Genomic DNA, 139,268 nt, shown 5'->3' with positions numbered 1-139,268 from the left:
GACGTAATTGCCTATAAAACATATAAACATGAGAAAAGTTGTGTAACATTTAAATGGCATGTGCATGTGGACTTCACTAAATTTGTGAAATGAAAATTGCCTTAAATACCTAGAGACTATTTAAGAACAAGTGGAAATATTGAGTAAAGCTCCTACAGATTTCAGGATGTTCAGCTATTAGTAGTTTCCTAAATGTTAAAGATCATGCTCTGATCGATGTCAACAAAATGTAGAAAAACACAATTTCTGAATATATATTATTGTATATATTCTTCATTATTTGATTACAATTAAGTCAAATGAATAGCTAGCTACTGAATAGTACAAAGTTATATGTGTATTTGTTTTCTAATAAAAACATTACATTAACACTTAACATAACATATTCATTTTAATCAAAGATACTACTGTAGAGAAGTACTATGTAAGAAGGTAAATAGGAGTTCACAGCATTTACTGTAACAAACAAAAAAATTGCTGACTCTAAGGTTTCTCCTGCACTTATGTAGTATCTATGGAACTTTTATAATAATTACTGATAAATTGCTGATCACCCCGACATTATTTCCCAATACCAAAGCCTCACTTTCTTCCTCGAGATCTTCTACCTTAAAATATCTCAAACTATTCTGATATTAAAATGTAAATGATTCAGTAAGCTCAATTACAACTCTCCTGTGCCAGAGCACATGGTCAAGTGTGTTGTTTTTATTTAGCCAGTCTTCTGAGAGAAATCAAAAGTAAAAAGCTGTAATGTAGCCATGTGTAATATTTATTCTCTATTAACCCACTGTCACAATTTTTGTAAATAGATGTACTATTTAATATAAGAATCATTGGTAATGAATTATCATGTGTAATATCATGCCACATCTTTATTAACTACTGAAGATCAACACCACGCTTCATTAATTACTGTTCTTCATTTTACAGTACTATGCGGTATCATTAACTTGAAGAAATACACAGTAACATTTCAGTCAAAGTTAATGGTGACATGGAACAGAAATACAGAAATCAAGTAAAGAGCCAAGAAGTTTTTTATTGTCGTATAGCCAATGCAGTCCATAGTGAAAACAAACAATATTCCTGCAGGATCCTGGTGTTACATAATACAACACAGAACTAAAATCTGCTGATTAATCTATTCACATACATTGCATGTGCGTAACCTTGTGCAAACAGCGCAAGACAAGAGATCAGACAATACAACACACTAAAAGACAGATATATAAAATTGCACTGACCAGTAATCAGTCTGTGTGGTTCTGGGTACAAATAATGATGCTTGGTTATCTATTGTAGTTTTGTTTTGTTGTCAGTTTGTCTCTTTAGACCTGCCTGGTTCAATAAAACAAAACGCACTGACCATGTACTCCTCTGAGCAGCTCAACCAGTAGCTCAACTGGTTGAGGCTCTGGGTCGATGATCAGAAGGTCAGGGTTCAAGCCCCTGTACTGCACAATTGCCTCTGTTGGGCCTTTGAGCAAGGTCCCCAATCCTCTCTGCTCCAGAGGCACTGTATAATGGCTGACCCTGTGCTCTGAGCTGGGATATGTGAAGAAAGGCATTCTCTGTGCTGTAATGTATATGTGACAAAAATACAGTGGAACCTGTGGAAATTTGCACTGGTATACGCACCGAATGCTGGCTAAGTTGCATGTACATCCAGGAGCCATTCAGTACTTGTTTGCACCAGTGGAAAGTCATACGAAGCCAACTGAAGCAAGTTTATCAAATGTTTTTATTTTTTTTTCAGTCAGAGAAAGCTGTTTTGAACAAGTCAACCCACAGTACCAACGTTGCCTTCGGCATGCGTTCAAAAGTTAGGTGATTTTTCTGGTGTTTTTTTGTTTACAGATTGATGGCATGGGTGGTCTGTTCTATTTTTAACCCAAGCTTGGTGGCACGACTTCCTCTGAGGAGCCTTGGCATGAAAAGCTTGGCTTGGGTCAATTCTTTGTAAGCAGCCATACAGTTTCCGTATGCTTCATATTGGTCATATTGGTAATATTTTTTGATGGCTGGAACGGATTATCTTCATTTACATTATTTCTTATGGGAAAATTTGTTACGCAATGCAAATTTTCACCTTAAGAACTCGCCTCCAGAACCAATTAAATTTGTATGCCGAGGTTCCACTGTAAAGGCTTCTTCTTCTATAATGATTCATATAAACATTTATATTTTAGACACTAAAATGTTGGAATAAATAAAGTGCCAAAGTTAACTTGTACAGTAGTTCTGCAAGCAGTAAGTCAGCTTGTTAGCGTGTTACTCATACTTACTGAGTAATTAACTAGAAGATCTTAGGAATCGTTCTTAATGAAGATCTACTCATTCCTACTTAGTTCCCTCTGAATTGTTGAGCAGTATTATTATCAAAAACACTAGAATGGGGACACATCCCTAAGATCAAGTTCATAAGGACTTGTACTCTGTTAATGCTTCTGCTTTAATGGATAATTTTAGCACGAAACTGCAGTGGATTTATTGGCTCTAGAAAATCTGGGCTATGAAAAGCTTCCAAAACAAAGAATTTCACATCACTAAGGATTACTAACCCACCACTACTCTGTCCTGTATGCAAAATCTTATATGCCTAACATGATAGATATCTTGATTCCACTGTCAAGTCATGCGAATTGATGTCTTACAGGTGAACTTTTAGTGTTTACCTTTGAGACATATGCAAAAAATAAAAAAAAAATAAAAATGAAAAGAGCAGAGGGTGTTATACTGCATTTTCCCTCTCCTGGAAATACAATGGCTGCCAGAATAAACGGCGCCAGACATTAACCATGTCACTGGAGCCAGTTATTTTCCTTCTTTTCCCCTCCAGGTGGAATTCATTTTAGGCATGCATTTTTACCCTGTCATGCTTTGAAAATAAAAATGTTTGCTCTCCTGTTTTCAGGTGCATCCACCAGACTGGCCACAGAAAGAAGGATTTTACTGAAATGATGGTTTAATATGGTGTGAAAAGGCAATCCCATTGGTGGTAATTCAGTACTATCAAAAGGGCTTGTGGTCTCTTTAGACTGGAAACAGGAGACAGGTGTGGTTACAGGAAATTAGGAGGGATACTTGATCTGAGGATTGATCTCCAGCTTTGCAGTATTTTTATCTTACCCAAGTAGCTGACTATTATCACTGAAGCTTGCATGCTAACTTAAAATGAACAAGTCTAGCTTTTTAGGTCGCATAAATGCCCTATTTATGTGGTGTTAGCAATACTATATAGTAATCTACATCAAGGCCAAGGCTAGATATCTAGATCATGTTCTTATTGAGGTGCTGCCTATACTGTAACAGATACGTTTATCTAGCTTTGTTCAACTTTGTACTAATTAGTTTATGGCACTTGACTGGAAAGCACTTTGACTTTCAAGGCTACGGGGCATACATCCTGTATGTTGTGCTTGTAAAATCTTGAATGTGTCCAAGAACAACAAAGTTGTAAGCATTTATAGACCTGTATGCCTTTCATTTCTCTCTAGTTCTACTGCTCAGACCTTCTAGGAGATATGCGTATATGCTTGTCATTGCAGGCTAGACTACCACTTAGCATCATTTAACCACTCACAGGATCACAAATGTACACTGTTTGGAAGTGTTAGTTTAAATGAATAGCACTCCTTTTTGTGTTTTAGTGTGAACAATGGCTGGATAATATTTTAGCTAATATCAATCCAATTTGTAAATAAAATTGATTGTAGCATCAAGTTATGGCTACTGAGATCTTTTCGCAACTAGGATCTCTCTCTCTCTCTCTCTCTCTCTCTCTCTCTTCCAAACACCAGAAAGGTTCCATACCCTTGTATCCTGTAAGCAAGGACTTTAAGCAATCACTTTAATGCTGGAAATCATCAGTAATTAAAGTTGAAGAGGTTAGGTATTGGAGCAAGAAAGATTTAAAAACCCTGAATGATTGATGATTATAAATATCCAGGACAAGACCTTGCTGCTGGTTGTTTCTGCCAAAAAAAAAAAGAAAATTCCATCTAATCGATTAGCATTTGGTGATGTAACATTTAAGAGCAAATCGCAAGCAGAGCCTGAAAAGGTGCTAAATGAAAACACAAGAGCAGACACAAGTGGTTGCACCACACTGATTTGTGGGTCACCTATTTTGTGCAAATATTTATGGCATGTGTAAGTGTGTGTGTATGTGTGTGTGTGTGCATCTGTCTGAAGGCTGTGAGTTTAAATGGCACAAAGCTTTGCATTTGCATACTGATAATATGCAGGGTTTTGAGTGTGAATACAATGTAACATTGTGTTTTGTCCTCAGAGAAGCCCCAGATTCTTTTTGGAATGCTGTTCTATGTGTTTTGGATGGTTTCTAGTGGGAAACTGGGCTACGCTGTAAGAGCAAAGCCAATACCATGTTAACCTGACATTGCGCTTTGACGTCTTCCGAGAAAACCAAGTCCAGATGGAGAGAAAAAAAAAGAGGTAACATTCGCTTATCACTGTGTTCTGCATTTTTTAACCATTTTTAACGTGTACACTCAATGGATAGTAGCTTGATAGATAAATGGGTTCAGTTTCTGGTTTAGAGTTTTTGCATAGACCCTTCAAAGGTTGCCCAAGATGCACAGTGTAGAATATGGAAGCTCACTTCACTTAAAAAAAAAAAAAAAAAAAAGCGGTTCTTTCATTTGTTCTTTGGATACTTAATGGTTGTTAGCTTCCCAAAGAGTTTATATTTTTCAGCAATATTGAATAGTAGAAGCCTTTCTGTTGTAGGGCTCTTCACGAAACCTTCAAGATTTCGCCTGAAGGTCAAATGAAGAATTTTATTTATAATCTTTGAGGGGAAACTTTGTAGGTTCTTTGCATAGTTAGAGATTGTTAGCATCTTTAAGGTGTCTGTTGTATGGTTCTACACTGTATGCATCCCCCTATATACCGTCATTCCAATCGAAGCCACACCTGAGTCTATTCAAAGCCAAGATCAGCTGACTAAACAGGTGGAATCAGGTGTGGCTCCTACTTGATTGTGATGAAAACCCACACCCAAATCAGCCATTTGCGGGTAAGATTGGACACCCCTGCCTAGAGGTACATACTAAGGAATCTTTTACTACAATATTAAAAAAATGTTCCCAATTGGTTCTTTGTATAATTAACTTTTTTTTTTTTTTTGGGAAAAGGACAATTTCTGTTCTCTAGGATTCATACATTACATCCCCTGATGGAAAAATGAAGAACCTTTCTTCCTCGATCATAGAAAAAAGATTTCTTCCTTGCACTTTTTTAACAGTGCTCCTAAGTGACAAATGAAAACATTTCTACAATCTTAGAAAAAAAAATGTTCCTCATGGATCCTGAACTATAATTGATCGGATTATTAATGGTTCTTACTTGGTTTATTTTCATATTACTTGGTTACTTAAAAGTAAAGTGGAAAAAATTAACCCTGTTGTAGGACTCCTCAAAAAAATTAAAATAGTTAAACAAATGTTCTTAGCTTTCTAAAGATGTTTCACCTTTAGAAATCTTTTCTGTAAAGTTCTACATAGAACTGTTAAGGGTTCCCCAAATAACAAACAGAGAATTTTTTGGATAGTTAATGGTTCTTAGCTTCCTAAAGAGTTTTCCGGACAGTTTTTAGGACTTTTAAAGGCCCCCAAATGCATAAAGCAAAGAAACATATTCATTGATATCATTAGCTTTTATGTTTTTGTTTTTGTTCTTTTTTTTCCATGTAAATTTCCCTTTGGGATGAATAAAGTATCCATCTATCTATCTTTCTTTAAACTATGGCCCCATATTTTACACTGTGTGTCTGGCAGATATTTCACAGTTCATGTCCTACCTTGAGTTCATGAAGAGTTTAAGAGTTCTAAAATCTCATTCTCATAAACACACACAAAACAAACCACAGAACACTTTTGTTAATCACAACCAGAGGAAAGCTCTGGCTGTACAGCAGCATGAATCTGAGGACGTTTTAGCTGGTCTTATCTTCACAATACTGACACTTTGCCAGTGTTTTCATTTGAAATTTCCACTGTGAAAATGGATCGTGTATTTCTCCCTGTGGATCAGTTTCCCTCTACTATAAGCAGAACGATGGTCCACTAAATACAGTATTAAGTCTTTAATGTGCAGTTTGTATTTGTGTGAAACAATTTTGTGTCAATATCGTTCTCTCTTAGTTGTCAGAAGGACTTGTTTGGGACCTGAGCCAAAGCTATTAGGCTTCATGAGAAACAATTCTCCAACAAGCTGTTTTTGGTCTTTCTGCCATACTGTTCAAATGGTTTTGCAGTGCCTAATGTCACAGCACAGCTGTTTAAATATGCAACTCGGCAAAGAGGCTTCAGGTGCTGGTGTGATCGCTCTCGCACTTTCTGCTGTGTAAACAGTTTCTCTCCACCTTCAGCCTTCATGAGTCAGTGCCACCACACCTTTGGCACCCTACATTTTACTCGTCACCTATGTTCAACACGTCTAGAAGTTATAAACAGATGGCGGCTGTGAGATTAAACAAGTGCAGTGGTTAATGTGTAATAATGTGCACAAGACTGGACTCCTTAGAATTAAAACGACAAGCTAATGGTGCCAAAACACTGCTGAATGTAATGTTTGTGTATGCTTGTCAATCATTATGTCCTTGACAGGTAAGATTTGGTTAGCTGAGCCGTGTACCAGCTATATGTCTATATGCAATATCCAGGAATTTTTTATTTCTAACTCTGTATCTAACTCCTCTCTAACATGATGAAAGTTTGAGACTATTTTTTGACCCTGACCTACTTGTGCCAGCTTGAGGATATGTATTTATTAAATAGAGACTACAATGCAACAATGCAATTCAGTAAGATGCTCTGGATAAAAGCGTATACCAAATGCTGTAAATGTAAACATTGTGTTCTGTGAATTATCTAAATAAGTTCTTCTGAAGCCTTTGCATAAGGGTTCTGCACAGAACCTTTGAGGTTTTCGTCAGAGATAAACTAAAGAACACTTTTTTTTTGTGCTGAAGCTTTTCTCTCAGCATTGTTGGCTTCCACACTACAGAGTAAGAGGATCTGTTTAGCACCAAAAACTAAAACTCTTTTAGAAAGCTGGAACAATTGACAATTTAACTAACCCCTTTTTGAAGAGTATACTGTACTAAAATCATATAAATGAGCCTTTTTGTTAGAGTATGTATGTTTCCATCTCTGTGTTTTGAGAAGATTAAATTGAATTTCAAAACCACTGGGTATTTTGAACATTTTTGAAGTAATTCAGTAAGATAGTGTGATTAGAACCATGCCAGCCAAACAAATGCAGAATATAAGACACACACAACGAACATATAAGATGTAGAATTTCATCAAGGGTTTGCTATTGTGTGCCTACACATTCTTCTGTTATAAAATGTAAAGAACAGCATATTGTGGTTTTCCATGTTGTGGCAAAAACTGAAGAAAATAATACCCTCGAAATGCCAGTATGAGATGTGTTTTATTAAAGCCACATGGACATGAAAATGCCTTCCAAACATGATTAACTGATAGCTTGTGGCAAAGGGATGTGTGACCTCAGAGCGAATTTAATCAGTGTGCGGTTGATTACTGAGGAAATGCGATTTCTGGATCTGATTTTACATAACTACATAGCTGAAGATGTAACGAGTAATGTAAAGTATAACGTTGACAGAATGAAACCCTTCAGTATTCAGGAAACACAAGGTCATGCTGTTCATTCAGGCTACTAGAAAAGGAAAGAAATTGCATATTACTTTTCAGAGAATTGTTGACACAAACCATGTGAAATGGTTCTAAATTGTTATTGGTCAGCGATTGGCAGTTATGCTAGTTTTACATGAATGTTTAGCTAACAGTCCTATCACCATCTGCACTGAACTGCAAAATATCTCCCAGTCATGGTGTTATGCAGTTTATGGCCACATTCAGTTCCAAATTAACAGTCTGTTAGTCTTATCATTGATAAGAAATGAACTGTAGTCTGACAAAAATGATTTAGTGTGTATTTTACTTTGACTGCAAGTACTTGATTTTTGTAGCCAGATTACTGTTACTCGTCACTGGAATTATTGAGCTGTTAGATTCAGATTATATCCTAGTGTTGTTTTGAGGCAGGATGTTTAACAGCCAGTTGAACTGCTACAATTTCCCCCTTTTGATGGAGATACCCTGGGAATCTCTGCTGCAAGAAATGGTGTCAGTTCCAAAGCTATCCTATTTGGATTTTTTTTTTGTTACCATATTATCCTGTTTTTAACTTCTGTATTAATCAAATTATGAAACTGAAAGTCAATCCAATTCTACAAACTTCATTTTTCCACGTTTAGAATAACTGAATAGTTTTTTGGCTTCAGTCAGATGTAGAGTTTAGGACATGCATGTTTTCAAGGTCTGGGCCAAGAGCCATTATGATATGGTCTCAAGTGCACAGCTGGTCTGAAAGAAGCCTATAATTTTCAACTCCAGCTTTTATGTATAATGACCTCAAGTCTCTCTGTAATCTGTGTAAAGTGCCTGCAGTGTGAAGAGGTCATGGCCACACACACTGAGACCTTTCCTTTGGAACCAGGTTAATATTTGCTAATATATTTTTCCTATTTGTTCATCCATTGAATATTGAGCACAGTATAATGTCTTAGACTCTATCACTACATAAACTGTTGAAAGACAAATTGTTGTTTGTCAATAAATTCATGTCTAACTTTAATGGCCAAAAAGGTTTTTCATATGGGTAAAACATACCAACAATTCACATGAGCACATTGGCAAATTTCTTGAAATTCAATAACCTTGAGAAGATGACCAGTGGAAAGTTTCTCAGTATTGTTTCAACCACAAAAATCAACAGCACAAACCGCTTACTCCCTTTATACCTTTTTGTAGAATGAAAACAGCCTCACCCATGTTCCTCAGTTTTTCAGTTTGTCTCTCTGGGGAAATCATTAAAATAGTCATTTTATATGTGTAATGTTATCCATTAACTAAAGTCTTGACCATGATTTGACAATTTTGCTTGAATTACCTTCTTCCTCCAAACCTGTAACTAGCTGTTGGTAGTCCTTGCTAGTTTTCCACTTATATCTTTATGAATAAATCACTTGTATTCAGTAACATTATGCATTGGAATATGTCAGTCCACTTATGGAAGAAAAAGCACACAACCCTTGCTGTTTATTTCACTCTTGGGGACATACGTCTACACAATCGTTCAGAAATCGACCACATGAAAACAGTGCTGCTATGTATGGAGAAATGATTGAAACACTTTGGTCAGTATTTGGTCTTGGCTCTATTAGTGAACGACTTTAAGGATCTTAAGGAAAATGTCTCTGCCTGATGGACGAGTCTGCAAAAGCGCTTTATGTGTCACTGCAAGTTCAAATACTATAAGGGGCTTTGTCAAATCTTTCAGCTTGGGCACTAATTTCTGTAGATTTTGTGAAATGAATCCAGCAACACTGCAGGCGGCATCCCATTCAAGAGAGCAGTTGAGTTTTACAAGCAGCAAAATCAAAACTTACACAAGTCTTACTTGTATTAAGATTAATTCATTTTGACTTCATTTTGGTTACATTTGATTCATCAGATATCTGAGACCTTCACATGTCCTTCAAATACAACTAAGTAAACTCTTAAAATAAACATTTTTGTGATTTTTTATTGATTACCTTTAATTCTACTGTTTTTAATTTTTCCCCCCATTGTCCTCCCAGTTTTGTAATCCTACGAATCCCACACTCTTGCCAGCTTTTCCCTATCAGCTTGGGGAAAAACTGGGAAGAGTTAAGATGAATATGTGCTTCCTTTATTACTTGTGAAGTTAGCCTCTACTGCTAATGTTGTGTCACCGGGCAGTGTAACATACTTAAAGGAAAGTGCTATCTGGTGCCAGATTGGCTAGTGTCAGGCATAGATGCAAGAGTAAAGGCATCTCTGCTACCCAGTTTTTGTTCCTTTGGCTCCTGGCCATGGATGGCTGTGGCATCACTGGTATTCTTCATGAAATTATAACCATTTTGTATGGTACTGTTGTTTTATTTGCAGTAAAACTTTTGTAGATTTACAGTTTTATCCATGTAGCTGTGCTCTTAGTACCTTTCTGGATTTTTGTTTTTTTAAATATAGTAATTTACTGCCTTGAAAATATATAGCAATAGACTTCTGTAGATTTATAGAAGTGCACTGGCAGCTGTGCAGCGAGTAATTTACTATGAAATCTAACTGGATTTTTCTCACGGGGTTGGCTTCCTGACATAGGCTTCATTTGCAGTCATAGTTAGATACAGAAATATTTAAGACCTGGCACTTGTCTCAAAATATGCCTGCAATTTCAAATATTCCAATCATAAACCCAGTAACAGTCAAGTTTGTTGTTTAATTGTTGTCTTTTGATCTACATATCTTTGGTGGTTTGTAGTTATTGTCCTATTTGTGGTCTTGGTAGTTTTTGTAAAGCATATTACTGAAAACTGGCTTTGCTGTTATATTTTAAAACATATTACAATCCTGGACTTGTCCGAATGCTGTGTATATTGTATATATAAACACCCTAATAGTTACATAACACAGTTTTAACAATGGTAAGCTGTAAGAGGAATAGAAGGCCCAGTGTCACTGGGTAGACCAGCATGTCCTGTAAACTGTGAGACACTCACCCAGCAGAAAAGAATGCTGTCATTGAGCTCAGTTCCCATAAACCAACTCTGCAGCACAACAGACTGAGGGGAGACAGCAGAGGCGTTTTAATAGAAGGAGCCCCTTGGCACAGTTCTTTCAGTGCAATTAGAGAAGAATGGAAGTGTGGGTCCAAACTGAGGGGCCTGGCTCACTCTGCTTTTCTGCTGAGTTCATCATCTGCGGTTGCCTGTGAGGAACTGGAGGGGAGAGCAGGACACGACTGGCAACCCAAACTAAAAGAGTCCATATGGTGCTGCAGAAATGGGGAAGGTCAAGATCTGTTACTACAGCTGCATGTGGCGGAAACTTAATATTATTTCTTTTTTTCCTGTTACAGCCTTAATGAAAGCCTGTATGGCAGAGAAATTCCCATGTGAAATGTAGAAAAAGGATAAACACATGCAAGATGGATCATCTTTGTGTCACAAAGCCTAAAATGCTGGACTAAGTGGGTGTAAGTGTCTAGAGATCAGATTGGGGAGGATAGGAGTGACATTGTTTTCTCTTTGCACCACACCTTGGTTATTTTGGCGTACACACCACCAAAGACAGCGGGATTTTGAAGATACCAGATGAAAAATTATACCGCATAGTGCAATGTCCAGTTTTAATATACAACAGAAACGTATCACAAAAGAACCTCTGGAGATTTGGATTCACTTCTTAAAATGTTGTTTCAAATGACCTAATACTGAAAGAACTCAATCTGTTCAGCATTAAACACATGCAGCAAAGACACATGAAGGTGCTGATGGATACAAGGTACCATTTGTAAAGAGAATGCAGTTCAGGCCTTTCGCCGGTAATTTCAAGTTAAATTTATACAAGTTAAGTGAACAGGAATGTGTAGGAAAACAGGATACCTTCTGGGCTGCGCTTAAATTCACATTTGTTTCGACGAGCACTCCATGGTTATCACGCCAGCCTCAAAACATGTAAACCATCCGGTGCCAGATGGAAGAATTGTCCACCCTGATCCCAACTGATTAAGAAGAACATGTATCAGATTTATTTATTAATTGTTTACATGAGCATTTCCTATAAATAAATAAATAAAATATTTTTTATATATTACTAATGCCCCTGAATTTGTGTACATTTTATGCATATGTAGACTAACCATGATCATATAATTTATAATGGGGTACTGTACTGTAATATATGGATCAATCTGTCACATTTAAGTCATTTCTGCATTTCAGTTACATGCACAAATTTTATTAACCTCAATAATTCAATTCCAAATTCCAGTGTATAAAAACACAACAGGCTGCATTTGCTCAAATGTTGTGTAAGTCAGATTTGCTTGCCATCTTCTTTTAATGCTGTGCAACTCTTTGTTAGAGCCAAGCACTTAGTGACTGATCTGGTATGTGTCAAGTTGCCTCAATGTGCCATACATGCCCTAGTGCGCTCTGTGTACTCTATTCACACGTGGGGTGTGTGAGAAATTCCTGTCTGAGACACTAATTCACTTTGCTTTGGAAAAAAAAATCTTAGGGTCTGTAATTGTGCAAGCAAGTGCAAGCTTTTTCTCTATTTACTCCTCATTTTAATGCTGTGAGCTTTGCCTTTTATGGTGTATTGTGGATATAAACAGGAAATTTTCTGTACTATACATGTTTCCGTTCAGGAAAGCTAGTTGAAAAAAAGGGTTTTCTAAAGCTGCCACACAAATAGCAAATGCCATACATATAAAAAAATAATCACTGGTTATAATTATTGTACAATGGATGTTTAACAAACATTCCTATATGTGGATGCCTTGTTTGTGCCAGTAATTGTTAGAAATGTTCCGTCCCACCTACATGCATAAACAAAAAACCTACCCAGATAGCGACTGAGTGATTGCCCAATGCTGGCGTGCATCTCCCACTGTCATCTGGCTCACACACCACCATGGAGGAACAGTGATTAACTCATCTGTGTCTGACTGCCAGAAAACAGCAACAAATCAGGCCTGGTAAGACCATATTTCAGACCCGAAATGAAGCAGAACTTACATCTGGGGCACCTTTAAGCTACAACTGAAATGCTGCACAAACATTAGATACGGTTAGTTACACTCAGATCAATTCTGACCACACTCCTAATACCAGTAAACTTACTGCTTGCATTTAGCAAATGATGCATTTGACATTGCCATTGCTGCCCGTTATTTGTCTAAACTCAGGAATATTACACTGTTTTGAGCAATATATTCTATCCTGCAGCAGATTGAGCATGAAGAGGTTTTAAGCAGAGGTGTTGCAACATAAATGGAAAAGTGTGATGTAATTGTTTTTATAACGTGAGCAAATTTCTATTGCTTTTGTATGTGTGTGTAACCATCTATATAATTCCACATCAAGTTCATAGCTTTTTACTGAAAAGGTCTCAGTTCAATGCAGTGTAGCCAAGTGAAACACTCTGTGACTAGATTTTAATGATGTAGATCTTTTGTGTATTTTAATGTTAATGACATAGACCTCTTCAGTGGGCTATGTTTCAACACATTTGTTGTTTCCATCCTTTGTCCTCTACAACCTTAGTATGCATGCTATAAATGTATTATTTTCTAAATATTGCTTTAAAAACCTGGTACAATTTTCGCTTGATTTTTTTTGCCATTCTGCTTACCAAAGGTGTGGGCATCATTGTTGCTATGAGCACCTTGAATAAACACTGTGTTTCTTTAATTTTTGAAAAATATAAATATTTGATTCAACTCTATACCAAGATTTCAGATCACTTTTACATGTTGTTTTCATCTAATTTATTTTATTTTTGCCACTAGGTCTCCTCATATCTCAAATGTACAGTCACACTGTTTTTGGTTTTTTTTTTTTTGTGGCCCAAATGCACCCAACAATAGCTAATGCATGTGCAACCTTTCAGTTTTGGCCCAATGGTGGCACATCTGGAAGTTTACATCAAGCTTGAGATGTGGTCTCAATAATGCTGAATTGTGGCTCAATTCTGGCAGCCAAATTTGGATGAGTTTATCATGGAATTTATGTAGGCCAGATGAAAGTGCTCCAGCACTGTGTTCCAACACTGGGACATCACTCATTTACTATCTGCTTTGTTTTGAACAGCCCTTTCACCAGTGAATAAAGCATCTTCTAAAACATTTATGGGTGTTTTGTGTCCTAATCCAGATACATTTGTCTAGACCTAAAGAGTTAAATGAGCTCTACACAAAGCCACAGTATGGCTGCTTTATTTCAAAATGGATAGCAATAAAATAGCTTGTTTAGCCAACAGGGAATGACTTCCATGCTACAGAAGCTACACAAATGCTTCTTTTTAAAAATCCCCAAAACCGCAATAAGTTCTAAGTTCTAATGCCACTCTCATACCTCAAGCTTCTCGCTTGACTACTTTCACTGTGATTTACATCAATGGAAGATAGGGAGGCCACACTTCAAACTTTGGCTTGCATGTGGCATAATAAAACCTGACTATTGAGGCTTGGTATGAACCATGTGGGACCCAAATGCTGGAGTTCATTCTGAAAATACCACCAGCTGAGAAACATGTGAGGAATCATGTTTATCAGAGTCGCAAAAATGTTTTTTTTTTTTTTTTAACAATGAAATATTTCTTGTTTATGTAAAACAAGATCCAAAGTCAAATCCAGAAGCAATCTTGCCAAGCAAATGTCGAGCAATGTAGACTTAGCCAAGTGCTTCTGGACAGCAGGAAGCTATCACATGGCTGAAATTGTGTTTCCAGATTTCAACCCACAGCTGACCTGCTTCCTGCATGCCACACGCTCAGCAGGAAAAGATGTTTCATGTTATGAGCTGTGAAGTGTGAGGTGATCTAGTTCAATCACAGTTCATTTGATATGGTTGGCATACTTTGTCTTGGGAACGATACTGTATCCTGAACTTTCCGATGGCATTACATAAGCATCGTTAGAGGAAGACAACTGAGCACAAATTAGAGGGAGGGAGGAAACAGAATGATAAATAATCCTCCACTGAACATCACATGCTTCTGGAGGAAAGCTGCTGGTCTGTGCCAGAAGGAATTTGTGCTGTCAACCGGAGAAGGCTACTAAGTCTCTGCTGTCTCAGAGGCCTCTTGTGTGAATCAGCAGGAGGAAATATGCTAAATAAAGTGTGAAATGCTATGAAATGCACTTGGGAATAGTGGAATTCACTACAAAATGGATCTTCATGCCACCATATTCAACCCAATCAGTTGTCACGGGGTAGATGCAATAATCTAAAGTATCTGAAGAGCTTTACTCAGCTCTCATTAAGCTTCAGGTCTTCATATGCTCATTAAAAGTTTTGAATTCCATTTGGAGAATTGTTACAATTGGCAAAACATCAAGATAACACCACAGGTCCAGTCCACCACCTTAATTTGATATCATTAAATGTTTTTCAAGCCATAACTAACTAAATAGCTTCATAGACATAATGTATTTATGTAAGTATTCACCCCTTTGGACCCACCTACATGTTATGGTGTTAAGGCTTGGAACAAAAATGGATTTTATAGGGAGTACATGTAATGAATCTACTTAAAATAGCTCCAAAGCTGGAGGATATTGGATCCAAATGAGAGTTTAATAAACACACAAAGAAGCAAACAAATACAAAACGATAATCCAGAGAACAAAACAGGCAAAAGGTCAAAACTGCAGTGGCAAAAATAACAGGCAAACAAATTTGAAAAACACATAGCAAAATCAAAGTCAAGCGTGAATACAAACAAAGGTCATACACTAGGCAATCTATGAACAAAGAAATGGCTTGGTATGAGCACAAAGGAACAATACTTCACACCTCCAGGTGTTCTTCGGCAAGGTCGGCTGTAGGTTCTGGGCACAGGTCTTTCTGGGTGTGAGCTATGAAACTAATTGCTTAATGTGGCATCCAGAATATCGGCTGCATTGACCCAGTACCGTTCTTCAGGGCCATACCTCTCCCAGTCCACCAGGTATTGAAGTATACCTCTCTGGTGTCTGGAGTCAAGGAAGGAGTGCACTAAGTAAGCTGGGGCACCTTCAATGTCTAGTGTGGGGTGTGCTTTTTTGATTGGGTGGGACGTGCTCAGGTTTGACGAGGGAGACATGAAATGTTGGGGAGATGTGGTGGGAGAGTGAGAGCCAGTAAGTGACAGGGTTTATTTGCCTAGTAATCAGAAAAGGGCTGATGTAGCAGGGACTTAGCTTGCGGCAGGGGAGCTTCAGTTTGACATTGTGTGTGGAGAGCTAGACTCATTGACCAACATGATACTGAGGGTGTGGCTGTCTTCTCCGATCTGCATGGAGGCATTGTCTTTGAATAGCTCTCTGAAGATGCACATGGGCGATTTCCCAGATGGTCTGGCTACAGTGAATCCAGTCATCCACAGCCGTTGGAGCTAGGGAGCTCTGGGATGAAGTCGACAGGAACCAGGAGTGGTTCCTGTAGCCCCGCTGGGAGTTGGTGACTGGATTTGGATTGGGCACATGCCTGACAAGCTTTAACATAAGTGTCCATTTCCCGGGTTAAGAAGGGCCACCAGAAGCCATTCTGGAGAAGGGTGTCAGCTTTGCTGTTCTTTGTCCCTGGGTGGTATGTCACAGTAAATTGGAAGTGTGTGAAGAACAGAGCCCATCGGGCCTGGTGGGGGTTGAGTCGCTTGGCATTTTTAACGTATTCAAGATTTTTGTGGTCGGTGATCACCTGGAACGGGTGTTTTGCTCCTTCGAGCCAGTGTTGCCATTCCTCTAAGGCCTCCTTAATGGACAATGTCGATGTCACAATTAACTTCAGCAGGTGTTAATTTGCTTGAGTAGAAGGCGTCTACTTCCACTACAAATGGTATGCTTGGATCTGGGTCTTTCTGGATAGGAGGTGTTGTAAAGCATGTTTTTAGTTTTTCAAAAGCAGCTTTGGAATTGGGGGACCACTGAACAAGTTCTTTGTTCTTGTGTAACTGGAGCCATGGGAACCCCAAGATGATTAGGCAGGGGAGGAAATAACATACAGAGGATGCTGTTCTGTGTTAAAATGGCAGACATGGATGGGTTTGTTGACTACAGCTGTGATTCAAAGTTGGGTGATGCAGGGCAGTCTAGGTAGCCACAGTTCCTTGACGAGTTGAGGGTTGATGAGGTAAACTGTGGCTGGGCGCAATTGGAACGACTATAAGAGGATGTAGTAGATTGGGATATTACAGATAGCCATGACTATGCCATCTTTTCATAATGCATTTAATAGTGCGCCACAGCATTGGAATATTTTAGTAAAAGAACTCTGTTGACACTCATCCAGAACTTTGACCCAGACTTGTTTTGATAGCTCATTGGTCTTCATCATGCTGTTAGTTTAAACATGCACTGTAACAAAGGGGCATTGAAGGAACAGGTGTATTTATATTGAAATCACATGACACTTTGATTGCACACAGGTGAACTCTATTCAATTAAATTATGTGATCTATGATGGAGACACTTGCACCAGAACTAGCACCAGTTTCACAACAGCACGGTTAAACACACCCAGTACACAATCACAATTTTTTTTTCATTTTTTTACTTTTTAGTTTATTTGTAAACTATACTGATTCAGTTTATAACAGATTCAGTATTCAGTTCCAGGTTGTAACACTACAAAACATTTAGTTTAAGCGAAGTGAATATTTACACATAGACCCTTAACTCTTTTTACATATTCCTTTAGGAAACTCTTGAAGGTTCTGTATCAATCACCTACAACTTTTTTTAGGGAGGCTCCAAGTAGAACTCTGTCAGGAAGTTACAAACATTTAACTGTCACTTTAATGGTATTTTGTATAGTGTTTATTTTGTATCTTATTTGTGTTCAACTAACTGTATGTTTGTGCATCAGTGTGATTGCTATCTAGGCTGTGTTATTTCAGGTTTCTAACCCTTTAACTGTTGTTGTTTTCAATGACACTATCCATGCAGTTCCATGCTGTCTCTCTGACCCTCCACCCCCTGATGTGTGAACTGTTCAATAAGCCCCATGTGTGCACCATATTTCCTTGCATCACAGCAGCTCATCTCCAAAGTCGTTCTCCTCCGCTTGCATTTTATGGCCTTATTTGCTTTTGTTGGAGGCCATGCCAGCAAGATGGAACATGGTTGAAGGGCACATCCATTTTTATTTGTGTGGCAGTCTACAGTCCACACCACCCACCAGCTATAGTCTTCCTACTCATTTTTTAGTTCTAGTTGTGTGTGTGTGTGTGTGTGTGTGTGGTCCTTACAAATTGTTTTGGCTTAAGCATAGTGAATTCTGAGGTATAGCCATAGTTGACCAGGGTTGATGTGTCCAGCCACAACTATGGAGATCTTGCTTGTCTATTTTTATACAAAAAAAGTAATGAATCATTATGATGTAGTCAGGTCATAGAGAACCTTGACCTCTGCATGAAGCTCAGATCCATGACAGCACATGACAGAGCATGTGGGAAGATCTGGGCACATTTTATCTTCTCAATGTATTCGTTTACCATAAAACTATACACTTAAAAGAAAATTTTATCTAAAGTCAGATTGCTTTTAATAATTTTGAGCTCTTCATTGAGCTGACCTGTTCAAGATACAAACACCTAGTTAGTTCTAAGCAATAGCTGGGCCATGTAAAGTGCTTTGCAACGACTAAATCTTTCCTGTAAACACAAAGTGAAGCAATCCACCCAGCTAAGTCTATTTGACACAGCTCTGCCAATGTAAAAACACCTCCTCCTCAAAATGACTCCTTTCTTTTGTAACTGCTAAACAAATGACCTTAGTTGCTTGGTGGAAATTTCTTAACAGTAGTGACCTCAGGGAGATTATAGTTTAGATGTGCTTTTCTAAAATAAATAAACTCCAACACTGAGTATGTAGCATCTTTGAATAAGGAAATAAAATGAATCAAATGAATCAAATACCTCCAGCGTCCCCAGTTCAATCATGGGTTTTCCCTCAGCCTCTCAAGAGCATGCAGGTAAGTAAAGTGACTAGGATAAATTAGTACAAATGATTGTATGCTTGAATCATCTGTTACCTGTATCATATCTAAGACTGATGTCTCATCCAGAGTGAATGGTTCTTGGATAGGATCCAGATACACTTTGAAAATGGTTACTGAAGATGAATGACTATATTTTGTGATGTTTGTTTATTTATTCATTAATCTTCAGTAACCGTTTTATTCTGATCACGCTCATGGGGAATCTAGAGAATATGTTGGGAAAACTGGCCATTAGTTAAGAATGCACCTTGGATTGGATGCATGAATTAACAGTCTATGTACATGAATTTCTTTTACCAATGGTGTTATGTGAAATAACAAATAATACTTGTTTGGTTTTATTATTTTTTTTTAACTTTCTTTTTATCTTTTCTATTCTTTGATGCAATATTATGTGTTAAACAATGCTAGTGCTGCATTTCTGTCAGAAATAAACAAATCAATACATAATAGATCACTGACCCATAATTCTTGTATCTGTTCATTATACTTAAAGCAATAGATTGGTCCAACTCTGCCAGTGTCTAGTCCCAAGCCCAGGATGTGAAAGGAGGAGGGTTGCATGATGGGATAGCAACCCGCTGTTTAAAATACTCTTGCTGCAGAAAGGTCAACTACATCTTGGGTATGTTCAGAATATGCACAATGCCCACATAAATGATTTACCTGATATAGCTTATTTCTACAGTAGAACATCACCATGCAGTTTGATGTACAAACTATGTGTGTTCCCCTGAGATCAAAACTTAAGGAAGCAAACTTCAAACCCACAAAACATGTCTTGACATTTAAAGTATTGCTTTATATTCCCTCGGAAAAAGCATCTGGCTGCTTTGTATTTTCCTCATGAATATATAAACAGTTTCAGAGAACAAAAAGAGAATTTTGTCTGAGGAAATTGCAGTACACTAATTACATGATTGTTCTCTACTGCAGCTATGAGAGACAGTTAGGGCTATAAGAAACCCTGTCACTAAGCCCTCTGTATTTTACAGTTTCAGTTTCAAGAGGTAATTAAAATAACTACTGATAATCATAATAAATTGAATAATATGCTTTATAAGTTATACATTTGTGTAACAAAAAATATTATTCATCTACTTTCCCTTTACATAATATATTTATCTCTTTTTAATTTATTTAATTTAGTCAGTAAGGTCTTCTATAACAGGACTTTGGGTAGGTCTAGTTTGTAAAACAAAATGCTGACACCTAGTGGCTTGGACAGAAGTCACGTTTTCTTCACTATTTTTTACTAAGTGAAAATCCACACACTCATGCTTTAACAATTTATTAATATTCACTCAGCAAGGCAGTAATACAGGACACAGATTACAGAGTTCCAGAGTACAGAAGAATACAAGAATACACTTGTATTTATATATATATATATATATATATATACACTATATTGAAAAAGTATTCGCTCACCTGCCTTGACTCGCATATGAACTTAAGTGACATCCCATTCCTAATCCATAGGGTTCAATATGACGTCGGTCCACCCTTTGCAGCTATAACAGCTTCAACTCTTCTGGGAAGGCTGTCCACAAGGTTTAGGCGTGTGTTCTCCTGGCAACCGCCAAACCCAGACTCGTCCATCAGATTGCCAGATGGAGAAGCGTGATTCGTCACTCCAGAGAACGTGTCTCCACTGCTCTAGAGTCCAGTGGCTGCGTGCTTTACACCACTGCATCCGACACTTTGCATTGCACTTGGTGATGTATGGCTTGGATGCAGCTGCTCGGCCATGGAAACCCATTCCATGAAGCTCTCTGCGCACTGTTCTTGAGCTAATCTGAAGGCCACATGAAGTTTGGAGGTCTGTAGCGATTGACTCTGCAGAAAGTTGGCGACCTCTTCGCACTATGCGCCTCAGCATCCGCTGACCCCGCTCCGTCAGTTTACGTGGCCTACCACTTCGTGGCTGAGTTGCTGTCGTTCCCAAACACTTCCACGTTCTTATAATACAGCTGACAGTTGACTGTGGAATATTTAGGAGCGAGGAAATTTCACGACTGGATTTGTTGCACAGGTGGCATCCTATCACAGTTCCACGCTGGAATTCACTGAGCTCCTGAGAGCGACCCATTCTTTCACAAATGTTTGTAAAAACAGTCTGCATGCCTAGGTGCTTGATTTTATACACCTGTGGCCATGGAAGTGATTGGAACATATATATATATATATATATATTGAGTTAACTAAACCTAAAACTATATTGAGTTAACTAAACTAAAGTGTCTCATTTAGACAATTTTATATTTCATTGATTAATTGGTAAATTTTATAACTAGTGATTGACTGCTAAAGTTATTACATTTTAAGTTATTTAAATCAGGGGCAATTTCTCTTAACCATTCTGTCTACTGGCCTGTTTTTGCATGGGTGGAGGAAACCAGGAATCCCATTATTGTTAAGCATTATTGTGGTAGGATCAATCTTCATGCACTATAAAGCAACTAAACTCCCTCTGCATTTATCCTTCTTGATCTTGTATCTAAACTATTCCATCAACACTGTAAACACAAACACCAAGCACAAATACAGAAAAAAAAATTTTGTTCATTTTTATGGATATATTACAGCATATTGTTCACACTTGGCAAATTCAGACTTGGAATAAGCTATTGTTTTGAGAAACAAAATGTGTTATTAATTATAAATTACACTGAAACAAATACACTGTAGTACATGCTAATCCATGTTCCAAATCTCTATATGAACTTCACTCTTGGGCCTGAACCAATCTTTGAGACAGTTAAAAAACCGCCGTGTCAAGTATCTGAACAAGAGTATGAGCCCTACTTTGTGGGAAACCAATATTCCAACTGCACACAAAATGACACGCGTTGTATTTACCTGCAACAGATAAGCCATTAATTAGTACAATATCCATTCATAAATATTTTATTTCAGATTTCTCAAAACAATGATTTCTCAGAAGGTTTCATTATTATTGTTATTACTTTATTATTATTACTTTATTTTTACTTTGTTATTTAACAAAGAAAAACATATTTGTTCTTATAGTGAGTTTTCATGTCAGCAGAAGTGCAGTATATTTTACATTTTGGGAAGGAAAACCTAATCGAATAATGTTCTTTTCATTTTTCTTCCATGATAGAAGCTACATAATAACTGTTTATATCTGATAACACAGTGAACTTACTATGTAATAACAGGAACTAACCAACATGGATGTTTCACAATATTATGATAATAAATGAACTATAAATGAATTAAAAATCTGATGTGTATTTAAAATTTAAAAATTAATATTTTTACAATGATTACAACACTTACAGCATTGAAAAATGCTCTTAGTGGAAAACGACACATAATAACAGTGATAGTACACTAAAAATGAAACCTTCTCTACTATTGGTACTCACTTCATACTGAAGTTTGGCATAGTGCTTCAGGTAAGTACTTGCTTTGCTGAGTGCTGCATCATTCTTTGAACAGTTCAGCAGTCCCAAATCCTCATGGAACAAGATGTCCACCATTATCAAATTCTTCTTTTCATACCTGCTGCTACGTGGTGCACTGTAGTCGGTGGTGAAGGTGTGGTGAAGTACAAACACGATGGTGGGCTTATCATCTAGAAATTCAAATAAATAAAGAAGTATAAGTGATAACATATAGCATTTTAGCAAATCGCTTTTGCCCACTCGATTTTGCCCAAGTCTTTCAAAAGTTTTAGCACTTAAAGCACATGGCTCATAATGATTAATGATTGATGAATGAAAGATTAATGAATCTCTGCATGTTACAGTGTAGCTGTGTATAAAAGTCAGCTTTTGTTCACTTGGTCACGGATGTAATGAAAGTTAAAGTATTAAAACACACACAATTTGCTTTATTATGATTAATGAAACAGTTTAAAGCCTACAGACTGTGCTTACAGATCCATACAGGAGCAACTTGCTATGTGCTTCCAGTGTTTATTTATTTATTTTTTAATTATTTATTTGTCATTTTTGTTTTTCAAATTACAGCATAATTTTTATTTACCCAGGCTTACTTCTTTTGTTGCTATGTCATGTGGCCATGTGTTTTCTCCCAGCAACTGCAGAGAGGGCGGAGCGAAGGGCCATTAAGGGAAAGTCTATAAAACAACTGACACGGGCCCAATCCGAATAATTTATTTATTTATGCTGCATATTTTTCCAGTTAACTGTCCGTGTAGGAAATCAGTAATTGCACCTTTAAAAATAAAATTTTATTTAATTTTAGGATTGAAATCAGACGATACACTGATATCAGGCATAACATTATGACCGCCTGCCTAATGTTGTGTCAGTCCCCCTTTTGCTCCCAAAACAGCCCTGATTCATTGAGGCATGGACTCCACTAGATCCCTGAAGGTGTGCTGTGGTATCTGGCACCAAGATGTTAACAGCAGATCCTTTAAGTCCTGTAAGTTGCAAAATGGGGCCTCCATGGATCTGACTTGTTTGTCCAGCACATCCCACAGATGCTCGATTGGATTGAGTCAACACCTCAAACTCATTGTTGTGCTCATCAAACGATTCCTGAACCATTTTTGCTTTGTCGCACGATGCATTATCCTGCTAAAAGAGGGCACAGCCATCAGGGAATACAGTTTCCATGAAAAGGTGAACATGGTCTGCAACAATGCTTAGGTTGGTGGTACGTGTCAAAAGTAACATCCACATGGATTGCAGGACCCAAGGTTTCCCAACAGAACATTGCCCAAAGCATGACACTGCCTCTGCCGGCTTGCCTTCTTCCTACAGTGCATCCTGGTGTCATGTGTTCCCCAGGTAAGCGACACACACGCACCTGGCCATGCACGTGATGTTAAAGAAAACGTGATTCATCAGACCAGGCCACCTTCTTCCATTGCTCCGTGGTCCAGTTCCAGTGCTCACGTACCCATTGTTGGTACTTTCAATGGTGTACAGGGGTCACTGCATTTTTAAAAAACTACGTTTTTTTTATTTATTTATTTTTAAGAAAGCTCTGTAGTTCCCTAGCTGCGTTAGGGTGTGGTGAATAGAGGCAGAAAGAGGCCATTTTGACCCTGAGTGTGTGTGCAGTTTTGACTCACCTCGGAGGTGAGAGAGAGTCGCTTCAATGTCGGTTCCTGCGCGAGACACGATCGGACAGAAGACCACCTTGGCATCGCTGTCCTCCTCCTTACTCTGACTGATAATGTTCACGATTTTAGACAGACGTCCAGTGATTTCACCGCGAACGTCCTTGATCTTAGAACATTCTTCATGATCTTCACTTCCAAAATAAACACTGACCGTTAATTTTTTCTTGTAAAAAAAATCTACAACACGCAGTTGAAAAACAATCGCCATTGTAGCGGGGAATAAAGTTACTCTATTAAACACGTAAACGAGGACAGCCACTATTATTACAGCCACTACAACCGATCTTCACATTCACTTTTCATTCCTTTTAACCTGGAGCTGAAAGTGAAAGTGAAATCTGATATCGTGGAAAATACTCCTTTCTGATTGGCTGGCTGAAGTGAACTTTTGTACCTACACTATATATATATATATATTTATATAGCTCTGGAAAAAAAAAATAAGAGACCACTGCCCAATCTCCAGGTTTGAACCCTATTGAAAACCTCTGGAATGTCATCAAGAGGAAGTGGAAAAAGAGTGCAAAAAGAGTGGTACAAAGTTATCCAACAGCAATGTGAGAAACTGGTGGAGATCATGGAGCCAAAACGCATGCAAGTCGGGGGTATTCCACCAAATACTGATTTCTTAATCCAAAGCATTAACACAATTTGTTTAGTGCATTTTGCTTTATTTGAGTTATTAAAGCTCTGAAAATACTGGATGATCTTGGGTTATTTTGATGTGTTGTCATTTCCTTTAAATATACATTCGAAATAACAATAGTTATATTTGGAATTTAGGAGAAATATTGTCAGCAGTTCACAAAAAATGAAACAAAACTGTTCATCTTACCAATACATGACTCTCTCTCTCTCTCTCTCTCTCTCTCTCTCTCTCTATATATATATATATGTGTGTGTGTGTGTGTGTGTGTGTGTGTGTGTGTGTGTGTACCTTCCCGGGTAAAGGTAGACTTTAAAGGACAAAAATATTCCCCTGAAGTTGTCTGAGAACACAAATTCCTTGTACAATGGCGTATTACTTTCTAATTTGGATTCTAAATCCAGCCAAAAATCCAACCACCGTGTTCCTGTGACTGTAAGTGGATCTATAAACATGTACATGTTACTGGTGTGATAGATATACAGTATTATTAACAAAGGGCTATGGAACAACTGGTTGTTACAAACAAAACTGCAGGTACATGATCTCTGGCAACAGATTTTTTTCAAAAGCAGACAGACTTTGATGTCTCTGGTGTCTTTTCACTCATGTGGATGTGGTAGCTTAGTGGTTAAGGCGTTGAACTACTGAGCAGAAAATTGTGAGTTTGAAATCCCAAGTCCACCAAGCTGTTAACTGCAAATTGCTCGGTTGTATAAATGGGATTAAATGTGAGGGTGTCTGCCAAATACCAGAAATGTAAAAATCATTAAGTGCAGTAGCTATGAAACAAATTAGCCTCTGTTAGCTTCACAGACAACCTTCATACAACTGTGAAATAATTGAATTTGGATGTAAAATAGAATCTTTTACATACCCCGATCAGGCATACCATTATGATCACCTGCCGTTTTGGTCCCTCTTTTGCTGCCAAAACAGCCCTGACCCGTCATGCACTGTGTATTCTGACACTTTTTTATCAGAACCAGCATTAACTTCTTTAGCAATTTGAGCAACAGTAGCTTGTCTGTTGGATTGGACCACACGGGCCAGTCTTTGCTCCCCACATGCATCAATTAGCCTTGGCCGCCCATGACCCTGTCGCCGTTTCACCGCCGTTCCTGCCTTGGTAAATACTGACCACTGCACACCAGGAACACCCCGCAAGAGCTGCAGTTTTGGAGATGCTCTGATCCAGTCATCTAGCCATCACAATTTGGCCCTTGTTATTCACTTCACCTGTCAGTGCTCATAATGTTATGGCTGATCAGTGTATGTTGTTGTTCTTTTGGCTACTCCCTATTTGGGGTCGCCACATTTGGGATCATTTGGTCCGCATGTTTCGATTTGGCACAGGTTTTTTTTAACACCTGATGCCCTTCCTGACACAACCCTCCCATTTAACCTGAGCTTGGGACCGGCACTGAGAGTTAACTCTTCAGTAGCTGGGTTAGCGCCCTGCCTGGGAATCAAACCCGGGCTGCTGAACCACCAGGAGGCATTATGGCTGATCGGTGTATAATCCTTCTAATCAAGCATGAACAAGAAAAGGTATGATGTTCAAGATTTATTGCAATCAAAAAAACAAACAGGAAATGATTCAGGGCTGGAATATTTATACATCACAGTCAGTGGGCTTCAATTAGCATCTGGCACTGATCACGCCTCAAGAAAAGTATTGAGTCAAAATTTAAAGCACATAAAACTATACAATCCATGGCAGACCAACATCCAAGCCCTGATATAGAAAAATCTGAAAAGAACTTTACCATGGCTGCAGGATCGGTTAAGGTATAATAAAACCATGCAATTCCATCCCTTTAAAGCACAAAATGAAAATGACAATTTGCACTGTAGAAAAATCAACAAAGATACTCAGAAAAAAATAAGTTCCTTGATTCATGAACAGCCCTGCAACACCAGATGTCGCTTTTTCTTGTTCAGTGTTTTTAAGAAGCCGTTGGTAAATTTGCTCCAAGATGATCCGGGCGAAATGTTTTATTGGCACAGGTAGTGTTTAAGATGCACAGCAAGCAAGTTCCACCATTACGGTGCACCCTGTGGCATTCCTCTGAGCATGCGCATGATTTAAGATGTCAGGTCTGCTTTGCAAATGTTTTTTTTTTTTTCCAGTTACATAAAATCATCAGAATCATTACCATCCTGTAAAAAAAAGCAGAGAGTAAAAGGTTAGATATTAAATATAAAGTTTGGGTATTATGTACACCGGTTTAACTCACACCACACTGTCAGGAGTCTTAAAATGATAATTAATAAAACTATGTAGGACCTGCATTCAATAGGCTACTAACAAATGATAGACAACTCCGAAAATATTGGAACAGCAAGGGCACTGCTTTTGTTGTTGCTATATGGTGAAGATATTAAGGTTTAAGTTGAATATGAGACGATAGATCAGAATTTTATTTCTTGATATTTACATCTAGATGTGTTAAGCTTGGCACGTGGCTTCAATTAATGTCAAAAACAAAAGTCTTGCCCCAATACTTTTGAACAGGGCTGCATATATACAAAAAAAAAGTGATTTAAAAGCCATATGCTTTTGTATGGGGTGAAATCAACAAATCCTACTAGTGATAATTCTTATATATGGATCAGAGAAGTTATATATATGGATCTAGTTAAATGTCTAGAAAAGGTATTTAAATGACAGATTTATAACAGAGGTGGTAGTTTAGTGTTGGACTACTGATTCAAAGGTTGCGAGTTTGAATCCCAGGTCCACTAAGCTGCCACTGCTGGACCCCTGAGCAAGACCCTTAACCCTCAGTTGCTCAGTTGTATAAATGAGATTAAATTTAAGTCGCTCTGGATAAGGGTGTCTGCCAAATAGCAGAAATGTAAACGTGGAAATATATTTAATGACTTACTTAAAAGTTTATTATACCTTAATTATGTTGACCAGCACAGTGACTTGTATAGTGAAAGTTTCACATAAATACATTTTTTTAATAAGTGTGTAACTGTGACATTTTGGATGCAGTCTGCACTGTGATCATCGATTATTTTGTGGCTTAATCCTTACTTAGAGTAATTTTAGATATTTATCAATTTTAGATATGTATTAATATTAATGGATCAGGATGACAAAGATTAGCAAAAAAAAAAAAAACAGGAGCTAAAAATGAAGGATCTACCTCGTTTGTGGTCATGTTTTCACTCCTCATAAGTGATGAATAATTCCTGTAAAAGAAAAATCAAATTAGGCTGTACACTTAATTATACCTCATTCAAATTTAACTACACCTCATTAAAACTCTAAATAGATTCTAAATCCTCTGACTTATATTAACATTTAGATTCAGTATATACTGACTGCTTGAACAGTCTGACCCTGAAATAAGCGAGTCCTCACGATACCTCAACTCCTCCTGCTCTTTTTTCCTCTTCGTTTCTTCTTTTTCCTTTCTCTTCATCTCTTGTATCTGTGCTTTTTTCTCATTCCGGTCCTCTCTGTCTCGGGACTCTTTCTCTGCTGCGAGATCGGGGTACTTCTCCTCCTTCGTCTTCTCCAACCGATTGATGATTTCGTTTATTTTCTTTTCTACCGCCACAGTTCTCACCTGTTAATGATACGAGGTTCAACATAAATAATTTCCTGTACATAAGAGGAAGTCACACTGTGTCCTAAACTTTAGAAGAGAGACCTTACTGAAGAACTGGATATGGACTGAGGCAGATACTTACAGAAAGATTGTACTTCTATTTGTTTTCTCTAATAACTACAGAATTTCAGAGTGACATGCCCTGATCTATTAGGTTCCTTTGAGGTAAATGATCGCTTTTCCATCATGTTCTACATACCTCTTTCTGGCGATGAAAGCCGATCTGACCCACGTCCATGTCTCCAGTTTTCTTCAGGTTGCCCCATGGTGTGTAAACCACGTTGATGTTGTTCATTTTGCAGCCTGTCAGAGACAAGACAACAGGAAAATCTGATCTAGTGACAAAAATATTGTGAATTTAAATACCAGGAATATCACAAAGGCACTGTTGGGCCCTTGAGCAAAACTCTTATAATGCTCACCTTATATATTTCTCACTTACATATAACATAATAATAAAAAAAAAAAAAACCTTCAAGCTGGACACAAAAGAATTTATTCATAATTCATAAACCATTCTAAAGGAAGTGTGGTATTAATGACAATCCAGTTACTTTAGAAATTTATGTTTAAATCCTACAAGAGTTCTTAATAGTGGATCAATACAGTGGATGAGAAATCCAAAAACACAAGGACAATTTAGACAAACTGGAAAAGGTAGGTATAGTTTGCGAATGGAATTCTTACTGCTGATTGGACGAGACAACTGTCACTAAAGATATAGAGGAAGTCCAGTAGTAGAAGGTTTATTCGCGTGTATATGAACACTGCACTGCTCTTATGACTCTCCTTACATCCAATCTGGAATACTTTGGTCAAAACATGCCTGCATTCTTTAGGCGTGTTTTAAGACATTGCAAACTAATCTTTATGCCATGATGAACGTCCTTCCTCAAAGTAGTGCTGAATGAATTCCATTTTCTTATGAATATAAAAATATATGTTTGTTATTTTAAAAAAAGTTTAAAGTTGCACTATCAAAAAAAAATTAAAACATCTGAAGATAATAATGCAATGATAGTATTTGAACCAATCCATAAGAGTGGAATGGCATAATGTGATTTTTATGCAATTTAACACTTTTCTACTACTTTTCTAGACATAAACATAACTCGGTGTTTATTCTGTTAAATAAACATTATAATAAAATTTACCTTGAATGCTGTTGTTCTTTACGAGTTGTGCACAGTCGATCAGGACTTCTTTGGGTATGTCATCTATCGTTTTGCCCTTTCGTGCAAACAAGAACAAAAAAAAAAACTTACTATACTCCTACTATAAGAACAAGATGTATAGAGTTTCATGTATAGCTAAATAAATAAAAACTTTACCTTGGGCAATCTCAGGTATACGTGTGCAGAGGAGAGTTTATCCACGTGAAACCTGACACACACAAAAATATGTTTACAAAAACACAATGATCGTTGTTTACATTTTATAGCCATCAATTGTGACTTAATCTTATCTGCTCATTTAGGTTGAATTGAAGACACGGTAAAAGCACAATCTTTTTTCCTTTAAACAGATTCCCCCTGTGAAAATACTGGCTTCAGCATTTTCCCCTATATGTCTAATGAATTTGGAGACAGGAAGAATCTTCCTCTTTAACTTTTCATCTGATTTAAATCCAGAGATTGAGACAGTCATTGCAAGAAATATTAATTCTGTGGATCAGTATCTACTGCTTTGTTGATTTGGTCGTATTTTGGGGCTCATTCACTTGATGAAGATTTTAGCTTCCTGGAGCTATGTGTATTTCAACGGCAACAGAATTCTGAAAACATTTCGATTATGACTCTGATTGTGTGTAATAGTATTTCACTATTCTTAATTCATGTAGGGTCTTGCTTGAATTGTTTGAGTGGAGAAAATGAATCAGGGGTGCCAGTACTTATAGAGCTGAGTGTATTTTATACATCTGTGAGTTACATAAGTGCATTCTCTCTCTTATCTCACTGTAAAGTCTGGAGACTGTGGTTTCCTTACCAAATGTCCTCAGGCCACCCGTATTTTATAAGATCCTCATCTGTTGAGAAAAAGTAAATCATTGTCACTAAAGCACAAGAAGAAGAGCATAAAAGCTTGTGTAAGAGAACAAACACTTACTTTCATATTTGTCTTTCCCCATGTAGATGGTATAGGGTGGTGTGACAACTGCAAACAAGAGAGTTGGATGTTCACTATAACATACCACAGCTATACTGAAATCTGGATGTAGTATAAGAGGAATAAAACACTTAGGGACATGCAGTTATAGGAAAATAATCAGATTTGAGGTAGAAAGAATTTCAGTGCATCTTCTCAGTGTGCTTCACACCACCTCGCTTTTGATTATTTTCCTATACCAGCACGCCCGCGAATGTTTGATTTGTCACTTAATATATAATAAGATTTATTTGTCTGGACTAAAACAACAGTGTGTGTCTCTGTCATTAAACTATAATGTAAATACATTTACTATACATATTCCGACAAAACCCGCCTCCTCCAATCTGATTGGTTATTAATTCATATCTCCGCGCTGCGCGCCAAAGTGAAAGTTTCGTTAGCCAACGGCAGCACAGACCCGGCTACAATTAGCCAATCGCAGCAAAGGAGGCGGGACTTGGCGTAATACGAGTGCGTAAATAGTGTGTATGTGTATCAGATCGCGCCAGTGCTTCTGTCCAGATAGAAAACAGCGACTTACCGGCGCTGGTGAAGTAGAAAACCATGTTTCCGCGCTTGAAGAAAACACAGCTGGGATTAAAAAAGAGACAGGTTTGACAATAAATAGTAAACACAGGCTTTCAACATTACCCAGCAGCCAGCGTGCTAGGAGCACTGACAAAACTGACACCGGACGTGAATTAAACAACAGCTGCGCTAAGAAAAGGTCATTTCCGCCACCACACGGCCACATATATTTTATTTTCTCTTATTTTATCTTTTAAATTAAAATTCTCTTGCATTCAAAGAACTTGCAATGGATTCCATACACGTACATTTTAATTAGGTTTTATTTTTCACTTTGATCGCGTAAAATTGCGTTAAGGCGTTTATTTATATTGCGGATTTAAAAGACATTCAATATATCTGGAAGTTTTTGTTTCTTGCAATCTATTCCCTAGCTTCCTTGTGGCTAACATTTTCTTTAATCATTTTCAAAATTTTCTTTTTCTTTTTTTTTGTAGTTCTGAAGTGTCATCGTTTACTTTATATATTCGTATTTACATTGTACTCGGGACCACGGTTAATGGAGGGCTTTTATTCTGAAATCATCTTCACAACCGGAAGTCCTTGTAAGCGCACACGCGCTGGCGCAAAAGCCGAGTTTGGCGCGCGGTTCAAAAGCCAGAAGAGTCAGCGCGCGCGCGCGAGAGAGAGAAGCGGCACTGTCACACAGGCGGGTTTTTTTCCCCCCTAGAGTACAGAGTTTATCCAGCGAATCATCCCAGTAAGTGTTTTCTAGTTATTATTATTCATAATCACCCTCTCATGCACTTTTAATCTGCTTCATCTCGGTGTGTTTGTCAGGTTATTTACGCCCCCTTTGCAGCGCGAGCTCACTGCTGCTGTTGTTCGCGCGCGCGTAATGTTTGCCACCTAGCTTAGCTAGAACATTTTACCTCACGGTAAAACAACGCCTATAACCGACACCAGGAGCGATAAATATCATTTCGAAGACTTGTTTTTATTTGAAATAAAACATCTCATCATTTCTGCTTTAGTTCACGCTTCTTTACATAACCTAACTATCTATAGAAGACATCATGAGTCAGTTTCCATCTTCACAGTGGAAGCTAACAAGCCGCTTCTTAGGTTCATATTTATTTTTATTTATTCGTCAGAGCCTGAATTAAGACTCTTAAATTTACCTTAATGACCAACCAGAGCTCAAATTCCAGTCAACACTCCTAACCCTAAAGTGCTCATGTGTAGACTTAACCTCTGACAGAAAATATAGTGCAGTACTCTTGTAATGCACAGATTTAATACGAGCAGATTCTAAAGATTTGAACATGACAAAAACAAGGATAGGTTTTAAAGCACATTGTCCAGCAGTATTGTCATACCATAAACTTTTCTTCTTTTATTCTTAGAAAAGTTGTCAAATCCCCAAACACACAGCACCTTCTGTCCTGAATGAAATGTATGATATTGCTAAGAAGCTAGATTTTTGTAAGTCTTATCATTTCCACACTAGACCAGTAATATCTAGATTTCACAGCGGATCTGTAGTGTAGTGGGTTGAGAAATGCATTGAGACTAAGGACATGCACTATATTGGCAAAAGTTTTGGGACACCCCTCCAAATCATTGAATTCAGGGGTTGAGCTTGACCCCTTAGTTCCAGTGAAACTAAGGGGTTTCTTAATGCTTCAGCATACTAAGCCATTTTGGACAATTTCATGCTCCCAACTTTGTGGGGACAGTTTGGGGATGACCCCTTCCTGTTCCAACATGACTGCACACCAGTGCACAAAGCAAGGTCCATAAAGACATGGATGAGTGAGTTTGGTGTGGAGGAACTGCACAGAGTCCTGACCTCAACCCCATAGAACACCTTTGGGATGAATTAGAGTGGAGACTCTGAGCCTGGCGTCAAACATCAGTGCCTGACCTCACAGTTCTAGAGGAAAGGTCAAAAATTCCCATAAACACACTCCTAAACCTTGTGGAAAGCCTTCTCAGAAGAGTTGAAGCTGTTATAGCTGCAAAGGGTGGGCCAACTCTGTATTACATTCATGTGCATGTAAAGGCAGACGTCCCAGTTTTGGCCTGGCTCAGAATCTCTACTCCAATTCATCCCAAAGGTGTTCAGTGGGGTTGAGGTCAGGACTCTGTGCAGGCCAGTCAAGTTTCTCCACACCAAACTCGCTCAAAGAGTTCTTTTCCATGGAATGAATGGGTCAAGCCCAACCCATGAAAAACAACACCTGAATCCAATGATTTGGAGGGGTGTCCCAAAACTTTTGCCAATGCATCATCATGTGGGATCATCTGTGGGTTTCTTCTTAAATCTCCTTGTCAACATTGCATATTGTTGATATTTGGAAAAACAGATGATAAAAAAAGGTCATCACTAGTGGAATAGTTTCTCTTGCTGTTAATCTTAAGAAATAAATACACTTAAGGTAAAGTAGTAAATTAGACAGCTTATAGCTTATTCATGTCATGGCTCATATTGTTCTACCCCAGTGCTCTTTGTGCTCGTTGAAGTCAATGTTTTTTTTTGTTTTATTCCCTTTCTTCTACTTCAGGCAAGATGAAAATGTCCAAAAGCACAGCAAAGAAGAGGAAACAGTGCTCTCCGAATGCTGAAAGGTGTGTGTCTTCACATATAATGTATAATTCTACACAGTATTTAAACTGAAGTGTCACGAACCACTGGGGAAAACCATGAGAAAAAAGCTTGATGCAGCAGTTGAGAAAATGTGTAGTGTGTAATGGTGGTACATATAAAATGTGTTATAAATAACTATATATATATTAAGTATATGAAGTTTTTCATTCTCATTGGTTCCTATTTTTTCTGACAAGCTATAGAAGCATTTATTTTTCCTGAACCCACTAAAGCTGTGTAATTTCCCTTATAGTAATCCAGCGAAGAAAGCCTTGAGACAGGAGAGTTACTCAAAGAGAACGTCCAGTCGGCTGAAGGAGAACTGCCCATCTCTGCTGAATTCCCCTGAAAGGCTGCGGTCCCAATCGCGCTCTCCCAGTACACCCAGGAAGATGCCGCTCACTTCCAAGTTGGAGTCTCCTCCTAAAAGAGTGTCTCCTTTCAAAGCCACAGTCGGAGCAGGGTCATTTTACAGCAAACAGAAACCCCTTTACCTCACGCCTCTCGAGAGGAAAGTGCTCAAGGAAACCAAGTCGCCTCCCTCAAACCAAGATGAGCCGAGCGCTCCGGTGTCGTCTGGAGGAAACGTCAATACCAAAAAGCCTAAAAAGAAGGAGAAGGTGAAAGTACAGAAATCTAACCTAAAGGGCTACTTCACACCTAAACCTAACTGGAGCACAAAAGCAGATTCATCCGCAAACCCAGTAGAAGTGAAAAAGCAGGCCTCTATTACATTCGGTAGTTTGAAATCCAAAAACAAACCCAGGATCGTCGTCGGCGCTGCTTTCTTCGGCACCGGAAAAAAGCCAGCGTCCATGTACAAGCCTCACGCTCCGAAACCGAAGCCCAAACAAGCCACCTCTCAGAAACCTGCAGTGGGGAAAGACACAGCACCAGTACAAAGAGATCGCTCTCCAGTGCGCAAGGCTGTTTTTATTAACAAACCTAGACCTAATCCTCAGCCACTGTCCAAACCTGGCGACTGTGATGTTTCTGAAGGAGCAGAACCGACACCACGTCCCCAGCCCTTGAGCAGTCTCGCACAGACCACTGAGGACAACACGACAGTTACGAAGAAACCTCATTCACCAGTCAGATCCTTAAACTCAACTACAGAGCACCAGGTAAGGCTTAAAACTCTACCCTGGTTCTCAAAGTGATTCAAGTACATTACATCTCAACGTCTGAGTACTTTTGGGGAATGAACAAAAGTGAGGTTTGTGTTGGAGCTGTGAGACTAGTGTAACAGTTATATATAAAAATGGACAAAACGCTATTTTAATGGACAAAAACTGGCACAGCTTAACCTTGCCTAGCATTACTTTCTTTATTAATGGTTTATTTTATGAAACTATTACCAAGCAAAATGACACAATGTAAACTGGATGATTTAAGTAAGCTCCATTAACTTTGAGCTTAAGTGCAACCTCCTGGCTGTTTGCCTCATTTGGATTGAAGGGCAGTCAAATTGTGTCCATCTCATTTTTCGTCAAAAGCTTTAAATTTTTTTTTTTTTTTAAGGACACACCTGCCGATCCTGGTTCAGACCCGGTGCTGGACATCAGTGAAATCAGCGTCTCAAATAACAGCGGCTGTTCAGATAATGGTAAGTTTAGACCTGCTTTGAATCAAAAGAACAAAACAAAAACTGTTTTAATGTTAGAACTAATGACAGGTTGTGTCTTTGTCTTCTCAGAAACATCAGCCATGTACCCCATCTTCGGCTCCAGAAGGTAAAATAAGCTTTAAAAGAAAGTCAAAGCGTGTATAAGAGCATAGTGTACATGTCACCGTCCAAATATTACTAAGGTCATTGCATGTCGAAATGGCACTAAATCATGAGAAAATTAATCTGAGACTTTTTCTCAAAAACATGGGTTGTTTCCATGGCAACGCACTGAGGCCAACACGAACTGAGTGAACAAATTTCACTGTTTAGTTTATTTTATTATATTTATGAGGTAGTGAGACCTTCAGTGCTAGAGTTAAAAAAAAAAAAAAACTGCAAAACTTACAAATACAACATAAAAACTCATACATATTGTAGAAATCTGAGTGTTGTTCAGTGTTCAATGCTGTTTCCCTGTAAAATACACAGTAAATGTCTGACACAGACCTGATTATGCTTTTATATTAATATTCAGTGTTTTCTGTTGTAGGTCTCAGAAGAAGCGTTGTCTCTCCTCCCCTCTCAACTGCAGCACTCCATCTGCTGGCACACCGTCTCTCCTGGTTAAGGAGAGAAGCTCCAGAAGGAAGAAAGAGCTGAAGAAGCAGAATGATGATGATCAGCTTATCATTGTGAGCAGAAATGACTTGGTAAATGGAAAAAAAAAATCTGAGGATTTATGCAGTGTATGCTTAAAGATCTGTTTCTTCTGTACAGGATGCTGGCCAGAAGCAGTTTGGTGCGACTACATGTAATTCGTGTGGCATGCTGTACAGCGCAGACAGTCCAGAAGACAATTTCCAGCACACACAGTTCCACCAGCGCTTCCTGGACACCATCAAGTTTGTGGTGAGGAAACACACTTGTAAACAACAGGCCTGTAATACATTAGCATTACATAATTGATTTTGAAGACACTTTACTGCTGCATACAGTTAAGATGGACACAATCTAAAAAGAGCTGTTAAAGGTAGTGCTGTAAACCTCATTGTCAAGAAATCATGTTTTTAGGTCCCTACAGCTAAAAGCACAAAGAACCTGATTTCTAGAACCTCCAATTACCTTAATGTTGTGTTCCTCCTACCTCCCACAAACATGCAAATGAGTGAATTGGCCATGCTAAAATTGCCCCCAGGAGGAAATGACTCTGTTTATATACTGATCAGGCATAACATTATGAGCACTGAGAGGTGAAGTGAATGACTGATCTCCTCATCATGGCACCTGTTAGTGGGTGGGATATATTAGGCAGCAATGAACATTTTATCCTCAAAGTTGATGTGTTCGAAGCAGGAAAAATGGGCAAGCGTTAGGATTTGAGCGAGTTTGACAAGGGCCAATTTGTGATGGCTAGACCACTGGATCAGAGCATCTCCAAAACTGCAGCTCTTGTGGGGTGTTCCCGGTCTGCAGTGGTCAGTATCTATCAAAAGTGTCCTTTATATCTAGTAAGTATCCTTTATATCCTGTAAGTTACCTCGCCAACCTACAGGACTTAAAGGATCTGCTGCTAGCATGCTAGCACAACACACCTTCAGGGATCTAGAGGAGTCCATTCCTCAATGGGTCAAGGCTGTTTTGGCATTAAAAGGGGGACCATGATGTCAGGCAGGTGGTCATAATGTTATGCCTGATTGGTGTATGTGAGTGTGTATTCCAGGGTGTATTCCATTTAGTGTTCCCTGAAAAAGCTCCAGATCCACTGAGACAAATGAATCAACACACCTATAAAATATACGAACATGCAAATATGTCATCTTTTTTTTTTGCTAAGTATTGATTTCCTTTTTCCCCGTGACCCTAGGGGTCCTAGGAATAAGCGGGTATAGACAATGAATGAATGAATGATTTCCTTTTTTTTGTTCCATGAAGGGTTGGAAGAAGGAAAGGGTTGTGGCAGAATTCTGGGATGGCAAAATCATCCTTGTTCTTCCTGATGACCCAAAGTATGCTACTAAAAAGGTAGGTGCGTTCAGTATAAACAAGTCATGATTAAGTCTTGTGTTCTGTTCACGTTCAATTTTTTTCCCAGCATTTTTATTAAAGAGGTTACATTTAGGGTGTTGTGACACATACAGTAGAAGGAGCCTGACCTGACCACCTGGTCAGCCATAGGAAAAGTTTTACACTTTATGTTGCTAGCAGTTTTAATTAAAATGCATTTTATGACTTTAAAAGCTAAACACATGGTCTGTCTTAATTATGTCTAATTATACTGTTAATAGAAAACAGTGATAACAGCAACCCGTGATGTCTGATTTCAGGCAGAGGATGTAAGACGTATTGCAGATAGTGAGCTGGGATTTCAGCAAGTCAACCTCAGCAGCCCCAGTGCTGCCAAAACCTACCTTTTCATCAACAGTGACAAGATGGTGGTGGGCTGCCTGGTGGCCGAGCCCATAAGACAGGTGTGAATGTGTTAGTGATGTCGCTTCCTGTCAGTGATATTTTCCTAGATGTACTAGTACTACTCATGTTAACACTTTTTGGTCATTTCTTTGTTGCTTTCATACATATTTATACACAGCCATACACTTTTTCTGTCAATTAAATTGTGCCAATTGAGCTAAACATAGACTAATTATACGGGAATTTGCCAAAAACCAAACTAGTGTACTGCTTTAACCGCTAAAAGTCTTCTTGTGCTGCTTCATCAACGATGTTAATAAGAGGAATAAATATTTAATTTGTAATATTACTGATCATTGCTCATTAACTGTGGTAAGTAATTGAGTATTTAATTATATACATTTTTATCAGTTTTGTTTGGGTATTACTAGATCTCACAGTGAACGTTAACGTTAACTCAGTCACTCATCTTGAGTGTTGTTTGGATTGTAGGCTTTCAGAGTGCTGGCACAACCGGAGAAGCCGAAGGACATGACCAAGGAGGACTTCATGGAGCACCACAGAGCCTGGTGCTGCTCCACTGTGCCGGAGAAGGCCATTTGTGGAGTGAGTCGCATCTGGGTGTTCAGCCTGATGAGGAGAAAGGGCATCGCCACACGTCTTATAGACACAGTCAGGTACAGACTCTTAAGAATGCAACAGCACATATTTATTCTGTGCAACTCTAGTCAGTACATGATGCACTGTGTTATAAGACTGCTGCTGGACCAGTCAAATTAGGGGAGTGGAGTAGTCTATTAAGATAATTACTATTAACTTTAAATGTACTGCTATACACCGATCAGGCCTAACATTCTGAGCACTGAGAGGTGAAGTGAATAACACCGATGATCTCCTCATCATGGCACCTGTTAGTGGGTGGGATATATTAGGCAGCAAGTGATTCCAGTCTGCAGTGGTCAGTATCTATGAAAAGTGATCCAAGGAAGGAACAGTGGTGAACCGGCGACAAGGTCATGGGCGGCCAAGGCTCTTTGATGCACGTGGGGAGCGAAGGCTGGCCCATGTGATCCGATCCAAGAGACGAGCTACTATTGCTTAAACTGCTCAACAAGTTAATGCTGGTTCTGATAAAGGTGTCAGAATACACAGTGCATGACGGGTCAGGGCTGTTTTGGCAGCAAAATAGGGACCAATACAATATTAAGCAGGTGGTCATAATGTTATGCCTGGTCAGTGTATAAACGCTTAAGTATGAACATGTAGACAGCTTTAAAGTATGTATGAGCAGTTAAGTACTTCATCCATCTCTTACTACTTTATTTTGTTGCAGGGGATCGTTCATGTATGGAAGCCCACTGACCAAAGATGAAATCGCCTTCTCTGACCCCACTCCTGATGGCAAGCTCTTTGCAACAAAGTACTGTGGAACTCCCACATTTCTGGTTTATAACTTTATTGGCTAATTTTTATAAACTAGTTTACAGTTCTCACTGTCTCATATATATTTTAGACTGAGAAATGACTCGCTGCTGTTCTGTTTATTAACAGTTTAATTCAGTTCGAATGAAGCTTTTTGCAAACATGCATTTTAATGGAACAATTGGTCAAAAAGACATTAACACATTTCTAGAAAGAGGTTTGACTCGATCTGTATGGTTTCGTAAATCTCTATAAAAACATGCGTATAATTAAGTGTGCATGCAATTATTTAAACATGCACACTGTCCAGCTACTTGAGCCATCCTCCAGTGGCAAGCAAGTAGCACAATGAAACATCTTCAGCTCACTTTCTACGTTAATGGGAAATATGTACATTTTGTTTTAAACCCAAATTCAATCTGTGTGGAAATTTCTCTAGTTGTTTTATTCCAAGTTGATACTCAGGCAAGTTCATGTTTTAGCCCTTGTTTAAGATAAAATTATTTGAAGAACTTGCACATGACCCCTCATGTTCTGAGAACAATCTGCTGGTATAAATGTTTCATGTGCAGTTTATCTGTAAATATTTTAAATAAATGTTGCTGCAAAAAATGTGTATTTGGTCCTATAAATGAACATATGTCCAATTTCCTAGCCCAAGCATGGACTGTCTTATGAAGGGCAAACGAAGAAACTCGGGCCTTAAACAGCATTCCTTCAGGGTTCTTTGGTTAGATAAGTGTTTAGTTTAAACTTTCAGGACAATCTTACAGTACAGTAGATGGAAATATTTTCCCATGTACAGACAAAATTCATAAATCACCTTACTGGTTTATAATAAAATTCACCACCCCAATACTCTGGGCTCAACTCATTTTTTACTATTTTGTCTGAATTGTAGTCCATGTTCTATATTCCTACATTTTCCCTATTCCAACTCCCTGCATGTCTTTTTGATTTTGGCTATATTTGTCGTTTTAATAAAACAAACTACAAAAAGATCAATCTGCTATCAGTAGATAGAAACAGAAAATGTACACGTGTCTGTTTTTACAGTAGCTATTCATTATAAAACATTCACTGCATAAGTAGCACAAGAGCTAGAATGCAAGACACTAGACGTGTAAATATGTGAAATGTAATAAACAAAAAAAATTTAACTGCTATCACAATTTAAAATGGATATGAAAATCATGGAAGACATCAGAACTAGGACAGATTACATTTAATTTCAAACTGTTTAATAACGAACACAATTAGAGTAAAGTTGCAGGTTATAGCTGTAGAGTAAACTCTATGTAATTTTAGAGAGGTTTAAACAAAGGACAGGAAAAAATAACACAAACAAGGACAGACAGAATAGTGAAAAAGACAAGAATAAACCCATCATACTCATGACTTTAATCTATAACGATCACCTCACTACGTTTATCATCCAGCTGGCTGTTGGACTCCAGAGCCTGAATGATGTGTGCAGCCGATGGTCTTTTGTTGGGATCTTCTTCAGTACAGAGACAGAAAAGCTCTACCATCCTCTGGTAGGCACCACCCAGAGTGGCTGCGTCCAGTGGAGGACGGGTTCCCAGTCTCTCGTAATAGGCTTCCTCATCAAACGAGTCCTCATCAAACGAGTCGTCTAAAATAGTTCAAACAGAATTCAATTAAATTTTGTTTGTAGAGCGCTTTTAACAATGGACAAAGCAGCTTTACAGAACATAAGAAACAGTACAAAAGTCCAAGATTAATGTTTGACAAAATCACCACTGGTGAGCAAGCCTGAGGCGACTGTGGCGAGGAAAAAACTCCCATAGACGGTATGAGAAAGAAACCTTGAGAGGAACCAGACTCAGAAGGGAACCTCATCCTCATTTGGGTGACATGGAGTGTGTTTGTAAATTATTATAAACTCCTGAGAGCGTGATTATGAATAATGTCCTTTCTTCAGTCATAAACAGTCAGTTGTGTGATGCAGATACAGCATATGTAGAATGTTGTGTATTAATTAAAGAAAATAATGAGTAATCGATAAAATCCACATTTCCTAATCCTGGTCCTGGATTATCACTGCACAGGTTATTCACAAACCTTCAAATCACGAGCCCACTAAAAAGCTTTATGAAGACACAGTAAAGGACCAGTACGTCACAATATAAAGTGATGATATAAACTAAATGATATAGGTAAAAGTTACTGTAGTGCAAACTTCTAAATCCTCCAACCTGCTGCACTACACAAATTGACCAAGAGCAAGCAGGAGAGTGGAACAGTTTTTACCAGGCGGATATCAGAATCAGAGACATGTATGTACTGTATACACACACACACACACAAACAAAACTGAGAAAAATGAAGTGAAAAATTATAAGTGAAGGTTCTTATTTAGGTTTGGGGTGAAAGAAATTTAAACATTCGATAAACAAAACATAAGAAGCATGTGTATTATGTTTTGTGACTCAAGAAGTGTTTAATATCTGGGTGACTGATGTAAAATCAGAGTAGCAACTAGAAAATATGAAATTATCTAAGTTCCCCATGTACGTCAGAAGTCTAGCAAGCTTCAATGTTGCTGAATAAAAATGGATGAAAAATGTTTTATATGTAAAAGCATTAGGAACTTAATACCTAACCTAGGTCAAAATACTCAACTAACTGATTTTAAAGCAGCAGTGCACAAAAACTGTCAATATTTAATAGCTAAATGTCACCAAAGTAACTGTTATTTTTATAGATATAAGCAACCTAAGTATTTCAGCAGAGTAGCAGTCACACAGGAGACAATCTGAGTTAAGACACCAGTGACTTTTCACCTCTAAAAAGGAACGTAAGGTTCAGTGTTTAGTAAAAGAGTTAACAACCCAATAGATGACCATGTGGTTCATTGATGATAAATATAAATAAATAGATCTAACCATCATCGCAGTCACCCTCGCTGTCGAGCATCTCCAGATGAGGCACAGAGAGAGTCATCATCTCCCACAGGGTGAGTCCGTATGCGAAGATATCAGCTTTGTCAGTTATTAGTCCGTCCTCCAGCGCCTCCTTGGGTTTCCACGGCTCGGTGCCGATGTAGTGAGCCTTGGGGTCGCTCACTACATAAATGATGAACAGATTATGAACAGGTTTTAATACCAATTTTACTTACACTGTGCTTAGGGCTTACTTACCTTGCATATTTTCATCCAGCTTAAGGGAAACGCCGACATCGCAGATTTTGATGGTCTCAAAGTCGCCTTTAATGACGATGTTGCAGGATTTCATGTCTCCGTGCAGAAGCCTTTTCTCATTGTGCAGATACTGAAGGGAAGATTGTAGTGTTGTTTATTTTACAGGGGAATAAAGGGCAAAACATGAGCTCAGGAAACTAATTCCTGTAATTAGGATATAAATATTGACAGAAAATATAATCAAATAGAATGGCCACATTAAGTAAGTATAATACATTATAATTAACTGGCAGTGGTGGATGTTCTTGACACTCTACTGTATGTAAACTTTGTGTAATTGTCATTTACAAGAATAATAAAAGGACAATCATAACTGAGAATGTCCCGGTCTACTTGGTTGTTTGTTGTAATGATTGTTAATGCAGTATGACAACGACTAAAACAATCAATATGCCTCTAAGAACGTTAGAAGAAAAGCATACACATAATTAGGTGTGTCCAAACATTTGAATTAGACGATGATGGAAAACTAGAATAGGAAGAATGAAGGCTTTATTTTTTTTCAATCAGTACCTGCAAACCACGAGCTACATGAAGAGCCACTTTTTCAACAGTGGCAACTGGGAAAGCCTGAAAGCCTTCCTCCCGCCTCTTTTCAATCAGATCATTGAGAGACTTCTCCCCTCCGTACTCCATCGCCAAACACTTTGAGCCATCCTTCGCTGTGGTGAACGCTCTAAAACCTGCCGATTAAAAAAAATAAATAAATAAACAAATAAATAAATGAGTCTAAACGACTCATCAAATCATTTAGGCAGAGACGTTTATCCAAAACAAAGCCACAGGGGGGGTTAAAAGATGAGTGTGACCTTAAACGAAAAGCACTCCATTTCCTCCATCGAGCCACGGCTGCTCATTCATACAGGTCCAGATGAGAGTGAAAGATATAATTACCAACAATATTTGGGTGCTGCAGTTCCTTTAAGATCTTTGCTTCTTCGCACAACCGCTTCTGGTACACGTTCGTCTGAGTCTTTGCACACTTGCTGCTGATCTTCTTAATGGCCCACGGCGACTGAGTCTGTTTTCCGTTTCTGAAAGCGATTTCGAGACAATCCAGTGTTAACAGGGATTCCACGGGATTCCATCTATCAATCGATCAAATAACAGATTTCAACCGATCGTACCTGTTCATGAGGTAGACGCTCACACCAGTGCCACAGCCGAGCTTCTTCATGAACGGAGACGCTGGAATAGTAACTGGGGTCCCACATGCGCTCACTACAGGGAAAAACAAAACCAGAAAATTGTTAATTATTAAACCAATAAAATTATAAACTGCTTCGTATCAAAGTCAACTTGTTTTTAAGACTGCTTTTGGCTTTCAATAGTTTATTCAAGAGTCAAGAAGCTTTACTGTCGTTTCAACCACATATAGCTGACATAGTACATAGTGAAATAAAAACGTTCCTCCAGGACCCTGCTGCTACATAGACAACATACAGCTACAGAAAAAAACAGAGCTAGGGACAGAAAGTTTGTCCCAGCTAAATAAAGTACAACATGTGCAACCAGGTGCAAGCAGTAGAAGACAGAGCAGAAACAGAAAACACACAAAAAAAACCAACACAAAACAGTACAGGACACATCGCACCAAAAAATGTACAACAAAATTGAATGTGCAAACGAGAGAAACTGTAAAACGAGTAGTTTCTTATAACATGTTTTTAAACATACACTACTCACAAAAAGTTAAGGATATTCGGCCTTCGGGTGAAAACAACATGAGCCATATTCTTCTTCTCCGGTTTACACGGAGTTTTAAATGCAAACATGGCTATCTATCTATCTGTCTACCTACCTACCTACCTACCTATCTATCTATCTATCTGTCTATCCAAGATATCTAATCTGTCTGTCTACCTACCTACCTATCTATCTGTCTATCCAAGATATCTAATCTAACCTGTCTGTCTATCTATCTGTCTATCTATCTGTCTAATCTATCTATCAAATCTAATCTGTCTGTCTGTCTGTCTGTCTGTCTGTCTATCTATCTATCTATCTATCTATCTATCTATCTATCTATCTATCTATCTATCTAAGATATCTAATCTAATCTGTCTGTCTAATCTATCTATCAAATCTAATCTGTCAATTTATCTGTCTGTCTATCTAATCAGTCTGTCTATCTATCTATCTGTCTAATCTAATCTATCTATCTACCAAATCTAATCTGTCTATTTATCTGTCTGTCTGTCTATCTATCTATCTATCTAAGATATCTAATCTAGTCTGTCTGTCTGTCTATCTATCCAAGATATCTAATCTAATTTGTCTATCTATCTACCAAATCTAATCTGCCTATTTATCTGTCTGTCTATCTATCTGTCTAATCTAATCTATCTGTCTATCTATCTGTGTCTATCTATATATCCAAGATATCTAATCTAATCTAATCTGTCTGTCTGTCTGTCTGTCTGTCTGTCTGTCTGTCTGTCTGTCTATCTATCTATCTATCTATCTATCAAATCTAATCTGTCTATTTATCTGTCTGTCTGTCTATCTATCTAATTTAATCTATCTATCTAATCTAATCTGTCTGTCTATTTATCTATCTGTCTATCTGACTCCTTGAGACCAAAAAATACAAAATATGTAGCAAAAGTTTAACATTTTAAAGATTCAGACATTAAGATATAGATCCAGACATTAAGATTTTGATTCAGACATTGAGATATAGATCCAGACATTAAGATAAAGATCCAGACATTAAGATAAAGATCCAGACATTAAGATTTAGATCCAGACATTAAGATTTAGATCCAGACATTAAGATTTAGATTCAGACATTTAGATTCAGACATTAAGATTTAGATCCAGACATTAAGATTTAGATCCAGACATTAAGATTTAGATCCAGACATTAAGATTTAGATCCAGACATTAAGATTTAGATCCAGACATTAAGATTTAGATCCAGACATTAAGATTTAGATCCAGACATTAAGATTTAGATCCAGACATTAAGATAAAGATCCAGACATTAAGATTTAGATTCAGACATTAAGATTCAGACATTTAGATTCAGACATTAAGATTTAGATTCAGACATTAAGATTTAGATCCAGACATTAAGATTCAGACATTTAGATTCAGACATTAAGATTTAGATTCAGACATTAAGATTTAGATCCAGACATTAAGATTTAGATCCAGACATTAAGATTCAGACATTTAGATTCAGACATTAAGATTTAGATCCAGACATTAAGATTTAGATCCAGACATTAAGATTTAGATGCAGACATTAAGATTTAGATCCAGACATTAAGATTTAGATTCAGACATTAAGATTTAGATGCAGACATTAAGATTCAGACATTAAGATTTAGATGCAGACATTAAGATTTAGATCCAGACATTAAGATTTAGATTCAGACATTAAGATTTAGATCCAGACATTAAGATTTAGATCCAGACATTAAGATTTAGATGCAGACATTAAGATTTAGATGCAGACATTAAGATTTAGATTCAGACATTAAGATTTAGATGCAGACATTAAGATTTAGATGCAGACATTAAGATTCAGACATTAAGATTTAGATTCAGACATTAAGATTTAGATTCAGACATTAAGATTTAGATGCAGACATTAAGATTCAGACATTAAGATTTAGATTCAGACATTAAGATTTAGATTCAGACATTAAGATTTAGATGCAGACATTAAGATTTAGATTCAGACATTAAGATTTAGATGCAGACATTAAGATTTAGATTCAGACATTAAGATTTAGATGCAGACATTAAGATTCAGACATTAAGATTTAGATTCAGACATTAAGATTTAGATTCAGACATTAAGATTTAGATGCAGACATTAAGATTCAGACATTAAGATTTAGATTCAGACATTAAGATTTAGATTCAGACATTAAGATTTAGATGCAGACATTAAGATTCAGACATTAAGATTTAGATTCAGACATTAAGATTCAGACATTAAGATTTAGATGCAGACATTAAGATTTAGATTCAGACATTAAGATTTAGATGCAGACATTAAGATTCAGACATTAAGATTTAGATTCAGACATTAAGATTTAGATTCAGACATTAAGATTTAGATGCAGACATTAAGATTCAGACATTAAGATTTAGATTCAGACATTAAGATTCAGACATTAAGATTTAGATGCAGACATTAAGATTTAGATTCAGACATTAAGATTTAGATGCAGACATTAAGATTTAGATTCAGACATTAAGATTTAGATGCAGACATTAAGATTCAGACATTAAGATTTAGATTCAGACATTAAGATTTAGATGCAGACATTAAGATTTAGATGCAGACATTAAGATTCAGACATTAAGAGTAAGATGTTTTACCCGGACTCTTCATCCTCGCCGGTTTACACGGAGTTTTAAACGCATCCGGTGACTTGGTCTCGGCCTCCATCTTACTGCAATTTAAAACAATAAACACTGTAAATCCTAACAGAAGACGTCTGTTTGCAAATATAACTACCTGTATAATATATATATATACGGTTAGATATGTTTATATTATTATTATTATTATTCAGTCATGTACAAAGTTAACTTACTTCCTAACAACAAGCCTGTTTGTTTTTTTGAAAATCCGCGCCCGTCTTTCAAAACGTCTTCCGTTCGGTTTCACTGTTGCTCCTCCTCCTCACCAACCTTTACGCCCGCCTCCTGTGCGATATTATTGGCTACTGCGACAGCGTGTCCTGAGTTATGATTGGTTATAATTCCAAAAGTTGTTTTAAGTTAGGACCTCAGAGCCAATACTAGTCCAGGAGGCGGGATCTTCAAAATCGTACAAAAACACATATTATATTATATTATATTATATTATATTATATTATATTATATTATATTATATTATATTATATTATATTATATTATATTATAATTACAGCGATAAAAAATATTGCCAAAAAATGTAGATTTTGCCCCTTAGTTTTTAACAAAGGAAGCAAAATAAAATAAAATACACTAGTGTTTGTGTTAAGCAGTGTCACAGTGATCATTACCACGTGGTACTCTTTTTAATTAAGGTGTCAGTTCTAATATAGTCCATTTTTACATTTTAGCTGAAAATGATCTCTATCAGTAATGTCTTTTCGAATAAAGATCCTGTTAATGCCCACTAGATGGAGTCATACATCAGAAACTTTAGCTTTTTATGGAAAACTGAGTGGATAATTGCCCCAGGGCTTCCATCTCCATGTGCACAGTACAAGTGAATATATCCAGAGTTTTTTGCTCAGTCTGATCCAGACACCCATCAAAACCAAATAATCCAATTACTGCAAACGACAAACTTTGTCTATGACAGTTTCAACTCTTTATTAACACAATCATATTATTGATTCTCAGCGTTATCTACTGCCAGTGTGCAGGGCTATTTTTTATTTTTAGTAAGAGGAGAGGGTGAAGAGGTGAAGAAGGTACAGGAGTTTAAGTACTTGGGGTCAACAGTCCAGGGTAATGGAGATTGTGGGAAAGAGGTAAAGAAGTGAGTGCAGGCAGGTTGGAATGGGTGGAGAAAGGTGTCGGGAGTTCTGTGTGATAGAAGAATATCAAGGGGAAGGTGTACAAGACAGTGGTGAGACCGGCCATGCTGTATGGTTTAGAGACAGTGTCACTGAGGAAGAGACAGGAGCCAGAGCTGGAGGTAGCAGAGCTGAAGATGTTGAAGTTCTCTTTGGGAGTGACACGGTTGGACAGGATTAGGAACGAGTACATCTCAGGGACAGCTCATGTTGGATGTTTGGGGGACCAAGTTAGGGAGGCCAGATTAAGATGGTTTGGACATGTTCAGAGGAGGGAGAGTGAGTATACTGGTAGGAGAATGTTGGACATGGAGCTGCCAGGAAGGAGGCAAAGAGGAAGGCCAAAGAGGAGGTATATGGATGTAATAAATTAGGATATGAAGGTTAGCTCAATTGAATTATATCATCAATAAAAGCCAACGCCTTCAGTTCAGCTTCACCTTCATTGCTGTGTTGTTGTTGTTGTTTTTTAAACCGGGTAAATGTTTGCAATATTTTATGTAAATTTGTGATATTTTTTGTGTTCCTTCCCCAACAATTTGCTTAAGGCACATTTTTTATGCAATGTCTTAGTATACTGTAGCATTACAATTTCGAGCTAAGATGCCCAAACCTGCTCCAGCATGACAATGCCCCTGTGCCCAAAGCGAACTCCATGAAGACATAGTTGGCCAAAGCTGGAGTGGAAGAACCTGCTTGTCCTGCATAGAGCCCTGACTCTAACCTCAACCCCACTGAACACTTTTGGGATGAACTAAAAATGTTCGAAATTTTCTAAAAATACCACACGTATGATATGCAGATAGAAAGAGTCAGATACATGCACATACAAAGAATCCCAAACCATACACTTGATATGACATTTGTCTCTATTTGGAAACTTTGACATTTTGAACATCATCTCTCTGCATTAACTTTGTTTTCTTCTTTACATGAGCTTACTGACCATGACTGATTTATCCAGTGATATTTCTAAACATTTGGTGTCCTGCAGTGTAGATTACACTACTTTATTCTGCTCTTTCATTTAACTGTATATGTACCTACAGTATTATGTATGTATGTAGGTCAGCTGATGTCTTTTGAGTCTAGCGTGTGATGCTAAACTGCTGGCTATATGCAATGCTCCTTGGAAACTAGGGTCGTTTTTTTTGCCTCTCTTTTGTTACTCTGACTTTTCATTTCATTAACTTTTCATGAGTTTGCCTTTTAGGGCCTTTGTCACTCAGTTTCTGCTAAATGATCCACTCATATCATGCGTGGAGGCAGAACTTTAATGCATCATATGGTGCTCTTAACCTGGTCTAACCGTACATGGCACTAGAGTTAAACAGGGAAAGTGAAGACGAAACCTGTGGTGATGGTTTCAAACTTCTGGTTATGCAGGAGAACATTTTGTTGTGTAGATATAGCACAATGATGAAACTTTGAAGAAGATTAGATTCGCATTTTCTTTTCTATGAAAAGCCAGGAAACTGTAGTGCTTTGTGAGAAAAGACATACTTTACACTTTGTGAAGAATTTTTTTTAAACACACTCTCTGTGGGGATTCACAAGCTCCTCTAGATCATCTCCCACAGAGTTAAACACGTCTCTCCGTTCTCCTCTCTACAGGAGTTTATTTATACTGACAACTTTAGATTATACCTCATTTGGCCTTCCAGTCACTAATTTATCCAAAAGTAAGTTTATTACAAGTTAAATGGAATCAAGTCAAAGCATCAAATCTGAGCAGTGGAAAGTTAACAACCCCAATTAAAGGTCTAGTCATTATTCCGTTATTAATAAAATACTTTATTAATAAACAGCAATTTCTTGGAAAGAAAAAAGGCTCAATGTTTATTCAACCGAATCTCTGTTTATTGTGTCTAGCTTATTGTTGATTAGTAAAAATTGTATCATAATACTGTGCAATGAAATTCCATTCAGTCGAAATTCATTTACAAATTAAGTCTCGTTTTTGGATTCAACACTAAAAATATGCTACTAAATTATGCAAATTGAAATCTATACTCTATAAGGAACAGTGGAAGAAGGAGATAAGGAAGGTAAGTAGTAAAGAAGTAAAGAAGTAAAGAAGTAAGAGATGGTTTCCAACACGATCAAAAAGTTATTATTTACTTTCCCAGAAACATAACTGCTGTTAGTGTTAGTAACACATAACTGCAAATTACGTGAGGACGAAGTAGTCCCATTTCTGAGGACAAATTTTTATAGTAGTAGGGCTTAATTTCCATATACCTTTGAAGAAATTGCTTTATCCTAATCAGGGTCACTCTATATGGGAGCTTATCCTGAATCCCAGGAACACCGGATGTGAAGCAGGAACATGAGATCTCAGTCTCATGTTGCAGGGCATCATGCACACACATTCACACACATATAACCAATATAAAGTAGCCAGTCCACTTCATGCAGCACTAGCATGTTTTTGAGAGTTGGGAGGAAACTGGAGACAAAGGAAACTCCAAACAAGCAGTAACACTTGTAGCACATAACCACATATTCATCATGTTTAGGGGAAATGATACAAAAGGTAATGATAATGCAATCATTTTCTTTTACTGACTCAGTTCAGCCCTTGCCCTTAGACTTCAGTTATAAGTGAGTTTTGAATATGATTCATTTTCTCAGGACTAGGAACTATTGAAATTATTTTCTGTGGTAATTACTCATACATACAGCTATAGTGCATTCAGATGAAGCTGAAAATTGCTGGATTATTCTGTTAATCCAGAACGATAAACACTGAGCATCCACTACTTACTTCTTCGCCCTTCTGTGTTTGGTTTGTTGTCTTATAATCACTTGTGAGTGCACCGAGAAGATCAACATTCACTCTGCATATGAGTCTTAGATAAGAGGAAAACTGTACCCCTTGTGCTTGTGTACATTTTTAAACCTCAACCCTTGTTATCCAAGGAACTACACCAAAAATTCAAAATTCATTAATTATGCTGTATTTTAAAAGGAAATGAATAAAACCATCTGTGGTCCGTCAAGTGTTAAAAAAGTCTGGGAAGCTTTCACATTCATATATGCGCTCCTTTAATCACAAAGACATCCCTTTACACAGAACATACTCGTATGAGTCAGAGATAGTAAAAGAATCGCAGTGCTCACGGTCCCAGGAGGTGGTCGCATCCCGGCGTGTCTCGACTCGGACCCCCCTCAACTACATGGACTGAGGTAATTCATTCTCTAATGATGCTGACTTCAACATTAAGGATAAGGGGATGTCTTCTTGCCCCCAAGCGGATCTTTTAGAGTCAATCCAGATTGTTTTCAAGTTCAGTGACCCGTATCAGAGTCATCTGTGCGTAAATCAGAACTATTCGTCAATGACAGCATGAGCAGGACAGCCGGCAGGGATCTCCGATAAACACTCGATCGTTAACGATAACACGAGCATTTCAAGTGTTCCATATAAAACTTGTTTAACATTACTGTTACACAACACATGCAAATAATGATCATCGCTTCTTTTCGCATTTTCTCAGCTCGAACACAACCCAGACCGGGACGGATGATGCGTGCAGGAAATACAACAACAACAAAAACAAATGTTAAAAATAAACTAGATAAGAAATTAGATTCATAAGATCTGATTGTTTCTCTCATTAAAATAATGGTTTGAGGAAAAACTAAAAATTTAACAAAGAAATTCAGTACATTTACACATCTACACCCTTTAAATGTAATCAGTGAGCCAAGACCTGTGATGCATTTGATGTGTGAAGGTTGATTTCCATGTTTAGTGAGAACCTTTTCCTGATCCGGAGTCAATCCCAGGAACATTTGGCGTGAAGTGACAGTATAATTCTACTGTTCCTAACAAACACTGTAAACCCTATATAACTTCTTTTCAACAAATCCATGTCTGATCTTTACTGTCACAAATATATAACTGTTTTTTTTAAATGATTTTGTTAAAAAACAGAATGTATTTACAAATATAGGTTCAACATAGAACTATATAATCATCTGCATTACTTTCTGCTTCAATTCCTCATTCGGATTTTGGGATCCTGAAATGATGCCAAAGCAAAAATAAACAATTCTTGGTTGACATAACCAAAGAAAAAAAAAATATTTGTATTACTATTATCATTATAAGTCATATTAATTAGATCTCTGCTCTGTATTAAAATAATGTTTTCATTTTTATGTCTGATTTAGAAATCAAAACAATTCATTATTGCATTACTGGAAATGTGAAAATAGCATTTTATCAATTTCTATCAATAAGATATTGCTTTATCAAATGAAGAAAAATCTAACAAAATATGAAAAGTTTCAAAAATGTGTCTAGAACAGAGGGTGAGATGGAAAATACCCCCCAAAATTGAAATAAATAAAATCATTTAAAACACTATACTATACCTGCTGACCACATTTTAACATTAGAGTAAGTTGGAAAATATGCCAAACACCAAACGAGAATAAAAACAGAAGTAGAGGTGTTATGAACCCTTCATAACATAAATTCAGCCTTAGAGGTGTTGACAATATCTGATTCTCTCTGAAAGCCCCGCCTTCTTCTCCTTATAATGTCTTTGGCCTGGATGCACTGATGCAGTGCCCACTTTTAAATCAATAATGTTTAAATCTTTTGGTCAAAAATGGTCAAAATGGCCTGTTTTTAGTGTATATCCTACAATTTTATTATTATGTTTGTGATTGTAAGATGGTGATCATGGGGAAAATGAGAAGGGGAAAAAGTTTGAATATGTCTGGTCTGGAATATACAACTACTGCACTGTTTAGAAAATCTATGACTATTAAGGTTTCAGTAAACTGTAAAGTATTAGTTGAATTACGCTTTCTAAAAGTGTTCCTAAACCGTGTTCAGTGATTTGCGGTTTTCCAAGATGGCCGCCTTCCTGTAACCGCTTTCAGTTACATTGTGCAGATTGTTCATGTTTATAGATTACAGGAAGTCACCTATTTTAGCCATTGCTTCTTAGGTACATTTGCCAAAACTTAAAAAAAAAAAAAAAACTTCACACACCAAACACATCCTGGCTGATCAACTACATCTAATTTAAACCATCTTAGGTAAACCATACATAAAACTGTGTGAACTTCATTTTTTGAAGACTTTAATGCCTTATAAGACACTGAAATAACTGATCATCGTGAAACTCCCATTCTTAAAACCATGATGATTTCTGCCCACATACAAACAAATCATAATGTGTTTTTTTCTTTAAAAAAAATACTAGCTTTCCATAAATCCAGGTTTAAGAGAGTGAGTAATAAAAGGCAACATTCCTCTTGCTCACAAGGTCAGTCTGTGAGAATCTTTTAACTTCATCTTTTAACAGCATGCATATCTTTTAACCTTCATCAAGGACTTTGCACCTCCATGTTGTCCAGTAAAGTGTCTTTCTTAAGGAACTTTAAGGTGCGCACTGATCTCCACACGCCCACAAAATTGTTACTTAAATTCTGGTTTTCAGGTTCGCTCTCTGGTGCCAGTGCTGATGTTTGTAATTCTATAGACTCTGCAACTTTATTGTCACACACATGACCCAGGCCACTGTCCTCCAACGATTCAGTCAGGCTGCCATTCGGAAAACTCTCCACATCTCCATCAGGTTTGGGAGGAGGTTCCACATACGGCTCTCCGGGTGGTTCCTCGTCTTTCACGGCCTTGTCCATGTCCTGGTAGCTGAGCTTCTTCTTGGTCTCGTAGTACTTCACTATGCAGTATGTGATGGAGCCGACCGTGTTCACCACCACGCCGGCTATGAACAGGTTGGTGGGCTCGACGTCGCTGAAGGCCAGCATGCCCACAGTGATGGTAGCGATGCTCTTTACCACCCCCACAAAGCTGGTGGTCACTGCCGAGTTAATGTACGTGCAGTGTAGCGTGGTGAAGTTCATAGCGCAGCCAATCACGACACAGACGCAGAAGATTCCCGTGATGAACGGATTATTCCAGCCCTCGTAGGTCCACATGTCGATGGCGTCCATGCTCACGAGGGAGCAGACAAGCAGCACGGGCGAGGCCACCAAGGCGATAGTATATTGAGCAGTCAGCGGGCCGTACTCGCTGTCCACACTCGTCTTCTGGATGAGTACCAGGTATGAGGCGTGGATAATGACAGCTAAAATGCCTGTCACATAGCCAAAGGGGTCGCCTGTGAGGTCTCCTGCACCTGCACCAATCAACCAAAAAAGAAAACACCAAAGTCAATACCAAAATAATATCTATTTATCTCTAGTCCTATGGTAGTACCCTTTTGAGACAGAGAGCTAAATAATGGAAGTAATTGAGCACCTACAAAGTCTTGGTACACTTACCTTGTAGCATGTACTTATACGCTATTCTATGCCATTTTGTAGTATAAATAGTGAGTAGTATGTTCACATTGAATATTCCAGCAAGAAGAAGTGCACTTCAAGCACCTGGATGATGCACTTATTTAACCAAAACTTTATGAACTCAGTGCACACAGTTTACAAAGCAGAAAAGGGGCGGGGCTTCCAGGTACTGTCGCTGGATAAGAAAACCTTTTCAAGATGGCCGACAACACTGCCGTGGACAAGACATCTTACAACCGTCTTTTAAATGATTGTGTGATTTATTTTCAACATCTCAAACATTAATAGAATTGAATAGACTATAATTATTAATGAATATTTTCATCGATTCTGGGGAGTCTGCTAAAGGAAGGTATATTGTGTGCATTTGATATCATGTAGCATGGCCTGGGAAACCACTTATATTTCCTAGACAGCAGAGTACATAGTACATAGTGTAAGTTGCATATGTGTGTAGTATGTGATTTGGTAGTGCAGTTACCATGGTAACCTATAAGCCCAGTTATCAAATCAAATATCAGAACACTGACATCCAAATGTGGCATTATTATGCTCACAAAAAACATCCAAGACCAAATCAACAGTCATTACTGGTTTACAACTGACCTCAGATCAGCTTGGGATTCCACTTTATAGATTTGTCTATTGACCTAATTGCCATGCCACCTGCAATTAACTTCTTGTTGACAAATGCACATATTAATATATTAAAAGCTCATATGTTATGACCTTGAGATATGGATATACTAAAAACCTATATGTGCTAATTTCAGAAATTATGATTTGTTATGATATGTGAGTGTTTCATTTGTGAAATGCAAACCTCAATTTAAGATAAAAAAAAATTAAATTAATTCTGGCATTGATAGACAAATGAGCTTGAAACAAAAGAGTTATTCTACTGTGTTCTCTTGTAAACTAATGTTATTCATTAATAATATACGATGCGCATGATGTTCCAGTGGGCTCTGGATCCACAGCCACCCAGATTAAGATAAAGAGCTTACTGAAAATGAATGGATGGATGGATGGATGGATGGATAAATTAATGGATTTTCATTATTCAACTCTGACATATTAACTATTAAACATTTCTGCAGTGTCAACCACACTAAAAGTTAAGGTAAGGTAACTCACCTTGTAGCCACTAAATGCTAGTTAGGTGTATCTAGTAAACTCGATATATATGAAATATACAGTATAAAAAATAAAAGACTGATCAAGACTGAAACAAGTTAATATGCTTGTAACAATCAGGTATTTCCAATGTATTGTGTTTTTTTTTCTATACTGCTTTGCATTTAATTGTAAAAATCTACAGGATCAATCTGACCTCATGTGATTCAAGAGTCCTTTTAAGCATAAATGAGAGAAATAATAACTTGCGAATATAGTGAATAATAATTAAGCCTATTTCTGGCTGATCAATATGTCAGTATGACAGATCATCCAGTGTACTTTAAGGAGAGCATCACATGTATCATCAGGTGTCTGTAAATCAATTTTGTAGATATAAAAATAACAGTAATAATTATAGTTAACAGTTTTTCTCAAGTTTTCTTCAATTTATTTCGTGTCAATTTGGACCTAATGTATCAGGAATAGAAAGCTTAGCTCTAATCTATAAGGATGTTATTATGGTGCTCAGTGAAATAGTGTTCATAAAGTACATCTGCATTGTGGAGTTTATTTTAGAGTTAAAGGATACAAAAGTTTAAGAACTCCTGATTGTATCCTGGAAATGTTTTCAGGTATGATGATATGATGCTTTTGTCAGTGCTCATGTGTTACAAACACTAGTTAAGAGGACAGATAGAGATTTGAAGGAAGCCTACTGCATTTTACTATATCAGCCCTGTGTGTGTGTGTGTATGTTACCCGCGAGAGCCGCTCCGCCGGTGGTTATAAGCACCGCAACGGTGACCCCGACTGAAGGCGCTCCGTCCCGCAGGACACACACCCCGACAGCGAGTGTGACGAGCGGCAGGCAGCGCTTAAACACCACGTACATGGGCAGGCTGAGGCCGCGCAGTGACCACAGCGTCAGCGTGGACTGCAGCGTGGAGAGCGCGCACACACCAGCGAACACGCGGGCCAGGCGCGCGCTCGGCGGCGGGATGTTCACGACACCGGTCCGTCGCAGGACCTCCAGCGTAATCACCGCCGTGAAGCTGGTCAGGAACTGGATGAGGGTCAGGTACGTGAAGTGGTACGTGGTGATGAGGAACTTCAGCAGGATGTTGAGCGATCCGGAGAAAACGCCGTGCGCGACCGCCACAGAGATCCCCAGCAGTCTCCCTTTACAAACTTCCATCGTGCGCTTTTTAGATTAGATTTTCTTTAAATTTAGAAAATATCCGCGCGAGGGAAGTTTCAGACTCCTTCCTGCCCGACAATACAGGAGTTATTAAAAATGCCAAACTCGAAACGAGACCTGGCAGGTGAAGTTTCTTCGAAATGCTGCATCAAACCCAGAGTCCAAATCCACTCACACTCACTCATCCCACTGTCCCGGTGACACGAATCTCGGGGGCTTCCTGCAGCCCTGTTATCTCATTCTACACTCTGTCCACACTGTTAGGGTTTAGAGGAGAAAAAAAACTGTCCTCCCTCCCCTGAGTGTGTGTGTGTGTGTGTGTGAGTGCGCGCGCAGGAGGTGCTTTTCTAAACTCAATGCGCCACACACTGCGCCTCCTGCAGCTCCACTGGGCTTCATAACTGCCGGATATGAACTGATTGAGGCTGAGACTCACTGCAGCCAATCATCTTACTTTCACTTACTTATTTTTCCTTTTTTTTTTTTTTAAATTGAATTTGCAATGGAATAGTGTCTTTTAAATATTAATATATACGCGCAAAAATATTTTTGGCACACAAGGGTGTGTGATTGTTCTTCTACTTCTAACACACCTCTACAGCAAAATTCATTACATGCAACCTTGACAATGAGTATAAATAATGATTTGTGATCACAATTAATCTCTCACTTTCCATATCTAGAATTGAATGTGGAATTTATAGCATATGCACTTGTGAAAAGTTGAGTGTGCTTAAAAAGCTGAGGAAGAACATTGAACACACTCCAAACACACACAATTTAAGCCAGATATGGGGCAAAGATGGACATTAACTAAAAGAAAAAGAAATAATGTATACTCATCTAGGCTTTATATATATTTACACTCTGCTCTTCACGTTTAATGGGAGCTGCAAATCCTTACGGAGGAGGGAGCTCATGGTTATTGTATTACTCATGGTGATTTGCATTCAATGTAACACTCCTGCTGGGAGAGAAAGGGCATTTTTCCTTAGTCCTTTGGAGGTTTTAGGAAGATAAAGAGTCTGTACAGCAGAGAGAGACAAAAAACTGTAAATTTACATATTTATTAATTTATTAATTACTTAATATATTTATGCTTCCAGGATATTAAGACTGTCAGAAATGAACAAAGAGCGCATGATTTTTTTTTTTATTATGATAATGTCAGTACAGGCATCTGAGGTATAAGTATGTACCGGTATGTATATGTATATATACACCGATCAGGCGGTGAGAGGTGAAGTGAATAACACTGATGATCTCCTCATCATGGCACCTGTTAGTGGGTGGGATATATTAGGCGGCAAGTGAACATTTTGTCCTCAAAGTTGATGTGTTAGAAGCAGGAAAAATGGACAAGTGTAAGGATTTGAGTTCTAGACCACAGAGCATCTCCAAAACTGCAGCACTTGTGGGGTGTTCCCGGTCTGCAGTGGTCAGTATCTATCAAAAGTGGTCCAAGGAAGGAACAGTGGTGAACCGGCGACAGGGGCATGGGCGGTCACGGCTCATTGATGCACGTGAAGAGCGAAGGCTGGTCTGTGTGCTCTGATCCAACAGACGAGCTACTGTTGCTCAAATTGCTGAAGAAGTTAATAGAAGTTAAGTTAATAATTGCTGGTTCTGATAGAAAGGTGTCAGGATACACAGTGCATGATGGGTCAGGGCTGTTTTGGCAGCAAAAGGGGGACCAACACAATATTAGGCAGGTGGAAATAATGTTATGCTTGGTTGGTGTATATATAAATTTTTTTCTTGCTATAACATATTTATACCTAAACTATAAATGTATTTCACCAAAATGATGTGTAAAGGTTGTTATCTGCTTTTGAATTTTGCTTTGTGCATGTTGAATAAAGAGCCAGTTAAACTTCCTAATAGTGGACCATCGCTTGCAGTGTTGTAGCAGAAAATCAATAAAAGAAAAAAAAAGTGCTCTGGTCATACATACGTTTACGATCAACAAACAAAGCCAAGATCTGATCGTTTATTTGTAAGCTTGAGCTTTCCCCACAGTGAAAAGCAGTGCTGAATTAGAACCCTGCGGTTCCTGTTAGCGACTCTTAACGACTTATGAACTGCTAACCGAAAAGCTGTGGTAAAAACAGTGGCTAGAACACAGACGTAAACCTACTTGGTTCAGTTTGTAATCAAACACAGACCGCAGAAATATCTGCCTTGCTCCAGACTTGAAATTGCTGAGGCACACGCAAAATAGAAACATATTAAATTTCAGTTTAATTAAGTCTAGTATACGTATACAAAATGTCAATATTTTACCATATAAAATTATTTTTATTCAGACCACTGCATAAAAGTAATGTAGAATCTACCATTTTTTTCACCTATTAAAAATTAATTGTTATTTGTATGAATCACTTTCTAAATGATATCATCACCAGTATCATGGCTCAGTCATTAGGAGTCTAAATTTCACCCAGCTTAGCATCAACCTTCAGCAAGGACTCTGAACCTACATACGGACCAGTAAAGTGTCTTTCTGGTGAAACTTCACGCGACACACAGATTTCCAAACTGACTAATCCAGGTTTCAGGTTCACACTGATAAGAAGATGCTCTAAAACTCATCAGAATCTGTTTCATACTGTATTTCCCACGTGGGGGATCTTCCACCTTTAGGAAAAGCACAGTGGCAAACTTCTCGACTCGAAGCCTCGCTGCAGACAGGATGTTATCTCCTCTTTACGCTGAGCTGGGTTGCATAGCAGTCAGACCTGGAGGGGTGTAGATTTTTACCGTCTCATCCCAGGAACAGTCCACCATCTATAGAAACACACACACATGCACATGATGGGATTAAAATGTATTTATCAAATTAAGAGCACTTAGGAACAGAAATCACAGTACTTAATTCTGATTCATAAGTGCTACTGAAAATCCGACGACATGATAAAGCATCATTCTTCATTGAAAACTGATTTCTGGCTGGTGGGGGCGTTAAATCTCATCTGTATTAAATATATTATGTTGACTGGATTCACCGTTTGTCAGCAAAGGACCATAATCATCTCTCTAGCTAAGGGAAATCAGTTCACCTGAGAGGCAGTGCTATTAAGCAAAGTTGATCCAAGCTTCATTCTGATTGGCTCTTTGGATACTCAACATACACTATATGTCCAAAATTTCTAGACACCCAACCATTACATCACATCTAATTTCAGGTTTAATCTCCCTTTGCTGTTAAATCAATCTCCACTCTTCTGGGAAGGCTTTTCACTAGATTTTGGAGAGTGACTGGAGTCTTAATGAGGTCAGGCAGTGATGCTGGGTGAACTGGTCTACGTTCCAGTTTATCCCATAGGTGTACAATGTGGTTGAGATCAGGGCTCTGTGCAGGAGTACTTCCACTCCAGAAATGTCTTCATAGAGCTTGCTTTGTGCAGAGAGGCATTGCCATGCTGGAACAGGTTTGGGTCACTTAGTTCAAGTAAAAGGAAATTGTTAATCTACAGGACATTCAATACAATTGTGTGCTTCCAACTTTGTGGTCAGATGGTTTGGGTCACGATTTATCTTTGTGAAAAATGACACAGCCTGTGAGCTTGGGTTGCCTGTTTAACGTTTCTGGGCATTCTCTCCTCATATCAGTTTGTGTTTCCTTCAGGTTCCTCATACCTCCAAAACAGATGGGTAGGCAGATTGGCTATTCTAAATTGTCCAAAAGTGTGAATGAGAGTGTAAATCAGTGCACACGGTGTCTAGCAATGTACTGGTGTCACATCCAGCAGAGCTTTCCGCAGAGTGTACCTGGACTTGACTTTGGATCCACTCCAACCTCACCCAGGATAAAGCAGTTACAGATGATGAAAACATTTCTTAGCCAAAATTGTTCTCAAGCCTTGCTATTTTTTAATAGTGTGCTACATCATGAGCAAACGTGGTGGTCACATGAGAAATAAGCTCATTTCACAGGTTAAAGGTAAAGGATAGGATATGTTACATATCCAAGGGTTATACACAGCATGCTGTCCCTATCAGTGACCTCCAGCTATGTACAGAATGAGGTGATACAATAAGGAAATAAAAAATCAAGTGTTAACAATGAAGGACAAGTTTGCTCTCTCTGAGGTTTATCTATATCTATTTATATGCAGCATTCAGGTATAAAATACAGCAGGCTTTCACAGAACGACGCAGACTGCCAAGTCCAGCAATGCTGCACCAGCACTGACAGTATCACTCTAATGGACTAAGCACCATTACTGAGGATGATAAAAATTCAATCCCAGTTTTCTTTACTTCACTGCTTTAAAGGGCACTGAGCTCTGGGTCTGAACAAAGGACACTAGCTGACTGAAAGGCGTTTGTCTCGTCTCTGAAATGCATGATAAGCTTCTGGCTCAATATTCTCCAGGTTGGACTACACATCCAGGACAGACGACCATTTGTTCTTTTGAAGCAGCATCAAAGACCGAAGCATGAAGAATGAAAAATGAAGTTTAATTTGCATGGGGAAAGTGCATCAAAAATTTATTCGCGTTGAACGCTCCTTTATTCTCTTAGACAGTGATGCAACAAAGCGGCGCAAAAAAGATGAGGTTGTGCAGAAAACGACGCAGCGTTTGATCTTCTGAAGGCAAAAATGAAAAGACGCCAAACACGTCTTGGCTAATTGACTACATTTGGCGTGAGGGAAGGAAATACAACACACAAGTTCTGTTTGTCGGGGAGAATGTGTGTCCTCATAGACCATATGGACAGAGTTAAGACAGTAGGAGTTTAGACTGTACGAGCTTCCTTATGTTGAGTTGTGCTAACATTTCGAGAGCACATTCTCTCAGAAACAAGAACACAGGTTTTCTAGCATGCGCAGATCACATGGTTTTTCTCCTAAGATGCATAACAGTGTATTGTTGTATAAAAGAATGTGTTAAGGTAGTACGCCAAATATGTATGAGTGAAAGCATTCCATTCAAATAAGAAATAACAGACGACGCGACATGACAAGCTGCTGTGGGGAAATCCTATAGGAGAAGGCGATGTGATGCAAGCAGATGTGAAGAAGAAAGGTTTCCTTTCACCACCCCATTTTCCAGTAACAGCATGTCCCCAAGTGTATCACTCCTCTTAGATCACAGCAATTTGCTAACACTTATAATTGTTATATATTTATTTATTGTTATTTAAGAATGATCATACTTATTATCCATTTACAGTTGCAAAACAAGTCAGTTCCTCTTGCGTTATAGCAACTATAAACAGTGGTTCCCTCAGCAGCCTCAAATTTTCTTCTTCCTGACGTTAACAAGCTTTTATTGTAACCACAAAGCGCAGTCTCTTATCTGGAGACCTGGTTAGATTTCAGTAACATGTTCCATTTCATTTTTTCAATCTGTAAGTTGTTACTACAGAAAACATTAGAATAAGTGTCGCAAAATAAACCTCAGACCCAACTACATCTAACCAATCAGAACTGTGTATTCACTGAGGCATATCTTAGTGGCTACTTTTCAAATGCACTAAAATTTCAGTTCTGCTTCGGAGCTTCTGAGACTTTTTCCTCCACGTGGCTGGTCAACATGACCTTTCACACATCACAAATTCGAGCATGGTGCGCCTGGATACAGTACACTGAGGTACACCACTCAGAGGAAGTGTGAGCAGTGATGTAAAGGGCGTCATCAGTGTTCTAAAAATTCTGTAAGCTATATCTGGACCACAGAAGCCAAGCAAATATCATGTAGTGTATTCCATGGCAAAGTGTAATTTTTGGCTGAACTACAGTATGGCTTTGAATAAATGGTGGTTATAATGTTCAGCCCACTCTCTGTCCTGGCTTCTGTCCCACAGAGGAAGTATAGGGAAGACAGTCATTTAATTAAAGAAGCCATGAGATGCATTACTTTGTCACTGCAAAGTAACAAGAAACAGAGGGCACAACATTCCCTTTATCCAAATGCAGCATATGCAGATGAAATGACAAGTAAAAGAGAGAGTGTTGAGGCGCACTTGAGCATAATGCACAATGATCTAGTGAAGTAAGTAGTCTAGGACAGATGATATATGGCTCGGTCCTGTTTACTGCTGCTGTTCTTTCGTCTCTGTCTCAGAAGGGAGGGAAGCTCATTATTCCGGAGTAGGAAAGGAGCCGGTGTGCACCGCTGCCAGGCCCGTGACTCATCCATTGAAGGGAAAAACGGCTTCCATTAATTACTTTACTATACTAGTGAGACTGGACAGCATAGAGAGGCCAGTGCCGCAGTAAGGAGGGACAATAAGGTAATGACTCGAGTCAGTGGGTGTGAACACATAAAGGAAAGTTCCATTTGAGGGTAAGTGCTCAGATTCGATTTGAGACGCCACACGACGTGATCCTTTCGAAAGGTTCCCGTCTCTGGCTGTCTGTGTGTGATGTGATACCTGCAGCTGGAGCAGAGGGGCTGATGGGATATAACCGCAGTTTGGAAAAGTCATAATGACTACACGAGGCTGCAGGTTAGTGACTGGTGGGAATGTGAGGTCTCATGAGCGCCACTTTCACTAAACGAATTCTGATCCTAAATTTAGAAAAAGAAAACTGGGTGATGGGATGTGTTACAAACCTAAAAAAAATATAGCTTCTTTCTATAACTGGATGTCCTGGAGTATTTTATTCCGCACTAAACCATGGCTTTTACTGCACTGGAAAACTAAAATAAAACATTTGGCTGTGCATCCAAAACAAAACTGACCCAGAACTGATCTTTCCTGAAACTTCTTCACACTTCTGATTTCCTCTGAGAGAATACGGCAGCAGCCCCAGTGACAGCAGTGGAAATGACAGCGTCATCATTTTTAAGTGCATGAGTGACTTTGCAAAGTTCAACAATGGAGTGATTTTAGTTGTAATATGGTTCAGATTGGCCTTTAGGGTAATCAATTTCACATCAACCAAATCACAGAGAAAAAGACTAGGGTTTTAAAGTTCATAATAACAACAACAACATGAAAACAATTAATTCCTTTAGTGTGTCTATGAGACTTCCGGTCTTGGTCTTCTAAAAATCTATAGCGTACCAAAATTACAAATAATTTAATCTTAACTGACTGCTGGTGAATCAGACGCTCCCCACCCATGAGTACCAGTAGTTCTTGTTCATACAGATCTTGAGAAACTATCAAAAAGTTTCTGAGGCCAAAAGTTCTGGTCCACCAAATTCACTCACCAAACAAACCTGGCTCTACAATTTCAATTCTGGTTCTGGCTAATAAATCGGAGCCAAAAACATAGATAATAGTAGCATACAGAATTCTATGGCCCTCAGTCTCATTAGCAGTTGGCCCTTTGCCTCACTTTCTTTTAGCAATCTGCTTGACACTGAACATTGACGATGGTCACTGATGCCTGGTGTCAGTGTAAATTCCTGTCTTACTAAAGATGAATGAACCTCAGTGTCAGCGTAATGCATATTTTAAACTTTGTCAAATTTATTCAGAATTTTTATAGTCCTGTAAAGCCCATGCCCATTCTCAGTGCTATATAAATAAAGTTGAATTCAATGGAACCGAAACCTGTTCCAGCATGACAATGCCCCTGTGCACAAAGCGTGGTCTATGGATACATGGTTTGATTGTTCTGACCAAACACCTTTGGGACGACCTGGAACACCGTCTGCACCCCAGACCTCCTCACCTGACATCACTAATGCTCTTGTAGCTAAATGAATACAAATCCCCAAAGCCACACTCCAAAAAATCTAGCATGAACTCTTAAAGAGCAATATATTATAACAGTAAAGTGGGAACAAAATCTGGAATGAGATCTTTTACAAGCTTATGAGATTTTATTGGTTACATGTCCACATACATTTGGCCATATCGTGTATATAGCAGTGAGGAGAAGAAGGATCAATTGTATTAATGTGTGGTTGACAATGGTAGGGGGGTTGTAGCAGACCCTCTGTAGTGGAACTGACAGGGTGGGAGGCAGAGGAGTGTGACAGTCAGGAGGTGTGTGATTGTGTGTAGGGGGATACAGCAGAGAAAACCTGTTAAGCTGTGCGCTCTCGTCTGTAATGAACATCCCACTCCATTCACATGCTGCCAACAGCTGAATGTTCTTATGTGGAACGGACAAAAAGGAATAATCCACACACACACACAGTATTCTTCACAACACACACGCACATACTTCAAGCCCCATCCTATAATTTGGTTTGGGCATCACGCAGCATCTTTATATGGCTTTATTGTTTGTGGAAGAATTCGGTACTGATATAAAGGTCCACTGCTGAAAGAATATTCAGAGATTGGGCTAAGACTCCTGCTGTCCAAGATGGCCGTCCCATAACTTTACAGCATTCAGACACACTGTGAAGTGACACTGTGTCCTTAAACCACGCCAACAGACATGTAAAGATTCTGGGTGAGACTACCAATACACGTTAGGAGGGCAAAAACAATTATTTATGTCTAAATATATCTAAATTCATCTTTGTTTACGAGCAACGTTGCCAGGTTTCACGTACAATATGCACATATTGCAGAAATGTCCTACGAATCACAAGTGTATCTCACTGTTTCCACATAACTGAGAAAACAAAGAAGAAAGAACATGCATTTTCCTGTGTATGAAAACTTTGGGGGTGGTTTAACTCGTTCTGTGCATTTTCTTTTAGTTATAATAAGGTGAGGATTTTGCAGAAAGCTGGCAACCCCTTCCCCCAAGTCATCCCCCTGAAACACTTCATCATCAGCTGGCATTTTTACTTCTTATCTAATCATAAAAAACCCAATCAAGGCCAGAAGATGGAGCTTCGTCTTACTTCATGTAATGTGATGACAGGATTATTCTGATTATTCTGTCTTTTTCTTTGCTCATATGCTGCCATGATATTATGCGTGATACCAGTTGCATAAGTGCGCATTTCCACATTGAGGAACAGAAAAACGGTGTCACGCTCTGTATTAAGATTAAGCGTACACCTAGTGTATGCCAGCATTTGAGTCGCACAGGTCTCTGCTAATCTTTTAATGCCAGAACTGGATGTTTTAATGGGCAAAGCCAGCATCGAGCCTGAAGCTCATATTCATAATAAAGACTCCCAATAATTCATAATAAAGTCTTAAATATTCATCTTTTTCATTATTGCAACAGTGCAAATTGATGCCATCTTAATTTAATGTCCAGACATTTATCATCTACAAATTTCATTGTTAGATTTCTTAAAGAAATGAAGATAGATATAAGACAAACAAAAAAAACGTCCACTTAGTGACAGATACTTTTATAATGCAACTAATCACTCGGCCATAGTGTAGTAAAAGGCAATCTGATTTAATCTTTCTAATAAAGTGGCTGTGTGTAAATGGAATCATTTTAATATTGTGAAAGCATCACAGATTCCCTTGACATCTTGTGTAGTACTTATTAGTACATATATGTTCAAAGTACAGGTCCAGAGAAATGTAGAATAAACTTCAAGGAACTGTGAAGCTGTTCTGCTGGCTCATAGTGGTCCAACACACCCAAGACAACTGTTAGTTTTTCCTTGTGTACATACTTTTTATTCTTAACAAGAACATAACTGCTGATTGCAAACACTGTTCGGACCACTGCACCACTCTCTCTAGCGTCACGCTTCAGTTTAAGGTTTTGATGCAGTGACCCACAGACCAAATAAACAGTACTCACTTTATTTCCCTAATGTTTCAGTTCCTCAGCTGGACATGGAGGAAAATGTTGGACGTCTGTAATATTGATTGTGCTGAAAGACTTTAAAGCAGTCGTGAAAGGGTGTGCGTTTTGTGCAAAGCGTTGCTCAGTGGGACATTGTGCGGCTGATGAGTTGAGTTTGTGAGTGACGGTTCATTAAATGATCTGACCTCAGGCCTGTTCTTCATCAGCGTGAGTGCTGGAGTCGGGTAGGGCCGTCTCCCCTGAGGCCCGAGGCTCACACTGCTACCTCAACACACACTGTGCTCTGCGTTGGCTGGTACATCTCTGCCTGCTGCCAAACACGCTCTGGGTTCATCACGAGATCTGTGTGTGTGTGTGGGTGTTTGTGAGCAGCTTTTTTTTTCCAGGAACAATCAGATTGTCACATGTATAATCACTGATTAGGTCTGGTTATTACTACAAAAGCAGATTGGGATGGCTTGATGGAAACAGTGATGTAGGTTCTCAGAAATTAAAAGCTGTTTGCTTTCAATAAACTGACTCGGCCATGAAGAACAAATGCGTGACTGGGAAGATTAAGGTCAGTAAGCAACGAAATGAAATGAGGTTACACATATGAGAATGGATTTAAACAATATTTGCTGACTGCTGTAGTTTTCCGGCTAGTTTTTCCCAATTCATCATAACTGCCGGAAGAGCACGCTTGCAGGATGAGGCATGTCGAGTTGTACTGGACAACGGTCCACTGATCGGACATTGGAGAAGACACAAGACTGAGAAGCATTGCAAAATACGCAGAACTTGAGAAGCATGAGAGATGCTGGATATTCAGTTTTCCTTAATCTGGCTTTTGACAAAATAAAACCATTCTCTAGACTGGTCCACTCAGCAGTCTGGGGGAAAAAAGATGGTGTACTACAAGTAAGGAATAGGAGAGTGCTTAAAATAATCAGTGATGCAGTGGTGAGATGTGGCCCACAAACTGGCACTCCACAGCTGATCTGTTCCCTATTAGCTCTTATAAATCTGTTTAAAGATACACTTTTTAAAATTAAAGTATTTGGTAGTAAAACCATATATATATTAACAGTCTACAAACAAGACCTGGGTTAGAAATCTTTTATCTTGGACATTCTGCCATGTTTCACCTCATAGCTTTGGAATAGCTTTAGTGTGTAAACTGTAGTGCACATTTTGGCATAAAACTGCTGCTGTAATCATAAAGACACTCATTTGCTTATCCCAGGCTCATACTGAACATCCTTTCAACACACTTAGCTTTACTCATCTACACACAAACACTATAATGATTTATACACAAACTATCTGGTGTCACCCAGAAGAGACTTTCCTTCTGAGTTTGGTTTCCTTCCTCATGTCATCAGGGAGCTGCCGTCAAGACTGGCTCACTTGTTAGGGAACTAAATCTATGTCTGTATTTTTACAGATGACTATTGTAAAAAGTGATAGACACATAAACCTGCCATGTTAATGCTGTTCTATAGTAACAGCTCTGAGAGCAGTGGTACCTCAAGCGGTTAAGGCTCTGGGTTATTGATCAGGGTTCAAACCCCAGCACTGCCAACCTGCCACTGTTGTGCCCCTGATCAAGGCCCTTAACCCTCTCTGCTCCGGGGCACTGTATCACGGCTGACCCTGCGCTCTGACCTCCAAAACTTCACTGTGTTGTAAAAATTGCAAAGGAAGAATTTCACTGTGCTGTAATGAATATGTGACAAATAAAGACTTCTTCTAGAAAGTAAACTTGAAAACTTCAGCAAAGGATAATGCATGGAGGCTAAGAATCAAATAACTACAGAAGCGTTATCTCACACTGATGAAGGGAGTGGAATATTATCTTAAGATACACTATTGTACAACTTAATGAAGGAAAGACTCTTGCTATTAAACAGTGTCTACATCTTCTCCTAATTTAGATTTAGTGTTAAACTTTTGCACTCAACTGAAATATGAAAATCTGTTCTGTTCTGCTTTATTTCCTACAGTGCTTTATTTTCCTAAAATGTTTATTTTGTTTTACCTGGTTAGGGATGTGCAGGTCGAAGTCCAGGCCACACACGAACTCCGAGTGGTGCTCCATGGTGTCGAGCAGCGGCGGACTCCTGGAGAAATCCCAGACCCTGCAGATGGAGAAGCAATCACGCTAATTGAGTGGTCGTTTTTCTTTCACTGTGACGGGCCGAATGGCTCAAAGCCCTGACGCAGCCCTGGCTCAACGCGCCTGGTCTCATCCATTCAGCAAATACGATTAAATCACCTCCCTGGTCACGGCAAAACGTTAGCCGAGCATTAATACTAATGTCGCTTGTGGAGTCGGAGCAAACATATTACTTATGAGCGATATAAGACTGCAGCAGGATGGTCCTTTAGAAAAAGCTGTCGGTGTGAATTATGGATAATGGATGAATTAAAGGAAGAAGAAAAGGTGGTGGCGCAGTGTAAGATAAGCTTACAAATCATTATTGATCAGATAAGAAAAGAGCGAAAAAAAAACCTTAAAATGATTTTGTGTGACAGAATAAACCAATCATGAACTGATTTATATTTTTTTCCCTTTTATTTTTAGGAAACCGGTTTCATGAAAGCTGTTGCTCCTGGAAGACCATCTACAAACATTAAAGGAAAAATCCTCTCGTAATGCACGTTAATCTTTATCATTAACATATGATCTTCAGACGTGTCCACGGATTATTTTATACTGCAATTTTCTGTTGACTGATTTTAGTTTAAAAACAATCATCATATACATTTTGTCCTGATTTTACTTCGGTTTACGACATCCAAACTAACAAACCTCTTACCGACTGAAATCTTTTCTAATTTAGGTTTTACTAAAATATAAAATGTGAAATCTTGAGCCTTAAGTTTTATTCCATACACTATCTACCTGACATGTGATGTGTATGACAGAGAGTCAGGTTTTTGTTCCATTTAAATGTAATATCAGTAGCTTATCAGTACAGCAAGTCCAAGCAGACTGTATCTGTTTTTTCTTCTTCATTTTTTCACATTTTCCATGACAGATCAAATCCTGCCATCTTAGCTAACCAATCCTTTCAGACCACACACACACAAATGTCATCAGCTTGGAAAAATCAGAACACTTTCCTAATATCCATGTGGCGACAAGACTGAAGAAGCAATTTCCGTTCCTAATTAACTCTTCAGTAATGCAAAATTTACCCTCTGAAAGCAAACCTAAGTAAACAGGTCAGTTTCTATGACTAAGCCTCTGCACGGCAGCTCGTGTGGGCAGTTTATTGTGACAGGAATAGGAAGCGTTATCTATGGTAAATATGGAGACCTCGTGCTTTTGTAAGCGTCCCGAGCAGACTTCGGGTAGGCAAACAGTGCGGTGTGTGTGACAGCAGGTGCCTCTCACGCTCATGTGCACGTCATCCTTAACAAATGAAGACGGGTCGGTCAAACACGCTCGCTTCATGTTACAGACGACAAACAAAAGAGTTTACTACATATGCAAAATCATTGCCTCGGAGAGTACGACCTGGTGCAAGCTTAATTCTTTTCAATCGTAAGTTGGTTCTAACACACTTCCTGTATTAGAGAATCAGCTACAACCTGCTTAATAAAACATGATAAATTGTTAAAAATTTACACATCATCCAACTTATACCAAAGATATATCTAGTCTTTAAATAAACATTATACATATGCACAATTCACCTTACATGCCTGACGCTTGCATAAACTGAATAGAAACTATGTACTGAAGAAGAATGTGCTTAAATTTTTTAATATGGCTACCAATCATTTCAGCTCTTTGTCCATTTGGTCAATTTTTATTCAAAAGTTTCACTGACATGATTTCTTTAGGACAGAACTTCTAGACCACACTTAGATGAGAAAGATGACGAAAATGACTCTTGTTACTTTGTAAGAAAATAAATGATAATTCAGGAAAATTATCTGATAATTTAATTTTTTGTAAGAAAAAGTTGTTCTTAAAGTTTACATTTTATCCACTGTGAGTTAGCTAGGTTAGCTATAGAGAATAATGTGCATGAAAATCCCAATAGATCAGTGATTTCTGACACCCTCAATATTAACAATACTTGCTATCAAGATACACTTCTCGATTTTTCCATAATGTAGCTAGCGAACAGCTAAGAGGTAGAATGTCAAGTAGGACCCGCTTATGATGTATTGTATACAAGTCTGTCTGAGATTCTGAGCACTAGGGCCTGACTGATATATTGATAAAAATCCCGCTGATAAAGCGCCATTAACGTCTGATTATATATTCTACACGAAAAACACCTTCATGGATGTGATGCTATTTCGAAGATGAAAAACCCAACAACAACAACAACAACAACAAAATAAAGCACGCTACAGGGTGCTAATCACTCAGAGAAAGTCACTTCTGTGTCATTCCTAGGATTTGACAAGGGTTGTGAGCAATCTTTTCATGGGAGGTTGAGCCTCCTGATAATGTTTTTTTTTTTTTTAAGTGTCTCAATTGACATTTCTGTGCTCTGAGAGCTCAATGTATTCAAACACATTTTGATTGTAAGTTTTGATATCTATAAACGGATCTTGTTCATACATCCTATGTGGACTTTGAGGATGACAACAACCTCCTAATTAATATACACATAAAATTCTACATATGCTGTATTTGCATCACACAACTGACTATACATAAATGCAGAAAGGACATTGGTCATATCACACTCTCCGGTGTCACCCAAATGATGGAGGGTTCCCATTCGAGTCTGGTTCCTCTCAGGGTTTCTTCCTCATACCATCTTTTTTCCTTGCCACAGTCACCTCAGGCTTGCTCACTAGGGATGATTTTGTCTAACATCTAGGACTTTTTGAATGTTTCTTGTTGCTTATGTTCTGTAAAGCTGCTTTGCGACAATGTTCATTGTTAAAAGTGCTATACAAATAAAATTGAACTGAATTGAATACATTTGTGTTGGATATTCTGCGTGTGCTGTTATTGGAAATTCACCAAATTTACCAAAGGACAGTGTCATGAAGAAGCTTTACAGATATCTGGATATTGATATAGATTTGTAATCAACAACCGGTTTTTGTGCTGTGACCTGACAACCACCTCAAGGTGGATTATTTTTCAATAACAGCGTATCGCAATGTGTTTTCCGTCTCATAAATTAAAATTTCTTATTTATTAATGACTGTGTCTGCTATTTAATGGTTCATAGTTACATATAACTCTGTAAAATTTACTTCCTGCTGCTATCATATACATTATATCATGTATAAACTGTTGTTTCTTCTTCAGCTTTGCTTTTTCTGTCTCTTGACGTTAAAAATGTTTGTCATGTTATCGAAAAACTCTCCCATGGTGGAAAACTTACTGTTAGAAAACGCTGACACCAGAGAGAAATGTTAAATAAACCTCTTTTTACAGAAAACCTCACCATATCATTAACTATATATGTTTTTCAAGTAACACAATTAATATTATTGGATCTATTAGATTATTGAGGAGTGTCCTCTATACAAATCCTTACATTAATCACGTTAACAAATACCCGTTGTCTGATATGCAGCAGGAAGAACTGTCAAAGCTTCTGTTGCTGAAAATTCATCAACACCTACTGACTAATCAGATTTCAGAACTCAGCACTGAGGTATAATCGAGTTTAAGAAATACACTGTAAAGCTCTGATTCATGAAACTATTAGGGTCCATTTATGTTTCGAAAATTAAAATATATTTTTAGATATTATTATCAGTAATAAAAAGAATTATTAGCCGCTTATAATTAGTGTGGAACAAAATTTTCCTATTAATTTTTTTTCAAGGGTACATTACTAAGAGTTTCTGAGTAAAACAGGTATCTGAGAGCTCATAAAAGAAGGAAATGTTTTTCTTTTTGTCTTTGGATTTGTGCGTATGTCTGTCTGTGTCTGCGTGTGTGTGGCTGACTGAACAAATAGAAAGAAACAATAATGATAGAAACCTAACTGGCTAGCCAGTCTGGCCACTGAGAGACAAACACACTGACCTCCTCCTGAATGCCCCAGGCAACGTTTACCACTCTACAGCCAAGCGATGTTCCTTTAAAAGGTCTGTCACTGCAATAAATGACCTGCAGTACAAAGCTGGTGCAAGTTCAAAGAGTCATATCTCGGGTTTCCAGGTACTGGTTAAGCCCAAGTTTAGACTGAATGACATTGTCAATAAGGATTCTCCATTAAAAATGCTTCTTGTAATGACAGTACATTAAGCAAATTGCCATCTGTTTGTCTTTGAGCTTTATGTTAAACACCCTGACAAAGGCATACTATTGATCTAAATTAAGAATTAGTGACTGATTCTGCAGACATTTAGCTAAAGCTTTTTTCAATTTATCCATCGGCTGTAAGTGCTTGAACTAAACAAACATTTCAGAGTGAATTACTGACTACTATATTCCCTCTAGGTCTGTCATCTTCCTGTAACAACCTCAGGAGGGAACCATGAATAATTCAAGCACAACTAGATCATTTGTATTTAGCTATTTATCATGGACATCATTGTGTGTCTTTAAAGTTGTAATTCTGAAAACTTTACAAATACAAAATGATACAAAAGCCAAGCTTGTCTGGAACTCAAATAAATATAATGAAAGCATAGAAAAAACACTGAAGGAACTTTGGGGATATCTTATAGAAGACAACTGCCATTGTGGGTCTCTGAGCAAGACTCTTCGGCTTCAGCTTCTCTGTTGCATCCTGTCTACACTGTAAATCACTTAAAGTGTCAGCCAAATGATGTACAGGTAAATGAGATGAATTTTAGGAGAGAGGACATCACGTTATTGAATGCAGGAAGATCAGTTCTGGTAGCTTGCATGGACTTGTATCCAACTGGTTATTATCTAGCAGGGGATGCGATTGGAGTTAAGATAGCTTGGTGTGAGAAAAGCATGGAAAATGGTTGCGGATGGCAATGAAAGGTTGAAACAGGTCTCGGGCCAAGCATTTGGTATGTAAGCAAAGACGTGATGACAGAAAAAACTTGATCTATGACAACGTATTCATCGAAGAGGTTACACACTGTGACAGACTTAGTAAAAAACATTCAATTCATTTACTATATCATAATGATGTACTACTTAACTTAAAGTACTCGATGTAAAAACTTAAGGGAAACCGGGGCTATTCTGAACATTGAATCTACCATCAACACAGTATTTAAAAGCTGTTCTATGAAACTGTTATTTCAGGCTCTAAATTTATTCCTGCACACATATGTCAGCTGTACAACCTACAAAGAACAGCTGCAATAGCCTCAAGCAAAAGTGCTTACAATGGACGCACATCTGTTTTTATTCAAACACTAGTTGTATTTTAAGCTTAGAATTTTTATATATTAAATGTAGGATAAAAACTAAATACAACCTGCTCCAACAATCTTTTAGTGTATATACTGGAGACAAGAGGTTTAGGAATTTCCCTGGGATTTCTTGGGACCAGTAATGTCTGTCCTATCTATCTATCTATCTATCTATCTATCTATCTATCTATCTATCTATCTATCTATCTATCTATCTATCTATCTATCTATCTATCTATCTATCTATCTATCAGCATTTATTTCAACATGTGTCAGAACATCTTTGGTGGCAGACCACCCAATTCTGGTGATGTCACTGACTGTTTTTCTTTCCTTCACAGCTCTCACAATCTTTCTGTCATCAACTGCTGTTGATTTCTGGTTGCTAGTACACCAGTGGCTTTCTTCTTTTCAGCATTGCTGTATGGTCTATCCCCAGTGCTTGTACAACAGCTTTGATAGATTCACCCTCTTTCCTCAGCTTCAAAATGGCTTGTTTTTCTCCTATAGGCAGCTCTCTGGTCTTCATGCTGGTTTATCCTTTCGAACAAACAAATACATTCTTCACAACTATTCACAAAGAATAGGAATTCGGAGCTATAAACTGTTGAAATGGTCAATCTGACAGGGTACATCTGGGCAACAAGGAATACTGTGTTCCAGTATGTTTGATCACTTGAAATGTGGCGTGTTACGTTTAAAAGTTGTTTAACAAATCTAGATGTAAATATCAGGAAATGAAAGCTGAATTTCTGATCTATCGTCTCATAATCGCCTTTTGACCTTTTGAGAGTGCAGTCATTTTGAACCATCTGTTCAATACTGGATATTAGTATTTTTCATGAGATCAGGGCCGATACCTGACCCCAGAATTAAGGTATTAACCTAAAATTTGGTTTCTACCCAAACAGGCCAATGTGCCATCCAACACAAAGCAACAGAATACATCACAATCAGGGGGCAGCTAAGCATTTCCAGCGAAGTCTGTATTCGCACTGTATTAAAATTCCCCTGTCATATGACATTACTGAAGGCTTTGAGATGAACAGCACACTGCACAACTTCAGAGCATTCTGGCTAAAAATAATAATAATAATAATGATATGCAAATGAAGCTCTTCAGGATCTACAAAAGTACTTGGAAGATTAGTTCCATACATCATAGGGCAATATTTAGCATTTTAATAGTAAAAGTAAACACGTTCTGTCTATTGAGCCTGAAAATTAGTTTTCTAAAAAAATATCACACACATTTTATCACTGTTTTATCCTTGAAAATATGCAAAGACACGGATTAATAATTGGTAAACAATGTGGGCACGTGTCTGTGTGCCAAGCTCCTCAGCATAATATGCGCAAACCCAGAAGCCTATTTCTCCTTTTCCCATGCCGCTTTAAGCTCTGCCCATGACCGCTACCACCCTGCAGGTCAAGAGTATTACAATTTTAACACAATAAACCAATTTCTGTGGAAGACAGAATTAAATGTCGGACATCTCTGGAAGAACTGCTTCATCCTTGCTCTTTTAGACAACTGAAATGCTTTTTTAAATATTCTAAAATCTCTGAAGCTTTTCTTAAGGTATTGGTGGCTGACTGACATTCTACAAACCTACACATGGATGAATAGCTGTGACTTTCTCCTTTAAACTGCTTTCCACATTGCAGTCCTGTGGTTTTAAAACCTTCATGCTGCTACATGATTACTTTTACACAAAATTCTTCAACACCATAAGATACAGGAACGCAGAAATATCCTTTATACTAAAGTAATAAAGTCTTGCAATAAAAGACTCATTTTTCAATTCACGCAACTGTGGCTGTTAGAGGATAATCGGAGGCCAGACCGCAATAACGATCTGTAATCAGAACATGAGCGTGAAGTCGTAGCTATGAAAGCAGTAATACAGACCTTTAGGTGTGAATGTGATCTCTACATACATTATGAACACAGCTGATGGCTCTCTGTATAGCAAATAAACCGGTCTTGCCTGAAATTAAATCAGCTTGTTGTACAGCTCTATTAGATTGAAACAGCCTAAACTCGTCCATCCTTGCAGCGTCTGACCTCCTGATTTAACCACAGCCCACACGCTGTAATATATCAGTGCTCAGCATCACAAATACTGATGTGTCTGAAGAGGAAAATGTCACAGTTCAGCAGCATTAGGGCAGGTGACAGCTTTGTATTAGGGGTTAAGTATAAAAATCAATGTAAAGAAATTATCTGGGAATATTTGTGAGTTCTTCCTATATAATTATGTGTTTAATGGATGATATTTAATTTTGATATGTAAATATAATTACCATCTCTGCATTCCTGAAACAGACTCTGTGCATAAAGCTCTTTCTCAGGATGTTCAAATGAATCAATTAGTATTTAAGCAGCTTTTATTATTTGCCTTAATTTTACAGCCATGTTACTTTTACATGACTTTTGTATTATTAAATTATTGATTTTTTTTATTCTTCTATAAATCATATTTTCTGTCATTGATATTATTTGCTGTATTTTTATCTTCCTATTTTTTATTGTATTTAAAAAAAAAAAAGAAAAGCAAACAATATATTCTATTTATATTCTAATAATTATATATATTAATATTGAATGATAATATTCTGTAGTATAAATGATAACCATTGATGGAAGCCAAAGAGTCCACCAAATAGGAGAGACCTTTTAAAAATATATTTTTTCAAATATATCATGAGAACCTGACTTGTTTAGAAAGAGCATGAAATGAATTCTGTTGTAAATCTTGCAGGCTGTTTGCTTTCTGCTTTACCTGACTGTGAAGTCGTAGGAGCAGGACGCCAGCACGGTCTTGTAAAACGGTGAGAACTGTAAAAGTCAGAAGAGGAAATGGATAACACAGCTGTATGAAACAACACACTGCTTTATTCACATAGCAAACTGGTGATCAATCATCTGGCCCTCCATATGTACCGACAGGCTGTGACATCAATTACTGACTATAATCAATCTGTTGCTTTTCACAATGTACCAACTGCCATCTACTGCTAATTCTATCCATCGGTGGAAAAAAACCTCTCCACCACCGCTGAGCAGATATATGGGTGATATTTATCACAGGAGAGAACATCACTCCATAGATGACCACGTTTTTTAACAACAGACATTGTCACAAAGTAGATATACAGAAGGCGATTTACAAATTTAAATCCTTAATGAAGGCAGAAACAGTGGCAAGAAAACAACTCCATGAGACGACTGTTATCTTTAACACCTGATAATGTTCTCTCTCTGTATTTCTATATAATATTCCATAATTCATTTATTTCCCGGAGGATATTTAGATCCTTTTTAGATCTACAGAATTCATCCTCACTCAAAATTCATTAAACATTGATATTTTTTTCCCCCAGAAGTGCCATACAGTACAAAAAGTGTAAGTTACATACATGTACATAAATGTACATGTACATACATACATACATGTACATAAATTCCAAAGTCATCTGAAAAATGTCTAAATTAAAAACATGTTTTCTCCTGAAAATTATCTGTCAGAAGATGATACTAATACTTGAGAGCACCTACGCTGTTTGGCTTGAATGCATCATTCATTGCGTTTGCTGACTAACCAGTTTATGTCAGCTGTATCAGGAAGGCTAGTTGATGCTAATCTAACCTGGCATTAACAAAGGGAAACAAGCTAATGTAATTAAATATGTTCGGTTGATGTTACTCATTTAGCAAACCTTACCTCAACGTGCTTTTTCAAATTACTTTCACTCCTTCTCCTTGACTGATGATGAATCATCAGTTTCAATGTTATTTTTGGTAGCACTGTCTACTTTAATGAACCTGTTTGGATGCTGTAACGAGCCCATTGGACTGATGCATTTTTTTAATATACACTATATTGCCAAAAGTATTCGCTCACCTGCCTTGACTCGCATATGAACTTAAGTGACATCCCATTCCTAATCCATAGGGTTCAATATGACTTCGGTCCACCCTTTGCAGCTATAACAGCTTCAACTCTTCTGGGAAGGCTGTCCACAAGGTTTAGGAGTGTGTTTATGGGAATTTTTGACCATTCTTCCAGAAGCGCATTTGTGAGGTCAGGCACTGATGTTGGACGAGAAGGCCTGGCTCTCAGTCTCCGCTCTAATTCATCCCAAAGGTGTTCTATCGGGTTGAGGTCAGGACTCTGTGCAGGCCAGTCAAGTTCATCCACACCAGACTCTGTCATCCATGTCTTTATGGACCTTGCTTTGTGCACTGGTGCACAGTCATGTTGGAAGAGGAAGGGGCCAGCTCCAAACTGTGTCCACAAAGTTGGGAGCATGGAATTGTCCAAAATGTCTTGGTATGCTGAAGCATTCAGAGTTCCTTTCACTGGAACTAAGGGGCCAAGCCCAGCTCCTGAAAAACAACCCCACACCATAATCCCCCCTCCACCAAACTTTACACTTGGCACAATGCAGTCAGACAAGTACCGTTCTCCTGGCAACCGCCAAACCCAGACTCGTCCATCAGATTGCCAGATGGAGAAGCGCGATTCGTCACTCCAGAGAACGCGTCTCCACTGCTCTAGAGTCCAGTGGCGGCGTGCTTTACACCACTGCATCCGACGCTTTGCATTGCACTTGGTGATGTATGGCTTGGATGCAGCTGCTCGGCCATGGAAACCCATTCCATGAAGCTCTCTGCGCACTGTTCTTGAGCTAATCTGAAGGCCACATGAAGTTTGGAGGTCTGTAGCGATTGACTGCAGAAAGTTGGCGACCTCTTCGCACTATGCGCCTCAGCATCCGCTGACCCCGCTCCATCAGTTTACGTGGCCTACCACTTGGTGGCTGAGTTGCTGTCGTTCCCAAACACTTCCATGTTCTTATAATACAGCTGACAGTTGACTGTGGAATATTTAGGAGCGAGGAAATTTCACGACTGGATTTGTTGCACAGGTGGCATCCTATCACAGTTCCACACTGGAATTCACTGAGCTCCTGAGAGCGACCCATTCTTTCACAAATGTTTGTAAAAACAGTCTGCATGCCTAGGTACTTGATTTTATACACCTGTGGCCATGGAAGTGATTGGAACACCTGATTCTGATTATTTGGATGGGTGAGCGAATACTTTTGGCAATATAGTGTATTTATTCAATTCGGTTTAATTGGATATAGCGCTTTTAACAATAGACATTGTCTCAGACGTTTACAGAAGTATAGAAAGATAGAAAAAATGATGAAGTTATTATTCATTCCTCACATTTATCCCTAATGAGCGAGCCTGAGGCAAAGGTAGCGAGGAAAAACTCCCTGAGATGATATGAGGAAGAAACCTTGACAGGAACCAGGCTCAGAAGGGAACCCCTCCTCATATGTGTAAATGCTCAGTTGCATAAATTATATTAATATACACTGATCAGGCATAACATCATGAACACTGACAGGTGAAGTGAATAATACTGATGATCTCCTCATCATGGCACCTGTTAGTGGGTGGGATATATTAGGCAGCAAGTCAACACTTTGTCCTCAAAGTTGATGTGTTAGAAGCAGGAAAAATGGGCAAGCGTAAGGATTTGAGCGAGTTTGACAAGGGACAAATTGTGATGGCACTCCTGTGCACCACCAAAAGTGCCAGCAATGAGCATGTGAGCATTAGAACCGGACCACAGAGCAATAGAAAAAGGTGGCCTGGTCTGATGAATCATGTTTTCTTTTACATCACGTGAATGGCCGGGTGCATGTATGTCGCTTACAAGGGTAACACATGGCACCAGGATGTACTATAGGAAGAAGGCAAGCTGGCAGAGGCAGTGTCATGCTTTGGGCAATGTTCTGCTGGGAAACCTTGGGTCCTGCTGTCCACCTACCTAAGCATTGTTGCAGACCATGTACACCCTTTCATGGAAACAGTATTCCCTGAAGGCTGTGGCCTCTTTCAGCAGTATAATGTGCCATGCCACAAAGCAAAAATGGTTCAGAAATTGTTTTGATGAGTGCAACAACCAGTTTGAGGTGTTGACTTGGCCTCCAAACTCCCCAGATCTCAATCCAATTGAGCATCTGTGGGATGTGCTGGACAAACAAGTCCGATCCATGGAGGCCCCACCTCACAACTTACAGGATTTAAAGGATCTGCTGCTAACATCTTGGTGCCAGATACAACAGCACACCTTCAGGGATCTAGTGGAGTTCATGCCTCGATGGGTCAGGGCTGTTTTTGCAGCAAAAGGGGGACCAACACAATATTAGGCAGGTGGTCATAATGTTATGGCTGATCAGTGTATATCATGAATGTAAATGAGAGAGTAATCGTATATCAAGTATATCTAGTTGAAAACAGACTTTTTTCAATTATATTTGAAGCACCACCATCAGTGCTCCAAATATAACTGAAAGAGTTTTATTTCCCCTATCTGCAAAATTCAGATAGATTTGTTATATTCTGATGCATCGTCAGGTTTTATTGCTGTCTAAAAACACAGATCAGCTACCGGTTTAATATACTGTATATTTCACTTCATCCAGGCTGTCTGGGGAACGCTGATGAGAGGCTTTTAATGCAGTAATCTATAGTGGTTAGCGGGCTAAAATAACACGCTGACAACTTCAAACAGAAAAGCCCTGACAACTGGAGGAACCTATTGATTACGCTTGTGTCTCACGCCCAGCCTTTCTCTTTTCACTGACCGTTAGGACATTTTCCAGTCAGCTCAATATTATCGTATTCTACCTTTAATTAAAATCTGTTCGAATCCCTATGTGCATAACTGTAGAGGATGATGGCACTGGGTTTAAAGCGGCTATATGTGAGTTCTAGATCAACTGATTAATCAGTTTTACAAAAGAGCTTTGGAGAGACGGTGAGGTTTTATTTATGGCAAGTCACAGGTTTCTATTCATGACTCAATCTAATATCATATCAATATCTATATACATAAATAGTCAGACTGAAATGAGGAAAAATGAATAAATATAAATTTATCACACGGTTATAATAAAAAATACTAAATACATCTGCCTTATCCAAGATATTTTAACTTGCTTAACCAACATTTTTTGCAGTGTATAAACAGATACAGGCTGTTACACTGAGCATTGAGTGATCTAGTTAATTGTGGGCAGTTTGTCCACCACCACTGGACTTTAGTAAGAGGATTTAGAGGAAATCCACAGCATTCATTAAAAAAAGGAGCATTCTCTCTCTCTCTCTCTCTCTCTCTCTCACACACACACAGGTTTATATCACGAGTATAACCTGTGCTTGCCAACTTCACCAAGCCTCAGGCTTTAATTGACTCCACTCCTCAAACACAAGGTGATGCCGTAATGGCTGTGTGTTAGCGTGATTAAGGGTCACATTACTACAATGTAAGCACTCCGATAAGAAAATGAAAATTTCCAGATATGCTGAATGATCCAGGAAATTTACTGACGAAACTATGGACTTTTTATTTCTTCGAACAATACAGAAAGCTTTGTTACTCTATAATGATCATTAGATGTGCGGTGTTTTATGTCTTTTTAATTTTCTGACATATCGTATTGTTGGTAATTGTTGTTCACTTTGTTACACTCCGTGGTTTCTAAAGTGTTTTATAAATAAATTTAAATATGCATTAGTCATTTAGCAGTTGACCCGTAACAGCATATTCCTCTTACACCACAGCAATTTGTCAATGAGTACAATATTTTACTTATTAACGACAGACACTTTATACTATCTTTCTCCCTATTGAAGTCAATTAAGCAAAAATAACCCTTGCAGATCAAAAACAAAAATTGAACAGCAATAAATAAATAAATAATTGGATGTTACCTTTATTCTCCGGACGGCATAGGAATGGCCCAGCATTTGAGCTACAGGCTGCCGGACATTGCGTAGATCCCATACACACACGCTGCAGTCAACGGCTCCCGTTGCCAACACGTTCTGTAAAGACAGAGCATCTGAATGTTGACAGGTCACTTTAAAATGTTAAATACACTGATCAGGCATAACATTATGAGCACTGAGAGGTGAATAACACTGATGATCTCCTCATCATGGCACCTGTTAGTGGGTGGGATATATTTGGCAGCAAGTGAACATTTTGTCCTCAAAGTTGATGCGTTAGAAGCAGGATAAATTGGCAAGCGTAAGGATTTGTGCGAGTTTGACGAAGAGCCAAATTGTGATGGCTAGACCACTGGATCAGAACATCTCCAAAACTGCAGCTCATGTGGAGTGTTCCCAGTATGCAGTGGTCAGTATCTATCAAAAGTGGTCCAAGGAAGGAACAGTGGTGAACTGGTGACAGGGTCATGGGCGGTCAAGGCTCACTGATGCACATGGGGAGTGAAGGCTGGCCCGTGTGATCCGATCCAACAGACGAGCTACTGTTGCTCAAATTGCTGAAGAAGTTAATGCTGGTTCTGACAGAAAGGTGTCAGAATACACAGTGCATGATGGGTCAGGACTAAAGGGGGCCAACGCAACATTAGGCAGGTGGTCATAATCTTATGCCTGGTCGGTGTTTATATAAATTAAATTTAAAGTCTTACTTGTCAGAAAGTGTTTCATCAGGCATCCCAGGAAGTCAGAGATGCAAATTTTACACACAACAAAACATACAACATTTTTATTCTCTGTGTGTGTTTTATTTTCATCTCCTATGTTTTTATTTGCCTTTTGTTATTATCTCAGCTTCGTGGTTAATAAGGGAAACCTGATGTGTAGGTCACCTGGTCATATTTGCACCAATCGCAGCTAAGGATCTCGGCTTTGTGTGCCGGAATAGCCAGTCGACAGGAGCCTGCTTTTACGTCCCAAACTCTCAGCGTGCCATCTCCTGGAAACACAAACCAGAGACTATTATTATTGTATAAGGTTTTAGTCATGCATGGAATAAAAGCAAATTATTTAATGTGACATATCAGTAATCATTTGGAGAAAATCACCCACATGACCCCCTGCAACATGTGGGAACTTGTCTATAGATTTGGATATAAAGCTGACACATTTTACTATTTTACCAAGCTGTGAAGCACGTATATAGGGGTCAAAAAACATCAGACAGGAATGATCTATGGTCATGGGTGTTGGTTAAAAACTCAGGAAATGATTTGAGAAACAAGGAAACAAAGGAATGCTGAAGCACAAGAAAGCACAGCTCAGAAACGCACACATACTACAATGAGACTAAAACACATGACATTATTAACAGATGAATTAATAGTTCATTAACAAGTGACCACTAATGAGCCGGCAGGATCGATCACCAGTCGGGGGTGGAGTCAAGACACAAATCAAAGTAAAATGCACCTGATGAGGTAAACTCAGAAGCATGAAACATGAATAATGTCCACTTCCTCCTACTGAGGAAAACATAAAGAACTGACACTGGAGACTCCTTCCATAAATGTTTCCTCAGAGTGTTTGTTCAATGTTAAAACTGCTTAGATGTGTCTCTGTGAATTAGCTGTTACTACAGAAATGCATAAACAAATCTAAAAATATTCCATTTCGTTTCAGGAAAATGTGTGATTATTCACGCCTGGTAGTTTGAACACTGCTAAACTGGTGGCTATAAACGTTTAGTAACAACCTAACATCATTAGTCTTGCAGTTCCAGAGTCCTGATCGACTGCATTTGAGGCACAGAGGAACGCCGTGTATGGTTCATTTTTAGCTGAACTGCTCTTTTTTTTTGTAAATTGGACACTATAATCAGCAAATGGTGCTGCCAACTTCTCTTGCAGTTTCAAGCTGCACTAATGCTGTAAGTGCTGCCCTCACAAGAGTACAGCAAATGCAAACTGTGTCTAAATCTCAGAAATATTCCCTCTCCGACAATTCTGCAGAAACATGTGAACTGTGACGTTCATTTCAAGGGACACTTAGCCATGAATGGATGAAGAGCAGAACTGCCAAGACGATGCGTCAGTGTGTGGAAATGTACCAGATAGACGCTGAATTTCGACAAGCATCTCTCTCTCTCTCTCTTTGTGTGTGTAAAACCCTCAATGACCTTCATTCATATACCAGAAAATCCTAAAAGCCTAAAAGGAGGAGACTCATGAGGCTCTGTAATTGAACATTACATTTAACATTCTGTTGTCAGCAGTAAGTGAGTTGTGGGTTGGCCATTCATCGTATAGTGCACATGTCCATGGAGACCTGCAACATCAGCACCATTTACCCCAGTAAAAAACAGTCTAGAACTGACAAGAGAAAAACATCATTCAAGTGGTATTATTATTCTACATATATATACACTCCGAGAAAAAGTCTGCAACGATGAATTCTTTAAGCATATTTACGGTTATTTAATTTCTTCAGTTTGAACTTTTCCCCTGAAATAAGTAAGCAGTAACATATTTATTAGCCTTTATTCATTAAAGAAGGTGTGGCCTGTCTGTCAGTCACAGTAAAAGAGATGTGGCCTGTGTGCCTGTCAGCCCTAATGAAGGAGGTGTGGACTGTCTTCCTGTCAGTCTCAGTAAAAGAGGTGTGGCCTTTGTGCCTGTCAGCCCTAATGAAGAAGGTGTGGTCTGTTATCCTGTCAGTCTCAGTAAAGGAGGTGTGGCCTGTGTGTATAACCTCACAATGAAGGGGGTGTGGCCTGTGTATCTGTCAGCTCCAATGAAGGAGGTGTGGCCTGTATACTTTGTCAACTCCTCTGAAAGAAGTGTGTCCTGTTTACTTGTCAGCTCCTTTGAAGGAGGTTTGGCCTGTTTACTTGTCAGCTCTATTTAAGGGGGTGTGGCCTGTTTACTTGTCAGCTCCAGTGAAGGAGGTGTGGCCTGTCTTCCTGTCAGCTCAAGTTAAGGAGGTTTGGCCTGTTTACTTGTCAGCTCTATTGAAGGAGGTGTGGCCTGTTTACTTGTCAGTTCTATTTAAGGAGGTGTGGCCTGTTTACTTGTCAGTTCTATTTAAGGAGGTGTGGCCTGTTTACTTGTCAGTTCTATTTAAGGAGTTGTGGCCTGTTTACTTGTCAGCTCTATTTAAGGAGGTGTGGCCTGTTTACTTGTCAGCTCTATTGAAGGAGGTGTGGCCTGTTTACTTGTCAGTTCTATTTAAGGAGGTGTGGCCTGTTTACTTGTCAGCTCTATTTAAGGAGGTGTGGCCTGTTTACTTGTCAGCTCCAGTGAAGGAGGTGTGGCCTGTTTACTTGTCAGCTCTATTTAAGGAGGTGTGGCCTGTTTAGGTCTCAGCTCTATTGAAGGAGGTGTGGCCTGTATGTCCGTCAGCTTTAGTGAAGAATGCTTGGCCTTTGTGCTTCAGTGTAAGTAAGTTTTTGTAAAATACTGCAACACAATACTACATCAGATTAAAACCACTGTGTATCTTTTGTTATTTTTAAAATATGCTCATCAACACACAAAATCAATAATCATCACTTCTTAAAATGAAGATTGCACTGACTCAGAAGATGAAACAATACAATTCAGTAACACACACCCCTGCATATTAATCTTTGTCAAAAAAAATATTTTATCTAAAAGACAATTTCTAAACATGGGAGCGGGGTATAATAAACTTTCTATGTCTATATGACAAGCGCTCACATCTCCACATTTAATACAATTTAAAGCCTCTGCTTTGGACAATTGACTACAGAGCAACCAAAATATTATTCTTATTGACAAGTCCATAAGTAACTACTTGAATAAATGGCCTTCAATTTACTTAACGCAGAGGCTGTGCACAATAAGCTGCAGTCGATAGGAAAGCCGCAGTGCTGAGCCTGAGCCAAATGATTCCTTGCACAAAATTAAAACTTGTGTCTACTGCAGAATATTACGTTTGTCCAAATGGACAGGCTTTATTCAGCCTGGTGCATTTCATGAATTCTCATTAGAAGGAGAGGAAACTTCTTGTTCCTTGAACGACTGCCATCCTTGTAAAGTGGACTGCAGAGATTCCAAAAGGAACTAATTTCTGAGGATAAATTAGCATTTCCTACGGGGCCGGGCTGCAGTGTTTAGTTAAAATCTTTGATTTGCAACCCCCTCTGCCTGCTGCCGACTTTAATTGCGGGTAATGGATCTCTCATCGAGATTGCTGGCACACGAAGCCTTTGCCTTTAATGCTTTCATGGCATGGCTGCCAGCCGAGGCTGAGGAAGTCCGTATCAGCAGTGTGCGAGCAGAAAGAAGAAAAGCAGGATCGCTGATAAGCTTTAATCTTGTACTAGCGCTATTGTTTCTCTCTGCGGCTCTTCAAAGCGAACCTTCACTGTAAATGACATTATCATTCAGCAGTGTGCCACAGTGCTGCTGTGGAACAAAAAAAAGCTGGAAACGCAGCAATACAAAGGAACTTACATTCAAATCAGCAAGAGCTTTTATTTTTTTATGTTTATTTTAGAACAACAACAAAACAAAACAATGTGACAGAAGAGATAGCTAAAATGAAGTTAAATGAAGCGGTTAAATAATCTGTCAAACATTATAACAGTTCGAATATTTAAATATTTAAGAAGTAAACTTATATAATTTATCATCTGTGAGTTTATAAAAAATGATCATCACATTAGAGCTATAATGGTTTCACCCTTTTTACCAGTGCACTGGCGAAATCAATCAGTAAAAACAAATGAATTTAACGCAAGTCTGGTAATAAAATGAGTCAGGATCCTGTTCACGTTTTTTAACTCAACTTTGGATGCTTATGAACAAACACTTCATCTCAGAGCGCAGAAATGGGTTCAATATCACTGTTAACTTTGAAGATAGAAACATCTATGTGGAAAAAAACTAACCATTATTGTTTTTCTGGAACATTTCTATGAAAAAGTTTTTTCCTAGTAGGCTCGGTAAAAACAGAAATACTTACGAAAAACAATGTATTCTTAAAGCTCTGTGTAAATAAGCTTCATATTAACCACCAGTGTGAAGTGGTAGCCTAGTGGTCAAGGGGTTGGACTAGTGATAGAAAGGTTGCGAGTTTGAATCCCAGGTCCACCAAGCTGCCACTGCTGGGCCCTTGAGCAAGGCCCTTAACCCTCAATTGTATAAAATGAAATAAATTGTAAGTCACTCTGGTTTAGGGCATCTGCCAAATGCCAGGGATGTAAATGTAAGTGACAAAGATATTTAATGCAGAATATGGGCACCCCCAAAAAAGACTTCTGATAAAAATCTTTGTCTATGAAAAAATTATTTTTTATAATTTCTATGTGCGATCTTGCTAGTGATATAAAACAAATTAACTGTATAAACATCATCCCATGCAAAGTGGAGAAAAAGATTTAAACAAAATGTTGTGATGTACTCTTTAGAAAACTTCAGCCACACAGAGCTCAAAAGAAACTCTCTGAGGCCTCAAACTAAAATTGGTATTTAAAAGTAAAACTAATGTACACTTATTTAAAATTATTATACATCAACTATACTGCTACTATAATGTAAAGAAAAAAGATAGGCTTTAAGACCTGCAGCCGGGGGTGTGAACTGAAGTCGCCAGCCTGCAGGCGCTCTTTCATCATTGACTAAAGGACAGAAAGTAATTTCATGGTAGTGCATATGATGAGTGGCTCACAATCAATGCGCACGAGTGGTTGTTCGATGTACTAGGACCCTGAGTTAATGCATATTAATAGGTAACTCTGGCTTAACACTTGGGTTGGTTAAGCACGTGAAGTATATCGCTGGTCATGTGTGTCTATGGCGTATTTAGTGAGTTAATTGATGCATTTGATAAGTACCTTAGAACAGCTTTCACATTGTCGTTAGATCCCAGATCCCAAAGCGATATATGTGGCTGGGAGTCGAGAGAGCAAAATCGGTCGTGGTGTGTGGGTGAGAAGGAGGATACACTCTCTCTTCCTGTCACAGCAACACTGACCAATCATAACATCTGTGCACTCAAATAAGGGGGTGTATGCAGTGTGTTACGCTGCCTGTATCCCTCTAATTATTTTAAATGGGATGCATGAATGGTCTAGAGTCAAGCCAGAGAACAGAGTCTAAGTGAATAAGCACAAGCTGTATAAGTACGGAATAAAAGACTATAGGGTGGCATAACACTGTGTTGTATTCACCTTTTACCCCAGTGATTAGCCAACACAGACAAATTTTATACATGTTAATGAATGACGTAGTCTTTAACCCGTTACAGTTACATTTTTAATGTTGTGACATGTCTGCGAAACAAGCTAGTTCCTGTTATCGCTTATATTACAGCAGCTATAAACAGTCTTTCATTCACAAGCTTCTTTTTTTCTCTCATGTCATTACAGAAATAATTAAAAGATCAAATTGTCTCTCCTGAAGACTGACGAGAAACCAGCTCACTGTTACAAAGCGCTGGCACTAGAGACTCAACGCCACAGTGTGGTCAAATACTCAAATCTGATTGGTCAAAAGGTTGTGCATTATTTTCATATAACAGCACGGGTAGCTCCGTCTGTAACATGAGCGTCAGGGTAATATTCATGTCTCATGTCTAGTTCTAATATGTTACTGTTTCTATATAAACAGTTCACACACAGGCATTTGTACAGCAGACGCTCCACATAATCCAAGACTAATAATATGCAGATTTTAAAAAGCTTGTTGTTTAATGATAAATGGTTTAAGTAAAACCCATCATTGTTGCTGTGATGACATTTTTATTTAAGAGATATTCATTTAACATTTATGGAAAAAAAATTTTTTTTCTTTTTGTAAAGTTTATCAGGACAGGAAAGTCTTGCAAATCAAGGAGTTTATGCTTTCTGGTTTCTCTGTAAAATGACAAGATGTTTTTTTTAGAGAGAGAGAGAGTCCAGTAAGGAAATGAATGTTTGTCATGGCTATAGCATAAGTGAAAACATAAACCTGTCTCTTGTCTATTCCCCAACATTATATCTTACTATAAAAATTAAAATATGATTCGTCATTTACGAATTAATTCAATTTTGGAAATCACTGTGGGAAAAGTGGAATAAGATGCTCCACAGCATGTTGGACATTTGGGGGTTAAACCACCCCATTTTAAGCATTTGAATGACAACCAGCACTGATGCTATAGAAAACTAATCAACTCCTCTTGAAGAATAAGATATATATATATATATATATATATATATATATATATATATATATATATATATATATATATATATATATATATATATATATATATATGACCTATATACTGACAGGTGAAGTGACTAAGACTGATGATCTCCTCATCATGGTACCTGTTAGTGGGTGGGATATATTAGGCAGAAAATGAACATTTTGTCCTCAAAGTTGATGTGATAGAAGCAGGAAAAATGGACAAGTGTAAGGATTTGAGCGAGTTCAACAAGAGAAATTGTGATGACAAGATCACTGGATCGGAGCATCTCCAAAACTGCAGCTCTTGTGGGGTGTTCCTGGTCTGCAGTGGTCAGTATCTATCAAAAGTGGTCCAAGGAAGGAACAATGGTGACCTGGTGACAAGGTCATGGGCGGTCAAGGCTCACTGATGCACGTGGGGAGTGAAGGCTGGCCCGTGTGATCCGATCCAACAGATGAGCTACTGTTGCTCAAATTGATGAAGTTAATGCTGGTTCTGACAGAAAGGTGTCAGAATACACAGTGCATGACGGGTCAGGGCACGGGTGTTTTGGCAGCAAAATATATACGGAATTACACTGCAATAATTCTACTTCTTTTATATTTCTATTAAAAATTGTAGAAGGTATTATTTATTTATTTTAGCATAAATAGTTTTTAAGTTTTATAATATTTTACATAAAAAGAGTGCCATATTAATTAGTTTCCTCATGAATAATATTAATATTCAATGTATTAACTTTTTTTTAACTAAAATATTTTTAGTATTTTGTGTGTGATCTCCCCCCCCACTTGAATTGGAATCAATAGCATTTTGTCCTCAAATCCCATTTACCATTTTATTATTATTATTTATCACGGTAAAAGAAATGAGACATCCTGGCTGTATCGATTTTTTAGAAAGATAAGATTATAAAATTATGCATTTTTCTCACATGAATGAAGAACAGATCAATATTTATAGTCAATAATTTCCCTCAGTATGAAGAGGACACATTTCTTCAATATAAAACAACATAAAACTTGGCAATAAAGCAAAAAGCCATCAACTATCCCAAATACTCTGAAAATATATACTGATCAAAATCAGCAGTTTTTTTGTTTTTTTTTTAAACTGATGGGCTACACAGCATGCTTGTAACCTTTGAGAAACACTGTCTCAGCAGAAGCACAAACACTTTTTCCACATGATCAAATTCAGTGTTGTTTCAGCATCGGGGCTCTCGCATCGATTTTCAGACATCTCTCATTACACACGTGTTTACGACTTTGGTCTTTTTATTTTAATAGGAAAGAAAAGGGCTCTCCATCATCGTGTCGCTGTGCAACATCCTGGCTAAATTCCCTCTGGACAATTCAAAGACAGCAGGAATCAAGCAATGAAGCGTGAGCATTAATGTAAACAATTAAAACTGTATTAATAATCAGGCATTAAAGTGAGTTATTAAACCCTGCAAGGGCTTTCTGCTGTTAGAGCCCATCTCCTTCATGGTTTCAATATGTTGCATGGTTTGAGATGCTTTTCTGCTTAAGACAGGTATAAAGAGTGGTTATTTGAGTCATTATTGCTTTTCTGTAAGTTCTAGCGTGTTTCATGATTCACTGAATGGACAACTGTGACCTAATAAATTGGACAATGAGTGTATATGCTTCATAAAAAATAGGATAAATAACACTTTATTAGGAACACCTGAACACCAAATTCATGCAATTATTTGATTAGCCACACAGTGTAATGCAGATACGAACCAGAAGCTCCAGGTGATGTTCATACATACTTGCCTGAGTGCATTGTGTCAAGTGTAAAGTTTGGTGGAGGGGAGATTATGGTGTGGGGTTGTTTTTCACGGGTTGGGCTTGACCCCTTAGTTCCAGTAAAAGGAACTCTTAATGCTTCAGCATACCAAGACATTTTGGACAGTTTCATGCTCCCAACTTTGTGGGAACAGTTTGGGGATGACCCCTTCCTGTTCCAACATGACTGTGTACCAGTGCACAATGCAAGGTCCATAAAGGCATGGATGAACGAGTTTGGTGTGGAGGAACTACCACTATGAGTCCTGACCTCATCTTTGGGATGAATTAGAGCGGACACTGTGAGCCAGAACTTCTCGTCCAACATCAGTGCCTGACCTCACAAATGTGTTTCTAGAGGAATGGTCAAAAACACACTTGTGGAAAGCCTTCCCAGAATAGTTGAAGCTGTTATAGCTGCAAGAGGTGGGCCAACTCCATATTAAACCCTATAGATTAAGTATGAGATGTCATTAAATTTCATATGCATGTAAAAAACCCAGCTATCCCAAACCTTTGGCAATATAGTGTATGTTCACATCAACCATCAGAGTGGTATCCAGCTTGTTAATGAGAGAGGAGAATGGGCAGACTGGTTTGAGCTGAAGTAAAGCTACAGTAACAGTTGTGGTGAGCAGAAAAGTATCTCTGAATGCACAACATGTCAAAGCTTCAGGAGGATCAGCTACAACAGCAGAAGACCACTTTGGGTTCCTATTCTGTCAGCTAAGAAGAAGAACAAGAAAGTCGAGGCTGCAGTGGGCACAAGCTCACCCAAACTGGACGGCTGAAAACTGGAAAAGTGTAACCTGGTCTGATGAATCTAGATTTCTCCTGATGCACACAGATAGTAGGATCAGATATGATGCCAACAGCATGAATCCATGGATGAACCTGCTTTCAACAGTCCAGGCTGGTGGAGGTGGTGTGATGGTGTGGGGAATGATTTCTTGGCATACTTTGAGCTGTTAATACTAAACAGCCACTGCTTCAATGCTAGCGCATATTTGAGTACTGTTCCTGGTCATCTTCTTGGCCACAATTTACTATCTTCCAATGCCTACTTCCAGCATGATAATGCACCATTTCACAAAGCAAAGCTCATCTCAAACCGATTTCATGAATTCAGTGCTCTTCCCAGTTGATGAACCTGAATCCAGAAGAACACCTTTGGGATGTGGAATAACGGGAAACTCACAGCATGAAAGTGCACCTGAAAATCTGCACTAACTGCATAGACCAGAATCTAAAAGAAATGTTTCCAACATCTTGTGGAATCCATGCCACAAAGAACTGAGGCTGTTTTGAGCGCAAGTGTTATATATAGTGTTCCTAATAAACTGCTCAGTGATTATAGAAACTATCGACACCCCTACGAAATATCTGAAAGACATGCAAACAATCAGTCATTCTTAAAAAGAATTTCGTGATCTGCCATATTTATATTTATCTACGACAACTAAAAGAATCGATGAAAACCTTCAGCTGTACAGGCAGGCACCATTGAGAGCTTTATTTCTGAAGCACTGGCGCTCAGCAGGGCTGCGTGTTGCTTTATTTGGAACACAGCCGCTGGGTGAAACAGTGAGGTAACGAAGCGCAGGAGCTGCAGAGTCTCTGTGTGTGGCTGATAAGATCTCAACAGAGCAGCTGGGAGCTGAACAACTCCGGGACATGATGACAGAACCTTGTGAGGCGCTCGAGAAGTACGTGTACACACACACACACACACACACACACACACGCACACACACACACAATACATTGTCTTCAGCACTCTCAACTTTCTCTGAGAATTAAAACCCTTAACTGAGAATAACCAGTCTAAAAAGATTAAGGAGAATATTCAGGTAATATTAATTTCAGCAACTCGATGCACGGGTGTTTGTCTAACTAACCTAATTACTTCACGAACAGTAGCACTAGTTATAAGGTTGTAAGGAATGTATACACTAGAATTAAAAAAAAAAAACCCTCAAAGGCTACTGATACTGCTCAGTACTGACCTGAAGTATGGACTGTGCTTTACAACTGTACCACAAAGGAGAGAGGGTGATCCACAAAGGCGTGAAAATCACAGAGAACAGCTCACACTCATGAAACAGTACTACAGCATTACATCCAGGACATCCATCATCCACCTCTCATCTCGGTCTTCTCTTCTCCTTACACATAGTGCTTTAGTGAACGTATAAAATGCTGCAGTGTGCACTTTTACAGGATGTACCGGACCTCGTTTCACGTAAAAATATCACCACGGTTCCTTTCCTGCATTTTTATCCTGTGTTAATATGAGGATTTATCAGTTATGCAAAATCTACTGCGCCCAGTTACAGAAGCGCAAAGTCAACTCCTGACACTCATCCTTAAATCCCAGTGAACTACAAAGTCACTTCAGCGCACTTTCGCCCTCTGCTTGTCAAAACGGTGAACATGCTGACTAGGACCAATGTGCTGAACTGCAATTCATTACTTGCATATTGCCATCTTAATTGCAAACCATTATCTTCTATTGCCTGAGGAAAAAAAACGGATTGGATATAAAACTAATTTATAACGCACAGTTCTGTCTCCCTCTTGTGTACTTCTACATGTTCAAACTCTAATTATATTTGTATTTATTAGTGTTTTACGGCAGCCATGATAATAAGAAAGTCTTATTTACAGTACTTACAGGTCTTAAGCACAGGTTTGTTACTGCACCATATCAAGCATGTCGACTTAAAAGAATCGACCTAAAGAGTCGATTCACTGATTCGTTGATTTTAGGCATTAAGACAGAGATTCAAACCTAAAGCTTCGGAGTGGATTCACTCGGACACACTGAAAATAATTCACATTCGCACATGCACACTGGAAGCAAAATGAATTTAGCCTCCAGGCAGCAGATATTTATTTTGCAAGGGGAATATGTTTACAGATGCATCTTCTGTATTATATATATATATACATACACACACTATATTGCCAAAAGTATTCGCTCACCTGCCTTGACTCGCATATGAACTTAAGTGACATCCCATTCCTAATCCATAGGGTTCAATATGACGTCGGTCCACCCTTTGCAGCTATAACAGCTTCAACTCTTCTGGGAAGGCTGTCCACAAGGTTTAGGAGTGTGTTTATGGGAATTTTTGACCATTCTTGCAGAAGCGCATTTGTGAGGTCACACACTGATGTTGGACGAGAAGGCCTGGCTCTCAGTCTCCGCTCTAATTCATCCCAAAGGTGTTCTATCAAGTTGAGGTCAGGACTCTGTGCAGGCCAGTCAAGTTCATCCACACCAGACTCTGTCATCCATGTCTTTATGGACCTTGCTTTGGTCACTGGTGCACAGTCATGTTGGAAGAGGAAGGGGCCAGCTCCAAACTGTGTCCACAAAGTTGGGAGCATGGAATTGTCCAAAATGTCTTGGTATGCTGAAGCATTCAGAGTTCCTTTCACTGGAACTAAGGGGCCAAGCCCAGTTCCTGAAAAACAACCCCACACCATAATCCCCCCTCCACCAAACTTTACACTTGGCACAATGCAGTCAGACAAGTACCGTTCTCCTGGCAACCGCCAAACCCAGACTCGTCCATCAGATTGCCAGATGGAGAAGCGCGATTCGTCACTCCAGAGAACGCGTCTCCACTGCTCTAGAGTCCAGTGGCGGCGTGCTTTACACCACTGCATCCGACGCTTTGCATTGCACTTGGTGATGTATGGCTTGGATGCAGCTGCTCGGCCATGGAAACCCATTCCATGAAGCTCTCTGCGCACTGTTCTTGAGCTAATCTGAAGACCACATGAAGTTTGGAGGTCTGTAGCGATTGACTCTGCAGAAAGTTGGCGACCTCTTCGCACTATGCGCCTCAGCATCCACTGACCCCGCTCCGTCAGTTTACGTGGCCTACCACTTCGTGGCTGAGTTGCTGTCGTTCCCAAACACTTCCACGTTCTTATAATACAGCTGACAGTTGACTGTGGAATATTTAGGAGCGAGGAAATTTCACGACTGGATTTGTTGCACAGGTGGCATCCTATCACAGTTCCACGCTGGAATTCACTGAGCTCCTGAGAGCGACCCATTCTTTCACAAATGTTTGTAAAAACAGTCTGCATGCCTAGGTGCTTGATTTTATACACCTGTGGCCATGGAAGTGATTGGAACACCTGATTCTGATTATTTGGATGGGTGAGCGAATACTTTTGGCAATATAGTGTATATAGATAGATAGATAGATAGATAGATAGATAGATAGATAGATATAGATATATAAATATATATACTGGTCCTTTTTATACACTTTTTTTTTAAAATAATGTTATGTCTTTTCGTGCATTAATGAAAATCTCAAACTGAATCTCAGCCTAAAATACGTGAATCACTGAATTGACTCTTTAGGTTGACTCTTTTACCCAAATGATTCAAACGGCTTCAAACACTGCATGATGCACATGCTTCATGAACTTTCCTCACTTTGACTAATCATTTATTTTATTAACTGAAATCTTAAACAAACTACCTGTGTTTCTGCATGAAATAATGCTTTCGGATTGAGTGGAAAAATAAAAAAAATATGAGCATAAATGTGAGATACAGTTAAAAAGGGCTTAAGCTAGGACAAATCAATATATACTGTTATATGCTATCAAAATATACCGCGGGGTTAATAAGCATGATTCAACTTGGGACATCATACTTGGCCACAAACAAATGATTACTAAAATCAAAATATCTCCCATGGAAACATGTTAGTTAATAGTTAGCCATGAGAACAGCAGTGCTATGTAACAAAGAGCTCTTATCCTTTTCTCTATATCACCATACCCAGCCTTTTAAAACCAAATGTGCTTGAATGAAGTGAACCGGCACACAGTCCAACTAATCTCTAATGAAATTCACTGCCAACTATTTTTATGATTGAACTTGATTGATTTTGTTGATTAGTTATTGCAGCCCTACGCTGAATTAGATTACTGTAATGCACTTCTGCATGAATGCCAGCGTATCCATTAAGAAAAGAAATTCCAGCAAGTCTAAAATACAGCAGCCCAGGTCCTAATAAGAGCCAGACTCTTTAAACTCATTAGTCCCTTTCTATTTAACTGATGTAGGTTTCCAGTTACTATACATACTGAGACCACTGCTTTATTCTGCCTAATATCTGAATAATGCCCAGGCATCGTATAATGTTCACCCCACGCACACTGTTCCTCACTGCTCAGGGCTACCTAAACTGAAGGTGTGCTGTGGTATCTGGCACCAAAATATTGGCCCAGATCCTTTTCGTCCTGTAAGGTGAGACCTGATGTTTTGGAGATGCTCGGACCCAGTTATCTGGAGACAACACAATTTGGCTCTTGTTGAAGTTGATCCTTACTCAGATCCTTACACTTGCCCATTTTTCCTTCTTAAACATGTCAACTTCTGATTATCATCTGTTATATTCATCTCGAACCTGGATGACTTCAATGTATAAAAAAACAAAATAAGTGGCCTTGCCATTTCAATACTTTCAAAGGGGACGTATATCAGAGAGAGAAAGAGAGAGAGAGAGAGAGAGAGAGAGAGACGTGTACTCTAATCTATCTACTCTGACGATGGTGTCGTCTCAGGGGTGTCGTGTTTCACACTCTACACTTTATTAGCTCTTTTCTTTTACTATCTTTTAGTGGTACTCAGATAAAGGCATAAAGAATACTGATCCATTGTACTGTACAGTTTTGTCTGTTTTTCTTTCCAATCACCTATCCTAAACAGCACAAGCTTCTCTCCTCTCTTCTCATGCAGTTGTAGCTCCTAAAAACTTCGAGCCATGATATCTGCCCTAATCATACCAATACCATCCAGATGTCTACAAACCTCTGCTTTACTGACTGTGGACCAGCACCCACATGCTGAAGTGCAATTAAGCCTATAGTTACATCCCAGGATTTTTCATAGCTCACATATTGCTATCCTAATTGTCTTCTATTGCCTGTGGAATAAAACGGATATAAAAAGAGATCAGATTTAAAAATAAACTGTACCCACAGTTCGCGCTCCCTCTTGCGCCTGTATATATTCAGGCTAACTGTGTGTGTTTCAAAGCAGGCATGTAATTCCAACAGATTTTCCTTTACCTACAGTATTTTCTGTAGCAACTCCAGCACTTTTTTGTCATAAATTAACATGGTGGTGTTTGTTGAACCTTGGCATAGGCTTGTTACTGGTCTTGTTTTTCTATTGTGGCTCTTTTTATATAATGTAATGTCTTTTGGTGCATTAATCAAGAGCAGTCCATGCAGTAACCCACTGCTTTAAGCTTGGGGACCAGCAAAAATGTACAAAAATCTCTACAGAGTCATAAAGCTGAATATGGTGTGTCCTGTGCTTACCTGAGGCTGAGGCGAAGCAGGCTGGGATATGTGGAGACCAGATGGTGCTGTATATGACTCCCTCGTGCCCCTGAAGTGTGCACACGGACTGAGGGCGCTCTGGATCCCACTGTGGAAACACAGCACATGTCATTTCAAATGGGATAAATTGGGATATTCATTTAAAGGTTGGTGGACACTGAATACTTAAATAAGTAAGATTTAAATGATTTGAATCATATTTTCTTTACAATTACATTCCAATCATAAGTTTTGGTCCTCCTTGTTTGTTCTGAGTAAATATACTGGAATGCTTTTCACCAGAATCACTGGGATTTGCTGATAATTCCAAGGTCACGGGTTGCAGCATGACACACTGTGTTAATTATTGCTATAACATCTAGTATTCACTTTCTGCTGGTTATTTTGTCCCTAAATCTTTCTGTAAAATAAAGCCTGGAATTAAATTAAATCATGTGTGAGAAATATATTAAATCATGTGTGAGAAATATAATTTATCAAAATTGTCAACAAAGTTAACGACTGATGAAAAATAAATTAAAAATGTTTGGGGTGAATTATATTAATATTACTTTCAGCAATCATTATTTTCAGAAATCATACAGCTTACATAAAGTTTAAATGAGCATAATGTAAACACTCTGAAATGTCAAAATCTAACCAAAGACCGTTTTATATTGTTGGATAGTGATTAATTTAACTGTAATAATAAGTAACTCCAAGGATCCAGAAACATTTGACTGGGAGTGTATGTAAAATATAATCTTATCTAGTCAGGATTTGTGCTGTTTCTCACCACTTTGGCTGTATGATCCCAGGATCCTGACACTACCAGGTTCTCGGTCCGCGTCTGGCTCCAATCCACCGCATACACCTGAATACACAGAGTACGACTTCAACACTGCTGTTTATTTCTTACCAATGTCTCACTGTCTTTAAAAGTTTCTCACATCACTCAATGAAATAATAAGAAAATATCCAAAACTTTTAAGTCATAGCTGTATTATTAACAACATTTACAATTTTCTTCCAATGCTCTGGGAAGCTCTCTGGAACCATAATTTTTATTTTAACATTGCAATTTGTGAGGTTTAACAGTTTTCCTCAACCTATAATGGCAATTTCAAAGATCAGAAAAGTCACAATAGTGCTATGAAAGAAATCTGGTTTCCTCTGTATATTTTTTGCAGCCATTAGATCCACTTTCACAGCAGAAATGCCACATCATGTATAGAATGAATAACCAATGCTAATGAATAGCCAAGTCATGCATTTTACCTCTTGAGTGTGCTCCTTCAGTACTCGGATAGGCCCTTGTGGGTTGGCTGTGTCCCAAATCTGCAATGAGCCATCACCGGCTCCAGTCACCAGCACATGCTCGTTGTTCTCGCTCCACGTCACGTCAAAGAGCCCATCGTTCCAATCAAAGCTGTGCATAATAAAGAATACAGAGCTCAGGGGCAAATACACAAACAGAAACGGAAAATTAAGTGCAAAATATACCTTCTCATCAGCACAATATCCGATTCCCTTTGCTCCAGCACTAGCAGCGTTCCACATCCTGAAAAATAACCACCAAAAGAAACACGTTATGTATTATAGCTACATCACAATAAAGATTTACCTGCATATTGATTTATATGAGTAACATATGACCTTTAATAGCACCAAAGATTTGTTTATAATGAGATTTTGAGCTGACTTTTTAAGTCTTTCTTAGTCACATGACAAAAAGAGATGCTGCAAAGGGAATTAGCATATAATGTATAATGTTATAACGTAAGCAATAATATGAATGTGTCTCTTGAACGTTTCACAACACTAAACGTTACCATGTAATATGAAGTATTATCAATTAATGGATTAAAAATTTGGCAAATTGATAAGGTATAAGAGGAATAAAGCCTTTTAGGAAGGAAGGCGCTGTTATAAAAACAGCAACATTTCTGATATGAAAATGAACATGACGATTCAATACATATGCGAATTAGTAGTTATTGCGTCATCTGACGACGCAGAGTGACATTCTGAGCATGTATTCGTTATGTTTCCCCTGAATTAAGCAATCAGGAGGACTAAAGTGCTGCCGCATCGCTTGCTTTAGGTAAACCTGAATCAGGAGCGAAGATTAATATGCAAGTCGTTTCTCATTTTCTGTTGCCGATTTAAGCACATGGTATAAAGGACATGGTAAAACCAGCAGGATTTTCTCACACCACTGTTTTTAGTGAAGATGTCACGATGACACGTGAAGATCACGTGTCTCTCGCTGATATACGACGGCCTCTTCGAAGCCTCGGGCCTGAGAAGCATCAATTAATCAGGTATCATCAATTGATGGATTAAATATTGTAATATTTGGCAAATTGATGAGGTATAAGAGGATTACAGCCGTTTGGGAAGGCACTGTTATAACATTCTGATATGCAAATGAACATGACGATCCAATACATATGCAAATTAGCTGTTATTGCGTCATCTGACGACGTAGAGCGTCATTCTGAGCATGTATTAGTTACTTTCCCCCTGAATAAAGCAATCAGTTTAAAAGGTTTAATACCTGCTATGCCGTAATACTGAGCTGTAGCACAAGCCAGTATGTTGGGGAGAAACGGGGATATTTCCACCGCATAGCCGTGTCGAGCTGGAAACCTGAACCACTTCATTACTCTAAAAATATATAAAGAACGCTAAAGAATTTCCAAATCAGCTCACTACTAGCTAGCAAACAATCATTATTTATACCAAAATATCCAGGTTCCAATAAATACTAAACAAATTATGAAATTCTACTCATACTACTTCACATAACTGGTGTATTTTAAATAAGACTTCAGTCAAGGTATAACGCTAACATCGCTACTTCACATGTTTCCTTCTACTTCCTTGTTTTGGTTCCGAGGAGAACAGGGGTACGTTACAAAAAGCTCATGTAGTCTACACATGTGCACTACGTAGACTATAGAATTAGAGACTAAGTAGTGCACTATCTAGCTAAGAAGGAGTAAATTAGGATTCACCCTGAGAGTCAAGCGGTCATTGGTTGTTGGTAGTTACGGTCTCAGCATTCAGGACGTTCATTGGCTGAGGAGTTTGTCATAGTTTCCCCAACTAAGGCTGTATGAAATTGTATCTGTCAGATGAAATTATTATTATTATTATTATTATTATCATTATTATTATTATTATTGCCACAGTGGTTGATTTTACACAGACGTTTAATCAAGCCACACACTTCCGTTAATACTAGTATTATTGCTTCACGGTCGTCATAGCAACCAAGTATCTGAAGATAACGCAAGAAGAAAAAGTCCCGGATGTTACACTTGTCTACGTCTTAGCGCGGAAGCACACAGAATTCACAGAAGTGTTTTAAATTAGTCGAAAATGGCCTTGAGTTCTTGATTAAAGCTGCGGCAAGATGTTCCCCTCTTGTTTCAGTTCTTTTAAACTGATCTTATTTACCCAACATTTAACGAACGTGTAACGCACAAGGTGTAGTACAGTAGATTCTCCACAGTGTGGCGCCATTGTTCTTACAATATTCAGCGAATATTTCAGCGATCATTTTTAAAGGAAAACTCCAGCCTAAAACACATTTCAAATATTTATATTGAAATATTTCCGACTTTCTTAACGATTCTGTTGATTGTTGATGCTGTATCCTTACTACTCCTGTGAGAAATTAGTGGTTTTGTGTCACTCTGACGTCATACGCTTGCAGTTACAATGGTGTTTATTAGGGAAAATGAAATCTCAGACATAAGGGATATTAGTCAGGTTTTGCTCCTAAAAACAAAAAGGCTCGAGTTTCTATTCTCAATCACCATTTTCCAGTGATGTTCAACATCATATTAATGGGAAATAGTAATGGAGATGTTGGTACAAACATTATACTCAAAGTCCCAGAATGCAATGCAGCTAGCTATACAGAAGTTTCAACTGACTCGATGAGTTAGTGATTTTTACGAGCGCAATGGCACATGAAAGTTTAGACGCTGACCCGTTTGAGCACAGTGAACAGATGAGAAGGTGAGAGAGCTGAAGGACTAAAGTGCTGCCGCAACGCTTGCTTTAGGTAAACCTGAATCAGGAGCGAAGTCGTTTCTCATTTTCTGTTGCTGATTTAAGCACGTGGTGTAAAGGACACGGTAAAACCAGCAGGATTTTCTCACACCACTGTTTTTTAGTGGTGTGTAATGTGAAGATCACGTGTCTCGCTGATATACGACGGCCTCTTCAAAGCCGCGGGCCTGAGAAGCAGTGTTCTAAAGCAGATAAGCAGCGGATTTACGGCCCCGCTCCGTTCCCATGCGTGTCTGCGGTCTGCAGCCGCCGTCTGCCCTAATCCCTATTCACTTGGAAATGCTGATACTTTTCCCTTTTAGGAATGTAAGGACAGGGTTTAATGGCGTGACAGTGATTTACTCGTGTAAAACTGTCCAGCATAAAGGGAGTGGATTAAAGGGGCACAGAGAGCCATTTTGGGGAGGAGTGACCTCTCTTGTTCTCAGTTAATGCTTTGAAGGCTGTGAGTTTTGAGGCCAGAGGTTCACACACACCACAACGGCTGCAGATCATAAGTGTGTCGGCTTGAAGTTCGCTCTGAAAAGTGTTCACACTCTTTAAGTGGCTCGAACGGCGTGTCTTCTGATGGAGTTTGCCAGAAAAGACTATGAAATTGCTTTAAATATGGTAGATTAGTTTCATATTGCTTTAATCAGAGAGAAGGTCTCGAGACTGGAGTTGCTCCTTACAGATAAATCACACATTTCGTTTGACATGTCATTCTGTGAATAATAATACAGTGGGTGGAAAATTCAGTATGTGAAGCTGCATTTTTGCATTCAAGCACGTGACATCATGTGAAAAATACGAGATCACGTTTGAAAAGAAACCTCAAGCCCTACATGTGTACAATTAACATTAACTTAAATAAATGTTGAAAAAAGACCATAATCCACAAAAATCCTAAAAAAAAAAGCCACATTTGTGATTTTCATTTATTATTCATATGTGAAGTTTGTGTCATATATGAAGAGTTTATTCTTTGGAGTTAAATCTTAGTTTTCATGAAAGGTTCTACCTGGAACTCTTACAGGAAAACATTCATTTGCAGGCATCAACAATGAACCTTTAACATTTTCCTCACTGTTTACAACACTAGATCAACATTTAGAATATTGATAATATTCTACTTACCCACTTGTAGTCGAAATTCCAGAATCTGCAGGGCGTGCTGTTATGGGAAAACTTACATTAACAGCAGACGTCTTTATCCAGAGTAACTTATGTACACATATCTCATGTACACGACTCAGCACACGGAGGTTAAGAGTCTTGGTTAAAGGCCCAGGAGCAGTATCATGGCAGTGGTGGGGTTCGGAACAAACAACCTTCCAATCAGTTTTCCAAAAACATAACCCCTATGCTACTACTTCCACTACCACTGCCCTTATTGTGCTACCACTTCCCCCCTAAGCTACCACTTTCTCCACTGAGCTACCACTTCCCTACTACTTCCCTCATTGAGCTACCACTTCCCTAATACTTCCCTAATTCAGCTACCACTGCCCTCACTGCGCTACCACTTCCCTACCACTTCCCTAATTTAACTACCACTTCCCTCACTGAGCTACCACTTCCCTAATTCAGCTACCACTTCCCTAATTCAGCTACCACTTCCCTAATTCAGCTACTACTTCCCTAATTCAGCTACCACTTCCCTCACTGAGCTACCACTTCCCTACCACTTCCTTCACTGAGCTACCACTTCCCTACCACTTCCCCAGTCGAGCTTCCACTCCCCTACCACTTCACACATTGAGCTACCACTTCCCTCACTGAGCTACCACTTCTCTACTCTACCACTTCCCTTACTGAGCTACCACTTCTCTACCACTTCCTATACTGACCTACCACGTCCCCAGTCGAGCTTCCACTCCCCTACCACTTCCCTCATTGAGCTACCACTTCCCTACCACTTCCCCAGTCGAGCTTCCACTCCCCTACCACTTCACACATTGAGCTACCACTTCCCTACCACTTCCCCAGTCGAGCTTCCACTCCCCTACCACTTCACACATTGAGCTACCACTTCCCTACCACTTCCCCAGTCGAGCTTCCACTCCCCTACCACTTCCCTCATTGAGCTACCACTTCCCTACCACTTCCCCAGTCGAGCTTCCACTCCCCTACCACTTCACACATTGAGCTACCACTTCCCTCACTGAGCTACCACTTCTCTACTCTACCACGTCCCTCACTGAGCTACCACTTCTCTACCACTTCCTATACTGACCTACCACGTCCCCCACTGGGCTACCATTTCCCTACCACTTCATCAAGCTACCACTTCCCCCCATTCTACCACTTCCCTACCACTAACCAAATTGAGCTACAACTTCCGTACCACTTCCCTACCACTTCCATCACTGAGCTACCACTTCCCTACCACTTCCCTCACTAAGCTACTACTTCCCTCGTTGAGCTACCACTTCCCTACCACTTCCCTCATTGAGCTACCACTTCCCTCATTGAGCTACCACTTCCCTACCACTTCCCTACCACTTCCCTCATTGAGCTACCACTTCCCTCATTGAGCTACCACTTCCCTCACTGAGCTACCACTTCCCTACCACTTCCCTACCACTTCCCTCATTGAGCTACCACTTCCCTACCACTTCCCTCATTGAGCTACCACTTCCCTCACTGAGCTACCACTTCCCTACCACTTCCCTCATTGAGCTACCACTTCCCTCACTAAGCTACCACTTCCCTCATTGAGCTACCATTTCCCTACCACTTCTCTCATTTCCCTACCACTTCCCTCATTGAGCTACCACTTCCCTACCACTTCCTTCACTGAGCTACCACTTCCCTCATTGAGCTACCACTTCCCTCACTGAGCTACCATTTCCCTACCACTTCCCTCATTGAGCTACCACTTCCCTACCACTTCCCTCATTGAGCTACCACTTCCCTACCACTTCCTTCACTGAGCTACCACTTCCCTCATTGAGCTACCACTTCCCTCACTGAGCTACCACTTCCCTCACTGAGCTACCACTTCCCTCATTGAGCTACCACTTCCCTACCACTTCCCTCATTGAGCTACCACTTCCCTACCACTTCCCTCATTGAGCTACCACTTCCCTCACTGAGCTACCACTTCCCTACCACTTCCCTCATTGAGCTACCACTTCCCTACCACTTCCTTCACTGAGCTACCACTTCCCTCATTGAGCTACCACTTCCTTCACTGAGCTACCACTTCCCTCATTGAGCTACCACTTCCCTCACTGAGCTACCACTTCCCTACCACTTCCCTCATTGAGCTACCACTTCCCTCATTGAGCTACCACTTCCTTCACTGAGCTACCACTTCCCTCATTGAGCTACCACTTCCCTCATTGAGCTACCACTTCCCTACCACTTCCCTCATTGAGCTACCACTTCCCTCACTAAGCTACCACTTCCCTCACTGAGCTACCATTTCCCTACCACTTCCCTCACTGAGCTACCACTTCCCTACCACTTCCCTCATTGAGCTACCACTTCCCTACCACTTCCTTCACTGAGCTACCACTTCCCTCATTGAGCTACCACTTCCCTCACTGAGCTACCACTTCCCTACCACTTCCCTCACTGAGCTACCATTTCCCTACCACTTCCCTCATTGAGCTACCACTTCCTTACCACTTCCCTCATTGAGCTACCACTTCCCTACCACTTCCTTCACTGAGCTACCACTTCCCTCATTGAGCTACCACTTCCCTCACTGAGCTACCACTTCCCTACCACTTCCCTCATTGAGCTACCACTTCCCTACCACTTCCCTCATTGAGCTACCACTTCCCTACCACTTCCCTCATTGAGCTACCGCTTCCCTACCACTTCCCCATGAAGCCCCAACACTGGAGACTCCTTCCATAAATACTAAATAAACATCTCCTCATAGAGAACATCATCATATCAACAATTCTACATGTTTAATTCTTTTATATGGTGTATCTATTCTTCTCGAAATTGAATTATCCCCATGTGCTCAACTTATTTATTTATTTATTTATTGCTAATGATAATTAAATTGTTGTTGTACGCACTCAGACCGAAAATGCACAAAAGAAAGTGCTTCGCTTCTAAAAATCTTGAATTCCAAAGTTGGGACACATAGTTTCATCTGTTTGTTCCAGGCTTTGATGGTTTCTTTTTGCGTTATTCTAAAACCACACGAAAGCATATTATTTCCCTCACCAAATAGTTTCTGGAACTCCGGGTTGCGTTTCAACAAACAAGTCTGTTCTCCGGGTTTGTGGGCGAGGGTGAAAGAAAGGATGAGGACGAGGGCAAGTAAAAAGGACTGAATTTTAATCTGTGACATCTGCTTTTTTTCATTTTTGCATAGAAAAACGGTTACATATTACAAGAGCAGGATGGGGATTAAAAAAACCAACAACAAAAAAAGATACAGTAGTGTGATTTACTGGCAAATCTGACATACAACACAAGCGAACAGTGAGAGCTGTAGCGCAAATATCGTGGAGAGAATCCCGTCTCTCCAGGCAGTAGTGACCGAAGTGCATCATCATAACAATATACAGCTCCAGTATAAACTCTAGTTACACTCTTACACATGTACATATTTACAGACGGAGTGGTTATTTCCTCACAACACACGCTCCTCATTCACACCTCAGTTGTTCTGTGATTATCTGGAAAAAAATAACTTTGGCTTATTGGGGTTTTATTAAGTGGAAATAAAAAGATTTGAAAAGCAGAGTCATTCTCTGATGGTTAAAGTCACAGGAAATCTTTTCTTAAAAAGATATAGTTGGTCTTATGAGCATAATGTCCAGTATGTCTAGATGTATTCAGATGTAAAGTGGGCGGGGCTTATTTCAAGGCAGATTTGCATACGTTTTACAGTCATCAATCACAAGGTTGATGTTTCTTGTTTTGTTTTCTGTTTTCCGTGTCCTTTGGTTTGATTCAACTTGTACTAATGAGTGTGGTGTAGTAGGGTGGGCGTGTCGGAGCGACAGGGCGTGTCACTCAAGCGTGCGCATTAGAATACTAAGCCACGCCCATTAGGACACTTTTGAAATCTGTTTAATTCAGTTACATTTTAGCAGGTTAATGTTATTGTAAAAAAATTTTTTTTAAAACTATGCTCCATAAATGCAAACTACATTAATCAAAAAAACTACAAAAACACAAGGGCAAATCTGAAAACGCATCAACACCATCTCAAAAACAAAAAATGGAAAGTGTATGTCCTTATTGAATGTCACATATACTCATTGCTGATTGGTTACAGCGTGTGTCAGTCTAAGAGAACGTAGAAAACATGAAGCTGAAGAATCCTGACATTAAGAGGAACGATGAGCCTAAATGAATTGTTTTTAATCAAGGGCATTTATATGATGTTATTATAGCTATGCTGTCAACTTTGCCTGATATTGATATCATAAATATGAAAACACAGAGCTGGAAAACTTGACCAAAGCAAAGAAAATAATAACATAAGTGACGTCTTATTAAATCGCTGGGTTAATTAGATAACTAGTTAAAAAAGTGCAATTTTTTTTTGTCCTTGTGATAGTCATACGCCATGTTTTATAATCAGCAAGGAAGTGACGCTGAATAAGGAGCTATAATGTTGATTATAATTTTTCTGAATTTGCTGTTGTGTTTTTTGTCTCGTTAATTACCTTTCCCTCATGTCTAATATAACGCTCAATGGTGACTTCAGACAAATCTTTTTTTAATATGTTGCACTCTTTCCTGGGACTTTATACACAGGCATGATATTTCAGCTGGTCAGTTGTAGCTCAGCAGTAAAAGTGACCGGAAGCTTGTGAGTTCAAATCCCACGAGAGCTGCTAATGAGCTTGGATTTGATTCGGCGTGACTAAGTCTTTAAGTTGTCCGTATTTCAGTCACACCGTCCTGCAGAACAGCGTCATGCCTACATGTGAAGTTTGTGCCAAACAAAAATCGTAGTATTTCTCCATGGGAAACGGGTAAAGATAAGGAAAAAGAGACAGCAATGAGGAGCCCATTTCATTGAAAATACTAAACAATCATCCGTGTGTGATGCGTACAAAACATGATCCATACTGTTCTCCTCTCCCTTGAGGTTAACATCATTGATACACACAGCCAGGCACTTGGAGAATTGATTTGTGGCTGAAAGAGCAGCGTTTACGGTTCGTAGTCTCAGCGCTTAGAACGCTCCCACTTCAGTCCCCCATGGCCGATACGGTTTAGCAGAGCTGGAGCTGGAGCTGCTCTGCTGTGACGTCGTCGATGTGGATGAGCTGGAAATGGAAGAGCTGATGGTCGCCGATGACGTCATGCCAGGAGCGAAGAGCGGGAATCCGGTGGGAAACGACAGGGGGAAGGTTGCAGAGAGCGAGAGCAGGGAAGTGGAGAGCGGCGGTGCTATGCTGCCGGCGTGAGAGAAGGAGGAGCGATGTGGCTCCGAAGAGGAAGACGAGGACGAGGCTGATGGTGTGGCGTGTGATAGAAAGGCTGCGGGTAGCGGGTGCAGCGGGTGGAGAGGGTGCAGGGCTTGAGGATGGTGTGTGATAGATGAGGCGACGAGTTGAGAGGCACAGCTGCTGAGGTGTGACATGAGGCGAGCACGCAGAGGGTCACTTGAGTCCAGTCCTTCTACCGAGCTCAGGTAGCGAGCTACTTCGGTGAGACACTCGCGGAAACCGATGCTCATGAAGTCCATGGCCAGAGCATGAAAATCAAAATAACCTGATTGGGGAAAAAAAGAAAAGCACAGTTAACCCTTTCTACTGGCAGCTACTGTGTTATTATTATAAGGTGATCATGAAAACAATTATGATATTGTTTATCGGATCAACCTACACTGTTTACAATGAAAGCAAGTTAAAAAATCTTGAATTTAGTCAAAATAGTCTAGTATTTCCTATTAAAATATTTAAAAATAAAATGAATAAATTATAGATTATAATTAAGCCTATTTTTATATCTATTTTACTATTTTTCAGCTTTAAATATTCTTATTCTGTTGGATTTATTCTAGAAAGAAGCACAAATGATCTGAAATCTGAAATATCTAAAGCTTAAAAATAGTAGAAGTAGGATTAATAATCGCCTATTCGGTTTATTTTTCTCTTATAATATGAAATAGTAATTTTTTTAGTTTGACTAGATTCAAGATATTACTAACTATTAGATTTTTTGCAGTGTAAATTTTCACCCATTCCCATATTTTTCACATATTTAGGAAGTAAATCAGATACAAAACCCTGTTTATTATCCCAATAATCAGCTGATTCAGGGCATTCAGACTGTAAACATCGCGTCTCTCATTTACATTTATAAACTGAATAAATTCATTTGGCTGATGTTTGTTTTTTTATACAAAGTGATCTGAGACAAATAAGCAATTAAGGGATAAAAAAGTTCCCTATGGAAACTTTCCTCACAGCCTTAATCACTGCGTCAAAAAAACAAAACAAAAAAAACCTCTCCAATATTTTGCCATAAAGCATCACCATGCTGAAAACCACAACAGGCTGTCAGAATATTATGACATCCTCCTTCATGTGGTTTATTAATGATCTAAAGATCTGTCGTCGAGGTTCATTATGTATTTAGCCCCAAAGCTTTCCTAGATTTCTAAAAGGTTCTTTAAATATTAGACACCTAAAAGATTCGAGATTTACTTATCTTTTCATTCTTACATAATAAGCTTTATGATATATCTAGTTGTACAATGAGATTAAAATTCTCATTCTATGTTGTTACCTCAATTATTTACCATTTATATGACAAATGTGTACAAAAAGCTTTTCCCATGCTGGGGGTTGATGATGCACCAGATGGAAGATGTGTTCACAGGTGTGAATGGAAATAAGAAACAAGGGGAATGGGGCTTAGAAATGTCAATTATTTAAGCAATTTAATGTTTCATGTTTCCTGATATGCTCTGATTATGACGAGAGATTGTTTTATTGTTTATCTAATTTTAAACTTTCATGCAAAGCACTTTTAGATTTTTCATTTCAAAATAAAAAGTGCTATATATGTTACAGAAAGATGAACATGATCATATAATGTCTCGAAAATACGGGTCAAATGCTAAGTGCCTCTAAATGACAGCTCTTCAGACAGGCTACAATGAAGCCGGCAGCTGATGCATGGAGCTGATCCCCTCTGCGCTGAACACTTGGTCTGTTTGTGTGTTTGTTTTGTCTCCCCAGTGCACCGGGTTTACACTCGCTGTAAAGTGCAAACACACCCCCAGCGGTGGAGTGTGTGAATGCGGCCTGCTCGCCTCCCACTGGTTTATCAAAGCAAACACAAGCTCGGGGTCAAGTGATGCTTTTGTCCTGCCTGTGCTTTCCCACGGGCTCAATCCTGCCATTAGCGTCGACTTCCACTCCTTTAATCTGAGCCGAATGGAGCCGAGCGCTCATGTTTCACAACACACACACACACACAGAGGAAGAAAAAGCGAGCGAGCGAGCAAGTGAGAGAGAGAGAGAGAGAGAGAGAGGAAGTCAATTAACTCTTTACCTTTTCCTCCTGTAGCCTGCAGCATCTTTAGATGATCTACTGTCATCTGCAGTATTTCAGCTTTCTCTAGTTTAGCAGAGCCCTAAGAAAAAGAAAATCTCTTTTTTTAAAATATATATATTTTTAATATATTTAATTCTTGAACAGAATTACTAGAACTGGTTTTCTTTCCACACGCAGCACACATATCATATCTGATCATTTCATTCACACGTACCTGTTTCTCGAAAGCAGTCGGCACCAAGCGACGCAACTCTGATAGACTGTTATTGATCCGGTCTCTCCGTCTCTTCTCGATGATCTGCAATAATAAAGCAGCCCTGTACCGTAAACATTTCATATTTCATACACACCTCCATATTCTGTACTGATCGTATTGACGCTGAGTTGCTCACCCCTCTGCGTTTTTTTCGGGCCATGACCTGCGAGGTGGTGGTGGGAGAAGCACATCTCAGAAAAGAGCTGCTGCTCTGGCTGTAATGAGAGAGATGGAAATGGAGTCTTCAAATATGCTGTTATAGGAAAATAATTAATGACTGATTTAACTCATACAGCTCTTACAGGGTTGAACTGATCCCTACAGGACTGAATCAACTTTTATAGTGCTGAATTGACTCATACAGTGTTGAACTGACTCTTACCGTGTTGAACTGACTCTTACCGTGTTGAACTGACTCTTACCGTGTGAACTGACTCTTACATTGTTGAATTGACTCTTATAGTTTTGAACTGACTGATGAATAGACACTCCTGAACAGTGTTAAGATGACTCATTGAGGGTTGAATAGACTCTTATTTTGCTGAATCGACTCTTTCGGCGATGAATCGACTCTTCCAATACCAAATCACCTCCTACAGTGATGTCAAGCTGACTCTTACAGTGTTTACACTGTTTAATATCTCTAACAATCTATATATGAGAGTCCAGCTTGACACAAATGAACCAGTTTGGTTCATTAATATTATTATTATTAAGCAATAAAATTATTAAGGAACAATTTGTAGCCATTATTAAATTACAGAGTACATGGTAAAATCTATAAGAGTTGAATTAAATCTTAGAGTATTGCATTAACAACTACTGCCTCTATCATCTTAAGAAATATCCCTCCCTGCCTCCCCTAACAAGCTTCAAATAAAATGGACAAAATGATTGCCAGTTCAGTTTTTGATTTAAACCTTGATGAAGTTTATGGTATCTTGTAAATAATGACAAGATAATTGAAAGTGCTTTATAATGGCAAAATGTTTTCCAGATTCTCATTTTAAGAATCTTTTTAAAACAATTTTTTCCATAACAATCACTGAACCGTTTTATAAAATGCCACACCTCTGTTTTGCTGACAGTTTCTGAGCAAACCTAAATATCGTGATACGTACTGTGTATTACAGAAATGCCTCCGAGAATCGTGACATGATATTTTTAGCTATATTTCCAAGCCCTAGTCCACATGCACAACACTAAGAATGTAAAGAACAGCAAACAAAACTTTTTTTGCCATATTATTGCCACACTTTATACAGATTATTATAAGCAAAAGAAAGAGCACTTTCCTTTAGAGGAAATTTGCTTCCAACTAATATTCACTGCAGCAAGCTAATACTCTTAAAACAAGCAGAAGAATTAAAAATACTTGAGAGAAAAAAAAAAACAGTTTATTTGAGTCGAGCTGGACATAACTGAGCTTTGTGAGCTGTTAAATCAACAATACTTTTTTCTTGATGTTTTCATTGTGTACCACTTCCAATATCATTTTCTTACGCGGACTTCATTAAACCATTTTCATTTTTATTATTAATTTTTTTAGTAAAACAATTGAAATTATGGATCAAATCACAGCCATGCATCTGGAATTACAGAGCACACGATAATATCCACAGCGACTAAATTCACCTGTAGAGGTGAAGTGCCTCTTTCAGTGTTAGAATTATTGGCACCTTTCAAAGCAAAAAGAACCCCCAAAACAAACAAAAGAAAAACTCAGATATTTGCAATGTGCATTTCAGCCTGTTGATTTAAACCCTGCCCTTTAGTTACATTAGAACTGAAATGAAATGTATTTTCCAGATCAACAGGACATTTTTTTTTGGATCAGCGGTCCAAGCAAAGCGCTTCTGTCGGAAGAGAACGTAGTGACTGAGTGTATTTTTCTCCACTACACTTCATTCCTACTACTATACCCTTCTCACACACTTCCTTCCTTCCAGAAGTAGTTCAGTTTCTTCCTCAGAGCACTTGTTTCAGTATGAAACCTAATTCTCCCTGAAGAACATAACAAGCACAGAGTCTGTTACAGGGTTAGAGTGCACTCTCCTCCATGCAAAACATTTTACACTCCTGTACATTATTCTCTTTTGAGCATATGGACTTTCACATGTCCAGTTGGACAGAAATGAATTTAGGTATATGGATCGACCCTTTTTTGTGCCTACACAGATTTGCATCTGTCTCTATTTTCTATTATAAGAAACATTCATTAATATGAATGATAAACTATAAACAAATGGTCATTCAAGCTATTTTTTTTTTTTTCAGAATTAAAGTGAAGCACTCATGTCAAAGCTTTTTCACTTTAATACACACAGCTATTTAAATAAACTCATATTGCATTACTTACGCGGGGTAATTATTCTCACTGCCCACGTCGATGGTCTCGTCCATGTCACTGTCGGATGTGGTGTCCTCACAGGGCCGCTTCATGTCGGCGCGAGAGAGCGAGTTTCACGGGGCTGTGAGGAATCGGAGCGCGAGCGATGTGCGCACAGCTGGTTGAGGCGCGCGCGCGCCTCTCTGCGTAGAATTTTTTCTTTTTTCTTCCCTCCAGAATCCCTCTGAGCTTCTTTTCCCACGGAGCGCTCGAGCCTCAGGCGCTTTCCTGACACGCCCACATCCCTTACCGGACACGCCCACTACCCACTTTTATGGCACGCCTACATCACAGCAGCAGCAACAGCAGCAGGGGCAAGAAAGAGCAAACGACCCAAGGATTCTTTTATTGACACACAACAGTGTTTCGTGGCTCAGTACAGCTTTATAACAACAATAAACAACTACAGCAAAGTGCAGGATAAGACACCACGTGCAAGAAATGTGCCTTTATACAGTGAGTCAGTGAGGGGTACAATAGCATACATCAGCGGTGATTCGATACCACGTTTTCTTTTCCGATACCAGTGATAAAAGCTTGCATATCGATGCACATCCGATATTTTTGTTCCTTTTAATCCTTAAAATTATACATATAATATATATATATATATAATCATTTTCATTAAAATTCACTTAAACACATTGCCAAGAGTGTAGGTCAACTTCTACAGTGAAAATCTGTGATTAAAAACTAAATAAATAAATTAGAAATAAACCAAATGTTTTAAAAAACACATAACACAATAAAATATATAGAGCAAATTCTGTAAACGTCCCAAATCCTGAGTTTTTAATATTCAAGTCTGCAAATGTGTGATATTGGCCATGTTTACTGCTTTGTACAAAGAATCATGTATTTTATTGGCACTCCTATAGATTTTATCTGAAATGGATCATAAAGTTTTGCACAAACTTGTGGAGTCCATGGCAGTTCGGGCGCACGCTGTCGTTACAGCAAAATAAAGGGGAGATAGCAAGCAATTAGAAATAACATAATTTGTAAAGAAAACTGTTCTATTTCTATTTACTCTTTACTGTTTACTATTCTATTACTAAATAACAATAAAACAGCATAAATATAAGAATTGTCACAAATACTCTCATTATATGCTAATACAAACATTTCCAGGACTATAAAAGAATCTAATCTCTAGATCTATTTACTAAATCTAAAAGAAGAATATAAAAGAATATTTTTGCACTGTAAAAGTGATAGTTGTATGAACTTATTTCTTTGATATAGCTTCAATTGTCATGAGAAGTTTGGGATACTGACCTCAGGTTTATACGTTTCTATATAAGTTATTCATCTTAAAATGTCTTACAGCCTTTTGTTTGTTTGCTTTTTCCTTCTGAAATTCCTAGCATCTTCCTGATTTACTGATCCTGGGGGCCATACAATAGACGTGTAACAGACCTGACGATCTTTAGAACTAGGACTGCAGATTTAACAGAGTGATAAAGTATGGTGTGCGCAAACTTTACAGCAGGTTAGATTGAAAGAACCAGCAGTTCTCTAATGGCAGAAGGAAAGAAACTTTGCCTGACATGGCTGGCTCTATTGATCACCAGTCTGTATCTTTTACCAGATGCATATAGGATGAAGTCATGTCTACATACCATGTGCTAGTTGCTCTGCTGGAGCCATTAAATAGGTTTTTTACTATTAGAATTCATCATTATACCTTTAGAATTTAAGATACCTAAAGAAGACACTGACGTATTTTGAAAGCATTATTCTAAAAATGTTATTAAAGTTATTACACATGCACTTTTCCAGGTAAAAATTAATCACTAAAGGTAGAAAAGATGTCCCCTTGATGGTATCACCACAGCAACAGGGAAAATGCTGTTACGGAGACAGCAATACCAAGCTGTTTGGGATGCAGCCATAAAGTCTCCTGTGACTCCAACCAGCTTTAAAGCATGAGAAAGACTTCAGGAGAAAAAAAAAACCCAAGTCATTCATTTTGATGAAAGTTGGTCACAGCTAGTAAATTTATGGACTGAGATATTCTGCAAAGAACTGATTCAAATTCAACATAAGTAAATACTTCGCATCTAAGGCAAGATATCATCTTATTTATTTCATTAATAATTAATGATTAAAAGATTTTTTTCCTCCATCACACATGAAGTGTTAAGAGTTAAGAGTACAAAACATTTCTTCTGGAAATTCTGTAACAGTTGTATAGACAAGATATTGAAATACGCCTCGGAAATACAGCGATATTTATGGTAGGTTTAGTTCAAATATCCAAAATCTTTGCCTGGTCTGGGAAAATCATATTATTAAAGCACTATTTATTAAAAGTTCATTGGGACTTTCCTATTCATAGAGCTTTCTTAGTAAATCTTATTTAAGCAGAAATTACATCATTATTAAAAAAAAAAAAACTTTTAGAAATGCAAAACGTATCAAACCTTTTTGATAAAGGGTATATTTAAGTATATTTTTTGATAACATTTATCATAATAAAGACTTAAAATAATTCTTGATGATTACTTGGCCTTCTTCTGCAATATTTAGTTTAGTTCTCTAACTTATTAATATTTATAAAGACTTCATAAGCTGTTTTTACAGTTTATAGAGAATCAGCAGACTATAAGCTAAACATTTCATTGTTTTGAATATCATTATACATTTTGTCTGGGATTGCAGCACTTTTTATGGCTTTATTTTATTTTTTTTATTCAAATATGAAGATACAAGAAATATACTGTATGTTACATTTGGGTAACAGGGAATTAATCAGTAAATGGAAAAAATATGGATGCTTCCAGTTTCTATTAAACTCATATTAAGTAAATTGTGTATTATAATATAATTATAATGAGTTTCCATTGTGAAATCGTTTGTTTTGCACGTTAATGTATAAATATTTCAAAAACAATGAACGTAAATGAACACATGCACCCACACAAGCACATACTGGAGTCTCCAGCTCAATAAGCGTTTTCCTGGGTTAACAGGACATTGTCTTGGGGCACACACACTCCCTCCCCTCCCCTACACACACACACAAACACACACACAAACACACACACACCCCTCTGTCATGTGCCTTCGTCCTGGTGGAGCGTAACACACTCTCCCAGGCATCCTGCCAGTGTAACAGGCTCTGTTCCCACAGCTCGGCGCAACACTGAAACCCAATCACCATGTGAGAGAAGGCACAGCGAGGGCCGTCAGGGGCCGGCGGGATCTCGCTGCCAGCTGTGAGGCGCCCGCTCGCCACCGTATTCTCCACACTGTTTGTGTTTGCTCTATGCCCAATTGAACCAACATGACATAAAACCAGGGAAATGCCCAGCTACCATTGTGAACCGGGGCAGCGCTTGACCTTTCTCACGTTAATTTTTCACAGCTTGGTGGTTTGGATTGTTTCTCAGAAAGTACATAACTGTCCTGAGAAGTCATAGACAACTTTTGCCATTTTCTCTTCGTCTAAAAACGTCTAATAAAAATACTACGAAGATCAGGACGTTTTAATTCAGCGAAACCAATATGACAAGAAAAACTTTCCCTGAATTGAAGATCCTTTAAGTGAGATCACTAATACGCATCTAAACCGAAGCTAAAAAGAATCATTTCAGTGCATATCACTAATTCATTTCACACAAAAGTCCTTGTTGCAACAATATCAACCCACATTTTTCATGATGGAAGAAGACAGCAACATGGATAACTCATGTGCATGTGAAGTGTGCAGTGTGACTGTTAGCTAGGATTTATCTGCAGAAGCAAGGCTTTTTTTGTTTCTTTTTTCTTTTTGTTACAAAAAGATCTCCAACGGATTTGGCTGCCACAGCCCCCTCAATCAGCTGCCTGGTCTGAAAAGAACGATGTTTTAGCTAACAGGCTCCAACAAGTACCATGGCCAATAATTCTGCCATGTTCCATACAGTAACGGCCAAGGGGGCCAATATTTATGTCCAGACTTCAACTAGGCATGTTAGTTTGGAGAGATTATTATTTAACCATGTTCATTCAGTTGCCAGAGGCGCTAAAATGTTTCAAGGTGTCTTGTTTATGCTTTAAGTCTGAAATGATGTGAAATAGTTGAATTATTAGAACAATCTGGATGCCAGAAATCTAACTGTACAGAAAAAAAAACACATAAGCCACTTATACAGAGTAGCTGGTTAGCATTTCTACAAACACAACTCGGTAATTAATGAATAAAACACAAAATGACGTGGTTGTATAGTAAAATAATCGTTGATGAGGTGGAGTGATGTTTCCACCATGTAACTTATTTTCCTGTCCTGTCTTCTTCCAACACAGGCATTCATTCTATGTTTTGAAAGAACGGCATGTCATACTTTATATACATAGTTCATAGTTACATTTAATGCCATTGACCATTTATGGAAGTTCATTTCTGTTATTACTTACGCTATAGCAGCTATAAACTATTGTTCACTCACCAGCCTGCTTTTCTCTCTCTGTTGAAGCAACACAGAACAAAGTCTACAGGCTTTCCAGATGACTTTCCTGTAGAGGAAAACATTTTTAAGAAAACGTACAACTTTATGTCTGACGTTTAGAAAGTACCGGCACTGGAGACTCCATATCAACATATCCCCATATCAACAATTATTTGTTCACCCTGCGTATAAGCCCCTGTAAATGAGTTGTTACTATACACACTACTGTGTACTGCATATAGCATTGTCAGAGCTGCAGTTGTAGAAAATACAGTACAATAACACTTTCTGCCCAATCAGAATCTAGAATTCAACATCTTCATAACATAGGCATAACTAAATAATATTATATTTATAGTCAGTTTAGTTAGTTGTAAAAAATAAATAAATAAATCACATATAATATTTTAAATGATATAAATTAATAATAAAGTCATATGACTTTAATCCAAAGAGAATGTAAAAGAGGCATGATTTTTCAAATTATTATTATTATTATTATTATTATTATTATTATATTTTATTTATCCTTATTTTCTATAAGCTGTGCTTATATTTGTACTATTCTGGATGCTTCAGTAAATCCAGACCCACTGCAGTGCTTCTTGCTTCCCTTCTTTATCAAGTGATGAAGCATATTTTCCCTCCTGTCATCACTGTGACCAGGTGAAGCTTTTATAGCTCGGGATTTTATAGGTCCGGCTTCACCCCATGCCCCTGGCTCACCGCCCGCCATCCTGTCAGCAGCCTCTCATAGCACAGCTCTCTTCCAGGTGTGTGTGAACTCACGAGCTAATTAAAGCAGCTTTACGCACCCCGGAGTTTCCCTCGTTTTCCCCTGCTGATAGACGTCTCCCTCTATACGTTTTTTTTTTTTAAATTTTATGAGGTTATGAATTAAGGACAGTGCTGCCCACAGAAATCACTGGAATCTTATTGTAATTTGAGAGGACATCTAAGAGTCCTTTCAGTCGATTAAATATATATTCAGCCCTCCATCCAAGCTGAATTAAAAGAAAATAATATAATTGATAATAAATAAAAATTATATGATTATAAGAGACATGTGGCATGTGTGTATGTGTGGCATTCCAGCTCTGAAAACAAAAGAAGTGGACCATAAGCATCTAACCAATCAGAAGAAGGAAGTATCTCAACTCATCTGTCTGTCATGGTTTCAGTCCAATCAGTTTAGAAAGCTACGCCTTTTTCACTAGCATGGTCTATCCTAGGAACATTTGTTGTTAACTGCATTTCTTTGGTTTTGTTTATCAGAAAATCTAACTTACTTCAAACTAGCTGAAATCACCTTCAACGCTTGTGAGGCTACACATACCTATGGCAAGAGGTAAAACACTTTAATGTTAATGTTCACTTTACTAAGGCTGTAGCTAATCATGCAGACTGGAACTGGAACTTCCCGCAGTTTGTCTGAAGCACAAACTGTGGTTTAAATGTCGCTCTGAAGTGGTGGAAATGGTCGTGCTAAGAGCTAGAGCCTTCGAAAAACTCCGGACCAAAAAGGAAATGCCTTTTCATAATAATGATTATTCATTATTGAGTAAAGTATTTATTGTGTCAGAATAAGTAAAAGGTGTGGCATTTATTAATATTTGACATTTTAATTACTAATTGGTTTTAACTCAAGATGGATTTTCCTACCATCTGCAGCTGAAAGCCAAGGGGGCAATACTGCTCATGGTATGTGGGAGGGAGGGATGGCATGATGCCGTTCTCTCTCTCTCTCTCTCTCTCTCTCTAATCTGTCAATCACAGTAACACTAGCTGGTTTACTTAGTCCTTAGTTCTGTGTTGTTTTATGTAGCTCTGCATTTTATGTAGGATTAAGGTCCCGGAGGAACTGTGTTTCATTTCACTATGTACAGCTCATGTATGCAGAAAAGGGTGGAAAGCACCTTGGTTCATGATGCAGCATGAAAAGAAAAAGGCTCCCTTCTGATCCTGGAACCTATTCAGATTTCTTCTTCCTAATGTCCTCTCAGGGAAGTTTCCATTACCACTGTTCATAAGTATCTAAAGCTACATCCTGAATTTGGTGTGAATGGGGTGAATGCTAATTTGTAAATTGCAGTGTTTGTATTTTCTGTTTTTAGGACCGCTGTTATTTGGTTTGTTTGCACATTCCATCTCTGGCCCCCTAAAGAAAAAAAACAATAGGCACTTATATTAGCAGGAGTCAGGAGTGTGCAGCCCCCAGCAGAGAATATGACGCTGTGCCCTCTGGGAATAATCAGAGCATGATTCAGAGAGGCTCCAGCCTTGCAAGACAGCTCAGCATGAAGGTTCACTCTCTGTGTTTGTGTGTCTCTGCTTTTCCCAGGCAGGAGGAAGGATTCCTGTCATCCCGTACATAGTTGCCGTGTGCAGGCGACTGACTCGGCCCCAGTGCCCAGAGAGAGAGACGCCCGGCCCTGGTGTGCCACGCTATCAGCCGTTCCCAAGGCTGGCCAGTCTGGGAAAAGCTGTGTGGATGAGTTCCAAAATCAGCATTACATGCATTATTGTTTTTTTGCCCTCCCCGCGTTCCGAGCACACAATGAAAACAACAGCGGCGGCCACGGTCTCGAGCCCTCCCTTCTAGCACAAGGCTGCCCTTAGTCACTCGCAAAGTGGCCTTTGCTTATACAAAGTTAACTGCTTCATGGTAACCAAGTGTTGCCCAGGCACCAGCTTCCTCTGCCTAGGGTCTGAGGTGTGGGTTTAAAAAGTAAAAGCAAACAAAAAAGAGGGTTAAAATGGGATTGGCCATGTAACTCTCAAATGTGTTTCAATGTCTTTTAAAGTAACAAGCTTTTAGAATAGAATGGAATTAGCATATACATTAAACGTAGTAGCTAGCATCCATCCTAATGGTATGAGGACATTCAGGGCATTCTTTTGAGTTACATTTTCACTCTATATTTTAGGAAACATGGTTCTACTTTCAGTGTGACCTTGCTGGACATTCTTATCTATCATATGAAATAAAGCGGGAAAAAAAACAACAACAACAATCAAATAACTTACTTTTCTTTTTCCCGTGAACATGTGGCTTATGGAATATTTCATCATGTTCAGGAAACAAGACTAATAACTGATAACGGATGACTAAACAGTTTCAAAGAAAATGCAGATGCTGATGTTGGCAAAGATGCTGTGGTTTAGCTAACTGCTAGCTATGATATCAGTTAGCATACCGACTTTTCAATGAAACATACACCATGCACAGACATCCTCTCTTGATATTTGGCACTTGTTGACCCTTTTGATTGCTTTGAATAACACGAGCTCATGGTGTGACATCATCCCAGGAAGTGACTGTTTTCATTGGAATATGAGCACAAGAAGAGTTTTTCTTACCCTTACTGAAACAACAGCAAACAGACTCATGTCTTTCTTATTGTTGTCCTGCAGCTCAGAGACAAACAGGCATCTTTTTGTTTTTCCAGTGAACAGGGGCCTCACAATAGCTCTGGCCACCAGACTCGGGAACCTCTTGACTCCCGGGACGTATTATAGGCCCTTTATTAGTGTTTAAGGTCACACAGAGACAAGCGAGTGCATCCTATATCAGGAAGCGCCATCCGTCTCAGGAGTGAAATATTTGGCGTTGAGTGGGAGCGGCGGTCGCGAGTCGGATATCCTGGCGAGCGAGAACATGGCAGACGGGCTCCAGGCGTCGCACGGCTCACCGTTGCACAGAATGGCTTAGAATAATAGGGCCTTTCCTGCCATTCTCAGCTTCGGCAAGATTTCGGTCCAGCTAATCTCATCCGCTGCTGCCTGCTGCACGGCTGCAGAGTGTTTTGGAATTTTTTTTTTTTTTTTTTAAAGCAGAAATACAAAACAGCTCTTAAAGAAGTGAATAATGTTACTTAAATATGATATTTTTTTTAATGCTCTACCTATATAGATCATATTCCCAGGCTGAATCGGCTTGGAAAGCTCACATAAGAGATTTCCATACAATTCAGGTACCCCCTTTCTATTTCCTGTTCCTAGGACCCAAGCTTCCTGTCAGGATACATAAGCTTAAAGGAAGCCTTGGATTTCCATTCTATGCATACAACCCCCATTGTTCAAGCGCACCCCCAAATCCCCCCTCCCGATGATACACACATTTCACGTTGTGTGTGGCACCAGCCGAGCACACACACACACACACACACACACACACACGCTTTCTCTCTAAACTGTTTTGAGGTTGCTGATGTGTCCGTTATGCCTCTTATTTCTGATCCATAATTGCTGCTGCAATAAAACACTTCTTGAAGAGAACTGGCTTTATGGTTTCCATTAACTAATTAACATCATTAAATGTGGCTAATGGAAACCAGTGGTTACCAGCATCCATTAAGCATGATCCATTTAGGAAGAGGTTTTTTTTTTTTTTTTTTTTTAGAAATATAAAATGGATGACAGTCTTAATGGCTAATTCTTTGAAAAATATACACTTGAACAAAATAAGAAAATCCACAAATTAATTTCTAGCCTCCATCCCAGTCCCAAGCACAGAATCCTGTAAAACACCTGTGGGATGGGATAGAATGAGAGACTCACAGCATAAGAGTGCACCTGAAAAAATTGCAGCATGCATTCATGTCAAAATGCACCAGAATCTCACATCTTGTGGAATCCATGCCAAGAAGAATTAAGGGGAGGCCCTACCCAGTATTAGTGTTACTGGTGGTACTGGTCTTCCAAATACATTGCTCAGGGAGTATATATTATCCCATTACCCCACAAGATACAATTCTGCCTTCAGTGTATGGGCCATATCTACAACCAAGTTTGCTTGTAGATAACTCCATACCTCAGTATCTGCTTAGGAAGAAAGTGACTCATCTTCAAGATGGCTGCTGGGATTATTGTTATTTCTAGGATGTCCATTTTTGAGTTCATTAAACTATGCGTCACACAGAGTCACCATCTTTTAATGCAAATGTGTGACTTAGATATGCAGCTGGCACAACATTGAGCTATAGGCTATAAGCTTTCCTTACTTGTTAACTATATTTTCATTGTAGCTCCTGTGCAAAACTAATATGTTGGCTGGTCGACTATAAGCGGATAGGAGGAAGCTGGATTAGTGGCTGTCTGCTCCCGCGCCTCCACATTACAGCTGCTCTGGACACCCATGGCTAGAAGTAAATGTGTTGAAGTCATTATCAGCCAAGAGGGAGGAAGTCATTGGATGCACATAGAATGACCCGACCACTGTGAAATCTCATGCACGGCCAGCAGGATACAGTCTGGGAAAGATATATGCACGTGGCACTGACCAACACAACCAGCAGTCGTGTCTCATCTCCTCTGCAAAGGACATCAAACTAAATGAGGGAGGAGAAGCTGTCGACATCTGTGCTCAGCATTACTCTTAACCCACCTCCCAAACTAAATAAACATGACACTTTTAACCTAGGATAAACCAGCAGCAGGACTACTGTGTGCACTAGTCCCAATCACTGGGAGATATGATATGTTCACTGTGCTGTAATGTATTTGTTACAATATTCTATTATATTCACAGAGAGAGAGAGAGTGTTCATTGTAATGCTCACTCTACCATTTAACTATGTGCTGTGATTTTGTCATGTATAATAAAAATGCTAAAAAATAGTGTTTAGGAAAAAAAATCAATATTTATTTATATATTTAATCTTTTATTACACACCCACACAGCACTACAGCCTTCATTTTGCTATATATTATAGACTAATATGAATTTCAGTAATCCATTTAGGATCTGGAGCCTATTCCACGATCACTGGGTGTGAAACAGGAATACATCCGGTATAGGATTCACATCTAGAGCAGTTTTAGCGTAGTCAGTCCACTATTTAAAGTATTTTTGGAAAGTAAGAGAACCTTTACCTTTTTCTTAGAACCAGAAAACCCAGAGGAAAACAACACAGACATGGGGAGAACATGCAAAACTCCACACTGAGAGCAACTCGAGCTCAGGTTCGAAAGCAGGAGTGATGTAACAATGCCACTATTCCATCCTGCACTTGGTATTTTTAAAAATAATTTTTGCATTGTATTGGTAGAAAATCTACACTTGACCTGCATTTGATATAGTCTAATCATTGCTAAGTGAATATATATAGTTAAAGGAACAGCAAGGAGTAGTTACCTAAAAAAAAATCACAACCACTGATACATGATCATTCATTTCTTGCTTGAATATTGCAAAAAATCCACTTCTGATAAAAATCATAACAGAAAATCCATTTTTAATGAACTACAACCACTGATGTAGAGATCAGGAGGCAAAGGAGAATTTCCTATGACTGATGCATCTTGGGTATTGTAGTGCATAGTAAGGCATTGATTAAACAACATTATAATATATATGACCATCAATAATTAATAAACTGGTATTAACGTTCATAAAATTAGCTATCCTGATGTTTGAGGTGTTGGGACACCTCATGTGACCTCACCTCAAAATAAGCGGAATGTAAACTTCCAGTAAAATCAACTTAAAGTGTGAGCTATGACCTGAGTACAAGGTGAAGTGTATTTCCAAAACATTGACGCATGCTCATTTTACCATTTCCCTTCAGCTCCCATTTTTCTATGTAAAAAACCCAAACATCCTTTGATGAAAAACATGGCTCGTGGCCTCCAGACAGCAGCATCCCAGTCTCAGGAGTTCTCCTTGGGTGAGGCCTTCACATTATTTCATCCGCTCAGGAAACTTCCAGTTATCAGAGCAAGACTCGGCAGCGCCACAACACTGATATGGAGAGCTGGTGATAAACAACACCGGGTGTTGTTGTAAAGAGCCGGGTTCATCTGAGCTGTTCTAGAAAGCATAATCCTTTGTTAGAGGACAGTGAGTCAGTGTCCCAGCATAAGGCCAGCAAATTTACCTCAGGAACCTTTCAAATAAGGAACATGTCAGTATGTTATTTTGCACTTGAGAATATCAAGGAAGGTTTTGGAGGTAACTTCCCCTAATTATTTGTATACTGTAAAAACTGTGATAAGATATAAAAGATAAGATCATTTGCTTTACATAAAACTGTACCCCATTTACTTGTTCTGGATCATACTCTCAATAATTTTACCTCAGAAACTTAACCTCAAGAATTTTAGCTCAGAAACCTTCCAAAAAGAAATTAACTTCTTTAATTCATGAACCTTCAGATTCAAGAATGTTAAACTTTACCTTAAGAAATTTAGCGCAGAAACGTTACCTCAATATTGTTTCTTCAAGAACTTTAGTTCAGTAACCCTCAGCTTCAAGAATGATACCTCAGACCATTATTTCAAAAACTTTACCTCAAATATTTTAATACAGAAACTTAGCTCAGAATTTTACATCAGTTCAGCAGCTTACATCAGAGACTTTAGCTCAGGAACTTAGCAACAAACTGTGTGTAGGTCCACTATATATCCTGTAGTTTTCATTTTTCAGGCCTAAAATACATTGTTTTGGGAATTCCTGCAAATACATTTCACTGTAAAAAGTTCCATGCTTTAATCAACAGCATGGATGACTACACTAGTACCATATACAACCCTTATTTATTGTACACCATTTCAAACAGAATATGTGCCAGCACTAAAACATCACTTTACCTTCCACATCCGAAGTCCTACCAAGATTGAACTCATGGTGTTCAATCAAAACAATCATTTAGCTAAGTCCACCATTACCATTTTGTGTCTCGAGTAAGAATTAGTCATTAGTTTGTTTGCATAATATGAGAACGTTTATTTTTACTCTCTGTTAATGCATGTGTCTTTAACAATTACCTTTCCTAAATATTACTCCATAATATACATCAGTTTAGCCTTGAAAAATACTTGAGGTGAAATTCCTGTATTGATGTAAAGTTCACAAGGCAAATTTCCTCAAACTTGACAAAGTTATTTGACTAAATAATACAAAAAATGGGCCACAGTGATTAAGCCTTGATGAAACATTTTCGGCATATGAATGTAACCTGAAAAGGAATTACCAACTAAATTTATGCTGAAGTCTTTCCAAAGCAAATATCCTGAACGTTTTAATGATCAGACGTTAATTCTTCCCAGTTATGTATTATCTGACATTTTTATTTCTTAAGTAAATGGCACATTCATTATAAATACTCACAGTCATAATCTTTTTATGTACTGCCATTGCTGTTGACTGAGCATCTCAGCCTTGCTCCAGGCATTCTGCCTTATCAGTGGTGTGAGCTGCTGAAAAGCACTACCACATATGCTTGACCCTCTAAACCTCTGGCCTGCTGTTGTCCTCACAGATCCTGCTGAATCTTCAGCTGAAGGTGACGACATGAGTACAGCTGGTGTTATCAGCCCGAGAGTGGGGCACGACAGCTATGCACAGACTCCAGATCAGTTATGTGAACACTATTCCTTTACAGATACAGCAGGGGAAACCTGGTTACATTCCCTGCAGCTGTGACTATGGTGGTCCAGGCCTGGAAAATGCCTGTCATCAGAATGGGTGTGATCAGGAATCTCCACACTTTCACACTAGCACTGAAATGGAGGGAGAGGTGTTCATGATGTCTCCCAGATACCTCCTTCTCCACTCTCTTTCCTTCTACAGCTTTTTTTCTCAGCTGCCTATCATCATATCGAGTGCAGGGTCACTTAATGTGAGAGCTTATCAGTTGAAGATTGGACAAATTATTGTTAATATGCTTTAATTAGAAAGTTTTATGAAGATACACATTTTTTGCACGACATATAATGACATGTATGGTGGTCACCTTCACCTATATGGGCAGTATATGGACAGAAAAAGACACTCAAGTGATACTTAGTTAAAGCCAAAGTAGCCCCATCTATTGGTCCAAGCAGATTACCATTAGAACCAGAGTAAAACTGTACATCACCATCAAGGATGTTCTCCTCTATAGGTCTGAGTGCTACAGGATTATAAAGTAAGATATAAACAAAAAACATACAGTAGTATCCATCATAGATTTCAACAAAATGTCAGAGGACAGGTTGTTGCAGCATTGTCCAGGAGACCCAAACCTCACATCTGAAGTGGTTGCACCATGACCAGGACTCCCTGAAGTTTCTAAATGGGACTTTCCTGGCTAAAGGATTAATAAAAAGGAAGGACAGCTGAGAGGATTGCAAAGGAGGCATTACACTCGATACTACCAGTTTGACTGGTGCATGCAAGGACACCCTAAAACAACATGCTAGAAAACTGCTTAAAGAACTAGATAGAGTCAGATTTTTGTGCATTTACTTCCATTTCCCTTGTTTCCTGTTTCTTTAGTTTCTAATTGCATATTTGTGTTCCTGGTGATTTCTGGTGGAAACATCTTATCTGTCTAAATTGATTATAATAGATTTCAGTCTATCTTGACCAGTTGTTCTGTGGACCCCTTTGGATCTGTGCTGTAAATAGTGCATGCCCACCCTAGTTCAGTGGATAAGCTCACACGGATACCTAAGATCTGCTGCTGCCATCATAAAGATTCTCCTATGATCATTCAAGGAATTGTATTCACAGTCTTAAACACGTTTAATACGTTTTGTCTTTACTCTTACTTCTGTATATTGTAATGATTTCTAATCCAACTGCTGTTACCCAGAAGAGGATGGGTTCCTCTTAGTTACTTTATTGCCTCAGGGATGTTTTCCTTACCACATAAGGCTCACTTATTTCTGGATTGCTTGTATAAAAGCTCTTTCAATATATGCCATATATGAATCCAGAGTTAATGGCTTAACTCCTTTTATTCATGGTTCATTTGTGGCCCTGTGCTACTGCAGGACTTTTCTTTACTTTAACATATAATTTCTGTCCAGTTCAGCTGTAACACAATGAGCTTTAGGGACAAGTGGCTTGCTCATTATGGATCTAAACCTAATCTATGTCTGGATTTTGTTACTGTGGTTAAATACAATACAAATAAAATTGAATTAAATTGAAATGTAAATCATTAATTTGATTAATTACTGTTTTGCATGTGAATGACTTATATGTTTATGTGCTTTTACACGTGGTTTCCTCAGCGTTTCTCCAATAAATGATACCGGAGCTGCAGGTTGGCAGTCTATTGAAAAAAACTATTTTGATGATGTCAATGAGAACGAGGACAGTGAATGGAGGTGGAAGTGGCAGTTCATTGTTTGGCGGGGTAACAGGATAAGGCTAGAGTGCTATGGAGAATAATGACACGCTAGACTTTTTATTACTACCATTGACCAAACAGCTGTGCGGGGCGAGTGGCGGGCTGTCGTGGAGCACAGTGCTGCTGCATCATGGGATATGACAAGCACTCACACACTCTCTCTCTCTCTCTCTCTCTCTCTCTCTCTCTTTCACTCTCTCTCTCTTTGGAAGTAGGCTTCCGAACATCTTTAAAGCAGTCTGTATAGTGCAGCTGGCTAGAAGTGAGAAAGTGTGAGGATAACCAGCAGAGGCTGTTGTGTAGCTGGCAGGATCACTTATGCTAGCTCAGAATATGGTCAGCATTTATGATTTTAAAAATAGCATTCTCTACAGAGTACAGTTAATTACACCCACAGCCACAATAAATAAATAAATAAATAAATAAATAAATAAATAAATAAATAAATAAACAAACAAAACAACAACAACAACAACAAAAATAATAATAACTTAAATGCACCTGAGAAATAAATAATAAGAGGTAAATAATCTTTATCTGTATCTGATTAATGTTCCAAAAATACATATCCGTATATGGATTTGAATGTGTGGCCTAAAAGAGATTTTATTTTAATCTAAGTAGCCAGGTAGAAGCAGGTAGAAATCCCAGCATGTTGTGTAAATACTGGCTATGACACTTCCACAACCTCCGCTACATCACTCAGTACTGATCAATAAAACAAGTCATATGTGAGCTTGAACTGCTTTTCAAAGTAATCTGCCGTGTGAGTTCTCCTTACAAAATCCCTTAGGCACTCTTCAATTTATTTTTTGGACTAGGTCACAGGTGTATATGGGGGAAGGGAGAATTTCTCCAACAGGAAGTGGGTCCCCAGGATAGGGGTTAAAACACTGCAGAAAACCACATTAATTACGCATGTACATGTGTTAGTCAGTAAGATTTAGCACTAATTAAAATGACTAACTTTATTACTTCATGGAATGCAAAAGCAACATATTTGTGATTTGTCACTGCATGCTGTTGTAGGAAAATAAGCAAAGACAGGGTGGTGTGATGCTGTTTTCACTCCGAAGCTGGTTGTTTTCCGATAACAGCATGTATTTCTAATACTACAGCAATCGATGCTTTTTAAATATTTCATTCATTCCAAAGTAAAATACTTTTTATTCATTTATAGTTAAGCATAACATAATGGAGAATCCGTGACACAATTGTTTTCCTATAATCACATCTAACAGCTAAAAACAACCGTTTTCACCAGCCTTTCAATTTTTTCTTTTTTATTTAAAGTTACCAAAAGAAATTTTACCAAAAGAAATTTTACCTGGTCATGAGAAACACTATTATGAGAAATGGTGCTGTTACAAAGTGGTGACAGAAATGACACCATACAAACAATTACACAATTTTTAAAATCAGTCTTGTCAATATAGATCCCTGTGTACTTTTCATCTATCCATCCATCCATCCATCCATCCATCCACTCATTCATCCACACATCCATCCATCCCTCCACCAATCCATCCCTCCACCCATCCACCCACCCACCCACCCATCCACCCATCCATCCATCCATTCATTCATTCATCCATCCATCTTCTCTAGCGTTTATCCTACACAGGGTCACTGGGAGCCTGGAGTCTCTCCTAGTGGGCTCTCCAAGTCTAGGGACACCTTGGACAGGACGGCAACCCATCACAGGGCAAAATCACACACACTCACACACCCATTCACACTCTACAGACAATTTATAGATGCCAGTCAGCCTACAACTCGTGTGTGGACAAGGGGAGGAAAGCAGAGTACCCAGTAGAAACCTCTAAAACATATACAACATGTTACAATATGTTATACAAATGCGTTTGGGAAATCTAATGTTATAAAAAAAAAGTAAATCAATACCTTCTAACCAATCAAAAGCTGAGGTGAACATTCAATACAGCACGGGCTATTATACATACAATATAGTCCACACTATATACACTAACACTGAACACTTTACACTTTTATAGGTATCATCTTATCTGCTTTTCTTATGTATATATATTTCATTCTTTATAAGATTAAGGAGATGTGATTTTATTTAATTGCATTTGTACAATGAGAAGCATTCTATTCTATTTAATTCAATTCTATTCAATTCTATTCTATTCTTTGGGAAAATCCCTGCTTTACAGTATATACAGATAGCAACCTGTGAACTTATAGTTAAATAGGCAACACAAGGAGGGGAAGTGAACTCCTAACACCTCAGCATCTGAACTCATATTTTATGTCATAAGGCAGAAGTGCAGCTGTTGCACTGCTGGACCAGAGTGGTCACTTCCACACAGTCAAGATCTCACATCCTGCCCGACTGCTCTGTCTGTTAGAACTTAAGGGAAATCTATCATCCTCATCACACATAATCAAGAAGTCACCTGTTACTTCTGGGGGATCACATGTTTGCTTCGCATCTCTGGGGATGGAGGTTCAATTCCTGCCTCCATCCTGTGTGCATGGAGCTTGAATATTGTCCCCATGCTATGGGTGTTTGTCTGGTTTCCTCCCTCAATCCAAAGACATGAGGCTTACTACTATTGTCTAAATTGTCCATAGTGTGTGACTTTGAGTGTGATTGTGCTCTGTGATTGGTTGGCAGGTCCCCTGAGGTCCTGTGTAGGATAATTAGCACCGAAAATGAATGGATGCATCCAATGCCAAGTAATATTATGAAAGTAGTATCCAAGCAAAATAATACAGTGTGTTTATATTTTAAAATCAAAATAATATCTTGTTTTACTGCTAAACTGTGAAGTTACCATATTCCCAAATTATTAAACATGATATTCAAATCTTGTCTGAGATATAATTTAACCAAACTGGCTTAGTTTATATATATATATATATATATATATATATATATATAAACTAAGCCAGTTTGGTTATATCAAGCCATTTTAAATATATATATATATATATATATATATATATATATATATATATATATATATATATATATATATATATATATATATATTTAAATACTTAAACAAAAAAGTGAAAACCATGACAACAAACATCAACTTTTCAAAAACCTTTCCAGAAAAAATAAACCTATACGCTTATTTACTTTGTTCTACACAGTAGTTGTTGGTTCTTTGTGAACGTGGCTCCTGCAGAGACCTGTATTGTCCTCAGGCATCTGTTTAGCTGAAACACATCAATCAAGTGGAAATCGTGTGTTGCTCTTAATTTGCTTTAGCATGTGTGTGTTTCCTGTCCCGCTGGCTGAAGTCACAAAGGTCAGGGCCATACATCATGCTTTGATTGGTTCGCCCTCTGCTACATTAGAAAGCAAAGGTGCGAGGACTAAAAGTGTTTTAGTTTCCTGAAGTAAATTACAGGATAATCTAAAATAACACAATAGTGCAAGAGCAGGTGAATATGTGTGTCATGGATGGTGGGGAAGCAATCAGAGATTAAATCTTAAACTTAAAACAAACTTTTTCCTCATTTTTTCGATTCTGTAGTAATGCAGACTAATACTAGACTAGTCCTGCTACGCATGACTCCACGTGCTGACATATGTTATCTTATCCGCCAAGCAAAAACTGATCCATGTTTGCTAATTTGGTGGAGACTAATCAAATTAGTCAAAGAAATGAGTCAAAACTGAGCAGTTAAAGGACAAAGAGTTTTACTCAAGGACTCACGGGTCTCATGATGCAAACCACTGAGACCTCCTGATAAACAACATCAACATATATCGTTACTTCAGTACACACACTCCCTTTTTTCACTATTTTTCCCTAGTTTATTAGTTTACCTGAGGACAGATCCAAAAACTATCACTTTCAGCTGTTGAAAACAGAACTAGACAGTTAATTAACAACTAAACAGCTACCAGAGCTAGCATTGGTTGCTCAATAGGCTAAAAACAGCTAGCTATTTTATCACATAATCATATAGACATCTTTTCCACTCCAGAAATGCTTTAGTTTATTGGTTTAATCTGTTTTCTGGTGCAGGAAACTACTAGATGATTCAATAGTAAACCAGATAGCTATTTCTATTTATCTTAAGAACAAAGGCTAATGCTGCATTCAAGGCAACTTGTAATTTTCTGTGTACTACAGGTAAAAAAACACAAAAAACACCCCTTCAATTAAAACAACACACACACACGTCTCAGCTAACAGTTTCATCTCCATTTACACAGTGACGTCAAACCAGCATGGCTGCTTCTCTTCTTTTAAAGTAGTTTACAGCATAATTGGTTTTAAATCAGTTAATAAACAGACACAGTTCTTGGTTAAATCTATAACAGCAAGTGGTACTAATCGCTGTTTTGAATAGGTAATCATCAACGTTAGACTTATCATTAGCATTTACTGGTTAGCTTGTTGCTAAGCTGCTTGCTGTTTTATACTTTTGACCGAAATGAATGCTAGATGTTCACTATAGTAGAACAGAGCCAGTAGCCACTCAGGCCTGAGCATTTTTATTGTTGTAATAGCTTTGCATACAAAAGACACACTTTCTTAAAGGTCTCCATGTTTTTATTTCTTTTCACCTCGGACGTCAAACTGTCTGAGGTGCGAAATTACACTATTATTACTTGCTAATTAGTAATTAGTAGCAAACTTAGCATAACTCTCAAGCTAGCTTTGGTGGCTAGCAAGTTAGACGCCTGTGAGTTAGCTGGATGAGATAAGCTTAGGTTGTTTCATTTTATTTATTAACAATTAAATTGCATGTTTTTTAGCTAATTTGATCAGCCATGTTTGATGCACAGTGATTTGGTTACACTAAGAAGGAGACCTGCAATGATTTCGGCATATTTGGCCAAAAAAAAACAAAAAAAACAATGAAACTCAGAGGCAGCTGCCTTGTCAATGGTGCAGGTTTTTTCTCAGGAGTGTGTAGATACTGGCAGAAAAACATCATGATTGGGATGCAGTCTTCACAGCTGTGGTGTGAAATTCAGGACGAAGTTACAGGCCACGTTAACACCGTCTGACCCTGAGCTGTGTTCTGGAAACATCAAGGGTCACGTGAGGTCATGTGAGGTCAGAGTGTCCAGACAAGCCTCTGAGGCTTTAATGTAGCTCAGCATGGATACCACAGGACACGTGTGAACATCTCTTCTGCCTTTTCTGTGTGTGTTACAGCAGCTGGAGCTTCAATTACTCTCTGGTTCTTTATAAACCTGCCCTGCTGTGCCACAGGAAATGTGGGATCACAGAGCCCCCCAACACACAGGACAAAGATATAAATTACTTTTGGTTAAGCCAAAAACAGCTACGTATATATATACGTAAACATGACAAACAATTGTGTTGTCATGTAGGCGAATATATATCTCAAGCCCTGCCACAAGGGGCAACATTTTTGTTAATGAGAAGTCATTTCCAAGAAGACAAAAATTAAAGAGGGGATTCAAAGAGGATATGGGTGAAGGCTTGAGAATATTGAAGGCTGTGCAAAACATTGATGCTTGCCTACAAAGGCAAGGATGGACCAGCTCAAAGTTCTTGTCACTGCTCACACTGCACCACACTCTCTCTGATCCACTAGTACTGCTCGACTAGTCCCACCATCTCTCAGGGTAAGAGGCAGGTATACCTCAAGACTCCTTTCTGTTCTGACACCAAGGTGGTGGAATGAACTTCCTCTAGATGTCGGAGTCTTCAAACGATGGATGAAGACCTACTTCTTCTGGAAACACTTAAACTAGCTCATATTTTCCCTGTCTGCTTTATGTATTTATTTGAAAAAAGTGCCATAATTTCTCCCACCAAAGTTTTTAGGCTGATAGTATCCTAAGTCTGTAACCTAATGAACCATGAATGTAAATGTAAATGAATAGGCTCATAGTCTGAGCTGCTGAAGCAATGCAGGAGCTTGGTCACCTTAAGAGCTTGGCACTGCCTATTAGACAAGGTGCCTGAAAACAGTAAATCATGTTATAAGCATTAACATACTTGTATGCCTTCAATATCTCTAGCATAAATGTTTAGAATCACTATGAGATATGTATAAATGTCCAGGAATTCCACCACATGGCATCATTTAGCCACTGACAGGATGCCAAGCCAGGCTCTTTAAGAGTTCCACCATTATAAAGTGGTAAAGTTAAACAAAATAGTACTCTCTGTTTTTAGTGCTAATCCATAATAATAAATCAATCCAGCTCCTAAAGAAAATTCTTAACAGATTGTTCAGTCAGACTTTTGTGTCAAGTTTGTGTCAGCCAATCAGAGTTTGTGGCAGAAATGTGTGTCAAGATTATTAGATGTGCAGTGGCTGGAGGGCAGCACATCTGGAGCTGAGGATATAGACCAGGTAGCTTAATTAGAGTGAGTTAATAGGGCAGATTTTTTTATTTAAGAATGTCATCTTTTTTTTTTTAATTGTGAGATATTTTTTTTGCTTCTGTAATTTTTGTAGCGATGGTTTTCATATTATTTTCCAAATGTCTTATACTAATAAACCCTTATTTATCATTTTTCTTGTTTCCTGTAAAGCTGCTTTGGGGCAATTTCCACTGTTAAAAATAAATACAATTGAATTGGAATTAATTTAGCTTAGAATCTTTTGTTCAAAATTGTGAAGAAGAAATTGAGAAAGAACAATTTGACTTAAATGTTTCAAGGCATTTAAAACTGTAGACTAACTCTATATGATATCATTTTGTCAAACAATGCAAACAATCACAATTGAAGTGAAGCACAATTACAATAAATAAATAAATAAGCAAATAAATAAATAAATCGCTGGTCACACTAGTGTGGATTTTTTTCATTGCTGAGAATGATACTTTTGCAGTAGAAAAATAAAAGTATAAAAGTATTTTGTTTTATTTATTTCTTCACAAAAGTATTTGTTTCATTTCTTTCTTTCAGAAATGTTCTTTTCGTAGATATTTGAAATAAATGACTTTGATGATGTTGATAACCACACCACCCATGTAAAAATGTTCATGTGAAATCCAAACATTTATTTCAAAGGTTTTACATTCCCCAGTCAACAGGATTCAGTGGGTTAAATGTCTGGTAGGTCATGGAAAACCCCTTTCTTATATACAAACACAACCTGTGCATTTAAGGATAAATAGTCAACACAAGGAGAGGAAGTGGACCCTTAACACCTCAGCGTCCGAACTCATATTTCATGTCATAAGGCAGAAGTGCAGCTGTTTTATGATGGAGCAGAGTGGCTACTTCCACACAGTCACGACATCACATCCTGCAAGACTGCTCTGTCCGTCAGAACTTCAGGGAACTTTACCTTCTTCTTCTTTATGTTCACCTTCATCCCGCTGAGTCTTTGACGTCTTAGATGAGACCTGAAGCAGTATATTGGAGTCTAAATGTATCATGAAGTTGTTTACAGGAAACTAAAATTTTAGGTGCAAAATTGTCTTTCAGTAAAATGGTCTGCATTATACGAGTAAGATTAAATGTTTAAAAATAATCATGAAAATATATTTTATAACATAAAATATATTTTATAATACATAAAAAGTAAAATATGATATAAAAGTAATGAATAATAATAATAATAATAATAATAATTTGTAACACGTATTAAATGAATTAATTTATGTATTTATGAATTTATTTATTAAGTTAGTTGTTTCTTTGTTTATCATGGTTCATGGTTAAATCTTCCTTTGACATCTTACACTCTTTTATTTTGTTTTTTTGAGGTTTTTTTGACATAAAACGTGTCACTGATGCTAATCTTATCTTACGTAAGCCGAGATGGAGCTCTCCTTTGTTAAACCTCTTTTCCAGGAATTTCCTCTGGTAGTAACAGACTCGCTGTTTTTTATTTGGAGTTGCTAAAAAGTCAGTTTCATGCAATTATTATTTGCATTCTCATTAGGCTATTCTAAATGATCTTCAATGACTAATTAAAGGCCCATTTATCAGTCTTGACCTTAGGAGAGAAACAATGGCGGTGTCTCAGGAGAAAAGGAGCGCGGTGGGAGCGTGGGTCGACTTGCTTCGGCCGCGGTGGTGTTGCTGATGCTGGTGCACAAAGGAGGAGGAGGTGGGGGCAACCGTGGTGGCGTTGGTGAAGAAAATAATAGCCCCAAGGTAGAATACGGCGGCAAACAGGAAGGGTGTGGACAGGATCCGAGTGCAGCTGCTGTGCCGAGTGCCCGTCTGTTCCCACAGTCTTTGATGTGCGGGCACACTGCGCTCTGCGCCATGAGATAAACACCCTGGGAGCGCCACTTTGTTTGTGTTACACATAGCTCTGTAATGAGACGTGGCCGCACTGAGCCTGGGAGAAAGGCGGCCGTCGGCTGTCCACTTTCAACAGCCGGTCAGTGAAAACTGACCTAATGGCCCAAGAAGCTGAGAAAAAACCCAGAATTGTTTGGCGTTTGTTTAGAATTGTTTGCTTTTGCTAGGTACATTTACGTGGTGCAATCTTTTCAGAACAGACTCAGTGTATTTAGTAATACATCTTGAAATGTATTCCTCTTTATTTAGAGGCTCTCTCAGATCTGTTCTGTTCCTTGGAGGCGCTGCGTTTGGCTCAAATCCCCTTTGTCCTTTCACACTCTGGAAAACGTTATACTCACCTCGGGAATAGCGAGTACTGAGAAAGGCTACGGTATCACACAGGAGGGAGGCAGACATTCTTTTCAGGGCTAAATAAAGTCTCTGAGACACGCTTTCTTATGGACCCAGCGGACTGTCGAGTAGCAACAGCTAGCAGCGTGTGGACAGCCCTGTGTCAGCACTTAGAACTGGAAAAACATTGCGTTATAGAAGGAGCGCTGATGACTGAAAAGGCTCGGAAATAAACTTATGAGTAATGCACGGAGCTTTGAGTAGAACATGTGGCATGTTCTTGGGTGTGTAACGTCTGCGCAGGCTGATCTCTGAAGGATGAACACTGAACTTATGGTCAGAGCTCCAAAATTAGTTTGGCTTGACTTGTTCCTTCAAGTGGAGCAGTAAATGAACTTATCAGACACGTCCTTTTTACCACAGCATCATTGCATTCTTAAATGTGATTGGTCAGAAAGAGTTGATTCATTTTCTTACCTGCCTCTCTGACAGTTCCAGCTGTAATTCAGTTCACATGTTTATAGTGAGATCATTTAAATGTTATTTCTATCGTAGCAGCTCACACACAGTGACTTATCTGGTTAATGATCTATACAAGACTCATAATCATAATAATCAAGACACTGATTAAAGATGAAGGAGGATCCCGTATTACAATAATTCTAATAAGAATCTTGTACAGGATTCGATTTATAATTTCTATTATATTTTCAACCAATTTCTATATCATTCCTAGAGAAATTGACTTATAGGACATACAGTACACATCCTGTAGGACCTCCAATACAAGATATTTTAAGTGGGATCCGTTTGGGCTTCTATTTAAGTCTATATGAGAATTCAATGTGGTATTCTTAAGAAAGTTTCTGAATTCAAGAAATTTAAGTTGCTATATAAATATGTTTACAACAATTTACTGGAAAACCAGGGCATCTTCAAGCTATATATAAAAGAAATGAAACTTTTTTTATTAACAATTTATAGAGAGCAGTACAGATTAAGATGTTTACAGAATGGTGTCTTCTGTAACAGAGTAAAATAGTCTAACTTTAAAATACTCTAATTTTAAAGTAGCTCTTTTAGGAAGCTTGAGGAAAAACTCCCAAAACACTGTAATTCCCAATAACAAGACATTATTTCCAATCAAGTTGAGTTCTAATAAGATTTTAAAAATGAACGATCCTACAACAACTGAAACATTTCTGGCTTCATTCTTCACTTCATTTTTGCAGACGCTCTCTTCCAAAGTATCTTAAAATCTATCTACTTTTATTTTTTATACAATTTAGCAAATGGAGGGTTAAGGGCTTTGCTTAGGGGCCCAGCAGTGGCAGGACCTGGGATTGAAACTCACAACCTTTGTATCAGTAGTGTAACTCCTTACTCACTAAGCTACCACATCCCAGTATGGTTTTTCACGAAGTGTTGCAACTGCTAATCGTTTTTGTATAAGGTTCAACTAAAACAAAATAACCTGAGCTGTGGATACAAAGCAAGAGACCTATGGACTATAAGTGACAACAAAGCTCACGACAACCTCAATAAAAGCTTGATGGTAAAGAACTAGAACTTAAATATTGGTGCTAACAAGGATGTAAGGAGACACAGAGTGAGTGATTAGTGAGGCACGTGATGTGCCGAGGCTGATGAGTAGTGTAGTTCTGCTCCTATTTGGAATTCCTGAGACAACAAAACATGTAAAAAAATATCTTGTTATTTAACATAAACGTATAATAGTTAAAATGGTGATGCTTTCCATAAAGTGGAAGATGGATTATTTTGATGGAAGGAGTGTCCAGTGTCAGTGCTTTGTAACAGTGACTATTTTTTCCAACACAAGAAACACAGGTTCAGATTTTTATATTGCTATAATTAAATTATAACAGTAACTAACTTCATCCTTGGAAGTTTCAGATCATTAAAAGCAACTATAAATGGATAAAATGTACAACATTGTTCTTAAAAAAGTAACCTGCTGTGGTACAAGAGGAATAAAAAACACAGCACAAGATGCAGTGGAAAATAATGACTTTGTGTTGAGCCTCATCACATCCCCCTGACGCTAATCATTTTTGTATTATAATACAAATTGAATGACATGCCCTTCTTCTGACCCTGAAACTAAAACATGTACTTCATGTTCTAGATAGCAGTTATGCAATGCACAAAATGTATTGCTTTAAAAAAAATGTGTTTCCTTAAGCAGCACATTTTCTGCTGAACACACACTTTTTGTACATGGCAGACATTTCTGTCTCAGCCACACACCATTGTCATTCCAGTCCTCCAGCTTGTGACACTTTTGTGGTCTTCTGGGCAGACAATGCTTTTTTTGAGCCATTGTTCATGCCTATTTATAAAGCAGGAGAGCGGTGAGAGACAAACAACCACCCAGGTCCCATAGGTACAGGCTGTGGCCAGTGTTTCAAAAGAGCCAGGCGTGCCAGAAACCTCTAATTAGGCTTTGGTAGATTGGGGAATAATGAAATATCACGTTTGTTTTGACTACCCATCATGAGTCATCATGAGAAGGGAAACTAATGGCTTACTTTGGAGTATATGTTGAATGCAATATGCGAAGAAGTGTGTGTTGTGCATCCTTTATTGCCCTGGTGTTATGAAACTGCAGTGTAGATACACTTTATGGTTTTGATTTCCGTGCACTTGTAAGCGGGAAAATATATCAAGAGACTGAATAGTTTAGTTTTGGGGTGGAAAAAAAAAAAAGTGCCGCATTGAAAATATAAATAATTACGAGTGTCCGATTCACTTTTACAGTGTGACATTAAAGTAATCCGGAACGACACTCCCGCCACAGGACTGCCTTCACAAGCCTGCGATTTGTTATTATAATGAAATCCGAATTATTCATTACAAATTACCATCGCAATAGGGCTTTTTGGCTAGCTGTTTGCCATTTTCATATTTAAATCTGCCATATAAACCTAAATCTCTAAATGGCTGGTGACAGGGCATGGCAAAAGTGTGTAATCCAGTCACGTTTAATGAAGAAAAGCTCCATTATCCGAGTTCATAGGCTACATGGCTGGCATTCAGGAGCACACAAAACCACCAGCCCACTCGCCCAATGAGAGAAGACGGTTCATTTTTTGCTGCACAATGGCCCGAAGACGTCGGGAGCTGCTCATGATTATGCAAAATACTTTATTTTGCGACTCTTTATTAAAGTGGCCTCACTCGCCCATTCCAGAGCTGCAGAGTTTGGAGTCCTGTACATTCCTGAAGAGAAGGAAGGGGGTGTGGGAAAGACCTTGAGGTTGCAGCGTCTCTCTGGATCAGCTGATTTCAGCTTCATGTTTAATTCCTGGTACAGTTTGCATTTGTGTAAAGGTCAAAGCCTGCAGGGAAAGTTCACAAACGAAGAGCGCGGAACGTGATCGGCCGCCGTCTCCGGTAGATTAGTTAATGTAAATTGTTCTCGCTGATGTATTCTGGAACCTGAATAAAAAAAAAAAGCCTTTGTACATGAAATGAGATGAGTTTTATTTAAAAGAGACGGACCACCATCATGCAAATTGCTACAAACCAACATCTGAAACGGTGCAGCCATTTTCTGCCTATTGATGCCGCTCAAAATGGCGTGCTTGTTTTTGTGTGTTTTTTTTGTTTTGTTTTTTTGCTGTGAATATGCAAAAGGACCGAACATAAATCTTGCAACCGGAGACATGTCATGAGATCATTGAAGGCTTTGTGAAATGGAGGTTAATTACATTTTGTGGTTCATTTCGAGACTCTAATGAAATTGCTGTGTTAATGCGAGGCGGTGGAAATCAGAGAGCGTTCGCAGAGAATAGAGGCTGAATATATTTACCCATGAAAGAATGTTTCATTCTTTGGGCTGACATGTAAACCATGATTCATTACCTACAGCCTCGATGTTGAAACACATCTATTTCACGCAACAACACTTTGAAAGTGTGAAAGCGGCCTGCCTTTTAGAAGCCATAGAGGCTTGAGGTTTGATTAAACGCTCTGTTTTAGCGACTACCCGTGTATCATCAGGCTATGAGGAAAAACGAGGTTCACCATTTTTCCTTTAACCTTCTGAGGTCTGCAGTGCTGCCCGTCATGTTATGTGTATCTTGTCACGGGGAGTCAATTTTAAATTCATAGCCATGAATTGGTTACGTTTGTTTTGTATTTGTATTTATTTATTGCTCAATTTTTAATATTTAAGTCAATTTTACAAAAATAATTGAAATGGAAAAAAAACACAAAAACTAGAAAAAACAATTTTTTAAAAATTTGACATAAACATATAATTGTTAAAATGGTGATGCTTTCCATAAGGAAAGATGGATTATTTTTGATGGAAGGAGTGTCCAGTGTCAGTGCTTTCTAACAGTCACTAATTTTTCCAACACAAGAAAAACAGGTTCAGATTTTGATATTGCTGTAATTTAATTATAACAGTAACTAACTTCATCCTTGGAAGTTTCAGATCATTAAAAGCAACTATAAAGGGAAAAAAATGTACAACATTGTTCTTAAAAAAGTAGAAAACTAGAAAAAACTTTTTTTTTTTTTTTTTTACATTTTTATTGGTTTAGTTTTTCTAAAGCAGTCACTAAAAAACCCCC

At 38.6% G+C, this 139,268-nt stretch overlaps 7 protein-coding genes across 8 annotated transcripts; 1 reads left to right on the top strand and 6 right to left on the bottom strand.

Moving 5' to 3' along the window:
* Nucleotides 1-19,896: 19,896 nt before the first annotated feature.
* LOC131345610 (uncharacterized) lies at nt 19,897-24,087 on the bottom strand. The gene is made up of 3 exons (XM_058378566.1): nt 23,712-24,087; nt 22,030-22,238; nt 19,897-21,496 (listed from the first exon to the last, which is right to left on the bottom strand). Exons 1-3 carry the CDS (start codon nt 23,968-23,970, stop codon nt 21,332-21,334), a joined length of 633 nt encoding a protein of 210 aa, XP_058234549.1. The 5' UTR covers nt 23,971-24,087; the 3' UTR covers nt 19,897-21,331.
* Nucleotides 24,088-25,972: 1,885 nt separating this feature from the next.
* ccdc25 (coiled-coil domain containing 25) lies at nt 25,973-30,818 on the bottom strand. Its single transcript, XM_058379371.1, has 9 exons — nt 30,724-30,818; nt 30,141-30,188; nt 30,021-30,060; nt 29,366-29,417; nt 29,189-29,264; nt 28,234-28,337; nt 27,790-27,992; nt 27,567-27,612; nt 25,973-26,571 (listed from the first exon to the last, which is right to left on the bottom strand). Exons 1-9 carry the CDS (start codon nt 30,746-30,748, stop codon nt 26,542-26,544), a joined length of 624 nt encoding a protein of 207 aa, XP_058235354.1. The 5' UTR covers nt 30,749-30,818; the 3' UTR covers nt 25,973-26,541.
* On the top strand, nt 30,774-39,444 carry esco2 (establishment of sister chromatid cohesion N-acetyltransferase 2). 2 transcript variants are annotated; one of them, XM_058379368.1, is made up of 11 exons: nt 30,774-30,909; nt 33,278-33,341; nt 33,614-34,484; nt 34,882-34,966; nt 35,057-35,093; nt 35,520-35,661; nt 35,747-35,878; nt 36,902-36,991; nt 37,294-37,437; nt 37,871-38,055; nt 38,712-39,444. In XM_058379368.1, the coding sequence occupies exons 2-11, from the start codon at nt 33,283-33,285 to the stop codon at nt 38,842-38,844; spliced, it is 1,878 nt and encodes a 625-aa protein (XP_058235351.1). In that variant the 5' UTR covers nt 30,774-30,909; nt 33,278-33,282; the 3' UTR covers nt 38,845-39,444. The 2 variants fall into 2 exon arrangements, with proteins under 2 accessions (XP_058235351.1, XP_058235350.1); XM_058379367.1 differs by lacking the exon at nt 30,774-30,909 and adding an exon at nt 31,230-31,470.
* A 288-nt stretch (nt 39,445-39,732) lies between these two features.
* pbk (PDZ binding kinase) lies at nt 39,733-46,677 on the bottom strand. The gene is made up of 8 exons (XM_058379370.1): nt 46,581-46,677; nt 46,363-46,436; nt 43,152-43,245; nt 42,919-43,058; nt 42,538-42,707; nt 41,965-42,094; nt 41,710-41,889; nt 39,733-40,436 (listed from the first exon to the last, which is right to left on the bottom strand). Exons 2-8 carry the CDS (start codon nt 46,430-46,432, stop codon nt 40,201-40,203), a joined length of 1,020 nt encoding a protein of 339 aa, XP_058235353.1. The 5' UTR covers nt 46,433-46,436; nt 46,581-46,677; the 3' UTR covers nt 39,733-40,200.
* A 2,929-nt stretch (nt 46,678-49,606) lies between these two features.
* Nucleotides 49,607-58,038, bottom strand: slc35d3 (solute carrier family 35 member D3). Its single transcript, XM_058379419.1, has 2 exons — nt 55,764-58,038; nt 49,607-53,719 (listed from the first exon to the last, which is right to left on the bottom strand). The coding sequence occupies exons 1-2, from the start codon at nt 56,197-56,199 to the stop codon at nt 52,905-52,907; spliced, it is 1,251 nt and encodes a 416-aa protein (XP_058235402.1). The 5' UTR covers nt 56,200-58,038; the 3' UTR covers nt 49,607-52,904.
* Nucleotides 58,039-58,178: 140 nt separating this feature from the next.
* Nucleotides 58,179-99,223, bottom strand: pex7 (peroxisomal biogenesis factor 7). Its single transcript, XM_058379420.1, has 10 exons — nt 98,889-99,223; nt 97,832-97,889; nt 97,607-97,757; nt 97,125-97,202; nt 96,329-96,437; nt 81,866-81,972; nt 80,961-81,074; nt 75,946-76,001; nt 67,866-67,965; nt 58,179-58,989 (listed from the first exon to the last, which is right to left on the bottom strand). Exons 1-10 carry the CDS (start codon nt 98,992-98,994, stop codon nt 58,909-58,911), a joined length of 960 nt encoding a protein of 319 aa, XP_058235403.1. The 5' UTR covers nt 98,995-99,223; the 3' UTR covers nt 58,179-58,908.
* A 5,458-nt stretch (nt 99,224-104,681) lies between these two features.
* On the bottom strand, nt 104,682-111,743 carry hey2 (hes-related family bHLH transcription factor with YRPW motif 2). The gene is made up of 5 exons (XM_058378462.1): nt 111,508-111,743; nt 109,285-109,363; nt 109,107-109,190; nt 108,890-108,971; nt 104,682-107,098 (listed from the first exon to the last, which is right to left on the bottom strand). The coding sequence occupies exons 1-5, from the start codon at nt 111,588-111,590 to the stop codon at nt 106,557-106,559; spliced, it is 870 nt and encodes a 289-aa protein (XP_058234445.1). The 5' UTR covers nt 111,591-111,743; the 3' UTR covers nt 104,682-106,556.
* Nucleotides 111,744-139,268: the final 27,525 nt, after the last annotated feature.

Source organism: Hemibagrus wyckioides, linkage group LG25, assembly GCF_019097595.1.
Source record: "Hemibagrus wyckioides isolate EC202008001 linkage group LG25, SWU_Hwy_1.0, whole genome shotgun sequence".
Taxonomy (NCBI): Eukaryota; Metazoa; Chordata; class Actinopteri; order Siluriformes; family Bagridae; genus Hemibagrus; species Hemibagrus wyckioides.
Note: the sequence above shows the minus strand (reverse complement) of the source record. Positions and strands in the feature narration are given on the sequence as shown.

Coding starts and splice junctions, on each gene's coding strand:
- LOC131345610 (XM_058378566.1), bottom strand. CDS start 23,970: ATGGCGATTGTTTTTCAACTGCGTGTTGTAGATTTTTTTTACAAGAAA. Junction 22,239..23,711: donor GACTCTCTCTCACCTCCGAG/GTGAGTCAAAAC, acceptor TTGAATTTCTAG/ATGATAAGCCCACCATCGTG. Junction 21,497..22,029: donor ATGCCAAACTTCAGTATGAA/GTGAGTACCAAT, acceptor TATCTGTTGCAG/GTAAATACAACGCGTGTCAT.
- ccdc25 (XM_058379371.1), bottom strand. CDS start 30,748: ATGGTTTTCTACTTCACCAGCGCCG. Junction 30,061..30,140: donor GGGGAAAGACAAATATGAAA/GTAAGTGTTTGT, acceptor TTTTCTCAACAG/ATGAGGATCTTATAAAATAC. Junction 28,338..29,188: donor AAAGAACAACAGCATTCAAG/GTAAATTTTATT, acceptor TGTCTCTGACAG/GCTGCAAAATGAACAACATC.
- esco2 (XM_058379368.1), top strand. CDS start 33,283: ATGAAAATGTCCAAAAGCACAGCAAAGAAGAGGAAACAGTGCTCTCCG. Junction 35,094..35,519: donor CCCATCTTCGGCTCCAGAAG/GTAAAATAAGCT, acceptor TTTCTGTTGTAG/GTCTCAGAAGAAGCGTTGTC. Junction 36,992..37,293: donor CAAAGTATGCTACTAAAAAG/GTAGGTGCGTTC, acceptor GTCTGATTTCAG/GCAGAGGATGTAAGACGTAT.
- pbk (XM_058379370.1), bottom strand. CDS start 46,432: ATGGAGGCCGAGACCAAGTCACCGGATGCGTTTAAAACTCCGTGTAAA. Junction 43,246..46,362: donor GGCGAGGATGAAGAGTCCGG/GTAAAACATCTT, acceptor TTTTCCCTGTAG/TGAGCGCATGTGGGACCCCA. Junction 41,890..41,964: donor GCTGGATGAAAATATGCAAG/GTAAGTAAGCCC, acceptor TCATTTATGTAG/TGAGCGACCCCAAGGCTCAC.
- slc35d3 (XM_058379419.1), bottom strand. CDS start 56,199: ATGGAAGTTTGTAAAGGGAGACTGCTGGGGATCTCTGTGGCGGTCGCG. Junction 53,720..55,763: donor CGGCGGAGCGGCTCTCGCGG/GTAACATACACA, acceptor TGATTGGTGCAG/GTGCAGGAGACCTCACAGGC.
- pex7 (XM_058379420.1), bottom strand. CDS start 98,994: ATGAAGTGGTTCAGGTTTCCAGCTCGACACGGCTATGCGGTGGAAATA. Junction 96,438..97,124: donor GGGATCATACAGCCAAAGTG/GTGAGAAACAGC, acceptor GTGTTTCCACAG/TGGGATCCAGAGCGCCCTCA. Junction 58,990..67,865: donor ACCTGCACATCCCTAACCAG/GTAAAACAAAAT, acceptor GTGTTTCTATAG/ATGGTGGACTGTTCCTGGGA.
- hey2 (XM_058378462.1), bottom strand. CDS start 111,590: ATGAAGCGGCCCTGTGAGGACACCACATCCGACAGTGACATGGACGAG. Junction 108,972..109,106: donor CGACTGCTTTCGAGAAACAG/GTACGTGTGAAT, acceptor TCTTTTTCTTAG/GGCTCTGCTAAACTAGAGAA. Junction 107,099..108,889: donor GCAGGCTACAGGAGGAAAAG/GTAAAGAGTTAA, acceptor TTCCCCAATCAG/GTTATTTTGATTTTCATGCT.